General features: G+C 46.6%; 1 protein-coding gene, 1 long non-coding RNA gene and 1 other non-coding gene across 3 annotated transcripts; 1 reads left to right on the plus strand and 2 right to left on the minus strand.

Annotated features, from left to right (window-relative positions):
• Positions 1–10,947: 10,947 nt before the first annotated feature.
• On the plus strand, positions 10,948–11,990 carry LOC149343130 (uncharacterized). The gene is made up of 2 exons (XR_016282698.1): positions 10,948–11,501; positions 11,624–11,990. It is a non-coding gene; the product is annotated as an uncharacterized LOC149343130 (long non-coding RNA).
• Positions 11,991–43,379: 31,389 nt separating this feature from the next.
• Positions 43,380–119,336, minus strand: LOC149343131 (uncharacterized). The gene is made up of 33 exons (XM_089545659.1): positions 118,888–119,336; positions 110,393–110,487; positions 107,708–107,752; positions 104,535–104,582; positions 104,185–104,217; positions 102,587–102,613; positions 101,529–101,672; positions 97,724–98,032; positions 95,145–95,180; positions 95,028–95,075; positions 94,898–94,945; positions 94,715–94,744; positions 92,499–92,627; positions 89,963–90,253; positions 88,421–88,456; positions 87,477–87,602; positions 79,796–85,603; positions 78,389–78,430; positions 77,812–77,934; positions 73,592–73,897; positions 70,939–70,992; positions 70,070–70,117; positions 69,932–69,973; positions 69,640–69,678; positions 68,804–68,947; positions 64,029–64,244; positions 61,733–61,852; positions 59,056–59,106; positions 57,695–57,733; positions 57,552–57,596; positions 51,074–51,124; positions 48,536–48,667; positions 43,380–43,773 (listed from the first exon to the last, which is right to left on the minus strand). The coding sequence occupies exons 1-33, from the start codon at positions 119,193–119,195 to the stop codon at positions 43,607–43,609; spliced, it is 9,180 nt and encodes a 3,059-aa protein (XP_089401785.1). The 5' UTR covers positions 119,196–119,336; the 3' UTR covers positions 43,380–43,606.
• Positions 44,909–44,980, minus strand: TRNAE-CUC (transfer RNA glutamic acid (anticodon CUC)). The gene has a single exon. It is a non-coding gene; the product is annotated as a tRNA-Glu (tRNA).
• Positions 119,337–121,896: the final 2,560 nt, after the last annotated feature.

A 121,896-nucleotide genomic window follows, 5' to 3' on the forward strand; every position in this document is an offset into this window, starting at 1 on the left:
TATATGAAGTTCATGGAGGCTGACGGACTGTATCAAGGAGCTGTTGAGCGATATAGATTGGTTTGATTTGACTTGATTTATGGGGGTTTAACGTCCCAAATATACTCAGGCTATGAGGAACGTCGTAGTGAAGGGTTCCGGACATTGCGACCACCTGGATTATCTGTTGCAACCAGCTTCTCTGCTTCGGTGGACGCGGTTACTGCGAAGCGCGTTTCTGTCTTCCTATCGTATCTTTCAATTCTCTTTTGTCTGCACGTGGCAGCGGTGGTGGCTCAGCTGCAGCCAGTTGGCATGCCCGTGCAGTTTCCATTTTCATCCTTCTTTTTTAGTCAGCCAGTCAGCCACCTTGGGTTCTTTAACATGCACTGACATCGCACAGTGCACGGTCCTCTAGAATTTCGCCTCCATCGAAATTCGACCGCCGCGGCTGGGATCGATATGGATTGGGTGCATTCATCCTTTGCTGCCATTTTGCCTGGTGCGTACACCAGGGTGTGGAACTTGTTTTTCTTCAGGCGAGTTGAAAGCAATGCGAGGGATACCGGAGCGTCAACCAGTGACACAGGGTGAGGAGGTTTAACGGCTTTAACGGTACGCCAAGCGCAAATAGCAATGATGCTAGGACAGTTCCGACGTGTTTAGCTAGAGCTTCCTGGTGTGTTCGCAAAAACTACCAAGGTATAGTGAGCCACGGCGCCCATTCTGTGTACGCTTTCCTTCGAGGATCAGAGCGCTGCGTGCACTAGCTCATCGCTGCAAAAACATGCGAGGCCAGTTGGTTGGGCTACTGCCTGCACAAGAATCTGCGTCACCCGGAGGTGTTGGGCTTCTGCGGGATTCTTGGCTGCTCCGAGGGACACTGGAAAAGAATTGCAAAGATTCTGAGAAGCAAATGCTGGAGACACGTCCGCCTGTTGCAAAACTGGCTATGGGTTCTGTGCTTCCGCTGGAAGGGAACGGGCCCCACAGGTTTCCGGACACTGAAGGATTACCAGGTCCTGGCTGAGGCAAGTGCTGCGTTCTTTTGAAACATGCGACGACTGAACCTACCCAAGGTCCCCAAAAAGCAGGTTGGTGTTGTTCCGGTTGTCTACCTTGGAGGGGCGTCGGTTCCACACAACGTTGAAAGTGTCCTCAACAAGGGCTCGAAGTTCAGCCTGGAAGTCCACCTGAGCAAGCACGAGGCTTTGGCGGTGGCGCATAGGATTGCTGACAAAGTTCAAGGCGAAGAGAAAGAACGTTGCCATTTAGGATGTGTTGATACGATCCGCAACACCTTCAAAGGCAAGAAGAAAGAACACTCCATGGTGAGATCTGTGGCAAGCTATTTTAGGAACTCTGACCTCGCTTTGATGATGGTCGACAAAGAAGGAGGCTTTGTGGTTCTGCCTCAGAAGCTTTTTAGTGATAAGGCCATGACATCTGCCTTAAAGAACTTTTCGAGAACAGATCTAAAGCCGTCTAAAGCGAAGGCAAAGGCAGTTGCACTGTTAAGGGATTTGAAACTCGACCGGTTGAAAAGTCTGCGTTTGTCCCGTGTGGTTCTCTTTCTCTTGTCCCGTACTTTTTGCGAAGTTATTATTTGTTCTCATAACCATAAGGTAAGGTGGCTTCAAGTACTAATTTGTTACAAGAACATGGTCGAGGATGTTTGAAGGAGCACGCTTCTAGATTGCGCCGCGTGTATAAATGGGGAGGAATGCACAGCTATTGCGCAGTGTTCCATGGATGAAAAATGCCGACGGCAATGAACACAATGAACGCCGACGGCATATGGCTTCAGCGCCGCGTTTCTGGCACAACCTTGTCAATGCCTGAAGCCAACATCCCTCTCTTATCACCCCATGTATCTATAACCACGATTCAGGCGTCCACTGTACCAGGGAACCATTATGCGCACTTCTTTTCCCTAAAATGATCGGAGTGTAAAACGTCAACGCCAACGCGAATGAACACAACGAACGCTGACGGCCTATGGCTTCACTAACGAGGAGTACAAGAAGGAAAACCATAATCGCTTCACAATTGATACTGCTCATTGTCTCGTCTTTAGTCATAGTTACACGTACCGGAATTTCAAGGTTTAACGGGGGAAACCAAGCTAATGACGACAAGCTTAACCAAGATATACCAAAATCTCACGCTACGGCACAACCTTGTCAATGCCTGAAGCCCACATCCCTCGCTTATCAGCCCATGTACCTATAACCACGATTCAGGCGTCCACTGACCCTAGGGAGCCATTATGCTCATTTCCTTTCCCTAAAATGATCGGAGTGTAAAACGCCAACGCCAACGCGAATGAACACAACGAACGCTGACGGCCTATGGCTTCACTAACGAGGAGTACAAGAAGGAAAACCATAATCGCTTCACAATTGATACTGCTCATTGTCTCGTCTTTAGTCATAGTTACACGTACCGGAATTTCAAGGTTTAACGGGGGAAACCAAGCTAATGACGACAAGCTTAACAAGACATACCAAAATCTCACGCTACGGCACAACCTTGTCAATGCCTGAAGCCCACATTCCTCGCTTATCAGCCCATGTACCTATAACCACGATTCAGGCGTCCACTGACCCTAGGGAGCCATTATGCTCACTTCCTTTCCCTAAAATGATCGGAGTGTAAAACGACAACGCCAACGCGAATGAACACAACGAACGCTGACGGCCTATGGCTTCACTAACGAGGAGTACAAAAAGGAAAACCATAATCGCTTCACAATTGATACTGCTCATTGTCTCGTCTTTAGTCATAGTTACACGTACCGGAATTTCAAGGTTTAACGGGGGAAACCAAGCTAATGACGACAAGCTTAACCAAGATATACCAAAATCTCACGCTACGGCACAACCTTGTCAATGCCTGAAGCCCACATCCCTCGCTTATCACCCCATGTACCTATAATCACGATTCAGGCGTCCACTGACCCTAGGGAGCCATTATGCTCACTTCCTTTCCCTAAAATGATCGGAGTGTAAAACGTCAACGCCAACGCCAACGCCAATGAACACAACGAACGCTGACGGCCTATGGCTTCAGCGACGTCGACGGCGTATGGCTTCACCAACGAGGAGTACAAGAAGAAAAACCATAATAAATAAATAAACGCTTCACAATTGATACTGCTCATTGTCTCGTCTTTAATAATTTAGTCATAGTTACACGTACCGGAATTTCAATGTTTAACGGGGGGAACCAAGCTAATAACGACAAGCTTAACCAAGATATACCAATATCTCACGCTACGTATATCCTTGCATAGCAGAGCTATGCCACTGCCAATTTTTTCCTGTGGTCTGTGCCGGTCTCGCGCACTTTGATCTACCTGGCGGCAGAAGGTGAGGACGTTAGCTGTGTAGGGACAGAATCTTGCTGCCCCCGCCCTAAGATGAGGACAGCTCGTGTGGTGTCTGTCTTCTTTTGCCTGTCCCGTGCAGTTTGCGCTGTTCTTTATCATGAATATTCAACTAGCGCAAACGTCTGCTTTGCTGCAGGTGCATGACCCGCCTACTAGGCAGTAGTACGTAATCAGAATGCGCCCATGGCGACGACTGTTCGTGCTTATCTGCCTCTTGTGATGAATTAAAGGCGACCGTATACTGTGCGATGTCAGTGCGCATGAAAAATTCCCCGGTGGTCGAAATTATTGCGGAATCTCCTTCCACTACGGCTCCTGTTTCTCCCTCTGTGTTTTCACTCCCTCCTTTATCCCTTCCTTTCACGGCGCGGTTGAGGTGTCCATCGAGAGTGAGTTGCTGCGCCATTTCTTCAAAGGAGAAAGTTATCACCCTAACCGCGCCGTACTGGAAGGGATAAAGAAGGGAGTGAAAGCACAAAAGAAGAAAGAGGTGCTATAGTGAAGGTCTGCGGAATAATTTTGGCCACCTGCAGATCTTTAACGTGCACTGACATCGCACAGCACACGGGTGCCTTTTTGGTTTCGCCTCCATCAAAATGCGGCGTCCGCGGTCGGATCCGATTCCGGCGACTGAGCCGGTTCCCAGGTGGTCGAAATTATTCCGACCACCAGCACTACGGCACCTCTTTTTTCCTTTCCCCTTTCACTCCTCCCTCCTTTATTCCTTCCCCTACGGCTGGGTTCGGGTGTCCACGGAGATATGTGAGGTAGTTACTGCATCATTTACTTTCCTGAAAAACTTTTCGCTACAGCGTATACAGCTCGTTCGGTCGAAAAGCTGTCGGTGTCGTAGTAGTTGTGAGCACCGCGCACCGGAAAAAAATTGTGTCATGCCAACTGCTTGCCGCAGAATGTTCCAGATGGTGTCATACGATTCCGGGTTTCGTGCAGCAGAAGCTTACTAGTTGTTACAGCCTAGCTTGCGGCAGGGATTCACACCGACAACCTATAATCGGGGGAACCGGCGACCTATAATGAGGCTGCATATAATGCGCGGTTCAGGTGACCACCAAGATGAGACAGTTACTGCGTCATTTCCTTTCCCCCCCAAAAATTGGCAGAGGCTTAGCTTGGTTAAGCCCGGTAAGTTGCGAAAGCAATAGCCCTGGCTGCGCCTGGTTTGGCTGGTGGTGTGTCTTGGTAGTGCTCTTAGTAAAGCTCATGTTTATCAAAGTTTTGACCATTTGTTTTACATGGCATTATAGTCACCACACGAGGGCCCCCACGTGCTGGGAGATTTATGCGTGCCTCGGTCGCCAAAACGAGCGGCTGAGGCTAACGGATGATTGTCTAAAAGCTCCGATCTACGCGGCCAAAGCCGTCGGCCGAGGTTGCGGATAACCGCTGGATGGATGGATGGATGGATGGATGGATGGATGGATGGATGGATTGACGGACGGACGGACGGACGAACGGGCGGATGGATGGATGGATGGATGGTGTCCCCTTTGAAACGGGGTTGTGCAATTGCCGCCATGCCGAGCTTTTCCTTTCGTTATTCTTTATATTTATTATTTTTATTTTATCTTTAGTTACTTTAATTTTCTTACTTTGTTTCTTTTTATTTCTTTTTTATTTTTCAATTCGCGGCAGCTGCGCGCAGCTGCCGCGAATTGGACGCCTGAATCGAGCTTATAGGTACGCGGGTTGAAGAGAGAGAGAGACCTGGGCTACAGGCATTAACGGTGTGCCAGAAACGCGGCGCTGAAGCCATAGGCCGTCGGCGTTCGCTGTGTTCATTGGCGTTGGCGTTGACAACGTTTTACACTCCGATGATTTTAAGGAAAGGGAGTGCGCATAACTGGCTCCCTAGGTCAGCGGACGCCTGAATCGCGCTTATAGGTACGTGGTGCGATTCTCGGCTGCATGCGTTAGCGCTGAGGGTTTGGTTTGGTTTATGGGGTTTAACGTCCCAAAGCGACTAAGGCTATGAGAGACGCCGTATTGGAGGGCTCCGGAAATTTCGACCACCTGGGGTTCTTTAACGTGCACTGACATCGCACAGTACACGGGCCTCTAGAATTTCTCCTCCAAAGAAATTCAACCGCCGCGGCCGGTATCGAACCCGCGTCTTTCGGGTCAACAGCCGAGCACCATAACCACTGAGCCACCGCGGCGGCGTTAGCGCTGAGAACGATGAGCGAACTCTCGCTATCAGAACGATGAGCGAACTCTCGCTATCAGCCATTAATTGCCACCGGCCAGGATGGCAGGGTGGGTGGGAAATTTAATGTACATATAAACAGGAATTTCTTACCACTTAAGCGGGACAACATGCCGTTCCTCTCGCTCCTAATGCCTACCACGGCTGTGACAACCTCGCGAAATACTTGCATAGACCTCGTCTTTGAGAACCAGGCATTGGTGTAGCAATTTGAGCATATATCCATCTATTTCACCGACCACAAAGCTTCCTTCACGACAATCAAGAACTGTTAGTGGAGTGTTTATTGACGAAGGAAAATGTGTGAAAAATAACCAGCTGCCTGCAACTGTACACGCATGTCTTGCTCGAATTCTTTGCCTCAATCTATCGAAAAGCTGAAGCAGCTGATGAGCTGCGCTCAAATTTCGCATTAGGAAGTAACTTAATTGTCGCCAATTTTTCCCGAGTAATTCACGAGCTTTGCATGTGTCCGCTAGGGATGCCCTCCAAGAAATAGCTCCCCCTATTGAAACCACCTGCGATTTCAATAGCAACAAAACATGTCCCGCTACAGCTTTCCGCTTCAGGACCTGTTTTTGTAATCCATTCTTTGATACACTGTATCAACTGACAGGAAACTTGAACTAGTCAGTTCGATGCAGAGCTTGAGCCACCTAAGTGTCATGTTGTCTCCTTTAGTTCTGTTTCCTTAATAAAAATTACCGACGATTACGTTACTTCCTAATGCGAAATTTGAGCGCAGCAAATAAGCTGTTTCACCTTTTCGATAGATTGAGGCAAAGAAATCGAGCAACACATGTATGCGCTATCACAGAGTTTTTTTTTTTTATTTTTCACACGTATTCCTTTAACAAAGATTCCACTAACAGTTCTTGACAGTCATGAAGGAAGCTTTGTGGTCGGAGAAATAGACTGATATATGTTCGACTTGGTACACCAATGCTTGATTCTCAAAGACGAGATCTATACAAGTGCCTCGCGAGGTTGTCACAGCCGTGGGACGCGTTACGAGCGAGAGGAACGGGATGTTCTCCCGCATAAGTGTTAGGAAATTGCTGTTTGTCTTTATGTCAACATTAAAGTCCCCCACTACTAACATCGGTGTGGATCGATGGACGGTTAATGCGAGTTGCAGGAAGTGCACGACGTCTTTCGTGAGTGCGGTAGGGGCGAAGTAGGCAGCTACTACCAGCAAGCCGTTGGGCAACTTTGCGGCGCACAGTTCGCCAACTTCATGTGACGTGCCAAACATTTCGACTGGTATTGCAGAGAGACCTGTGCGCAAGTAGATAGCGACTCCCGCCGCTCTGTTGTGGTCTCTGCGAGCGCCACAGCAGTATAGGAAATCTATGATTTCGAGAGGCTCTTCGGGATCCATCCAGGTTTCAGCAAAGCAAAGTACAGAGGAATGGCGCAGAATGTGATCGTGGTGTACGTCCTTGGCATGTGCGGCAAGGGAGCGTACGTTAAGAATGTGGTTGTGAATGATGAATCAAGTGCTGCCAGCGAATGACGCTTCCATTGGCTGTCTGCGTGTGTTACTGATGTGTGGTTATCATGTTAAGCTTCGCCTGTAAGAGTGCAACGCGACAGCGTCTTGTAACGCTGCCAGGGAGTCCACAGAACGCCATCGCCAATTCGGCTGTACGCCTTGCTGGACGGTAAATTTATTTTTTGAGGAAAGGAAATGTATCTCTCTCGCATATCTGGGTGGACACCTGCACCTCGCCGTAAGGGAAAGGGGGAAGATGGGAGTGAACGAAGACGCCGTATTAGCTAGACGCGCCTTTGTTCATTCCAAACCATTCAGCTGGCATTACGGAGTGGCTAGCGTGCTCGTATCGCACTCCGGAGACCCTGGTTCGATTCCCCAACTCGACCAATTTCGTTCTCGGTTTTATTGATTTATGCGGTCTAACTAGAAAGGTTAATTAGGCTATTCCATATTTATATTATTATATTTCTATCCATCGTGTTCTGTCATTAACCTGTCAATTGTTGGAACTGTCTAGGATGTTCGACACAACGTATATGAAACGAGCAACGTCTTACTGAGTGGGGAAGTGCGTGGTGGTGGAGGGAACGCGGCTTCGTACTTATGTTTTTTTTTCAGCAGCGTCTCCTTCCGCGGGCGCTGTTGTCGCTGCGGCGCGCGTCTTTCTTTTCTTTTCTTCTGACCTCTTCATTCTCCTCTATATTAATTAGGCTAATTGATTAATTAAGCAATTAACTAAACTCAGTCCAACTTAGTTGCAGCATCACTATACGATCCCTTTGATTGGTTGCATGGTTACTAGCCAAAGTACAATTGGCCCCATTTGAAATTCGCGCACTGTGACGTCACGAGCATTTCGACCAATTGAAAAGCGTGACATTGGGGGCGGAGCTTGTTACGAGGCCGACGCCGACGACGACGCGAAACCCAGGAACGGACGCCAAAGAGCTGCGCTCTAAAGTGGCTAGCGTGCTCGTATCGCACTCCGGAAACCCTGGTTCGATTCCCCAACTCGTCCAATTTCGTTCTCGGTTTTATTGATTTATGCGGTCTAACTAGAAAGGTTAATTAGGCTATTTCATATTTATATTATTATATTTCTATCCATCGTGTTCTGTCATTAACCTGTCAATTGTTGGAACTGTCTAGGATGTTCGACACAACGTATATGAAACGAGCAACGTCTTACTGAGTGGGGAAGTGCGTGGTGGTGGAGGGAACGCGGCTTCGTACTTATGTTTTTTTTCAGCAGCGTCTCCTTCCGCGGACGCTGTTGTCGCTGCGGCGCGCGTCTTTTCTTTTCTTCTGACCTTGTTGAGGATTTGCGGGGTCGCAGCGGAGCACCAGACAGAGACGACCAGCGTGGCAGGCTTCTAGTTCTGGACTGCGCGTGCCGGACGTGCGCTCCGAGCACGCGCTGTCGTTCTTTATTTTCTTTTGTCGCGGGAACGCCGATCTCAGCGCCTGCGCTTTATAGCGTCGCCGGGCGCTACAGGGCCCCCCGCCTAGACGGAACGTCGAAATATACGCGCCGACGGGGCAGAGATGGAGTAGCCACGGCAGGCAAGCAGGCAGCTGGAGTAACAGTGTCCCCACGGGGTCGCTACAAGGTCCGGTAAGTTCATGTCGGGGGCCGGGAAGAGCTGTCGGGTGGAGTGCACGGGCTCAGGTGGACGAGCCTGGCTGCTGCGCAACGGGCGAATGAGGCAGAGTGCCGAGCTGACAAAGCATATTAGGGCAATGGAGGCCATGGTGGGGCCGTCACCGACTGTAGTGCTGCCCGCTGGCACAAGTGTCATTGGTGCTGGACCGTTGCAGCTGATGTCGGCGGGAAGCTGGCACACAGAGTACGCAGTCACAAGCAAGGGAGCGGTCGAAACGGCTCCGTGGACAGATGTGGTCTTTAGCGTGGTGTCGTGTCGCTGCTGTAGCGCCAGCTTCAAGTCGTCCAAATAGGTGGAAATGGCTGGCTTACATGGCTCAGGTGCCCCTGATGTAGGGCGTGAGCAGTGCGGTCCGGCCACTAGGGTTGGCACAGGTGTGACCGACGAGACAACGGTGACAGCTGTGGTGATGACGGAGGAAGTTGCTGGGTTCAATTCCAGGTGCTGGGGTAAAGCGGGAGTGGCCGTCCGGAGCGACTGGCCAGTGCTGATGCGCGTGTGGGCATGGTCGGGCTTGAGAGCAAGCGCTGACACTGGGTCAGGAACTGTTTCAGGCAAAGTGGGGCTGGAGGCGATCGCCGTGCTTGTTACTGCTGTCATCGGGTTGGCTTTCTCATCCTGCTCCTGATGACGAGTAGTGCTCTGCGGACCTTCTGAGGGGCTGGGAGTGTGACAAGCAGGCTTGGTCGTTGTCGAGGGCTCTTTAGCACCAGCAGGCGACGGCTCCAACCTCACAGCAGAGGCCTGCAGAGCTGTTGGCGGTAGTGACGAGGTAGATGGAGATGCCGGAAGCCTCGGCACGGCTGCTGCCGCAGAGTCGTCTTTGGCTGCAGGAGGCTCTGGCGACAACGCCACTGAAGCGCAAAGTGGCAGAGCCAGAGACGCGGGTAGGACAGTAGTGGGAGCAGGACACGAGGCGAAGCTCGTGCGGATCCCACCTGGTGTGACGTCGAGAGAGACAGCCGGGCTGGAGACGCTGGACGGGAGTGGCGGCGATGCGGCGAGGGGCTGCTGAGGCGGGCCGGGTTCTGATGAAGGCTGCGTGGGCGCGAGCGAGGCCGGTGCAGGGCCAGAGGCTGGCGGCGGCGAAAACGGGTCCGCTGCGTCGTAGAGCGGCGGCGGAACGTAGTAGGCGCCGAAGTACGCCAAGACGGCCGCACGCAGCTCATCGTATGGCCGGCCGCCGAAAGCAGAGTAGGTGAGCCGACGCAGGAGGTCGGCCGGGAGGATGTCACAAAGGACTTCGTGTTTGAACGGCTGGATGGTGATGCCGTTCAGGTACATCGCAGCCTCCAGTTGGGCGAACCACCCGCCGACGCCTGCAGGCCGGAACGCCGGGAGCGGCGGGTCGAAACTTGGGTGCTGCCAGTACGCCATGCTGGAACGCCGCTGAGATAGAAGGCACGGTTCGCCAGGTCACCACTGTTGAGGTATTAGCGGGGTCGCAGTGGAGCACCAGACAGAGACGACCAGCGTGGCAGGCTTCTAGTTCCGGACTGCGCGTGCCGGGCGTGCGCTCCGAGCACGCGCTGTCGTTCTTTATTTTCTTTTGTCGCGGGAACGCCGATCTCAGCGCCTGCGCTTTATAGCGTCGCCGGGCGCTACAACCTCTTCATTCTCCTCTATATTAATTAGGCTAATTGATTAATTAAGCAATTAACTAAACTCAGTCCAACTTAGTTGCAGCATCACTATACGATCCCTTTGATTGGTTGCATGGTTACTAGCCAAAGTACAATTGGCCCCATTTGAAATTCGCGCACTGTGGCGTCACGAGCATTTCGACCAATTGAAAAGCGTGACATTGGGGGCGGAGCTGGTTACGAGGCCGACGCCGACGCCGACGACGACGCGAAACCCAGGAACGGACGCCAAAGAGCTGCGCTCTAAAACGACTCTGAAGTTCGTACGATATGTACGCTTATATGGTGAAACAAGGAACTTCAGAAGATACATTAGAAAACCAAACTCACTTTATTGTATTCTTAACCAATAACCGTATCTGAAACCTGTTTGACTTTCTCTTTACACGCGTCGTCCGCGCTCTATTATTCGCCCCGAGTCTGTAGGAGAGGAAGTTGGCCCAGATGACGAAGAAGGCAAGGATCGAACGTTTAGTCACGTGCGAGCTGACCAGAAAGAGAGGCCATGCTTGATCTAGGCGGGACACCACGACACACCGACAGCGCCACCCACATAGCTCTGAGGGCTCCATTCGAGAGTCTGCCCAGCTGCTCCACAACGACTCCGAAGGACGCGGACATGATGAGTGAGGCGACTGTTTTCCACGATGATTCGATGGCGGTGGACGCGGTCACGCTGCCGGGGCTGAAACCTGTGCTGTCGCTTCGTGACCAGTTGGTCCCCACATCGCCGAGAGAGAAGGAACGTCTCCGGCGCTGGCTTCTAAAGGACGCCGCTCTGCCCGGGTTCGAGGGAACAGAGGAGCCCAGGATCACGGTACCTCAATATCCGCGACACAAAGGCGCTTGCTCGCGAACTGGCCATCATCAGCGGGTACCAGGAAGGGAAAATCGCGGAACACCCACAGGAAGGCGAGGCTGCCGGCGTCCGGACGCTTGGCGACCGCTCACCGATCTGGTCCGGATGCCTGCAGCCACAGCGGCGGACGCTCTATCCGCAGCGACCGCCGCGGCTGCCCCAGATGGCCCACCGGCTTCTGCTGCGGCCTGTGCCGGGGTCTCGCCTCACCTGCCACAGGCAGCCAGCTTGCATCATCGTACAGTAAGTGCAGATATCCTTATGACCACTCTCGCGTCTGAACGAAGTTATCAGTCTGCTCTTGTCGTAGAGGAAATTGCCATGGAGGATTTCAACACTACACTGTACCCTTTGACCCCGTGCAGCCGCGGGCAGAGGGATCCCCGGCTACCCGGTGTGCGACAAGGAGCTACGCTGGCGGAGACGTCAGCGAGCGAGCAGTCTTCTTGCGAGGCGTGTAGCCGGTGTACAGCGCGTCACCTGCGAGTGCTGTGTAGAACGCGTCGTATCCGCGCACGACTCGCGGGACGGGCTGGCGGCAGGCCACTACACCTGCGCAAGAAGCAGAGGAAGACTGCGTGGGGCCTGCGGTCCGGAGGAAGAAGCAGCACGAGCGCTCCAGATGGAGAATATTAATGTTATCTTATATTTCAATTTCTTTTTAATTCTGTCGTTCATTGCTTTCTCTTTACAAGCATAATTTTCGAAAATAAAAGAAATGTTTAAACATTATTACTATGGATGGCAGATTCCTATGTCTTACCGGAAAATCTTCGCAGAACTTCCGTTTCCGGATACTCGGTCTTGTACGTTTAATGATAGAAGAGAGGTTTTTTTCAATACAGCCTTGTTATGACTGACTGGTTAGGACGAAGCATAAAGTGCGTGTACTAATGACAACCGATGCTGATAATCGGGAGGCAGTGCTCGTCGGTCGTAATTCATGGAAGCTGTGGGACTGTGTCAACGACCTGTTGCACAGTATGGTCAAGGATTCACTCGTTCCTGCAGTCTTGGTTGGTTGGCTTCAAATAAAGCTGACACACGAACGCACTGCGGTGGAGTGGCTAGGGAACAGGTGGTGAATTGCAGGAAACAAGCGTTTGGAGGAAGGAAAAAAGTAATATGTTATTGCTGCCATCTTGCTGCTGCTGTTATGCCATTGGCGAATGGCGCATACCTACGAGGGTTACTGGCTACGCATTTAAGTGTCAAAAATAGGCAACAAATTGCGTGTTGGAAGAATATAATAGGAGAGAAGATGGCCCTCATAAAAAGGAAAACAGATTAATTTTGGAACTATAAGAAAACGAAGGGGAGGGCTCGGAATCGGTGCGTCTGGCAAGGAATCCGAAAGACGCGGGCTCGATCCCAGCCGCGGCGGTCGAATTTCGATGGAGGCGAAATTCTAAGAGGCCCGTGTACTGTGCGATTTCAGTGCTCGTTAAAGAACCCCAGGTGGTCGAAATTTCCGGAGCCCTCAACTACGGCGTCCCTCATAGCCTGAGTCGTTTTGGGACATTAAACCCCAATAAACCAATAAACCATAAACCTTCCAGATGCAGTGATATACCCGGCTGCACGTCTCCAACGCTTGAGTAGCGTTGGAAAGGTTATAGTGAGAGGGGCCGATCGAGTGTGAACGAAATGAGTGCGTGTACTCTTCTGGATGGATGGATGATAATGGCTTTGTATTTGAGAACAACGGATCGAGCTACCCCATTGCTGAAGCCCAGCTGAGTAACGCCAAACGAGAGGAAGTTTGAAACAGTATATTAAGCATGAAATGCTTTTAGCTCCCGTTGTCGGCAGTGTGGTGGCGTCACTCCGAGACCGAGAGCCAACATCCGGGCACTGAATTCCACTCATCTGGGCACTGAAACGAGAGCATCCGGGCACCGTACGAGATTTAACGAGACTCTCTAAGCCCTCCTACAGTACCGGCATATAAGCGCCGGTAGCTTCGCGCCGAACGGGTGGTGGCGTTCCTCCCTTCCTGTACGGTGCGGTTCGGGTGTCCACCGAGATGACAGAAAATTACTGCGCCATTTCCTTTCCTCAAAAAGCCTTGCGGTCAAAGGGCAAGGCATCGCGCCGAACCGGTGGAGGCGTTCCTCCGTTTCTTTACGGTGTGGTACGGGTGTCCACCGAGATGACAGAGAATTACTGCGTAATTTCCTTTCCTCAAAAAGCGTCGCGTTCAAAGGGCAAGGCATCGCGCCGAAGGGGTGGTGGCGTTCCGTGGACTGCCTGGCAGCGCTACAACACGCTGTCGCGTTCCACTCCTAAAGGCGAAGCTTAAGCGTCATTAATTAATAGTTATTTAGTATTTATTAATTAATCAGTAATTAGTCACTAATTAGTAATGTGTCATTAATTCGTCATCAATTATGTGTGATGTAATTCAGAGGTGACGTCACCAGTGTCACATAGGCAAAGTGGTGCGGAAAACGCTTTCGCCTCTACGCACTTTAGACAGTTTCGAACGCGCTGCATATACATTCTTGTCAGGCCTGCGTCTCGTCGTGTCCGCGTACGCTTCGTGTTATGCCCGTTATGCCCGTAAACATTATTTATGCTTACTCTACTCTCGGTTACGGGAGACGCAGAGATTTTTTTTAAGAGGAATTTCCAGGGAGTCTTCGGAGGGAGGCGAAACGGCGACAGGAGAGGAAGAAACGATTCAACGTTTCGGTTCATTGCAGAATGGACAAGTGGCGGAGGGAGAACTGCCAGATCTTTGCAGATAAAAGTTTAGGGGAGGAGTACTACACCCAAGACTTCTAAGGGACACCTCGCATTGGCTTGAATGGCGCTATCCTGTATTCTATTTATACTTTAAATGCCGGAAGTCGTCAAATGAGAGAAAGGGCGAATTGGAGTGCTTCAGCAAAATAAATTGTTTGAAGCGTGCACACGAACATAAAGGAAACCAGGGAAATAAGGGAATATAGGCTCGCTCAATGAAGACGACGCGAGGAAGTCCGCTGACTCATTCATTGAAATTCCACTGTAGCCAGAAACCCACCCAAGCCGAATATCATGGATATGAGCAGGCACGAGATAAAAAGAAAACGCGATTTAACGTAGATCGAATAGAAGATGTGAATAGAGTACAAACTAAAAAAGAGCGTCCATCACCGCAATGATGTGGCAGTGATGAGGACGTACTCTTCACAAGCATGTACCATGGGCAAAAATTCCGCAATAAAAATAAGAGTGTAATCAGTAGACGTCGGAAGGCGAGGACTGGATTAAGCAAGGCAATACACCTCAATCAGCAACGGGGATAGAGACAACTGAACGTTTCGACCTGGTGGCTTTCGTACTGCCACTAATAAATGCGTAAAAATAGATGAGGTGAAGAAATGAACCGTTTGCGAACACGACAGGGTTGAACCATGCAGTTTTAGAAAGGACTGAAGTGTCAGCTGCTGAAACCGCAAGTCCAAAGCAGGGAGACGAGCCTCAGAGTAAAGCACGTTTATCGCCAGAAAACTAGGCAAGCCAAAGCAAAGCCGCAGTGATTAACGTTATAGCATGCTGCACACACCAGCGTGTGGAAACTTTCTTTTCAGGCAAGGTGGAGGCATTGAGGGCGATGCGGGAGCACCTACCAGTGACGCAGGGCGAAAGGCTAGAAGTCTTTAACGAAACGCCAGGTTTATGACTGCAAGACAGCTCCGACGTGTTGAGCCAGAGATTACTGGTAGGTTCGGAAAAGCTATGAAGTTGTCGTCAGACGCTTCGCCAATTAAATAAAGCGGCTTCGAGTGGAACTTTGTGACAAGGACTAGGCGAGGTTGACTGAAGGAGCATTCACATTATAGAATTAAAGTTATCAGGGAATCTCCGTATTATTTGTGGTTCGGACACCCAGTTCATGATGGCCAATGTGAGAGGATGCTTTTTCTCGGGGTCTGCGCCGATCTATCGCGCAGACCCCTATCTATTGGCGTTTGTAGCCGCCACCGGCCTGCACATATATATACATGTATAACTATCTTATTCCGAAGGGCATATTAGCGCAGAAAATAAATAAATAAATAAATAAATAAATAAATAAATAAATAAATAAATAAATAAATAAATAAATAAATAAATAAATAAATAAATAAATCTGACTTTTATGCCTCCCATCATTTTGCATACTCCAACATATCCCAACGTTTTTGAAACGTTACACTTAAGCTAAACAATTATCGACGTTCATGATGTGCACACGTGAAAGCAGCTGCTGTAAGGCGCATGATTTGTTGATTCTTGAAAAAAAAATGAGAATTTTTGTCTGAATTCTCTAAACGTGCGAAAGTAAAATTTCATGAACGATAACGATAACGGGCCGCAGATGCAGCTGATGAAAACGACGATGGGCAGTGCACAGCGTGAGAGGGTGTCGCAGCCTGAGGACATCATCATCATCATCATCATCAGTTTAACACGAGGCGTGCTCGGGTGCGGCATCGTTGCTTAGGTGCGTCGTATTATGATGTAGTAGTGGTGATACCTGTGTTGTGTCTTTTTGCGTCCGTGGTCGTTTCGGTGTGTCGTATTATGCATTGTGCTGACTTGCGATTGTTTTCTTCATGGTTTGTGCGCAGTTCATGTACATAGAACATTGCTTCACTAATAGGGGAGTAATTACACATTGACACCCACCCGAGCGCAGCCATTCGGCTACAAAGGAAAGTTATACAGCTTTCTCAGAAACTTCGTAGTCAAAGAAAGATTCGTCCTGGTCCGGGGTTCGAACCCGTGACCGCCGCTTCACCGGAGCAGTCGCTCTACCATCTGAGCTAACCGGGACGGCAAGCTTATGGTAGGGCTAGAGCGAATTGATCAATCACTCGAAGTGGGAACAGGGTTGGTCAAATGTGTTGGCCAAACATTTGACCAACATTGCTTCACTGTAATAAATACAATGTTACAAAAAAAGTGGCGATAGACTAGTGCTCTCGTGCTCTGGCAGGCGAAGCTGACCTTTTCGTGCCGCCGCGGGTTCGTATCCCAGTCGCGGCAATACTTGCTTGATTTATTTTTATTTTTTTCCTTTCACTTCGCACAAACCCACAAACATCGCAAGATCTAGCTCGGGGTTTGCCTATCAGTATAGTGATTTCGCAGTAATACGACCTATTTATCGACAATGAATTAAATGAAAAAAGTTCGCTTCATCTGATTCATACCGGTACGAAGCTGGTGATGGTAGCTTTCGAAACATGATATAATCGTGCCGCTACCGCGGGAATTCAGACGGCCGCGTGAGATTCGGAAGAACTGTGTGGAGCAGATTCTATGAGAATCGCCTGAGTTTTGAGCGTGCTGCTCCCCGAAAATAACACTGACACTCTATTATTGCAGGATACGACTCAAGAGCGAAATATCAGGCGCCCCTCAAACGAAAACCTTCAAACGACGGTGTTGACCTGTGACTGATATGTAGGGGTCAACCACCGGCACCTTCTAGCCATATGCGGTGCCGCGTTGTCAGGTACTATCGCGCGCAGTATGACTTGCAACACGCATCACGTGGTACAAGCTGACGTCACGAAGCAAAGCGAATCGTGCGGCGCTGAAAAGTTCTGCATATAGCTGCTGAGCAGCGTGCCCGCGCGCCTGGTACTGTGCAGCACAGCGTATCATTTTCTTAAATCAAGACTCTCACCCAGAATTCCTCCCCATCTGGAAACACTTTATCACCGACTTCGTCTGAATGCTGCATATACAAACGGCTTGCGATACCGTTTTGGACAAATGAACAGTCCGCATTGTGACAACCACGGTGTAAGAAATATTTCAGGTGTAGTAACAGCGCCTCCGCGGCCGCGGAAATTTCGTACCAACTTCGACGCTTCACCGTGAGATGGCGCTACTGTACAGGAGGCTTTCAAATGTGCGCCGTGACGCGTGCCACGGTGTATATTGACGCGTGCTATCAGCAATTCTAGCGTTGTCGGTGATGCGTCACCTGTGCGAAATGAACTTACTTGATTTTAATGGTACTTTTCAGCGAAACTGGTCAGCTAGATTTCCAGGTTATGACCTGATGTTACGTTAAAGATGCGATGGCATCTGAAACAGCGATAATTTTTGGCGTGTGGTCCGCTTTTCCTCAGGCAACGAACGCCTAACATGGCCTGTTATTGTGTAGATAAAAAAGCACAATCGAGCTGCAACAATTATATCACAGCTAGCCATGTCTACCAACGTCCGCTATTTCGATCGCCACTTTTGTTTTCCATGTGTGTGTAGAACAGCTAGACACTGGTGTACATAGTTCGGTAACAGGTCATCATTCCTACGGAATTTATAACCGCAGGTATTGGATGCAATACTGACGCCCACAAAAGAACTGACAAGTAGTATGTGTGTATATTTTTTTCTCGTGGCACACAAACGGCTTTTCACTACAGGTAGGTGTTTGTAGAGCTCGGGTTAAAAAGAGGGAAGCAGCTTCAAGAATTTCAAAGGCATATAGAACGCACTTCAATTTATTCTCTGAAAACACAAGCAATGAAATGCACCAATTCATTACGCAGTTATGACAACAAACAGACCCCGTGGGCGATACTTTACTCTGTGACAATGCAACAAAAAGAGTACTTCAAAATTTCAACGAGGATAAAACAGTTTTAAACTAGCTTCGATAGCTTGCGCAGCTTTTGTGTTTGTTTTCAGCATTCTATTTCACCTGCTTGAAATACTGACGCATGCGTAGTGCTACGTAATAATGCACGACTTGTGCCATTATGTCGACTTTATGCTCACCCCATGGAAATGACATCTTATGATTGTCTAGAATGTAGTCGACAGTTATGTCGTAGACATTCTTATCAGAAGCATGTTTATGAAACTGTTTTTCTATTCCGTTTAAGAGAAAATATGGCAACATTTGCATTTAGCAGCCCGCCTCGTGTTTTCTGCAAAGCTAAAGCTGCTTCAGGCCTGGTCACGTTTGCAGAAGCCGTTAGCCCAGTTTTGCACGCTGAGCAATCGGTGCATTTCAGCAGTTTCCTGCATAGAAACCCGGTCACATAATAAATTATACAATCGGTTACACTACCTGAGTCGGGTTCGTTGTGAATAAAGTCCTCACATTCATTCTCTCTCTACAAGACCATCAAGTTTGGCCTTCAGCTCATTGATACGTGGCTCGTAAGGTTCTTTGAAGGCTAGAATCATGTCGGACAGGTTTATCAGACGCGAGTCTTCATTGTCATGTACCGTCTTTGTCAAAAGTAACCAGGCTTCATGGTTTGCTTCTATCTTGTATAGTTGAGCCCTTGTGGCTTTCCTAAAGAACAAAAGTGGTTGGTTGGTTTATGGGGTTTAACGTCCCAAAGCGACTAAGGCTATGAGAGACGCCGTAGTGGAGGGCTCCGGAAATTTCGACCACCTGGGGTTCTTTAACGTGCACTGACATCGCACAGTACACGGGCCTCGAATTTCTCCTCCAAATAAATTCAACCGCCGCGGCCGGGATCGAACCCGCGTCTTTCGGGACAGCAGCCGAGCACCATAGCCACTGAGCCACCGCGGCGGTTCAACAAACAAAGAACAAAAGTTGTTGGAAGGTAAAAAGACCCCCAGTCCTTCCCTTTAACTGCTATTTGAGCTCCAGGGAAGCTCTAAGGGTTCCACTGTACGAGCTAGAACCAAACCATGCAGCCTGGCTAATTTTGACAAAGATAGTACCTGGCAGTTACCATATCTTGGAGGTTTCAACGAGCTGTACACAGAAAAAGCATGCTGTACAACTGCAAGAAAGTTGGTAGACACGGGAGCTCATTTTGCCCACCTGCTTGGTGGATAATACCGAATAATTTGTCGAGCACATCTTGGTTAAACTTCGCAGTTAAAACATACTTGAAATTTCATTTCTCCAACAGGTACTTGAGCCAATTCAGAAAAGATTCCAGAACAACAAAATCTTGACTGTGCATTTTTAACCCTTCCTTTTGATGTTTCCGATTAAATGCATCGAATAAATTGCTCATTTTCACAGTAAAATGAACAGTGTCCTTGACACTCTATCTAGACCTGGCGTACCTCTTTTGGAATAGAACTCTAGCCCATTGGCAACGCTGAGGCTGAACAGCAGTGTTGCTAGTTTCACGCGCATCTTTTCAGTATTTGTTGGGTTTAGATGTGAGTATGAGAGTTTAGGACAAACCCTGAATTTGCCTTCATGCTTAGCGTCTGCAACGTATAGCGTGTCATAGTGTGACCAGAAAACACGCGTTAACACAAAGCACTTTTTCCCCATTTCTTTTGCCTTCAAAGAGACGACTTGACTACACGCATGAAGCAGATAATCCTTGGCAACCAAACACCCCCACACAAGTGAAATCATCACGAACAAAGCAAGACACAAACGTGAAAAGCAAGCGCAAAAGCAGCACGCTACGAACACAGCGCAAGGCGCTAAGCCCCCTCGGCTCTAACGCCATCTGGTGGCCTGGGAGGGAAATGGGTACTGAATTTCCTCTCCGGGCGCCGTGTGGACGGCGCGGTAAGCTGTATCACCTGAAATATTTCTTACACCGTGGTGACAACTGTGCCTCGATAGAAACTGTGGAACATATCTTGCTTGAGTGCCCTGCGTATGCTAACGAGCGTGCGTACTATGAACATTGCATGCAGAAGATCAGCCCAGTGCCCCTAACAATGGACAAAGTTTTAGGTCCCTTAGCCTGCCTTAGGCAACAGAGACTTGCAATGAACTTTCTATTTACATATTTAAAAGACATTGGACATCTCGATAAGCTCTAAATTCACTTGCACGTTACCTTCATGCATTATTCCTGCAGTGAACTTCGTCAGCCCATTTGTCGGACTAAGCACTCCATCATTCCATAGGTTACATAAATACTCGCCGTTGCATCCTGAGTACGAATTGCATGACCGCATTTTATCTTTGTTTTTTTTTTCCTTTTCCACACTGCTCTCCTTCTGTCTTTATCTCCCAAATTCCCCTCCCTACGCAGAGTAGCATGCCACCGATTTTTAAACGCCGGATAAATTCTCTGTATTTCATTAAAAAGTCTCTCTCTCTATGAAACGCAAACCAGGAGAAGGTGACCGCCAGAGCGTTGCAGGTCATTCTGATCACTACTGTACGTGCAAGACGGTCGACTGCGGCGCCATGATAGCAGACCGACGCCGTCGGTTGGAGGGTTTCGTTTGAGGGGCGCCTGATACTTCGTTCTTGAGTTGAATTTATTTATTGAAGCTTCACCGATTTGGCTAACGCGAAGTGGACTGAAACGCGAAGCTAAATTTGTGTTACGCATCTGTTCTCAATAAAAATGTTCAAAACGCGGATCCTAACGTTTTACAACCGAGATACTTCGCATTGCAAGCGGAATAACCGCCAGATGACTCATTTCTCTCTTCTTTTATTTCGTTTTATTCACTTCTATTCACTTTTCTATTCACTATTCACTTCTATTTTATTCACTTTTACTCACTTCTTTTATTTAATGGACGCGACGAACTCCACGCGACTCTTTCTCTTTATCCTTTCGCCGCAGTTTGAAGTGCGGGTCTCGTGTTCCAGCGCAGTGCAAAGATGTGAGGCACACGGATGGCAACAAGCGAGCTTTTTTTCGCTCTGTGTAGTGCCTTATCTGCGCGACCTGCCGATAGTAAGCGGTGAGCACGCTCGAGATTTGGGCGCCTGCACTTGATGGGCGGTGCTTATCGAGACGTGGAATTTCAAGCCGACGGACGACCAGCAGGTGATCGTCGCGGCTGCATAATTTCACGCGTACTCAGCTGCCACCACCGGCAGGCATAGCTAATTTTGCTGACCAGAAGGATGTGCAGTGTTTTCTCAAGGGTTTCTGAGTAAGATCTTAGGTTATTGAACCCCGCCGCGGTGGCTCAGTGGTTATGGTGCTTGGTTGCATTGGTTGTTCTTGTGAATAAGCAGAGGGTTTGGTGCCGTCACAATAATTGGGGCAAGTGCGCACCGACGTCACTCGATGCGGGTGAAAATGCAGAGCGGCTGCTTGGACAACATTCAAAGTCACATTAAAATATTTTCCACTCAATATCTGAGACTGAAACTTGCTATAAGGCACCTCTTACGCCCATGAAACAAATCACATCATTTGCGTGCGTTCAACATTTTGCGGCTGCACCCACTTAAGTATACATGTACGGTGTAAAGCTTTGGACCTGTTATTTTAGAGCGCAGCTCTTTGGCGTCCGTTCCTGGGTTTCGCGTCGTCGTCGGCCTCGTAACCAGCTCCGCCCCCAATGTCACGCTTTTCAATTGGTCGAAATGCTCGTGACGTCACAGTGCGCGAATTTCAAATGGGGCCAATTGTACTTTGGCTAGTAACCATGCAACCAATCAAAGGGATCGTATAGTGATGCTGCAACTAAGTTGGACTGAGTTTAGTTAATTGCTTAATTAATCAATTAGCCTAATTAATATAGAGGAGAATGAAGAGGTCAGAAGAAAAGAAAAGAAAGACGCGCGCCGCAGCGACAACAGCGTCCGCGGAAGGAGACGCTGCTGAAAAAAACATAAGTACGAAGCCGCGCTCCCTCCACCACCACGCACTTCCCCACTCAGTAAGACGTTGCTCGTTTCATATACGTTGTGTCGAACATCCTAGACAGTTCCAACAATTGACAGGTTAATGGCAGAACACGATGGATAGAAATTCAAGAATATAAATATGAATAGCCTAAAACCTTTCTAGTTAGACCGCATAAATCAATAAAACCGAGAACGAAATTGGTCGAGTTGGGGAATCGAACCAGGGTCTCCGGAGTGCGATACGAGCACGCTAGCCACTCCGTAATGCCAGCTGAATGGTTTGGAATGAACAAAGGCGCGTCTAGCTAATACGGCGTCTTCGTTCACTCCCATCTTCCCCCTTTCCCTTACGGCGAGGTGCAGGTGTCCACCCAGATATGCGAGAGAGATACATTTCCTTTCCTCAAAAAATAAATTTACCGTCCAGCAAGGCGTACAGTCGAATTGGCGATGGCGTTCTGTGGACTCCCTGGCAGCGTTGCAAGACGCTGCCGCGTTCCACTCTTACAGGCGAAGCTTAACATGTTAACCACACATCAGTAACACACGCAGACAGCCAATGGACGCGTCATTCGCTGGCAGCACTTGATTCATCATTCACAACCACATTCTTAACGTACGCTCCCTTGCCGCACATGCCAAGGACGTACACCACGATCACATTCTGCGCCATTCCTCTGTACTTTGCTTTGCTGAAACCTGGATGGATCCCGAAGAGCCTCTCGAAATCATAGATTTCCTATACTGCTGTGGTGCTCGCAGAGACCACAACAGAGCGGCGGGAGTCGCTATCTACTTGCGCACAGGTCTCTCTGCAATACCAGTCGAAATGTTTGGCACGTCACATGAAGTTGGCGAACTGTGCGCCGCAAAGTTGCCCAACGGCTTGCTGGTAGTAGCTGCCTACTTCGCCCCTACCGCACTCACGAAAGACGTCGTGCACTTCCTGCAACTCGCATTAACCGTCCATCGATCCACACCGATGTTAGTAGTGGGGGACTTTAATGTTGACATAAAGACAAACAGCAATTTCCTAACACTTATGCGGGAGAACATCCCGTTCCTCTCGCTCGTAACGCGTCCCACGGCTGTGACAACCTCGCGAGGCACTTGTATAGATCTCGTCTTTGAGAATCAAGCATTGGTGTACCAAGTCGAACATATATCAGTCTATTTCTCCGACCACAAAGCTTCCTTCATGACTGTCAAGAACTGTTAGTGGAGTCTTTGTTAAAGGAATACGTGTGAAAAATAAAAAAAAAAATTCTGTGATAGCGCATACATGTGTTGCTCGATTTCTTTGCCTCAATCTATCGAAAAGGTGAAACAGCTTATTTGCTGCGCTCAAATTTCGCATTAGGAAGTAACGTAATCGTCGGTAATTTTTTCTTCACTGACACAGCCTTTATAGTACACTACTGTATTCATCCGCACCACAGCTATCTCTGTGCCATGAGCAACGCCATATTCGAGGACTCCGCATTTATTTATGCCATGTGGGGTTCATTAAGCAAGTGAAGACCGCAGTATAGGCGCGTTCGATCATTTCACTTGAACTGAAATTGAAATGGGGGGCGGATGAGATTAAGAAGTTTGCGGGGATACGCTGGCCGCAACTGGCAAATGACAGGATTAATTGGAGAGACATGAGAGAGGCCTTTGCCCTGCAGTGGGCGTAGACAGGCCGATGATGATGTTGAAGTTAATCCAGCATGGCCGGTAAATGATTCCATATGTGTTCCCTTCTCTACTAAAGAATTCCGTAGCTTCTGAGCTGCCGCGGCGCCATTCTTAATCTCATTATTGAAAGTTACTTTCGTGTTGCATTGCCAAGTCTGGCAGTTTTCTTCCTTGCGATAAATTTGTCTGTCAGTCTACCGGAGGCCCATTTTACGGTTTTACGTCTTTCTCACAGATCGCAGTGAAGCGAATTCACAAATCTACTCGAGAGTAAGAACTGGTAGTGGGCGTTAACTATATATTCAGTAGGTGGGGGACCCAAGAAAAAGTAAAAATAAAATTGCCTTGCGTGCACGGCAACCGTTCGTTGAGGTTGAGTGAGGAAGACCTTGCCCGCACCACAAACCGGGTAGTTAGCTACGCAGTCGGATGTAACTTAACAACGAAGCGGCTAATAATTCTCCTCAAAGGAGCTCCTCCAACCGATGGCGTTGTCATATAAAGGCGAAAACATTAATATAAGTGCTTATACTTAATAAGTGCTCATACTCGCCGCCATGACTATGTCCGTCAGTCCGTTACATCTGAAGTGAAGGTCGTGACTAGTCATTACTAGTCACAAATCATAACTAGTTAGTCATGACTGTGTAGTCATTAACCAGGCATGACTAGTTAGTCATTAGCCAGTCATGACTAGTTAGTCATTAACAAATCATGACGGGTTAGTCATTAACAAATCATGACGGGTTAGTCATCAACTAATTAGCCACGACTAGTTAGTCATTAACCAATCATGACTAGTTAGTCATTACTGGCCAATGACGACTAGCCAAAGATGACTAGTTAATCATGCCTAGCTAGTCATGGTTCATGACTAATTAGTCATGATTAGCCAATCGAAGTCACAGTAGCAGCCAAAGGCGTGGAAAGGCTTTCACCTTGCGCACTTTAAATCGTCAAAGTGCCCCCTGAATTTTTGTCATGACGCCGCCATCACCCGTCTAATTTCTTCCAGTGTAGCGTCGCTGGTGGCTTGCATGTGCATAGCGGTTGGTTGACTGCGACGTCAAAATGTCGACGCCATTGATTGAAGGGCCTTCATTAATGGGCATTTGCCACTGTGTTCTTGAGCTCTTTCTTACTACACTACCATGCTGTTGCCCTAGCTGTTAGGTTTACAGCAAATTTATATTGCATAATAATAATGGCAAACTGTCACTTACCTCCGCCAATTTCACTGGCCAATCACAATACTGAGCTACACGACTTCCCAAGAAGAGTGATTGGTTGATTCAACTTTTAGCTTCCACAGCTAAGAGTGGCCTTCAGTATGACCCATAGCACAGAATTCCGGTACGCAGTGACATGCTTCGTCTACTTCAGCGAGCATCAAGTCCCACAATAAAAAAATGAAGATTGAAAACTATCTCGTCGACATTATGAACTTACATGAAACCCATTCCTCGCCTCTACGGGGCTTATGTTATGACTGAGAAGAAAATAAGTAAATTTTATTTAATTGATTGTCTTGCCTCGCAGGCTTTGATGAGAGCAGCTCCTTGGGTTCTTTTAAGCCTGCAAGTCAGGAATTCCAGCGGGAAAGGATGAACTCGAAAAAAAAAAGAAGCTAAAGGGAGGCTGGCAACTCTGACCATGCATGGGGGCCAGGGGCAGGAGACACAACCGTGTCTGGGCTGAGGAGGGAGAGGAGGGTTGAGAGAGAGAGAGATGGCAGCGTGCCGTGACGCTGCTCTTCTGTTGACACAGAAACGCGAGTGGGTCGTGGCGCGCCCAGATTGTGATCCCGACTGGCATGCATCCATTTCGGAGAGGCTGCGATTCCTCGGCGCTCACTCGCTCTTGGGGGCGAACCGCGAGCGACAGCCGTGAAGGTCTCCGAAGGGCCACGCGCCCACTCGCCCCTTCTCCTTCACCCTTCTCTCTCCCATTCCCCCTCTCTCTCCGAATGAAGAGCAACGTTCCTTTCGGCTTCCGTCCCCACCCCCCCTTTTCGAGAGCGCTCCTCGCCTATGTCTGCGGCTATACGAGTTAACGCCTAGAATATGTGACACGTCGTGGTTGCTTAATCCGGATCGTCACGGACCTGCTAGATGTTGCACAGCGCGAGCGCACGTCCAGATCTCTGTACCAGTTTGCAGCTCTGGGCCCACGAAAGTGCCATCTAAACTGTGCCATCTGTGGGCGAAAAATACCAAGGTTTCCTGCTGCTGCTGCTATAAGAGTTGGAGTGCGCCTGTGATTTGATTGTTGCTTTCATAATTCAAGAGTACCTGCACTTGGCATGCATTGGTTAGCATGAAATTGTTCATAATTTCAAGTGGCATCTCGCGAATGTTAGTTTGGTTGTAGCATTAGTTGATGAAGAAGATGATTTGCAATGCACAGTGCGATAATGTATTGCAGTTTAACACGAGGCGCGTTCAGGCTAACAGAGAACCAGTGAGGATCGGTCAGTGACTTGTGGGATGCCATGATGCAGTGTTTTTCTGGGACATACTTCAGCGGACAACCATAAAGGACACTGAGATCTCACCTTACACTATAAGGTTCTTGCCTGTCCTGAAAGACTCCGGGATTCCGTGTGATCTCTTAATGCTGCTTGAACTTTTTAGTCTGTGGAACAGCTGCATGATGGATCAACACGCAGAACCGCCTCGTTGATCTAAGTCTCTGCTCAGTGAACGACGCGCCTTTGTGCGGGAAATGGGGGGGGGGGGGGGGGGGGGGGGGTTGCGATGCTCAGGACAGGCCTCCTGAATGGTTGCCGCTTCTTGGCGCATGCGTATGTCTCCCTCAATTTTGATGTGCAGGTGGAGTGCATCGCGGAATAGTATGTGTATGCGTAAAACATTTGGTAGCTCAGTGGGTTTGATTTCCGTGCAATAAAAAAAAAGAACTGCGGCGATAGCCTATTGCTTTCCCGCAGTGGCCAGCGAAGCTGATCTGCTCACGCTGCCGGGAGTGCGAATCACAGTCGCGGATATTTATTTGATTTATTTGATTTATTTCCATTTAATTATTTCACTTGGCACGAAGCCACAAACATGGCAAGACCTTGCTCGGGGTTTTCCCATCGGAAGAGTGTTCTCTCGCCAAAAAAGGAACATTAGTAGCGTGACTCACGAGGTAACTAATCAGTGAGTGAAGAAACAAATATGAGAATAACTGAAGAAAGAAATTTCAGCCAACTAAATAGACCAAATTATAATTCACAAATTTGCCATGCCACAACCTACACTGAGCTTATCTACGCCGTCGGGTGTGACTATAAAATTGGTTTTTTGAGGAAAGGAAATGGCGCAGTATCTGTCTCACATACCTCGGTCGACACCTGAACCACGCCGTAAGGGAAAGAAGGAAGGCGGGAGAGAAAGAAGGAAGAGAGAAAGAGGTGCCTTATAGTGGAGGGCTCCGGAATAATTTCGACCGCCTGTGGATCTTTAACGTGCACTGACATCGCACAGCACACGGGCGCCTTTTGCGTTCTGCCTGTATCGAAACGCGGCCACCGCGGTCTGGATAAATTTCGAGCATCATGGGTTATTTCACGTGCACCAAAATCTAAGCGCCGAAGTGAACGGCTTGGGTCAAATACGAAACTCCTTGCGATTATCAAAGAGCCATAGCCGCTGAATTATCGCAAATGTTAGTCGGTTAGCCGATACCCGGATAGAGTCTCTAGAACGTATTTCTCGGTAAACTTTGTGAACCTCATTAAGAAGGCATCTGTTTCGATCGAGTGTCTATCGTCCCGTCCCAACACGCTTTGAGAGAGGGCAGCTTAGCTGTGGCTCTCAGCAGGGGGAGAAAGTTTCAAGTGAACTTTATGTTTTCACTAAGGATATACCATTGTGATCAATCATTTCACTTTTATGTATTTATCTGCACTCGTTTGAGTAATCACTTTCATTACTAGTTTTACGCGTCTGTTACTGTGCTGTTTCTATTATTTGTTTGCTGCGATATTCTCTTCAGTGTTGCATCATGACACCTCGTTCTGAATTTTACTTAGATATATGTAGGGTCCAGTTACTGTAAGCTGGATGCTAGTTAATCTGCAATTTAGTAAAAAAAGAAAACATTTACAATCGAGTTTCAGACTCAGTTGTACTAAACGCTTAACCAAATCTCAGTTTGTAAAGGTGTACCGAATTTTTTTTTTCTTTTTTTTGCGCTTTCACTTTTATGCCTTCACGTGAAATCGATTTCTGCAAGGGTGCTTCTTGAAAACAGCCAGAAAAGGAAAAAAGAAGATGAAAAGATGAAAAAAGAATGAGCTAGTGCCGATTGTCCTATATTTCAGGCCATTGTAAGTACGGTGCAAAATGGATGGGACGTACGCGCCATAATGCAGGCCTGAAAGGAGGACCCCAAACGTAATATTGTTCTGCTCCAAGTGCTGTGTAAGACTCTGGAGAATGACTGAGCGTTTGTTGTGGAAAAAATCGCGGTTCCAGCGTTTCATGATTCGCGGCTTTTAGTCATATTGCTTTCAGGATTAGGACAATTTTAAAGACAACTGAAGCGTTTTAAGGAATAATACAGGCTTTGCCAATAATACGGCCTTCTTTAGCGTGCAGCTAAGCGGTTGATAAATCAGCAAACAGTCGCAGAAGCCGTATAGGAAAAAATAAGAAAATGTCACTCGCATGGATATGGGCAGGACATACAATTCGAAACCAAGGTAACCGATGGTAATTAATTGGTAACGAATTAGATACCAAGAGATGGCATGCGTAGCAGGAGTCTTCAGAGGGTCACGTGGGCGGAAGACACTAGAAAGTTTGCAGGGATAAGGTGGTCGCACCTGGCACAGGACAGGGTAAACTGGATGTGAGAGAAAGGGGCCTTTGTACTTCTGTGTACGCAGTCAGGCTGATGATGATGATCATGGTGCCACACACACGCGCGTACACGCGAGCGCTTTAACGGGCCGAAAATAATAAAAAAAAATTATTAGCGGTTAGTTTTTTTCAGCAAAGGAAAAGGCGCAGTAATTGCCTCACTTCTCGGTGGACACTTCTACCGCGCAAGAAGAGAAGGGAGGGAGGTGGGAGTGAAAGAAGAAAGAGAGAAAGAGGTGCCGTAGTGGAGGTCTCTGGAATAATTTCGACCATCTGGGGATCTTTAACGTGCACTGACATCGCAGAGCACACGGGTGCCTATGTATTTTGCCTCCATCTAAATGCGGCCGCCGAGTTTGGGTTAGAACCCGTACACTGTGAAAATAAGGACTCCATTTGCATACACAAAAAGAGAGCTGTGAGCACCAGGCACAACGAAACTATCTATCTAGTTATCCAGCTATCTAGTTTGCTCTTTAGCCATGCGGCGTAACTTATTTTGTGTCGATGGTGTTCTAAATCTTTTGAATGCGAGGGGCTGTGGCTGCTTAAGAGCCTATAAAACTTAGGCTTAACATAAGAGCCCCACAACCTGTCCGGCAGCAAACCCTGCGACCTGTATATTTTTGGCAGCGGCTGTACACATGAGCACATGCTGCCGAATGAACACACAAAAATTCTCAAAATAAATGAGCAACGGACCTTCTCATATAGTACATAAGTTAAAACTGAAGAAGTAAGCAATGACTATTAATTTGTGAATGAATCAATACCAAATGAAAAGGAATTTACACAAGGTGAGGTGTAGCGTCAAAGGTTTGGTCAGTTCTTCCTCGATGAAGGGGGTTGAACAAGACGCCGATATATGTAAAGTTTCGAGAAATTATAAAATGAAGCTGAAGAATTAACCACCCCTCCCTAACAGCAATCGACACTTACCTTTGCCAAATTGAAATTGTTTACGTGATTATATATTGGCTTAATAACGAATATATCCGAGTTAGGTTTTGTGATCCTGGTGAGCGACGGAAAGTCGTTCGAGAGTTCTGTTTTTATCTCTACCAGGGTCTGCTCCGATAGCTTGGTCTTGTGTTTGAACTGAAGCAAAGTAAGATGGGTGTCGTTTGTGTCCCCCCGCATATCAAGCATTGTTTAATGTCATAGTGAATAAAAGGCGCAGTACAATGAGATAAGGGCGGAACCACTTAGGAACTGTGACCTCTCAAGGAAATGCCCGACGGTTTTTCAAGGCATTGCAGCGTGTCCGTCTCAATATCTCAGGAATGCACAAAACTTAGCCCTTACCCACGAAGGATACTACATTTTTTGCCAGCAGTCACCTTCGCCCTAATGCACTGAAGCAGAAAAGCATCGGAACTTCCTGCAGAGTATTCACAGTGATAAGAAGCATCAAATAAACTTTCTAGGTTTTACGGCGCCGATGTCACCGTTGCATCAGTAGTACATCTGTCGTAACAGAAAACTCAGTGGTGTCAACACTCCGAGGTCATGTTTACCTTTGGACCGATGATGCATTGCCGTATGCTCACTAATGACTAAAGAAAATATGCCTTATCTACCCAAGAAATTTAGGTCTGTGCTAAAGGAAGGCAGGAGGAGAACCATCGATAGCTATCGCTATCTTCAGCCCGGGGCAGTTCACAAAGTCGGGGAGGTTATTGAACTCACAAACCAACTACTGGGCACTTATGCTTTTTTTTCCCCGTGATATATAACTGAGGACTGGCGTGTGGCTCCATACTCGACGAGATAAGAGCCGTCAGCCCGGCGTCTGGTGCTCCGGCATGCGGTCGCCTAACGTCGCTTGATGACCTGGTGGCGACCGGCCAGGGCTCCAAATACCACCAGCACAGAGGCTCTGACGCAACGCAAGCGCCAGCATTGCGCAAATGGACTGCATCTCAGCGGGGCGCTCGTCTACGGCCAACCTGACGTACCTGGCAACCTCATGTAGTACCCGAGACTCATCTCACCGGTGCTGCAGTGAGATTAAGCCTAAGAAGCAGAAAGAAAACGATTCGATCCGTTTTTTGCCGTTATTCGAAGAAAAAACAAAAACTCAAAAGCGACCACACGAGGATGGCGCTGGCAAAGAGGAGTGCCTTTGCTCAAACGTAACGAGAAATGCTAATAAACTCGCATCTGAAGACAGCGCAGTCGGCAGTAAAGGCTTGTGGGGTGGGGGTGTGCGGATATTTTGGGCGCCATCCCGTAAGCCAATAGCATGAAGTGCCTGCAGGTAAGTACAAGGGGATCTGCACAACCGTTCCGCTGTTATCAATGAAACGGTGACTGAATCGAGAGGCAGCATTACAATAAATATGTTCCCAATAACAAAGCACCCCGTAAACTTTTAGTGCTGAGTTTACGTATGATGATAATGAGTTTACGTGTGAGATATGATGATTTTTTATGCTGGTTAGATTAAAGAGTGGTGTTCTAATGGCTACAAGTTGTTGTGCTGGTATCTGTGTCTTGTTTTACTTGAAATAGAGTAAGACGGTTGTTTTAGGTTTCCCTCAAAGCATGCGGTAGTTGATGTGTAACATGAGGGAATAAGAAGCGCAGTATGATAAGGCTGACTTTCTATTGCATTCCAAGCGAATACGAAAGCAACATTAGCGTCATGCCACTAGTTTACTCAGTTAGCGTAGTGTTAATCCCAGAGTTTTACAGCCGTTTTTGCTGATATATGGGGTTGCTGGAAAGGCCTCGGAAGCGTCGTCGTCCTTTAATTGGTTTTGAAGTTATGATTGCTAATTAGATAAATACCCGCGGCAATGAACAATTATACTTATAAACTTTTTGCTTCAATGTCGCCAATAAACGTATAATAATTTGTTTTCATACACGTTTTTACGACGCCTTGTTCATACGGACGTGCTCCAAAAACGCAAAGAAATGTTGTCTAGCACACAATGCGGTGTTATCACCCTCTCTATACGGCACACGAACGGATGGCAATGAGTTCCGACCAGATAAAATACAGCTTGTGAAATTGGTCATCTTCGCTTTACGCCATCCTGCATCACTGATACAAATGAACAGGTTTATTGCAACACACGTGTGGTTGATTCGCGAAAATCCTTGAATGAAAATAACACTGTCCTAGTTGAGGCAATGTAAGAAATGGAAATGGTCACAAAAGGTTTGTTTAATTTCTTAGTCAGCAGAATCCCTACAGGCAAAAAATATGTCATTTTTTTTTTCGCCGAGAAGGCTTTGCGCACAAGCAGGTTTCTGCTGCCGTTTTTGTGGCCACTGTGGTGAGCACACTGAGATATATTTCCGATTAAAAAATGGCTGAGGCTTAGCTAAGGTTAAGCCTAGTCAGATGCGAAGCATATTGATGGCTAGGCTTGGGAATACATGGCTTTCCTTGTTTGAATACTTGGTCATTTTAGTACAACCACTAGAAGTGTAGCAAGGATTGCCGTGGCAGCTATATACGGGATCATCGGTGAATTCAATGCAGAGTGTACAACCGTTGCCCCAGCACCGGCTACAACAGCATTCTTGGCACCCATGTAAAGTACATTGGAAACACCCTTAGTTATTCCACCACTGCCACCATTCCCTATAGACTGTATTGATGTACCCCCAGCAACAGCAGGCAGCGCTTCTGATGTGGAGCCTCCACCGCCGCGGCCGACCGCGCGAGCCGGCAGCCCATCTCTCCTCTGCTGTGACGTCGTGTTGTCACGTGGTCAGCTGCCGCGCCTCTGATGTGGAGCCTCCACCGCCGCGGCCCACCGCGCGAGCCGGCAGCCCATCTCTCCTCTGCTGTGACGTCATGTTGTCACGTGGTGCCACGTGGTCACGTGGTTTCACGTGGTCACGGTGGTAGCTCCACCGCCGCGCTCGACGGGCTGTAGTGTAGCTCTAGTAATATGCTTCGCATAAAAACAGAACTCCAAAGAAAACAGGGGGCTTGAGATGTGGGTTGGAGGTTCGTAAATCATACTCAACAATTCTGGACCAAAGCATTTTTGCGACCAGAGTTTATGAAAGCAATTTTTCATATATTGCAAGATTTCACTGTAACAATCAATACATCCGCAAACCTCCCGTCGGCAGGCTTGCATTTTTTTTTTTGCTGTTAAGGCTTTTGCGATCGTCAAAAGCATTCCCCATAGCTTTTTATGACAGTCTTATCTGAACGATGGAAAAAATATACAAGAAAGATTTGGCTACGCATCGAAAGAATGGACCCTTACCTTCAACATTTCCATATCAGTACATTACAATTTTATAATATTCAAAACTTTTTGTCCAAGAATGCTGAACGTATGCTCTTCGCATTACAACGTCTTTCCAGCAATTTTCCGACGACCGGCGATGGCAAAGCCTTATCGCATTTGAACCACATGATTTGCAATTAAGACGTTTACAAAGAGTGGTAAGACTGGCCATTGAGTAGGCTAGGGACTGTGGACGAAAAGAAAGTCAAGAGGATACAAGCGACTGAGGTGAGGACGCCTATAGGTACGCGTGGGGCGACCAGAAAGGATAGGGCAAGGTTAATGTCGCAAACATAGGAGTGAAGGTAGGCTCCGTCGACGTTGTCATGTGGTGAGAAGGGATGAAAAATATGTCGGGAGAAAGATTTCAGAGATAGACAACGAAAGGTAAGACAGCACAGGCATGACCTAAGAGGAGATTAGAAAAACAATGGCGATAGATCTTCAAGAGAAGCCAGTCGGTACAGCTCTCAGGACGCGTATAAGTAGAGGACACTCGTTAAAAACAGCTACCCCGCTTAGACAAGGGGGATACGCTGGAGGAGAAAGAAGAGAATGAAAAGTGGCTGCGCAACATGGCCAGCCAGCCTGAGGACATCCTCATCGTCAGCTAGCAATGACACGAAGTCATCTGTTAGTGCTAAGCTTACCGAGTGCTGCCGGTCACTCCCTGCTCTTAAGAATGTGAAAAATCTTTAGGGCGTAGTAACATTGAAATATGCGAATCAGAATGAACGGGAAATGATCATAGTACCAGTAGCACCAGAAAGGCCTGAATAACTGCAACCGCGTGGGAGTAATCGCTATTCGTTTTCCATCGCTATAGGACTGACGCGACCATTGATGGGGGTAGGGCTGCCTGCATTTGCGAGAACGATTAGTAGCTGTGGGCGTTAGGGTGGAATGAGCAGCTCTCAAGAAGATGCCGCTGATCTGTCCTTTCGCTCCGCGGCGGCTCAGCAGCGAGACACCGCGGCTTAGCGGCAGCAGCAGCTGCAAGCCAGGAGCGCCCGCTTCGAGACGTGTGCAGAGCTTCGCGCTGACGGCGCCAGGCAGGGAAGCAGCAGAGGCGGGGGACACCATGCAAGTACAAGGCGGCGGCAGCAGCAGCAAACGTTCAGATTCCTCTCCACGGCGGCGGCCACTTATTTTTAAACGTAGAACTGTGTCGAGTTGCGCTTGTCTCGTACGGCAGGCAGGGATGGCACGGGGGAGACCACCGGGCACCACCAAACTCCGAGCGCCGGCGAGGGTGCGCAGGAAAGAAGAGGGGAGGGAGACACTGCCGCTCAGCCTGGGTTTCGCTCCTGGAGTCGGTCCAAGAAGGGACACCGTACCGGAGCCGTCGTGGCCCACTCGGCTTGCATCCCGCGCGGCTCTCTTCGGGCCAATCCGCGCTCCCTTTAAGCGGCTTCTCGTTAGGGCCCGGCGAAAACGACTCCGCTACGCGAGCGGGGGTGTCTTCCGCCCATGCCTTACCGCGGCCGCCACTCGCAGGCGGTCTTTAAGGCTCCGGCGCGTTTTTCTGAATTATATATACACACGGCCGCACTCACACAGGCCTGCACTCGAAATCGCATGTATGCACACTGCTAACAGCGTTCCTCGAGGAGCTGAAGCCGGAGGTCTTCATCGCCTGCCCCTCGCGGCGCGGACGCATATAGAGTGGCTGCAGCTGGCAGCTAGATGCAGGGACGTCGCGGTGAATTTTGGAGGGCGTTTAGCATAACCGCAGGGAAGATTAAGAGTGGGCTCGGGGAATTAGGCGCGCCTCTTAGAGCTTATACCGGGGCTTGTAGGCGGCGGTTCTTCGACGTGCTCGCCGGGAGACTTTCGTGGTTTACGCGAAAGCTTGCCCTTATGGTTGAGTCTAGAACCCCTTTGGGTGTTTTGATTTTTTTTTAAAAACTCATCTTCAGGCTCAGAGAAATCTTTGGAGGCATCGAGCCGTCAGAAGTGTTCCTAATAATGAAGGCACTCTGCACGATTCAGAAAAACAAGGATGTTTTGCCGCGCGTTAAGGCGGTGCTGAACTTCAGACGGTAAAATCAAGAATTGCTCGTGTCGTAGGTATTCTTTAATCGCAGCCAGAATTAAGGCAGCGTTCGGTTGTAAGGTGGGAATTTGGTATCCAAAGTTTTTTTTAATGACGTTGCATATCAGCCGCAGCATTTCGCCTTGAAGACCACGTGCAAGGAAGCATTGCATTAATGGATACACTATTGTCCTTGCAGCTCTGATATTTGGGCTTGCTGCGTATGACCTATACTTTCCCGCAGCTACCATTGAGTACTTTGTTCACTTTTCAAGTCTTTGTAGATGCCAGTTTCAATGTCACATATGTCACAATAGATCTCGTAGCAGAAGCATTTTTTGTAGAGATATAAATTTCTTCCCCATTAGCGTCCTTGTTCACAACTGCGAACTAAGGTGAGCTGACTTGGAAATGCAAATCGCCGGCCATTACCTATTATCTTCCGTTCCTTGCTATTCAGCGAAAAGGTGGGTGATCTATTAGTAAGGCGAAATTATTTCTGTCCTTTTATTCGTGGTGTCCCTTGTATTGATGGCCATATAAGGAGGCATTTTGACGACCATTACTATTAAGCGGCAATTCGCATGCTCTTTGATTAACTGTGCTGCATCGACACTATTGCTAATTCAAATGGCTCCGTCAGTCTCTTTCATGCCTTCGAAGTATTTGCAGAGGCCGGCGCAATTCGCGGACGCTGATAAATTGGCTAAGATCTCACTTCGTAATCAAAGAAAAAGGGTGTCGCATTCTGTGATACACATCCCAATATGGCGATAACGGTTACCGCAATTTGATATAACTGTAAACACAAAAAACAGCACTTGAACTTATCGTGAGTGCGAGTGCATCCGAGTGCAGTCCGAGCACGGGCAGCATTTGGCAGAAGAGCAATGTGAGTGATCCCTGCTTCGTGATGAACACGCCCCTACGTGCATCACTCGGGACGATAGCGAAGTGACAGTTTTTTTTTTAACTTTCGCAGCGATCATCGGAAGCTGCACTTCTTCATAGTGCTCCATTACCAGCCTATGTCCTCCCGCCACCAACTGATCCAGTTACTGCGCCTGCCCTTCCCTCATAAACACCCGAATCACGAACTGAGAAAAAAGTGCAAATAAAAATGTTATATGAGTAAGAGAAAGGGCACGGCAGTTGTCTCACTTGGGTGGACCCCAACACCATGTCACCTGGGAAAGTATGAAGGTAGGACTGAAAGGAGACAGCCAAAAAGAGGCCCAGCACCTCACCCCGGATGTTGTTCGCAGCTTGTGGGGTTGGATCGTGAATCGGAACTCCGGTCGCGCCAAGCACACTCTTCTGTCCTTGAGGGCGTTTTTTGCTTGCACCACCGGCGTCGACCGACGCATGTGAACATCCCTGTACTACTCCCCCACCCTATAACTAGGGCACAGAGCCACACGATTGAAATAAAGGGATTCAGTCAATCAGAATTCAGAATGCGTCCGATTAACTTCGAACTTCTAGTGGTATTTAACGTGAACTGACATCGCCCATGCGCACGGGCACTTTTGCATTTCTATTTTATCAAATTCCGGATGGCCTGATCAGGATTTGATCCCCGATCCGTCAATTATGTCGAGCTACTGTCATGTTCTGATCCCCTCCGGTGGCCCCTAGGAAAATGGCATTTCCCAAAGTGGATCCTTGCGATGTTTTCTGCATGGTACGTTGGGCGGGCCGCGCAGATTACCAGAATGATAAGTAGCCGAAAAAGATGCTGCATCGCTCTGCCTCGGCAAAGCGACAATGATTTTCTTGTTCATGCTTTGAAATGTGTGAAATGTGCAATAAGGAACATACTCATGCGTTTGTAATTCGGATAGCTGTGGGATATTCAGCTGTCGCATTCTTTTTTCTCTAGGGTCAAGTTATATGGAACTCTGGGGAGTTATAAACTCAGTGATCGTGCCATCAAAGGGCCGGTGCATTGTATCGCGACGCTCTGCCTTCAAGTGCGACCCACCGCAAATACTGTCAGTTCGTGCGAGTTGATCCTGCGGTAACATGATTTCTTTCTTTTTCGTTAATGTAGAGTGAAATAAACAAGACCTAAAAATGACCTTCTCGGGCAGCACACCCAAGGATGTTGGGGGGCGCTTTACGCTGTATGAGAGGAGACGAATTAATTAGTAAGTGTGAAGTGTTCTCAGCACTTATCGTCATCAGCCCTGATTACATCTAGTGCAGTACGATGGCCTCTACCATGGATCTTGTATTAGCGTTGCCCTGCGCCAGCTTCGTCCACGCTATCCCGGTACATGACTTCCATGTTAACTGCTTGCTAACTGTCTGCCATTTCAGGTTACGTTTCTGTTTTTTTAAACGAAAACTTTATTAATCGGGTTTGAAATGAACTGTAAAACAAAATCTAACGCTAATTCCGACCGAATCCAGCCAGGATGTTGTCCGTCTTTTTTAATGAGAAGCGAAAAAAAAAAAAGGTATTCATGCTGCTCAGTCGCAATTGAACCTGAATCTTCAATTCTTCTAAACAAACAACCTCTCTCGGTATACACCACTCCATCTGCGGGAGCGCGATGAAGCCCACTGAAGAGCACGGTGGCGAAGATTACGAGGAGGATTTCAGTGATTTCAGGTTAGTCGTGAGGGTTAAAAATGAGCGCACCATTGTCACCTGCCACGCATTACAGGAAACGAGAGTAGAAAAATGTTCACGAATCTCAAGCGCTAAACACAATGTATCGTTTCGAAACGTGTACAGTGCTGACGCATTCTTGGCTGACCAGCCAGGTGAGGTACGGGCCGTTTGTCGTTAAACGAATAACAATAACAAGATCATCGTCACTGAAGAGCGACCAATTTGACATAGGCGAGCAGTATCCCTAAGATAAAGTGGACTAAGAGTGTGGAGACGACATGTGAGAGACACTAAAAAGGTACGAATGGAGTCAAGTGTACCTGGCTGGCCGTAAGCCTGGCAGCCTTCCAAAGAGGAGAACAAAAATAAGAAAAAAAAATGAACGTATGCACACCCACAGGCAGGTATACGCACACTTATTTTGCATGCTATGGTTGAGTCTTGCGTCATTAAACTTCGTTAAAGCGTCACTAAGTAATTATATTAAACGATAAGAAAGAGGACATCAAGCAACTTAAAAATTACAGATCGATAAACTTACTGTCCTTTGCCTAATTTACTAGAGCAATCGCTAATAGAATCAGGATAACCTTGGACTTCAATGAACCGAATTACCAGCCAGGCATTCGTAAAGGCTACTCTACAATAGACCACATTCACACTATCAATCTGGTGATAGAGAAATGTGCAGAATATGACCAACTCCTATAAATAGCCTTCACAAATTGCGAGAAAGCATTTCACTCAGGTGAAACCTCAGCAGTTTTGTAGGCATTAAAGAATCAGGGTGTAGAATAGTGTTATGTAGAAATAGTGGAAGATAACTATAACGGCTTCACAGCTACCATAGTCCTCCATGAGGACCGCAATAAATACCAATAATGAAGGGTGTCAGGCAGAAAGACATGAACTCTCCTATAGTATTTATTTCCCGCCTGTTTAAAATAGATATTCAGAGGCGCGGATTGCGAACAGTTGGGGATCAGAGTTAATAGAGAATACCTGAGTAATTTGCGATTAGCTGATGACATTGCCTTGCTGATTCATTCAGGACATGAACTGCATAGCTTTATCAATGACTTAGAGAGGCAAAGAAGAACGGTAGGTCTAAAAATTAACATGCAGAAAACCAAACCAATGTGGAACAGTCCCAGAAGGAAATAGCACTGTACGATTGGTATCGAGGCGCTGGAAGCGGTAAAGGGATACGTCTTCCTAGGGCAGGTAGCAACCGCAGATCCGGATCGCGAAAATGAAATAACTAGAAGGATAAGAATGGGATGGAGCGCATTTGGCAGGTTCTGTAAGGTATAATGAATGGCAGTTTTTCAATACCCGTCAAGAGAAAGGCATACAACTGCTGTATCTTACAGGTACTCACCTTTAGGGCAGAAACGCGGAGACTAACAAAAAGGGTTCAACCTAAATTGAGGACGACGCAGCGAGCTGTAGAAAGGAAAATTAAAGAGGGCACTTAAATCTACTTACGTGCTTTGAAGGTGAAAACATTGTTTTTGTTTATATTTTTTCTTCCTTCCTAATGACTCCACTACTCATTAGCATACAGTCGAAAGGCAACGCATGCACTATAGGCTCACCTTTACTCGCCAAAGAACGACGCGTTTTTAATACCAGTTAATAAAGAAAAAAAAAAAAGGTTTTAAGACCTATGGTTTACGTGCTCGTCTTGCAATCTGAATGTCATTGGTCCAATTCCCCGCAGCCTGGCGAGTATCTTTCTTTTTTTTTTAGTGATAACGTCATTAGAGGTTTTCTGGATCGCTTTTTCATATAAGGATTTCGCTTTAAAACGGTAGGTGCCAGGTTACAAACGCGGGTGAATGACGTGCTAGTCGAAATAAAGAAGAAATGCACTTGAGCAGGGCATGTAATGCGAAGGCAAGAGAACCGAATTTCTTTGAGGGTAACAGTCTGGATTCCAAGAGAATGCAAGCGTAGCAGTGGGCGGTAGAATGTTGGGTGGGCGGATGAGAGTAATAACTTTGCAGGGATAAAGTGGCCGCAGTTAGTACAAGACAGGGTTTATTGGCCAGATAAGGGAGAGACTTTTTATCATTCAATGGGAGTAGTCAAGCTAACGACGATGATGGTGATGTTGATGTCCTGTGCGTGATTGCTTTCAGATAATTGTTTCCTATTATGCTCTGAGGAAATACTCGAAGCGTAAATGAATGACGAAGGCCCTCATGGCTGAGTGAATAGTGCGTACCGGACTTCCCAAGAAACCGGTAGGCAGAGCTGTCTCGTCATTCGACTATGATAGTGGCTCTTAGCTTTACTTCTGTTATTGCATTTTTCAAGCAGCATCGCGCACATCTAAGTATTTCATGCCTCATCGCACCACAATACTTCGAAACAAGCCGTATGCACGGCAGCTATCTCTACGCGGTTTGGAGATTTTGATACGCACTTTCGCCACGTGCGATGTAAAGCGCGTCAGGTCGTCAGACATTAGAGAATAATATAATAGATGGAAAGCTGGACGAATGGGTAACAATTCACGCGGTGTAGAAAACAGCACGAAAAAGCGGATGTTTGGTTTGGTTTATTGGGGTTTTAACGTCCCGAAGCAACTTACGATATGAGGGACGCCGTAGTGAAGGGCTCCGGAAATTTCGACCACCTGGGGTTCTTTAACGTGCACTGACATCGTACAGTACACGGGCCTCTAGGATTTCTCCTCCAAAGAAATTCTAGCCGCCGCGGCCGGGATCGAACCCGCGTCTTTCGGGTCAGCAGCCGAGCACCATAACCACTGAGCCACCGCGGCGGGGCAAAAAGGGGATGTGTTTTCTTGTCCGCCGTGTTGTTTCGTGTTGTTTGCTACACTATGGCAAACATCATAACCTTCCTTTTTTGATAAGGTTTCCTTCCCTTCCCTGGTTCGTGTTTCGCAGTGGTACAATGTCAAGCATGCAAAGAAAGAGAGAAAGAGAAAAAGAGAGACAGATAACATCCTCTTGTCATTCTTTTCGCCCTCAGGACGTATGCTGTCAGCCAATGCCCATGCCAGCTGTCTATCCGTGCAGGAAAAGGTTTCGAAAAGCTGGCTTAGCGGCCAACCTTCCCACGGCCCTCGGAAGCTTCCGATAGTTCGGATGCGTCGCTGTTTGTCGGCGGATTTGGCCGCCAGCCTAAAGCGGAGCCGTCTGGCGAGGCCCCGTCTGACGCTCTTCGAACAGCCTCTGACGTCCGCCGCCGCCGTTCGGTCCATCTTTGTGTTTTTGGTCCCCTATTTTTGTCTCCTTGTTTGCCGAGCGCAGGCGTTGATGTTTACTGAGCACCGGCACATAACTCTTTCAAGAGCGGAGAGGAGATTTTTTTGCTTCTTTTTTCTTCCGCCAGCCGGCTGAATATGTTCTATTCGCTTCATCCATTCATCTTTTTTTTTATTTTCTCACATTTTTCAGCGAACGGAAGCAATTGCTTCGCGAACTTGTTCCGTCTTTGCGGAAGTGCAGTGGCGGGATATCCCTTTTCAGTGGTGTGTACTCGCCCGCCTTAAACGCGCCGGGCGAGTGCATATGCCTTTGCTTAGTGACTACGCATAGCGTTCCGGTGGTGAGCACAAGGTCGCGAGTTCTATGCCCGGCCTTGAAGATCTCGTTTCAATTTAGCCGGCACGCAGATATGATGACGTGGTAATGCTTCAGTGCACGTCAAGGGAATCGAAGTGGGTTAACCCTTTAAAGGGCAACTGAAACGGTTTTAGAATTCGATGAGTTTAAGGTTGCCGAATGTGCAAAATGTGCAGGTAAAGCTCGCGAAATCGTTTTGCTCTAGCATTTGAAATGGTGGCGTAATCGCAGAATAAAATCGTCGTCGGCGTTCAGCTTCTCTGAAGTGCACAGCGACGGGCAGAGGCCCCGATAATGACGTCACGTATGACGGCCCTACGTTTCCAGCGAAGAAACGGTTATTCCATGGACGAAAACCGACGCCATCGAACGTGAATCTCACGATGCATTGTTTGGCGCCATCTGACGACGCACAGCAGCATAAAGGCGTAAGCAGCGGACATCTGAAATTTAGGCAATAATGACGTCACGGCCGAGTTTTCTTGCACTCCTCCAACGTTGTGAGGATAAGCCTAAACATCGTCGCGGTTTTAATCGACGATTATGTCACCATTTTAAATGCTAGTGCAAAAATACTTTGCATGCTTTATCTAGAAGCTTGATAGATTCGAATTTTTGAGTAACCTCAAAAAACCACTTCAGCTTCCCTTTAAGGAGCTTCTTGCATAACTGTCGATAATGCGAACTCACAACGTTTCTCACACTGTGCTTTAGATAGCATTGATTTGAATGCTTTAGGCGAATGTACCATTATTCACCTTGAACATAAAGCTCGTTTTTATACCAACCAGCGAACGCAGAAAAAAAAAATGAGTAAGGCTAACGACTATTCTTTTTCTCAATTCCTTGCGTCATGCGCATCTTCAGAGCACAATACGATTCCACCACTTCAGTGGTGTTGATATAATAAATGACGGTGTGTTAATATAGGAGTTTCTAAACGTTTTCAGAGCTTATAGAAAATTTTGGTGTGAGCAAAAAACTAACTATTGGTGTTTTTCACCACAAAACTAAATAACCAACTTTCTTGAAGCCCGAAAATGCTATTTAGGCTGAAAAATATATGTTTTTGAATCTAAATGACATACGGTGCTAAAAGGCTAAGCCAACCTGGAGTTCTCGACGACAAAGCCCCTGTTATCCTTCGGCATGTCGGTAGGAGACGATTCATAACTGCACGGAACGCGAACTGTTATTATATCGGAAGCCTGAAGTTTATATGAATGCCTGGCGTATAGCGACAGCTGCTTTTTTCAACAAGTAATGACGGGTGTTATTTTTTGAAGACTTCTATAGGCGTATACAGCTAAGGAGAGTAGCGGAAAATGCCCCTGAAAGGAGGCTCGCCAGCCAACGGCGTCGACCGACTGTCATGACATCGCAGTTAATCCGTGGTTAAACCGGATTCCAGCAAAATGGCATTCATTAATTATTCATGCAGCGTGGCTGCATTGTGTGTGCACCGCGGCAGATAAATGAATTTTTCCTCTCACTAGCAGTTTGCAATTCGGGCACCGTGACCTAGGCGCTGTTTAAGGAGTAGTGGGATAACTATTCATTTACCATCCGAGAAAGTAAAGCAGCTAATTGTTCCCGGCTTCACCGCTGAGCCTCATAATCGCTTCAAAGCTAGAAACCATATTTTTTTTTCATTAGCGCGAAAGACATTTTCACAGTTCCCTCCTCTTTCATTTTTTACTCCTGAAATAGTTCTCTTTTGTACCCGCCGCGGGGGCTTACTGGTTACGGTGCTCGGCTGCTGACCCGAAAGACGCGGGTTCGATCCCGGCCGCGGCGGCTGAATCATGATGAAGGCGAAATTCCAGAGGACCGTTTACTGTGCGATGTCAGTGCACGCTAAAGAACCCCAGGTGGTCGAAATTTCCGGAGCCCTCCACTACGGCGTCTCCCATAGCCTGAGTTGCTTTGGGACGTTAAACCCCATTGAACCAAACCAAACCAGTTCTGTTTTGTATTCTTTGTCCTAAGTGGCTGAGCTGTAGGTACGTAACCCAATGGTAGGACTGCAGCTCTATGTAATCTACTGTGACCTGGCCAGTTTCTTCTACTCTTCGAATTAGAGGCAAAGATAGCACGCGGCATACTGACAGCAGACATCGCCAGAAAAGACGAGCATTCGCCCTCTACAGCAATGACAAAACAAACAAACAAACAAACAAACAAACAAACAAACAAACAAACAAACAAACAAACAAACAAACAAACAAACAAACAAACAAACAAACAAACAAACAGGCCGAGGTTTGGGAGGGGGGGGGACGAAGAAGAGGTAAACCAGAAGCAGTTATCGGTTTGGTACTACGTTCTAGGAGAAAGGGAAGAGGGGGGATGGGTAACAGAGACCACAGTTAAAAATGAACCATGTCAGGCAAGAAAGTAGAGACTTTGCGTATGGCACTCACAACCTGACGCGCAGGCACAACTGACACAAGAAGCAGAACACTGACTGGTGAGCCTCTAGAACCTGCTTGTTAACTAATCTAACTAGTCCTTCGGCGCACATTCCTCATCACTTCCGCTTACTAAACAGAAGCTAATCGTGGGGCTGAGATTGAGACCCGTACGAAACAACGCACGGCAGGCCCTGTTAATCAAAACTGGGCATTTTATTGACGCTGTGGTTGGGCGACGGGCAGCCGAAGTCACTTGAAACGACGGCTCGTTCTCAGCTTGCTCTGAGAGAGTGCGAGCCGGGTGACGCGTCCTGCTTGCGGTCACCAGATATTCCAGAAGGGCTTCTTGGTGGTCACCACCGGTCGCACGCACTGGGGCAGCTCGGTCTTGCCCAGCGGCAGACCGACGAGCGTCACGTCCTCGCTCAGGTGAAGCGGTTGGCCGCCCTCAGGCGCCTGCTTGCTCGCCAGCAAAGCGAAGCGGGTGGCTGCGCAGCGCATGAGGCACACGTTAGTTGGGAGGCATGCAGAATCGCGTACTCTCACGGAGAATAGTGCTATGCTAAAAAAAGAGCGTTCTAGAAAATTGCGAGGACACTTTGGCAACTAAAGTGTTGAGAGGCGAAATCCGAGGACACTATGCTGTGACGACTTCCGGTGAATGTGACGTCACACCGTTCCCGTGGCTATATCGATACAGAAATTATGCATCTTTCGGAGATCTTGAGTGTTAATCACGCTTAATTACACATTTTTTCATCTAATTTGACACAAACTCGACGTTTTTCCGACCATTCTGTGACAATTTTCACTTTGCCTTGACGACTTTCGGTGGATGTGACGTCACATTGTTTTTGTGGCTATATCGACGTTTGCGCTATTTCGACGCAATTTCGACATTTATGCCTATAATTAATAAAGTAATTACTCTCCAGTCATAAAACTTGGCTTCTGGGTTCATTTTTTCCTCCTCTATTTGAAGCAACCATTGGTTTTGTTCTATCTTTTTTTTGCTCTTGAGTTAAACGAGTGTGACACGCTTTGTTAACGGACGAACATTGCGTACAGTGCTAGGAATATACCATAATGTTACCGCCAACCACCGATGCTTAATGCGCGGATGACCATGAGGGGCTGAGGGACCATTTAGATGAGCATGCATGTAGGCAGCTTGTGGCTGAGGTCGAGGTATGCGGTACCTGTAGCGGCATATGCGGTTTAAAACCCTTTAGTAGTGAGTCACAAGACATAGTCCCTAGCGTGACAGAACACTGACCGAGAACGAAAAACGACGCCTTGCTATTCTAAACACCAGCCAGCCCAGCTTTCTGCTTTAAATAGCACTGAGTCATAGTTACGGGTTTGTGGGAATAAGGTACCCGCAGCTGGCTCAGGACAGGGTTGGTTGGAGGGATACGGGAGAATCCTTTGTTCTGCAGTGCTCGTAGCCAGGCTGACGATGATGATGATTAGGCTTAGACGAGCGGTAGACATTAAAAATAGTGTGTGGGAAAATTGCGCGTGCTGACTTGTGCGCGAAAAAAAACTCTACAGACCACGAGTAAAAGTGACTAGCGAAAAAAAAAAAGCAATCTTCGGATATTAAAAAAATAAAAAGTGCCTTTCCGACACCGGGAATCGAACCCGGGCCTCCTGGGTGAGAGCCAGGTATCCTAACCACTAGACCATGCCGGAGATTTTTTTTTTCTTTATTGCCTGGCTTTGACACAAAACACTGGACAACACAAACAATCAACAAAAGACAATAACTATGTACACACGACTTGTGGTCAGCCAGCATAAATCTGGCTTCGTCCAATTAAAATTCACGCAACGTACAGAGCGGCTCTAGTCTTGAGAGCCACTCCGGAGGCTCCGCAGCGGCTTTCTGAATGGCCAGAAACATCTCCATACTTTCGCGAAAGTAAATTCTGGCAGGTCTTGCGTCACTGTCACAATGCCAGCCTGCCATTCTGGAGCGCCATATACAGTGGAGGCCTGTCAGCATTATTAAATCGAAAGGCACCCCATCCTCATTTTCAACACATAAGAACCGGATGCCATACGGGTCTAGTGGAAATTCTTTCTTTAATGTTCGCTGCAATACATCCCAAAAATAAACCCCTTCCCAACAGTGTAAAAATACATGGTCTATTGTTTCCGGCTTTCTGCAAATTAAACAGTGAGATCCCCAGGGTAAAAACAATTCCTTTCCCTCTAAAAATTTTTTAACCGGTAAGGTCCCGGTGTGCAATTTAAAAAAGAAGGTTTTTGTTCCAGGCGGCACCTGTATTTTTTTAACTCTCTTTAAAACATCTTTGCCTGGGCCTCCACTGTACAAGGCCCTGTACAAGGGCTCGGGGAAAACTACATCGCACAAGGCACGGTACAGTTTCTTTCGTTTCACACTGGACAGAAAGTCATTGGAAAATCGCGCGCAAAGAAACCTTACACTGGCTACGACTTCCCGGTAAAAACCGGTGACCCTACTATACACCTCAGCAGTTCCGACTATGTACTCTGGAAGTAGATGCCGCAGCCTAACTTGGCATACGGTACGCAAAAAAGGGTCTCTTGTGTCCCTAAAAAACAAAAAACGATTGACCAGCTGTCGCAAAAACAAATGGCCCAATCCCAACCCCCCGTCTGGTACTCGTCGGAACAGGTTGGTTCGGCTGCAGCGCTCCCATTCAGACGACCAGATAAAGACGGCGAAAATTCGGTGTAGCTTTTGAATACTTAACCGTGAACAGTGCAACACCTGCATTACGTACCAGAGCCTGCTGATAAAGAACAGGTTGCAAACAGTGGCTCTGGCGAAAATCGACAAGGTCGTTCCTTTCCACTTATCAGCTCTCTCCCGTGTCTCTTTGACCTGTCCTGTCCAATAATGTTCACTGTCACGGTAAGCATCGAGCGGAACGCCCAAGTACTTATCTGGTGTCGTCGTCCAAGGCACGCTAGCAAACCGTTCGGGCGTAGATGCCCACCGTCCATGCCAAAGCCCGAGGCACTTCGACCAGTTAACCCCGCTGCCTGTAGCTTGGCTGAAATCCCGTACACATCTGTTCAATGTGTACTAGACCATGCCGGAGATGGTGACAACTGAACCTTATTTTTTCTAAGTGGTTTGCTAGTATGGTATGCTTGCTCTCTTAATTTCATCTGAGGTATATAGTATTATTAAACCGTTATCGCCTGGTTAACCTCCCTGCCTTTCCGTCCTTTTCTCTCTCTCTCTCTCTCTCTCTATTGCCGCAAACAAAATAGGCCAGTACTACAATGAGAGCGCTGACACTGGTGGTATTTTTGAATGGTAGCGCTCGAGTGCTACAGTGTTTAAGGTACTGCACGACTGTTGCGTTTTCCAACCGGACTACACAATGGGAGATAGCACGCGGCAACGTACACAGCAAGTGACCAAAGGGGATCACGGTAGGGGAGAAACCTGAATGCAACATCGATCAGGCTGCCATCTACAGGCTTGCTGTCTTTTCTTTTAGTATGTCAAATATCACTATGCTAAACAACCAACACAACCACAACAGCAACAAACAATGCCAGTTATATTATGCATTGTTTTTTCAAAGGACTGTTATCTGCTCTTGTGCTCTTGCGTGCTTCAGTAAAGAAACAGCATGTTGGCCACACTACAAGTCATGAATATGGCACGCTGGAGGTTGTTCGTGCTTGAGACATGAAGATGGCGACGTGCCAACGAGCCTGTGTCACCAATATTGACGTGGTGGTGCTGATTGAGAGATGAATCAAATGCTTTGAAATCGGTGAACTGCAGCTCATCAGTCATAGCGATATGTAATAAAGGCTGAGACGCACACGAAGCAGTGATATGGCTTCAGTCTGAGACTGCAGTGCATTGAATACTGTGTTCATCTCAATCACAATGTGACTATGGTACGCAGGCTGAAACTCGCCGTACCTGGGGGGAAATAAACCATTAGGTCTAAGTGGGGTTTCCAATTGGGTCCAGTTGGAATGTCCAGTTAGTTCTAGTTATCTATTCGGGACCAATTGGCTTCAATTTCACATTCCAGTTGGTTCCAATTGTCTACTTTCGAACGATGAAAGCCTCAGCTGTGACGTTCCAAATGGAAACAATATGTATTTGAAACCACGAAAGCTCCAGTTGGGACGTTCCAGTAGGAACCAAGCGGACATTCGATTGGACATTCCAACTGGTTTCAATAGGAATGTCCAGTAAGACCGAGTGGTTTTTTTCGGGCTCGGTAGTTTCGATTTGAACGCTGTCGGTCTCAGTTACAGTGCCCGAACAACGAGCGCGAGCTGCCAGATAGTGTGGAGAGTTTTCGCAAACGGGCACAGACTCCCCATTCGCAGGAAACGCGGTACTCACCGCGAAAAATATTACAACAATTGTGTGATGTCTTTAAAGTTTTTGCAACCAAACAGTTTTTGTGTGTCCTCCCAAGCACCACATTTATGCATTGTATACGTATTATAGTTGATATAGTCAGTGAGTGAAAAGGTGACGCGGACGAGACACATCAGGAAGGCTAAGACGAAGATGATAAGATGAAGGGGGAAAAAAAAAACATAGACTCTTTCAGCGGCGAAGGCCAGAAGAAATGAGCTTGTGTCGCAAGTCGAGGACTCAGTCAGACTTGGCTGCCGCAGTTTATATGAAAAGTCATATCTCACAAACTGTTGGTTCCTTGGGTTCATTTTCACTTGACCACACACTTTGTGATTGTATTCCGAAGAAGAAACAAGTTTCGGGATATTGACTGTGTGAGTGTTAGTAGTAAAGATAAAAGCAAAACAAACTTATGGAGTGTCTTTAGGTCACAATTAATCGGAAAAGAGCATTAAGTTGCGGACGGCTTAAGATACGATAAGGTAAATGATAGGGGTAGCGTCAACAGACAGGATGAGAGAGAATGGGTGAAAGAACAAATATGAGTTAATAACATTGCCAATGAAAGTAGGAAAGCAGAAATGGACTTGGGCAGGACATGTAACGAAGAAAACGTGTAACCTGTAACGTGCAATGGAATGCATTACAAAAGACGACGAACAACAGAAAGCAGAAAATCCGGTGTATAGATAAGATTACTATGTTTGGGCACGATCTGTCATGTGTAAACGGGAGAGGCCTTTCTCCTGCTGCGGACGTAAATGACCTGCTGATGATGATGGTGATTGTGACGAACGCAGAAAGGCGGCAATGTGATTAGGTTTAAAAAAAGAAGCTACGGTTGGCAGACGTACGTTGTTCGAGGAAGCTGCACTTGCAGGAACTCAGAATGGTGAACTTGACCGCACCCAGGGCCTCCTCGCTGTGTCCGGCCGTGACCTCCTGCTTCACGTGCAGCCTGCCCGAGCGACACTTGCGGCCGTTGTCTGCGACAAGGAATCCAGCGGGCGCGGCGGACAGGGAGCACCCATTGTATAGGTTCCTCACCAGTACGCACCGCGTTCGAGAGAAACACGATTTTCACGGCACGTTGAGTGCCAAAAAAGACTGAACAAAGCCGGTGTTTGCAAATTTTACTGTGAAGTATGAAGTGAACGGCAACAGAACGTAGTGATAGATCTTACTTGGGTTCGTAGAAAGTCACGTGTGCTATCGCTGCTTTAAAAATTGTAGAAATTTCATGCATTCTGAAAGACCTGAAATTTCGTGTACTGACGTAAGAGCCGCACACGGAGTTGTACTGAAACACATAATCAAACGGCAATGCAAGAAGAATTCGCTATGGTGGATAAAAGAATTTGAGTCGCACTTCTGGGACACTGCTTGGTCGGCTGGTTTAATTGTGCGAAAATGTGGTGGGACATTTCTTTTAAGAAGTGATCCGGGAAAAGCAAGTCATCAGCAATAACCAGGTTCTGTAGCGAACATTTTTTTTTTTGCATTTAAATGCTCTTACAGAGCGGTCGCGAACATTAATGCTCAACCCAGAACGAGGTCAACTCAACTTAGAACGAGAATCTGCTTTACGCCTTACTTCGTAAAGCGCAACGAAACCCTTTTTACCCTTTTATTAGTCCTCTCAGAAGGAACCAGAACCAGTGTAGCAAGCACTGCCTGCGAACTTCAACGTTCACTTCGATTTACTCGCCCCACAGTGGCATGCTGTCTCGCTGACTTTGCCCAAACGCCATTATTTGGGTATTGTCGCCAAAGTGATAAGAACATCCCTATTTTAAAGCTCTCTAATCTGATCCAGAGCTGCGCGTGGCAAGTATGAAATAAGAAAAAAGCGTTCCGGAAATGCAGGTCACCCCATTTAGACGTCACGCTTTAGATATCTTGCTTTACTTGGCTGAGCGCGCATGCTCTCAGCTTAGGCGGCCAATACGTCCTTATCGTTCATCCGGGATCGCCTGCTATGAATCATGCTCTTCAAAGAGCCTTTGGCGTGCATGCGCACTTGCGGGTCCTCGCTGACCTCACGCGTGACCGACATGCATTTTAACATTCGTGGAAGAGCCAGCCTGGGCTGAAACGCATAGCCAGTATCTGTTTAATTTAGGGGGTGTGTGATCAGTGCTTTTTCAAACCCGAGTCGAATACAAATAGTGCAGCTAAATATTGAATCTGAGTCGACTAGTGATAGATCCGAATCGTACAGAAATCGAATATTTTAGTAAATATTCGCTACATGCGCGAATATTTGTACAAGATAAATAATCGCAGGAAACAGCGAAGCGCTAGCGGCGACGCTACGGTACGGTGCTATAAATTATGGAGCCGTAACAATAACTGCCAAGCGACTACTAGTAATTCAGTACAGTAGTCACCAATGAGAGTATAGTGCATTTTGAACTGGAGGTGCTGGGAGTACAAGAAAAGATGCGAGGCTGTGGCGACAGCGCTACCTTTATTTTGGATGGCTTCTGAGCATGTTTTTTTTTATCCCTGTATATATGATATATATCATTTTTCATCCGAATAAAATTCAGCTATGAGTCTGCGCGCGTCCCGTCTACTACTTCCTTTGTCCGTGTCTCTTAGCCTAGTACCCACAGTTTTAGATGCAGGTGCAACAACTAGCTCATCTTGCCGCTGTACTGAAAGCATATTGACTGAGTATACTATTCAAGATGTACTAATCAGTATGTTGAGTCTGACCTTCATGTCACACGTGCAGGAAAATTAGCTTTTGCTACTGATGACGACAGCGAATAAACTAACGACGCATATGAGTGGAGGAGAAGGGCAATGTCCGGCTAGGGTCTTTCGAGGTCGGACATAAAAGCACGGTTCGCTAAACCTTCCTTAGAGTTGCCGTGTAGCTCAATTGGGGGCTATGTGTGAGCATTATGCATGCCGCCGCACGAGCCGACCACGTCGCGGAGCTTAACGCTCTATCCCGAGCAGAGCTATCGTGTGAGCATGTTGTGCATCTCTGGAGCGAACCCAGGTTTGTAAGCATTCGTCGAAGGATACTAAGGCGTGCCTTTCAAAATTCCTACCGCTATTCGAAAGCATTCGAAAACTTGCGAACTTACTCGATTCATTTGGAATAATTTTGAACATGCACTATTTGACTCATTCGTCCAATTGAATGGGAGGATAATCGATTTGCTTTCCAGAAGTACCGAACATTCGCAGACCCCTACTGTTTATAGTGAAACAGCTATAATTCCGACGCACTTCCTTAATTAAGAAAGTTTGATGGCACTTCTGGTAAAATTTATGGATTGTACTAGCTGAACCCGTTGCCGCATAGACCACGCCAGTTGGACTTGCAGTTATAGAGACAGCGAATAAATAGTTGAAGCGTAAAGAAAAATTCCTACCGGTATGGCCAACAGTGCGGTCAGTCTCCGGGAACTGGTACCTTGCCTTGGCTGCAAAAGAAAAAAAAATTACGATCACTATGTTTTACAAGGATAGGTTTTACAAGTAACAAGGATTTTTTTTTTTGAATGATGTAAACTCTGTTGTGCCTATTGGCTTGTCATTTAAGTTCTTAGACTTGTGCTTTATGCAGTTTTAAGAAACATGCTAAAGAAGTTTTCCTTTTTTTCCAGAATGCCTTTTCACTTGTATAATGTACTCTTTAAATAAGATGTTAAAGTTGTCTTTGAAGCTTTCTCTGTGTGCTGTGCCGGTGCTCGTACTGCATTGTCTGAACAAGTGTCAACTTCTGGGAGGGGGGGGGGATGGGGGGGATGGCGCTTTGTCAGGCATCTCACTGCCTTTTCGCCATTCTCCCAGACACTTGTACCTGTCTAAATAAACTTCTTATCTTATCTAGGTGTTACAGCCAGATGACAGCCCGACTAATGAAATTTTTGAGCACCTACGTGTGTCGTGTTTGTAATTTGTGCCAAGATATAAAGTGTCGCTTTTAGTTCATAATATAACAAAGTAAAACATTAACAAAAATGTATTAGTTTTTACGTTTCAATGCAACTGACAAGCTCTGAGACACGCTTTAGGTGAACGTCTCCGTATCAGATTACCTGGGGTTCTTTAACATGAACAAAAATATCAGAGCATGCGGCTGCTATGTCCGGCGCATCGAAATAACGTCACCGCGGCCGATATTGAGTTCGAAACTTTGTGCTTCCTCAGTATCAGGAATTAACACATCGCTCCCTTTTGGTATATTTCCTTCACCTATTTGCAGCACAGGACAACTTTTAAACGGTAATTTTGACTCTAACCATCTGTCATAACGTTTATGTGGTGTGGAATTCTTTTTGTCGCAAACATTGGAGGTGATTTATTGCCTGACATTATAGCTGCAAGAAACCTCAAGTGACCGTGCTCAAGTGAATGGGCATGATTTCACATCAACATGTTCATCGCATTTTAAAATGAGCTGCTCAATGCTCTCGCCTTTTTTTTTTAAACTTTCATCAGGGGTTAGACTTGCTCACCGTTTTGAATTACGCATTGATTTACAAGAGTGACCTTATGGGTTGTTGGTACCACATGGTCAAAACACAAGCAAAATACAAGGAGAGAGTGAGAGAAAGTATTGTAGGCAAGGAAATAGGAGAGGAAAACACATTCAAGCGGTGGCTACAAAGTGTGTTGTGATCTCTATTTAATTTTCCTTTCTTCTTTTACACTTCTTGTTCGCGCTTTTTCTCCTGTCACTGACCTGTGCACGTTCCCTTGACGGGACGAAGAACAGAAGGCTAAACGCAATCAGCCGAACTATACTGTAAGAATTTTACTGGTTGTGAATTAATAAAATACTTGAGTGATTAAGTGCGGATGAGCTTGATGAGCGTGGATGAGCGTCTGTGGTCTTTAAAAACGTTCATCGACGCATATCACCTGAAAGACGTTTTAGCCTCACAAATGACGACTGTTGCATGCGGGACAGTCAGCGTAAGCACTTTGCTGCAACTGATTAGATTAAGAACTATTGCAAACGCTGGCTGTCACCGGTCAATGATCGATAAAAAGCGTGCAATAACCTCACTCGGACACACTGAACATACTTTGTAATTATTATTAGCTTTTTAAACAATTCTTACATTCATTATTTTAAGTTTTAATTATTTGTAATCAGTTGTGCTCCGACTAACATTGCGCTGCGATGCAAAGGAACAGATGATGCTACACCGCTGTACCTCTACGATTGACCCTGTACACGGGAGCCTGGTTATCCGCAATAAGTGTTGAAGAATCCTGGCAGTAAAGTAAGAGGCGATTTAACGCATTTGTGAAAGCGTTCAAGGATTGTGCGTAGAACGACCACCAGATTAATTCTCTGTGTGGGTTGTATTGCTCTTACTGTGCCTCCAAGCGCCCCTTTGGAGCACATTTTAGTGGAAACTTGTAGCTCCCCTGGTGCTTCGAAGCCCTTATTTTCCGAGTGTTCCCAAAAGCCCGAGAAGCTCTACGAAGCTCATTCACGCGTGTTGCAGAGCGACTGCTTCAGTCAAGCGCGCACTCCTTTGCACCCCTCGACAAGGACGGTACGTGAACCCAACGGGAACAACAGCACGAAACCCACTCAGAGATGAAGGCTGCCCTCGAGAGAAACACGTCACCGCGCTTTCCGGCGGAAAAGGCGAAGCGTGCGCGATATACGCCACCGTGGCGTCTCTCTCGTCGCGCCTTCCCCGTACACGCCGTTTGTGTGCACATGCGACCGCAATGGGGGGTGCTTATCGTCGTATCCTCGGTCTCCTGAGGCCGTGCCCTGCCTTTCTCGCCGGCAGCCGACCGGAGCAGTTTTTAGAGTGGCAACAACACCTTATCTGTGTACAACCTGCAAGAGGTTCGCGAACAACGCCACGAGGCGTTTCCGGCTCATGGGGGACACGTACATACCGCGACGAGATGCGACGTCACATTGGATTTGAAGCCGATTAAACGGGCAGAGGACTCGGTTTGCGAGGGAGATGTCTTAATGTAATCGTAGCAGAACAGAGTGCCGCGGAGACTCGTGAAGCTATCCTTAAACAGAAACATATAACATGAAGGAGGAGGGAGGTATCTACCAGGTGCTTAATTAGATGGCCTTGTTTAACCACACGCTTTTAAATTACCTCTGGAAGGCAAACTGAATTTGAGAAAGTCAGCTCTGCCTTGAAAATCGCTACATGGTGACGCAGTGGTAGGAGGCCCTGCTCTTAATCCCCGAGGTCGAGGGTTTGTGATTGGCTGCAGCGACCAACGTCACCTCGGGCAGATTGTGTTTAGGTACGTGTAATGAGGCCCTGGTGCATGTTAAGAATATTGTAGGGAATTAAAACTGGTTATCAAACTTCTCATGAAGATGACCTTCAGAGGCTCTGGTGTAGCTTTGAGATGTATAAATGTACGAACAGTTAGACTGCCTTGAAGAGGTGGTCTTGGTAACGAAAGGGACACAGCTTGGTTTTGAGACTCACGAACATTCCAGCCGTCAAGAATGAAGTTACTGGGGTCACCTGGTGCTGAAAGAATGGCATTCAGTGGTAATTTGAAGCATATAACGATAGCTGAGAAGGATCGCTTCGCGATGAGCTTGGACTTCGTCCCGGAGGAGAAAAATACAAAAAAGCCGTGACTGTAAATCTCGGACATTTATTCCCAATTTCAGATTCTCGCATATTTATCGATTCTTAACTGACACGTTCCTGCGCAGTGGTCTATTGTGATGTTCAGTTAGTCGATAGCGTCGAGACCGATTAATCATGAGCGAGTCCTAAGAGCAATAAAAGCGTCTGAAATTCATGACATTCGTCCAATCCTATGAATGGCTGCAGTCATTATGAAAGCAGTGATTTGTTGCATTCAGAATTCGTGGTACTTATAAGCGGCTTCGGCGGCATTTGCATTTCTTAACAGCCACCAACAAGCCGCCGCGGTGGCTCAGTGGCTATGGTGCTCGGCTGCTGACCCGAAAGACGCGGGTTCGATCCCGGCCGCGGCGGTTGAATTTCTTTGGAGGAGAAATTCGAGGCCCGTGTACTGTGCGATGTCAGTGCACGTTAAAGAACCCCAGGTGGTCGAAATTTCCGGAGCCCTCCACTACGGCGTCTCTCATAGCCTCAGTCGCTTTGGGACGTTAAACCCCATAAACCAACCAACCTTAACAGCCACCAACGTCAACGCGCCGCAGAAAAAGACTACGCGGTGTATAAATAATTGTTTCGGCGATGTTACGCTAAGCGAAAAAAGAAAGCAGCGTAATACTGACCGCACGGCCTTGAAGCTCATAAGTTCCCTGTGCGATACTAGGATGATACTGACGTATAAAGACAGCTACAGTGGCCTTGACGACGACAAAGCACAAATTTAGGGAAAGTTCACGCAGTTGAAAGCTTTGTGTGTTCAGAGCTTGATTCTTTTTTTTTCCTCTCATCGTCATAAGGCTTAATTAATGTGTAAAGAAATGCATTCCTTTTGCTAAACCGCTTATGAGTGACACTGCACAGGTTCTACCATTAAAAAGAAAAGAAATATAAATGGCTACGCAGGCTGGGAGGACTCTCACACAACACGAAACATTAAACCGAAGCGAGCGGTGACGAACCGGAAAAGAACGCGACCTTCCGGACCACCTTCACACAGCTGTGCGTTCCTGTATTTCAGTTTTCTTTTTTATTTTGCGGCTACAGACGCCGCAGTACTAAAGCAAGAGCCTAGTCCAATAGAAATAAGCAGCAGCGTAAGCAGCAGGGCTGTGACGTCTGACTGCATTGCCAGAGAATGCTCGCAGCAACTGCAGGTTGTCGCCCGCGTGGTTGCTGCAGTTTTTTTCAGTAGTTCGTCCTATCACCCCCCCCCCCCCCCCCCCCCCCCCCCCCCCCCACGTTCTCCCTCATCGAGTTCACCTGCACATCGAAGTCATATACACGACAGCATGGAAACAGTGGTGCTCCATCTTACATGTTGGATGCGACGAAATTCGTCGGATTGAAGACGGGTACTAGATTGCAGCGCCTAATTGCATAATTAAACAAAAAACATTCTCATTCATTGTGGATCTTGTTTTCAAGTTAAAACTGTCATAAAAAGATTCAATATGAGATACCTGACAAGAATATGTTTATAATGCCACACAATCCACACTTCATACCCAGACCGCCTCGAACACGTCTCGTCGATTAAATAACCACTTAAGTTTTGCGCGCATGTACGGTACGACACATGCTTTTAACTTTTCCGCACTCCCTACCGCCATTCGCTTGTGGAACAATCTGCCTGATCACATTGCTTCCGAGTCAGATCAAGAAAAATTTCGTCATCTCCTACACGAGCATTTTTCACAATAGCACTTACAAATCACTTTATCTTGTCTCTTACACTTGGCAATCTGCTTTGAACTTCTTGTGATTTTCTTTTTTCATTGCTACCTCGCTCTTGTGAATTGCTATTTTATGCTGCGTCGTGTGTTCACTTGTATGCCTTGTATATATTATTGCTTTTTTGCGTCTTTTTCCCTGAATATCACTTCACGAATTGTACTCCCTGATATGGTCATTTTTTGTGTTTTTTTTGCGTTTTTCTTTTTTTCTTTTTTTTTTACTTTCTAGTATTAATGCCTTACGTTAAGTTTTACTCATGTTATTTCCTTAAGTGTACCTTTGTGGCCTTTCATTACTACAGTTGTTCCTGTTTCATGTTTTGCTGCTTACTCTGTAACCCCCCTTACACAATGCCCCTATGGGGCCTGTAAGGTATTTAAAAAAAAAAAAACGACTTCAGTCGTGCCGTATCCACTCAGCAAAGAACAGAAATGCCTAAATACTCAAAACCATAAATTCGACAAGATGCTTACAACCTAATGAGATACTTGTAGTTGCCAGACGTGTGGCGTCATTATTTCGTAAAAGCCCGGCCGCGGTGGCTCAGTGGTTACGGCGCTCGGCTGCTGACCCGAAAGACGCGGGTTCGATCCCGGCCGCGGCGGCTGAATTTCGATGAAGGCGAAATTCTAGAGGCCCGTGTGCTGTGCGATGTCAGTGCACGTTAAAGATCCCCGGGCGGTCGAAATTTCCCGAGCCTTTCACTACGGCGTCCCTCATAGCCTGAGTTGCTTTGGAACGTTAAACCCCAATAAACCAATAAACCAATTATTTCGTAAAATCTATTTCGCTCCAAGTTCGTGCAATGGGTGCTAAAAATCAGGCGACAACGTGTCCTTAAACAGCAGAGTGTGGTTTCGGAAACATTCATAGTGAAGTATTTTCGTTTAAGATAACAGATAGCGGACAGAGACAAAACAGTTTAAATCTTTTTCAACTCTTCTCTCCATTGTGTTTCCGCTCTGATTAAGAGCCATGCGTCGATCACGCTGGAAGTAACAACGCAGGCTGTCTTCTGTTTTCTGTAAACTGGCCCTTTCGCGAGGCCACTGCCAAATTATCTGCTGCAGGCAAGTTGTGCGGGTCCTCGTGCCTTTTCTCTTCGCGCAGCTTATCTGTTACCGATATCAATACGCTCGTAACAATGTCTATCAGTATATATAAGCCAATGATAATCGCGAGCCTTGTGACGTCACAAGGCGCATCAACAGCGGCGAGGATGTGCCACATGTGAGTAAGAGAAGATGAATTTACTTTCGACGTATGAATTTTGCATGCCGCTTAAGGCATAAGTGTTCCATCGAAAGGGTAAATGGTCACGTGCCAAAAATTTTGGGCAGTTTAACTCTCAACGGAAAAAAAAAAGTGCTCGAACGTGTAGTCTGAATGTAAATTCTATTCGAAGGAATGCTGCTACATTCCTTTCTTAAGCTATTTTCACTTACGTCCGCTTGGTTTGCTTAATATATGCGTAGATCTCTCAGGACATGACAGAGGTACTGTGTAGACTTACGTTTCACGTTCACGTTGATCTGGGCGTAAGATCCGTAAGGAATGACTGCGAGACAGAGAAACCACATGTTTTAGCGCACATCTTCATGGCGCGCGCTAAGAGCGAGTTGAAAAAAGAGAACAAAAATACACTGCAACACTTACCGGAAAGGCTGATTTTTGGGGCCCACCAAGGTTGGATCGCTGAGGGTAAAAAAAAAAAATAGGAGGGGAAAAAAAAAATGTGTTAAGTCATAGGGGTTTGAGGCTTCAGTGATAAAAGGCCAGTAGTCAGTGTTCAGTGTTCTCTAGTGTTTTACTAGTGTCCTCAAGTGTTTTTCTAAGGTCAGTGTTCTCTAGTGTTTTACGATTAGCTACTATGTGCAGCCGTAATAACTTTTCTTAGCGTTTTTAAAATTGTAATAAAGCCAATAAATTGTTTTTGTATTAACGGCAACCATAATTAAATTTGCTGCATATTTCCTATCACAAATCCACATTTCAGAGTAGAGCCTTATCTTTCAGAAGAAAGATAAGAGAAATGAGTTTTCGCTAAGCGCAATAAAATGTTTCTTTTTTTCGCAGGCAAAACATATCTATCAATATCATTGCGTAAATATTGCCTATATTCTGTTTGACGGGAGATATCATAGATTAACTCGGCATCAGTGCTCACGCGAACTGCGACACGAGCCATCGAGAAGCTTTATCGGCTCTTGCCGCTGTTTATAAAATAAAAAAAAAACTGTAACAAACAATGTACGAAATAACCAAAGCAATGAATTTAAGCTGATTATTTAATTGGAATAAAAATGTAACATTAAATTGAGTTAATTTGGCTCTTATTCTTTTATTTCATGCAGCTAATGTTTATGAAGCCTCTCAAGATGGCTTTACTCGGGTGCTGGGGTAATCACTGGATGGAAACGTTTTGTGATGAAAGCGCCCAAAAACCAGCCGAAAAGCCGTGAAATCCTCGCCACTTGCTTTACACTCATTGCCGCAGTTGCTGGTGTGTATCACAGCCCGGACAGACGTCACTCAACCTCATCACAATGACAATAAAATCACCGCGTAAACGCTTGCACTAGCCATCGAAGGACCCATTATATGAATGTATGGCTAACATCAAATGAAAAGCGGCCGAGGAAGGTGCTGCGAGGATAACTTGCACGAGAATTTGACAAAAATGAGACTATACGACGTCTCTATAAGCTTTCATACAGAACATAAAAATGTGTACTCAAATGAACAAGTAGACAAGCAAATTTCTTATATTTCATAATTTGGCTATTAGGTTATTACGTTATCAGATAATGACGCCTTTTTTAGTCGCCTTCCTCTCAATAGGAACAATGACGCTTGCAAATACCTTGCTGCTGGGGCGGAAATGTGAACGGTTGCGTAATTACCTAAATCGCCAACTGATCAGCTTCGAATCTCTTGTCATCTGCGATTTGAATCCCTACACGGCGTCATTTCCTTTCTAATTCGGTTAAACAAACAAAACGAAGCAAAAAACTCACCAGAGTCGGTGCTCGACGAGAGCGCATCGTCCGGAATGCTCACCACGGCAGCTGTCGGGGAAGGCGGGAGACAGATTCAAGCGCGCGGTTCAAAAGACAACCGGCCTGAGGATGCGCTCGCCCAAAAACGTCACTCTAATCGCACATGTTGGGTGGCTGCTACACACAAATCTCTCGAAGGTCTGGTCTATAAAATTTATTTGATAAATGGTTCAGCGGGAAGATTGTGGGAATCAACAACAACGAACTGTATTAAACGTTTTGACGGTATAAAAAAAAATAAAGCGAGATAGTTCTCACATACTGTGTTCACATGTATACGGAAGTAGAGATGACAAAGGACTTTAGAAGCTAAGTTTCAACCAGGTGGGAGTCTCTGAATCGTGATAAAATGGGCACGCATTCTAGGCTTGTGTAGAAAGTAGCAGTCAGCCTATGAGGTAACGGAAGGCATAGGGAAAATAATTTATTCTTGGCTTGTGTTGATGAGAGAAAATTAAATAAAGGGCTCTGTTTTAGATTCGAGATAATTTGGAAGCAAGTTAAAGAAAAGACGACCACATCTCTCCGGTGGGATCCGAACCAACGACCTCCCCATGTCGCGTACGACGTTTCATCGGTGTTCTCACATTCTACGCTAGTGTGATTGATAGCAGGAGTCGAGCAAGTTCCGAGTTGAATCGCATGGCTCACGGGTTATAGAGAATATCCTGCCAGAAGCAAACTGTCTTAATACATTCAGTGCGAGTGCTGTATTCACACTTACTGCCAGGTTTTATGAGAGTGAAAATCTCAGCAGGGCAGCAGAATTGATGTGTACGTGACTTACCCCGCGAATTATCTTTGGAAATGTGACAACTATCAGCAACTACCCACTGCTGACTGATCAGACGTTTGAAAGCTAGAAAGTTTCGAGACTAGTTTAGATTATTCCTTCAAAAAGAAAAAAAAAATTGTGATGATAGAGGTGGAAAGCGAAGAAAAAAAAAGTATGATTTAATATCCTTGCTTTTTCTCCCGCTTTCTGGGTCGTGCTTTTCTTCTGGACTTAGTCCGATAACAATTACAGATTTTATTGTTTAATTGTCTCTTATGAAGGATAGAAAAGCACCTATTTGTACCTCTTCGATTTTTAAGCACTATTGCTTTGTTTGTGAGGCTTTTTTTTAGAAGACGAATATAATTTCAGTGTATTGAATCGTCGCTTGATTTTTTTTTCCAGCGCATCATGCCAGATTATTGCCATTTAGCAGTAGATAATTTTATTTTATTTGAGTAATACAACCCATCTTGTTAAAGAATGCCAGGATAGCGTACTCACTCAGCTTTCTTGCTCGGAACTTTATTTCATTGTTTGTATTTAATTATTCAAGGCCCTAAGTACTTACACAACTGAGCAGCCTTATCTTATAAGTTCTGCACTTGTCCCTAATTTCTTTGTTTCATTCGAATTAAGGACCATTCATTTCGCAACTAGGACTATTTTTCATGTTCGTCAGAGAAAGCAGTTGATATTTCTAAAAAGTGAGCTTGGTAGCACGTCCAGTGACATACTCATGTATATGCTGGCAGATATTTAATCCATGAAAACATCTTTTTTCTGCGTTTGTACTGACATGCTCATAAAAAAAAACAAAAAAAACGATATATGACCTAATTTCTTCTCTCAAGCCCCTACGTGAGAAATCATGGTGTTTCTTTGTTGCAGTTCCCAAACGTACCGACTTTTGGAATGACGTTTTGTACGCGTCTGCAAGACAACAACCATTGCTGTTTTGCGTTGCAAATATAATTAGATTTTTTCAGGCCTCAATAAGCTATTACAATTTTTTCTGCAGCGAAATGCCCAGTGGTGCGTGATTGGCTTCATATGGTGGTTAGAACGTACCAGTACCGGTGTGTATAGTTACGCTAACGATGTCTTAACAATTCCTGCCTCGTCGTTACACAATGATAACAAGGCATCCTAAAAAAAGTCTAATCCTGGCTTCACTTCTAAGCTGTGCAGCCACTGTGCGGCTAGTGATCTCAACTTGACATTTGTAAAGTGGAAAACAGCCGTATTTTGAGAGTGAACTAAGCAGCAAGTCAGAGCTTACCACAATACTGACCAACTTAGAGTTAGTTTCAGCAGGCAGTCCACGATAGATAGCTTCGCGAAGTGTTTCCAGTGACAGTGACGAGCTACTGGCGATTAATTAATAAGGAAACTCATTTCATTTTTCGCGTCGGAAGTACACTTCTTGATTTTTTCTTGTGTTTCCATCAACCGACCGCCGTGCTTTGTAGCTAGCATTGTGAAAAAAAATAAAATGAAATTTCAGTAGTAGCATGTTAGCATTGTTTGAGGAGAGATAGAAGGAGAGACAGAATGTAGTAAAAATTCTCGGTACGTTGTGGAGGATGTACAAAGGTTTCATAGCGTAATATTCAAATAAAATTATGGGGAGAATCACCCTGAAAATGAAAAGCGGAAATCAGACTCCTAAAATAATCATCTCCAGCTAACATTCGTGCATTAGGCTCTAGTTTATATGATGCCGTGTGGGGAATTTCATTCATGCTTTCTGGAGTGAGAAATAAATTCTCGTGGGCCTGAATATAAGCGAGGGGCGACTTCGACACACGTGACACGAAAAGGAAACGAAGTAGCTTCGTACAGAAAAGCCATACTGACCATAATTTGATTTGCAGTACTGTGTAACGGTGGCCGCCGGCTCCTCGGACGCGTCGATGCAGACAGGACAGGTGGCCTGTATGTTTTCCGGACATGGGCCCTCGTCAGCGGCATCTGCATCTATCGATCATTTGCGAAACAGTTGGAGAGCATATGAATTGGGAAAATGCAATTAGGAATCACTCGTAGCGCGTGATGTTTATAGTTTTAACATAGCTAATCAATATGCATGGAGTCTTGGACACCCCTTTATTTCAGCAATGCTGCCGTAGAGAGCTAACGTCGCATATCTGAACATTTCTTCTTACGTGATGTTTTGATGTGTTTATAGGATGTGATACAAACATTGTTTCCTTGCCCGGCAGCAGCTAACACAAAGAAACGCACAACATTCAAACGTTTATAGGAAGAATCATGATTTGAACGCTTGGCCATTTCCGACCAAGCGAGCGACGGTTTGGCTCCAAGCTATTTTCGTCTTTCCATGGCTGAACCATTATTCAGTTTTGGCACTGGTCGTATGTCTTTGCAAACTTTCAGCTTTTCTGCTCAGTTGAGCGCAGGTGCAGTGGCTGGACGCTTTTGAAGCGGGCAAGCGGGCAAGCGGGCAAGAAAAAAAGCAAAAAAGAAAAAAAGCAAAAAAGCGAAAAAGCGAAAAAAAGCGAAAAAGCAAAAAAGCAAAAAAGCGAAAAAGCGAAAAAGCGAAAAAGCAAAAAAGCATTCGGCCTTCTTTTCGCTTTGCAACATGTTGACGTGCGCATACTTATGTAGATGCTCCGACTTTGTGAAGAAACAGACAAAAAAGAAGCGAAGTTTGTTTTCGTCTTTCCAAGTATGCGGGGTCTTGTCTTCGCCAGTATCATTACGTCGCCTAGAATGTTTGTCAAACTATGGCATTCCACTGTGGCAATACCACAAATTTTGCTTTCAGTTGTTGATATACTGCGTCACCTAACTGTTACCTTTGGCCTTTACTGATCTTCCGAATCTCGCATGCGTTCACGGCGGCAGTATAGCTTCACCTCAGGTGTTAGTTATGTGCAGCGAAGCCAGCTTAGCAGGAACGAAAAAGCGCCGAGAACGGTTGTCGTGTCTGAGCGCGATTACGCCAAGGAAGTTCGCAGTGTAAGGCGCAAGCCGGCCCATTCTAAAACCCCAAAACCGCGCGCAGAAATTTAAGTGAGAATTGGGCTTGATGCTAGATATAGAAAGGAAATACACTTGGAAAGGGAAGGGATATGAAGCACACATACTTTAAAAGCGCACGAAAGTTTGTTCAACACACGCACGCACGCACTCACGCATGCACTCACGCACGCACGCACGCGCCAAAAGAGGGTTATATACGTATTAAACTTTTATTCGAAGCGGCCATAAACATAGAAGGTCCTTATTTGCACCTAAGCCACTGCGGTGTTGAATCCTGCTCATAGGTACGCAACTCACTTTGTAGACAGTCGGTAATAAATTTAGCCAGACACACTAAACGGACAGTCTTAGTGTTATGTTATGTCGTAAACTTGGCCAGAAAAATATGCGACGGATTAAAGCAGCACAAAACATGTTTGTGTGGGAAGCAAGATGACATTACTTGATATGAATAAGACAGATAGCTGAGCTTGTTGGCTATGTAGAATACTGCGGCCGAGATGAAACAAAGCAAAAAAAGAAACAAGTGAGGGTCTTTCTCATCTGTGCGTTTCTTTTTTGGCACCTTTGCTTTATGCTTCGGATTAGTGAAAACTGGCAAGTGTATGACCAGGTAGTGTTAATCAGTAAATTTCCCAGTGGTAAGACTGAACGTGGCTTGCTCTGAATGACTGCTCTTCGCCTCTCTCAATCATCATGGCCATCGCATTTGTTCACGGATGAAGTGCGTGTTCGCAACACCTGTGTTCATATGAAACTTGCCAAAATAGTTCTCTAGGCGTCGCCATACCGCTCGCTGCAATGTTGCTTGTGTACAGCTGACGCTAGCACGAAAGGAGAGGTACCCGAGCTCTCTGCACCTCTTCGCAACGGTCCAAAATAGCAGGTGTTTTAACACCTGCGTGTACCTGATGGAAATATCTGTGAACCTGCTCTATGGGCGACACCTGCTCATGCGAAGCTGCTGCACGGTCTCGCCATAGCCTACACGCAAGCTGCCCCGAGAGCCGGGAAAAGGTCTATGGCCGTAGCACGTAGACTTTAGGCTGCTATAATTGGGCACCACAGGCGTTGTGGTTACCGATGTTGGGTTACTTTAGAACATAAATAGTTGAAAAATGTAACTCGCCTTTACCACCGCGCTTACCTGCGGAGTCTTCCACAGGGATCTCGAGCTCGGGAAGCGGAAGCTTGTCCTCTCCACCATGGCCGGTCAGCTGTTCTTTCTTGTCGATGGAACAGGGAGGCAGGTTGTGCATGCCGTACGGAAGCGGGTAGAGCTTGGCGCCCGTGCCCAGCTGCAGGGATCCGTCCGACAGCTTGGACTGTTTGTCTACCACCAGGATGGCATAGCCAGGGATCTCTGTGACAAGAAATATACACGGCAATCAGCGTCTACCTTTTTTTTAGTCATAAAAGCTGTGAGGCAACGACGAGGATAGTACGTCAGCCAGTCAGCCGTTGCTCGTCTATAACTCTAAATTTTGAAAATACATCGTGGGCTTCGAGGTATGACACCCGAGGTATCAGTGCTGCCTTGTTTTGATGGAATTGAACGAATGTGCCCACAGTTAGATCTTCACTACGCATGCAACTGGGATAAAAAGCGAGTTGTGCCACAAACGCAGAACAAGAGGGCAGGGTGTTTCTGTGCATGTCGCGTAACACAGGGTTTACTAGCTAGGGAATTCAAGTAACAAAAGAAAGAGGTGGCGATAGATGGGGCAGGATCAATAAGTAAGAATGAAAGCAAGATACAGTCTGAGTCGCAGACTTTTTCATCTCGTTTTTTTTTTATTGTGAAACGGCAGAATTAATCGCAATGAACATTAATGCTCGTGGAAGATCGAGGTGTGAATATGGAGAGCTGTTGCCCGATAAGTTGTAGAGAAAGCAAGGTGTGAAAATGCAAGGCTAAAACAAGTCGTCACTCGAACTTCAAGGAATTCTCATGACATGCAGATATGCAGGGTGTTGCATCTAAGACGGTCAATGACTGTTGTTTAGGCTTTTTTAGTTAAAGATTGTTTTTTTTGGCGCAACATTGTCAGCAGTGTAGTGCATCACAATACAGCTAAGACGTGTGAATTAGAAGGCTCCTTGTTTATTGGAGAGTTTTGAGCCCTTGGTAAGCAATACCCGTGTCATTTTCTAAATTTTCAGAAATGCCAATGCCGCTGCTGCGTGCTCTCGTCGCATCATCCGGGTGGAAGCGATGAGTGGAGAGAGCACGTGATGGCGCGCCGACGTGTAACGTGCTCTCTGCGGCTGCACGGTTTCAGTATAATTCGTGTGCAGCCCCAGAATTCTTTACGCTGCAGCAGCGATGAGAATTGCATTTTCGAAAGCCTCATATTACGGTGGGCTACAAGCCTCCCGATAAGTGAGGAACCTTACATCAATAGTTAAAAAGTTGCCTATTAAGTTTAGCTAGCCAGCCTTCTGTTAGCACGTCCTAGTTGTATTCCGAACTAGTACACCGCTTGCAATGTGGGACGCCAAAAAATAAGGGTGCTTTTAATTAAAAAAGACCCATTTAAAAAAATTGTTGACAATCTTAGATGGAACACATAGTATACTTGGGGTGCGAAAAATGCCGCAGTCGACAGATTCGGATTAACTTTAACCCCCCAGCCATTTAAGCAGCCATTTAACGTGCACCTAAAACAGCGCTATCAAAAATACTCGGATACTCTCTCCGCAGCACTTAAACGCTCCAAACAAGATTACTACCAAAATGAAATACTTAGAAACGGAAATGACACTCGTAAGAATTGGGTAACAATTAAGGAATTTCTGAATATAGCTGAAAACAAAACGAGCATAACGAAAGTCTCTGACGGTGAGTGTACTTTAACTGATCAAACTGACATTGCTAATGCATTTAATTCCTTCTTCTCGCGCCGCGGTTCCCCGCCTCCAAGTAGTTACTGTGGCCCTCGTCGATGCCCTCACTCTTTTTACTTGCGCCCTACTTCACCTGACGAAGTCTTCCAAATAATTTCTAGCCTAAAAAATACCGCTCCTGGGATCGATGAAATTCCTTCTTTCAAAGTAAAGCTGGTGGGTCTTGAGCTGTCTAATGTTCTTAGTCACATTATTAATTTAGTATTTAGGACTGGTGTTTTTCCAACTGAACTTAAAAAAGGTAAGGTGACGCCGATATTCAAGAAAGGCGACAAAGAATGCCTAAGTAACTACCGTCCAATAACTATATGGCCTTTCTTTAGTAAAATAATAGAAAAGTTAATTGTTAATCGCATAATGAACTACCTCATTAAATTCCAGCTGTTAGCAGGTCAGCAATTTGGATTCCGGCCTAATTACTCCACAGAACTAGCTTTAATCGAATTCACAGACAGTATTAAGCAATATATTGATAATGGGTTGTTTGCCGGTGCTGTTTTCTTAGATTTCACCAAAGCATTTGACACAATTAACCACACTATACTGTACACTAAATTAGAATATCTAGGCATCTGTGGGCCTGCTTTAGCTCTTTTACGCAGTTATCTCACTAACCGTATACAAGTTGTCCAGCTACAAGAAACATTGTCTTCCCCTTTAACTATTAATTTAGGAGTGCCACAAGGTTCCATTTTAGGTCCGCTTCTTTTTCTCATTTTCATCAATGACTTACCTTTGTCCTTAATTAACACAAGATGTATACTTTACGCGGATGATACGACATTATTCACTCGGTACAGCAATTTCACAAGCCTAATAAACAAATTAAACATGGACTTACAGAATATTGTTTTATGGTGTGAAAATAACTTACTACAACTTAATCCTACAAAAACCACTTTCATGATATTCCGCTCTCATCAAAAGCATGTCATCCCGAGCCCAGCCATTTATCTGGGACATCATATTATCACTGCCTCCGAATCCGTTACATTTCTCGGCATCACGCTTGACTGTCATCGAAAATTTCATCTACACACCAAATCTATCAGTAAAAAAATTTCATTTGGAATAAGGGTGTTAATAAAAACTAGACTTTTCTTTCAACGCCATGTTCTCTTATCCCTGTACTATGCTTTCATTAACAGTCACCTTAATTATTGCCTATCATTATGGGGTAATCTTCAAAATCAAGCGCTTCGAATTTTATCTTTCAGCCCATACACAGCCACTGCTTCACCTCTTTACTCTGACCTAAACATTCTGCCATTGAAATGCCTCCTTAATCTCAGGTTAGGTCTTCTAATCTACCGCGCTCGCAATAATAATAATCAACTTCTCTGTTTTTCCGCATCTTTCCTTTCTAATAGCAATAACACTAGATTCTCTGAACAAAACAATATGCTTCTACCAAAAGTGAACACAAATTATGGAAAACAAACTGCTTTTTTCTCCGCCATCAAAATCTGGAATTCATTACCACTAGCAATCAAATCCGCACGTTCGCAGCCCGCTTTCTACACTTTACTAAAAAAACATCTCCTATCAACCCATTCAGCTTCATGCCATGCTTAAGGTTGCCTTCATCTTATTTTCTGTTCCCCACTCTGACAGCAAACGGTCATATTGTTACTCATCTGGAATCTCTTTTTTTTTTCTTTCTCCGCCTGCGTTTTATATCTGCATTTATTCAATGCCCATTGTTATCTGATGTCTTTTTGTGTTCTTTCTATTGCTCTTATGTTTTGCTATTTTATGCCTTTTTTGTTAAATTATGCCCGCTAACTATTGTATACCTTATTCATTGCCGTAAATTACACTAATAGGTTTTAACTTGATTGTATACTTTTATTCCAGGTCCTCTACCAAACTTATGCACTTTCCTTATGTTTTCCTGATGGGAGGTCCCCCAGACAGTTTTCACTTTGGGACCTCCTACTGTACTAACTTTTTTATGAAACTTACAACTCATTTGTATTTCGTTTTAATAAACCTTCAAACCTAAACTTTCAAACCCCTGTGCTTTTCTTAAAAGACTAAAACTTGAGCGCATGAGGGCATTTATATCTTATCGTAATTCTAACGGAAGTTACCTGGGACCTGTATCCCTCCCTCAATCCTGCTGGGAGCAGTATAGTGCCGTATCGGCGGTAATAGCACGGAGTGTTACGTGATACATGTCATCTACCGGGTATTTCAACTGAGTTGTTACACAATTGTTAAAAATCGGCTCTTTGAGTCAGAAGAATGCTTTCTCGCCATAGCGTTGTCAGCGGTGACACATCAGAATAAAGCTAAGACGTGCTAACTAGTAGGCCGGTTAATTAATATTGAATAGTTAACTTTTTGACCATTACGTTTAGTCGCCTTAATTATTGAGAGGCGGGTAGCCCGCCGTAAGCAATATCCATATCAGTTTTTAGAATTTCGAAAACGTGATTACCTTCGGCGCTATAGGCCAACAATTTTCGCCTATTTCTACGAGTTACATGCACTGGAGAGGTCACTTTGCCTGCAAGCTTCTCGAAAAAACGTATTTTGGCGCGATGTAGCCAAAATTTGTTGGGTCACAGCGCCGATGATAACCGCTTTTTCGAAACTGTAAAAACTGATATGAATACTACTTACGGTGGGCTACACGCCTCTCAATTATTCAGGAGCCTGGCAGGAATAGTTAAAAAGTTAACTATTCACTATCAGTTAACCAGCCTGCTAGTAAGCACGCCTAAGATTTATGCTGATGTACTTAACCGCTCACAATGCAAGGCCGAAAAGACCGCCCTTCCAACTCAAAAATCCTTTTTTTAAATATTGTGTAAAGTCTTAGGCGAAACACCCTGTAGTTTGGTATTGCGTTCGACAACAGCAGTTGCACTTTACGTGATACTTTTTTTCTGTATTAGAAATCCCCTAAAATTTCACACTGCCTGAGACAGCAAGAGGCCGCATGCAGAAAAAAAAGAAAACTATAGAGATAAGACCGAAAAAAAAAACAAAAAAAATATTCCAACTCACGGCTCTTGAGTTGCTGGCAGGGGCACTGCCTGTTGAGGAAAAGCTGGAGGTCGTAGGTGTCCTCCACCGGGTTCTTGCCTCTGCTCACGTTGTAGAGCGCCTTGACCGTGTACGTCATGCACGAGTCCATCAGGCCGCTGGGCTCTGCGCGGCGGCGATGCGCGGACGGAGCCAGAAGACTGTCATTGACCTTTCGCGCGCATTTCCTAAGCAGCACAAGTGATCAGCCTATATTGAAAATGGATGGTCTCACTCTGCTCCTTTGCAAGACCGGTGTTTGCCTCTACATTTTCAATATTGGGTTGATTAGATGTGCTGCTTCGCTTGTTTAACCAATAGACTTAAATCCACACCCACTGGGAAAAGTTTTGAAGACTTCTGTCGCCATCATATTTATGAGAAATGATTTGAGTTCGAACTCGTCAATTTTTTTCCCGTGCAATGAAAGTAACATGAACCATAATGTGACCATAATTAGCGGGAAGTCAATGGTGCTGATTTGCATTAAAAGAGTAGAAAACTGAGCTAGTTGGGTGATACTTCTTGGTGGGACCAGCCGAAATAACAAAATGCGGACACAGTAAGGAACACACAGAACGAAGACGAAGCTGTCTTCGTTCAGCTTCGTCTTCGTTCTGTGTGTTCCTTTCTGTGTCCGCGCTTTGTTATTTCGGCTGTTCCCACCAAGAAGCTGATTTACACTTCTTTATCGAGGGATTATAGCAATTTCCAGCATTCCCCTTTGTCCCAGGAATGAAAACCTCGAATACATACCATTTCAAGCCTCATAACTTTTAAGCAGAGAAAGTCGATCTTTTTTCGACTCGGCGACCTACCTTGGCCGGTTGATGCATTTTCGCTCGGTGTCCCGTTCACTGCAGAGTAAAGAAAAAAAAAAAACAGTTTATGCTGTCGGTTGTCTCCATGACACATCGGCTCGGATGTTTAGATGCCGGCTCGGGGTGCTGTCAAACACAGCTCCAAGTTTTGAAGAGGAGGGAAAGTACTAAGACTTGAAAAACAATGTGGTGATGTGCTTGTGGATTATGACGCAGTCTGATTAAAAAAAAAAAGAACTTGGGTTCTGAATGACGACTGATCACGGAAGACCAGGAGGTTGGGGCTCACCTTTGATGACAACGCTGAGATTCTTGCCGAAGCCTGTTTCGTCTGAAATTTGAAAAGGAAAGATTTTACCTGAGCGTAGTTTTTTTACGTCTATGTATCACGTTAAGAAACAGCTGAGCTTGGGCCAGCCATGCTTACTGGTCACTTGTATGTCCGGAAGATAAGCTTGCTTCCAAGTGAATCGTCCTGCGGAAAACAAGCGGGATCACAGGTATTCACTTAAATTATGAAACACCGTGCTGTTTGAGCAGATAAGTTAAGTGCGTCAGCGGAATTACAAGCTCCCAGATTGACAGGTTGAGACATTTAGTGTTCCCTTTTGAAGTAACAAGAACGTTAAAAATCGCCCAAAAATGCAGCACTGAGGAAGAAATGACAAACGATTACTGAGGTTGTGTTAGGGCGTGCTTATTGTTTGGATAAACAACTGCTTATTTATATATTAATGACTTTCCAGTGTGTGGTAACACATCGCGGCTGCTCACGTCATTCAAGTTTGGAAGACAACCAGTTTAGGCAAGACACGTTGAGGCAAAATAAAGCAAGACAGCCAGATAAGAAGGCCCCCAAACACGCGTTCTACGTCATTGGAAAAATGCTGCGCTCGTTAAAACGAACTGGAGTCATGTGTTTCAGGTATGAGGACATATTGAAGCAAAACAATTTCATACAATTTCTTCTTCCCAAAGGAAACTGAATGATGAGATTCCGGATTGCAGAGCATTTCGGAGTCGTCGGTGTCATTAAGTTCGTATAAATGGTCCCCGCCCGATCATTAAAATTCAGTGCCAACAAATTTCCCAGTCATACTGGCCCTTTCTTATTATAAATCATTTTGTTTTCTTTCCGAAGTGTCGCTTCGTCTCGCCGTACTTTATTTAGTATCTTCGATTAAGTTTTTTCAGTCCGGCCCGGGACAACGCAAACGTGTGTAACAGCCGAAATAACGGAATTAAGGCTTCATTTTTTTTTCCGGACATGCATAGACAAAGGTCAGAAGTACACACCGTTTTTGTACTCGGCCATCTTCTGATAGTCCAGGCCAATCGCAACGACCGCAGCTGTAAACAAGTCGGACAGAAGAGAAATTAGGTCAGCAGCAGTCGCAGCAGCAGGAGCCATGTGCAACAAATGTGGTAGAGTCTATTGACCTACTCTCGGCATTTGTCGCTCGATATTAGCGTTCGCAGTGACAGCAGCCTAGCCCCAATACGAACATGCCTGCTTGGGAAGTCTATTGTGTACGAACATAGAGTAGACTTCGATCTGTTTTTCGATTGTCAATCGGCTACTCTGTTGTCGTGCCAGCGCATACGGTAGACCTGGTTTGCATAAGATAACAGGGTCGGCCGCTGCGGAATGGGCTACCGTTTGGAACTGTTGCAGTTCAACTCACGGTACACAGTGAAACAGGATATTGTTTGTTAGGAAAGAAAAAGTATTCCCCTCTTTGTGACTGTACGCTGCTGCATTATTGCGCCATCCGTCAAATACTTCAGTAAAGGCGCCAATGGTAAGATATGAACGAAGATAGAAGAAGTACAGAAAGTAAGTTTTGAAGATGTTGCTGATGACGCGTGTCTTAGCCTCACTTGAGACCCTGAGGAGCGTTCGACAGCGCCGTATGACGCCCTGAGTGTAGCCAATAAAACTGACAGGGCAGTTAGCGCTGTGTAACATGAGATTCAGCGGCAGTTGCTGAGATATTTTCATTTCGCGATATGCTGTGGTACAGAAGGAGTCGCTTGAAGAACGCGTTTTCATAAGAACGTCACCCATACAACAGTCTCTATAATATACAGGGTGATTTTTACAAAATTTTACAGATTTTTATTTTAATAACAGTGCGACATACGTCAATGCAGTAGAGAGCTGGATAGGCGGATATTATATACCTCGTATGGAGCAATAATTAGAGGATTAATTAACCTAAATTAACTAATAAATTTTGTATTTTTGATGTTAGAGGGCAAACTTATAATGCAAAATTGATGGCCGTCTTGTTTTTAAATTTTTGTAATCGACAGTGTCGTTGAAAATATCGGATGTCAGAAACACTCATTTGAAAGCTTGTTGAGTTGGCTGTCCCGCATTATCTAATCATACAATGACGCCGCTGCTCGTGGTATCAGCACCGAAATCAAGTTCAATTTTTCTACGTCATCACGTACTCCAACTGACCTTGCATTCGATGTAAAAAAGAAGCGAAAGACAACATTTTATAAACATGCTATGCGAGAAAGCCAATCTAACGAGAATTCAAATGCGTTTTTTGGACGTTTGACAATTCCAACCACACTGCCGATGCGAAAATTTGGAAACATGGCTCAGCTTCGATTTTGACGGCCAACAGTATCGCAATATAACCTTGACCCTTAAAATCAAGAACGACAAAGTTTATTAGTTAATTTGAAATAATTGATCGTATAATTGTTGATTCATATCAAGTACATATTGTCCACCTAGTTTCAATATTCAGCTCATACAGACCGCATCGAGGTATAGCTCACAGTTTTAAAAATAAAAATCTCCAAATGTTAAAGAAAACACCCTGTATACGCCAAAGTTTCTCATCACATCAGAAGACTGAGCCAGAAAGACACACAATCTGACTAAAAAGTTTTTCTCCTGCAGTTCAGTCACACTATTGAATTCCCCTTGCTCATCATTACCAAAAAATCCAATAAGCAACGAGAACTACTGTGCCTAGACGGGTACGTGCGCCAACTGACGTTCTGCACTCTTTATTTACAATTTCTCACCCTGTAATGTAACACTTGCAAACATGTTTTTATGAGGCACTTTTACTTCTTCAGTGGAATATGTGATACCCCGACAGGTACTTAATGGAGAACGTAAGTAAATTATGATGACGAGGTTTCATACAGGCGGGTGACCAATATGAGACTATTGTGACGAAAGAGTGACAACTCCTGCTCCGAAAATGCACTGATTGCCTCGCGCAATGACAAGGACTAATTCCTGGTGCTTTCCTGGTGATAGTTGCTTCTCGATATCACCGAAGCTAGGCACTGCTCTCAAGCCGTCTCTGGCATGGTGACAGACGCCGCACGCATGGCTACTGACGTCGCGGAGGTTGTTGGCATTGACACTTTCGTATCTGTGTCGAGGTACGTCTCGCGCTGATGCTAAGCTTACGGGTAGCTGCAGTGCATGACATGATTTGCTACAAAAGCATGTTGCTGAGTACTGAATAAAGTGAAAAAAAAAAACATGACCGGTTCTTACAGAAAAATAAAAAATAGGTTTAATTCTTAACAGCGTTGAAAAACAAACAAACACTGCATATCAATTCCAAGCCACTGGAATGAGCAGCACCTCATCTCAGTTGATGTTTCATTTACTCGAAGCACGATCCAGCCAATACTATGTACTGCAAAGAGCTCGATATTTCTAACTGAAGAGAGCATTTCGAGCTCCCTAGTGAAATATTGGAAGTCGCCATTAGTTACACTGCAGGTGGACTCAAGAAAGTCTAGTTCTCACTGTGCTCATCATCACTGCAGCGTACACCCCAGTACGGAGGCCTTTCACCCTGACCTACAATTCATCCTGTACCCCAGAAGTTTATGACTTGATCTGCCCACCTGAGTTCCTGCTACCTATGCCTTCCTTCGGAATACAGTTCGTTGCTCTCACCGTACTCGGACGAGCACATGTCAGCGACGAGGCTCTCCGTGGCAACGGTGCTGGAACACTGGGGACAGGACTCGTCGAAGGGGTCCGGGCAACCGGCCGGGCCCGCGTAGGCCGCGTCCGCGTAGGTCCTGGGTGCCGGGTATCGGCGGTTGTAGTGGCACGTTCGCAGAGCGTCCTGGATGGCCTTGACCGTGCTGGCCTTGTGAGGAAGCAGGATGGTCTTGCCGTCCAGGAGGAGCTGGCCGTAAGATCCGCCGTGCGCACGCCAGTTGTGTCGGTAGCTCAGCAGGATGACCTTCGTGAAACCTGGGGGAGAGAGAGTAAACTTTGTAGTTAGAAATGAAATGAGTGCCGGTCCAAGAGGCAGAGTTTGACCCGCCGAGGCCCGCTGGTATGCCAGTGACTTAGCGATAAGGGAGGTACTCCAGGTCGAGGGCGGTGGTTTAGGGAAATGGGGTGAGATGACCGCGGCGCTAAAGACACATAGTACAGAGATGCACGGAGAGAGTTAGCATAGATTTGTAGTATAACAACGCTACAAAGAACAGTAAAACTAATCAGCACCCATGGGCTCCAATACCAGGCCTTTTTGGCATTTGTAGCCGAAACCGGCCTGCACATATAACTCTCTTATGCAGAAAGGCATATTTGCGCAATAAAAAAAAAAATCGTTTAGGCAGCTGTTCTGGGCAATTTGTTAACTCGAGTAGCCTGATGCTTTTAAGTTGAACAATTCAACTTTGTCTCAGGACATTACCTATTAGGCAACCATGTTTTTTTTTTGGCTCACAACTAACTACATGGTTGAGAAAAACTGCACGGAAATTAAAACGTAGGTAATATGAGCCAGTGGAAGGAGTTAATTAATATCCTACAAAGACAGAGGTACAACCACCAAGCATTTGTCAATTCTCTTTCATCCGAGAGATTTCGTGCAGTTCTTTATGAAATATGTGCCGCGAAATAGCCACGCAGGGGTCGCCAGAAGGCAACAACAGATGGAGGAAGAGAACAAACGTTCAAGAGTCTAGGTGATGTGACGCAAAAACCACTAAATGTCCTTTATTGCGTCTAGTACTTAAGCGGCGCTGTTCCGTCAATCTTGTCTAAAGAGCTCGTCATGAATATTATTTGTCTTAGTTTCGGTCGAGTGGCAAACACATGTGGCTCATGTTCCGATCAGTATACCGCTTCGTCGACCACAGCTCAGTTGGCTTGCGCGTGTTGGGCTAATGAGGCTGTGGTCTGCACCGTGACCGGCAGAATCAATGAGAATAAAACTTCAGAAAAGAAAAAAAATGATCCGAGGAAATCTCTTTATAAAGATTTCCTTTATTTTTGCATTTACATATTTACGTTTAGCTTCACTCTGCGAGTTATTTAGTAAATTTCAAGCGGCTTCGAGCCGTTCGAGCGTCTGAGAAGATGGCGGCCGAAACATCTACGATGGCGTAGCTAGCCGCATCTCATTGTGCGCGAGGCAACCCAAAGCGTTACACCTAAAGCAATCCCCTGAGTAAAGAGTAGAGTAGAGTAGAGTAGAGTAGAGTAGAGTAGAGTAGAGTAGAGTAGAGTAGAGTAGAGTAGAGTGGAGTAGAGTAGAGTAGAGTAGAGTAGAGTAGAGTAGAGTAGAGTAGAGTAGAGTAGAGTAGAGTAGAGTAGAGTAGAGTAGAGTAGAGTAGAGTAGAGTAGAGTAGAGTAGAGTAGAGTAGAGTAGAGTAGAGTAGAGTAGAGTAGAGTAGAGTAGAGTAGAGTAGAGTAGAGTAGAGTAGAGTAGAGTAGAGTAGAGTAGAGTAGAGTAGAGTAGAGTAGAGTAGAGTAGAGTAGAGTAGAGTAGAGTAGAGTAGAGTAGAGTAGAGTAGAGTAGAGTAGAGTAGAGTAGAGTAGAGTAGAGTAGAGTAGAGTAGAGTATAGAGTAGAGTAGAGTAGAGTAGAGTAGAGTAGAGTAGAGTAGAGTAGAGTAGAGTAGAGTAGAGTAGAGTAGAGTAGAGTAGAGTAGAGTAGAGTAGAGTAGAGTAGAGTAGAGTAGAGTAGAGTAGAGTAGAGTAGAGTAGAGTAGAGTAGAGTAGAGTAGAGTAGAGTAGAGTAGAGTAGAGTAGAGTAGAAACTTTTTTTGATTTCTTAAGTTTCGCTTGCGGTGATGGTCGTCTTCAGGTCTTGAGGTCGCCTCCTTAGCCTTGGGTGGGCCCCTAGTACAGGGCTCGACTGAGTCTGGCCACCTCGCTTGCGTATGCTATGAGTGCCCTTTGGGTCTCTAGCCCGCGGCTGGTGATCCGGCTCTCCCATTGCTCCGCACTTGGTGTGTCTTGTTTGTGAAACGATATGTTTCTATCGCATTCCCATGTTATGTGGTATAGTGTTGGCCTCGCTTCGCACCAAGGGCATGTGGCGCGGTATTGCGTTGGGAACATCTTGCTTAGTATATATAAATTTGGGAAGGAGCCTGTTTGTAATTTCCGCCATTTTGCGGCTTCTTCCTTGCTTAGCTCTTTGTGTGGTGGGGGATATTTGTATCTCAGACCCCTGTATAGACTTAGTGTTTCAGAATACCCAGCTTCCCGGTTGTTCCAGAGCTCCTCCGGGGCTTGTGACTCCCCTGCTCGGATGGTAAATCTTCGAGCTAGTTCGTCCGCCCTTTCGTTGCCCCAGACCCCCGCGTGGCCCGGTATCCAAATTACTTTCTTCGGGAGCCTAAATTGGAAGCACCCGTGAACAGGAAATTGGCGGAAAAGAATACAAAATTTTGCTTGAATGGACTCGTCGTCTTATTCAAATCGTTTAAAACGTCCTTAGACAAAGCAGCGGTGGTCACACGCAAGTCTTGGCGTGTTACAAAACAACTTCTCGGTTCTCCAGCTTCAGAGCTCATTTGCACAGCCTAATGCAGAATACGAATCAGGCTTGCAATTACGGGAAACAGCCTGCATGTCGGACAATAGAGAGGTTTCAAAAGCTGTCCATCGCCCAGGAAGAGCATTCTGGACAGCGAGGGCAGAGCGCTGGCGCAAATCAGCAAATGTGCCACGGGTTGCGGAAGCCCACAGGTCACGTGTCCTGTGCGTCCTCTCACGTGGCGTGTGAGTATAGGAGAAACTCAAAGGCCAAGTTCTCCGAGGAGGGGACCCCAAGACCCGGTATTGCTGAATCTAAGATTGTTCCCACTGCAGAGGTAGAGTACAAACCTCAATTGAAAGGAGTTAGCGGAAATAGAGCGGCGAAGCTTGCACGCATCGTGGGGGCGCCGGAGGTTATCGAAAGCAAGCCAAATGCGGTAGGGGGAAAAATGCACAGGGACACCTAATGCCATTATGTGTTGGCAGTCCGATAGCACCAGCAGCTGTTGATGCCTTTACCGGAAGTGACGTCACTTTTTTTCTAATGAAGTAACTTCTTTCCAGCCAATGGAACGTTTCTTCCTTCCAGCTCATGGGAGAAGTTTATAACCGACGATGCATTTTGGGCCCAAGGAGCTTCTAATGATATGGTGTTAACTATTCTGGCAACTAAAAAAAGCGTTGGCAGGTGGTGCCAAAACAGACAGCTCGAGTTTCGAAAGGTTGGCTACCATCATTTTCTTCCATGTAGTAAAAAGAAAAGAAGAAAATGCGAAGGCGATAGCCTATTGTGGGAATATGTTGGGTCATCCCAAGGTGCGTTGCAGCAGTGTTCAAGTGATCGGTGGAGTTGCGAACCAGAGGGTACGTAGACTTGTTTTAGGGTGGGGGGGTAGATGAAATGAGAGTTGTGCACAGTTTATGAGAGAGGAGACAGAGCCTGAAATAGGTTGCTGTAGGTTTGTCGCGCTTGGTTCATTTCAGGGGAAAGCTAGTGTACCCCGGCTTGCTATAAGCACTCCACACTGACAGTGCTTCCCATTATACACGGTGGCACAGGCCAGGGCGCTTTTATTATTAGTTCTTTAAAATTAATTTAGCCGCAGTATCATTTTTTGTCGATGTCTGCAATAAACACGACGCGCGAGAACGGGAAACAGTCCGTATACTACAGCGCGTATAAATGACTCGCAGGATATGAGAATGATCGTCTCAATTTAGTTTTTTATGTTTTTGTTTCAGAACTTTTGTGCGACAAACTCACAGCGTTTGCACAAGACTAACTTATGAGTAAGCAACTAAGCCAAATCCGCTTGTGCGACGGCGCGGTATAAAACGAAAGCGAGCCAGGTTACGAAACTTGCTTGAAGACACTCTGAAACTTACTCTTTGACGTGATATCACAGGAGCAGTACTTGTTGATGGAGAAACGGATTTTGTCCATGACCGAATAGCCTTGGCCATGGAAGATGTCACCGATGCACATCTCCGAACACATTCCGCCGTACGCTGCAAAGAACGAATACCGTGTACACTCGTTTAATGGCAGCGCACTTGTAAGAGCCGATCCGCTCAAGCTGGCTGCCGATGACTTGAAAAAAAAAATATTGAACTCATGATAGAGTATTTAGGTTTCGCATGTGTGTATTTTGCTTGTGGAATTACTTATGGTGATGTGCTGGTTGCCAATAAAATGTCCTATGAGCCTGTTTTCCTGCGGGCAGTGGTATTCATTCGTTGCATTGTGCGTACATTTAATGCGTTATCATCATAAAGGGTGCACCAGGCCCACGCAATCAGGATTAAAATGCGGCTCCCCGTACAAACTAAGTACGTATAATTTGGGCTGAACTGTAGTTGGAAAAACTGGATTAATAAATTCTACTTTGGTGCGATGGCCGCACCCATCCAAAATTTCGAGACAGCAAGTTGCTCTTCCAGATACAGTGAAAACCGTACTCACCCTTTCCTGGCTGAGGTGGATAGCTGACTTCCGCTTCGGCAACTGCAATCGACAAGAAGAGAGTTCATATAACTATTATGAACTGCTGAATTGTTGCAGCCTTGATCGTAGCTTGCCCGAACACATCACTGAGCCGATTACATAACGCTCTCTTGTAGCGCTAGTTGGAAACAAAGCATTTTCATTATTTTCCTTGCTCCTTATTTCGTAAGAGGGTTATCAATAAATAAATAAATAAATAAATAAATAAATAAATAAATAAATAAATAAATAAATAAATAAATAAATAAATAAATAAATAAATAAATGCAGGGAAACATAACATAGGGAGGTAGAGACTCAGGATGAGTGTAAGTATATAGGGTGGGTTTGAGTAATCCCTCCTGGCGATAGGCAGCGGTAATCAGATGTCACTGGAACAAGCTGACGATGACCGTGATGACAAGAGACGGCTAGTAACAAGTATATTCCAAGAAATACGGGTACTTGATGCCTGGTTTCAGCATATGTTATACGAGAGCCGCTGATTTAACATCGTTCTCCTGGCTAAAAACAGCGTGGTCGCTCTAAATATTTGTGCTGACAAGCTACTAGAGCAGACCGTCAGCACTGAGGGCTACGGCCCCATCCACCTACATCAGCCGACATCAGGAAAGTATCTACTCGCGGAGTACTGAGTTAGACAACTGTTCTGACTTCCCTTGTGGCTCTGAGACGACGTTTGTTCTGTGTACAGAAGTGAATGAATGACGGGTAGATAAGCATTTCGACTGAGAACTTATGATTATTCTTCATCTTGCTCACACTCCGGAAATGATGCTACTTTCGGCTAGCTCGCTTGCTCTTAAACCATACAAATGCAGTTTCAGGAAACCAAGCTTAACAGCTTCGTAAATTATTTATTTATTTATTTTATTTCAGTATACTGCAAGCCATAGTTAGCCCAAGCAGGAAGGGCATACAACTAAAAAGAAAATTCTATAAAAGCATCAGCTACAACACCGCAAGTCAATAAACAGGACACAAAGGGTCATCAAACAACGATACTAGGAGCCATACAATAAGTTCTCCGGCTCCTTCTCAAAATACTTAGGTTTACATAGACCCGAAAGAAGACCATTCCACTCCGCGACAGTATACTAACCGTTTCTAAGCTTTGCGGTCGGCTGCACCTTAGCGGACTGTTTTCGTGCGTAGGAGCTGTAAGGGTAAATCCACCGGACACCAAATATTGCTAGTTTCTTATCGTGCGTGTTCCTGAAGACCATGTGGCCATAGAAGTAAATGTTATATCTTTAGTTTTATTTGCCAATAAGGGTGGAACATTTCGTACGTAATGAGGTGGTCAAACACCGAGGCACCAGAGGGCTGTGCAGGACACGATAGTTTCTAAAGCTGGCCACTCACCCAGATCGTAGTTGCATATGTCATTCAGCAGCTCTTTGTGAAGACCTCCCGCACACACGGGGCAAGTGGGCATGGCCTGCGGACACTGAGGCTTGTTAGGTGCTTCCACGGCCACAGTTTCTATTGGGTAAGCCTCGCTGTACAAAGTGTCCAGTACTTTGGCAGGGGCATATCGTCCTCCCGCTTCAGGCTGTACTGATCTGCCGTAGCCCGGTTGAATTGAAGGGGCGGAATAGCTCGGCTCTTGGGACCGGTATTCTGACAGATGGGGCGAAGGATAGCCGGGAGCGGCCTGGCCAGGAGGACCGTAGGTAGCTTCACCGTAGCCGCCTGCCGAGTGAGCTGGAGGCGAGTACGCGGCTCCCGAGTAGCCGGCAGTGGTGTAGCCAGGGGCCATGTACGTCGGTGGTGCATAACTAGGTGCGGCGTAGCCTCCAGGGGCGTAGCTAGCTGCCGGATTGTGTTGAGGTGCATAGGTGACCGACGAGTGCTCGGTAGGTGCGTATGGGGCAGGAGCTGAGTAGGTAGGAGGAGGGTGGCTGGTTTCCCTGTACGACTGACCTGCGTGTGCGTGCGCGGGTGCGGAGTAGCTGGGGGCTGAGTAGCCCTGCGACGCGTGGGTAGCTGCTGAATAACTGGCAGTTGTGTAGCCGGGCGCGGCTGAGTAGGTGGGAGGCGCGAGACTAGGCTCGCCATAGGATGGTGCGCTGTAGCTGGGTGCCGAGTAGGTGGGTGCAGGAGAGTATCCTGGTGTTGCGTATGCCGCCGGCCCGTAGGAAGCCGGTGCGCTGTTATATACTTGAGACTCGTAGTCTAACTCAGAGTAGCTGGGAGCTGCTGGGTATGTGGTTGCCGGCGAATAGGCCGTAAATGTTCCGTACGTTGTGTATGAGTGCTGGGAGTAGTTGGGAGAGTACGTGGTGTACGCAGACTGAGAGTAACCGGAAGTGGTGTACGCCGCCTGGCTGGATGGAGCAGAGTGGGTGGTGTACGAAGGCGAGTGGCTGCTCGGTGTACCATACGTAGTGTATTGCGATTGACCCGATGACGTGGTGTACGAGGACTCGTAGGTTGGCGTAGCAGAAGGGTATGACGCGGTAGTGTAACCCACTTGTTGCGGCGCTCCTTGACCGTAAGAGCCGGCACCTCCTCCGCTATTTCCATAAGATGTGGCTCCACCCGGGGCACCGTAGGCACCATTGCCACCACCTGAACCGTGGCCGCCGGCAGCGGGCCCGTAGGACGAAGGTGCCGAGTAAGAATGCGGCGCAGACGTAGCGTGCGGCTTGGTCACTGCGCCGTACGCAGGAAGTTGCGGCGCTCCGTGGCCAACGGCTGCGTATGGTGCTGGTGCACCACCATAAGCAGGTCTCTGCATGAGTGCGGGACTATAGCTCGGTTTTGCCGGCCCGTAAGCGGCAGCGGGGGCACTTGCTGGTACACCATAGGCAGGCTGCCCAGCGGGAGAGTAGTACGACGGAAGCGGCTGTGCTGGCAAGTTGTATGATACCGTCACAACTGGCTGAGGACTGCGCGGATACGAGGGCTGGTTGTAAGCGGCATGCTGGGCGGCGGCATTGACGCCATATGTAGGCATCGCGGGCTGCCCTGCGGGGTACTGGACATGACTGGCTGGCATGCTGTTGCCGTAGGCAGGAGCGTACTGGGACCCGGGTGCATGCGCAGCTGTGCCCTGGTACGCTGGCTGGCTGTATGGCGATTCACCGTAAGCTGGTGCCTTGTGGACCGGTGGTGCGCTGGAGGCCCCGTACGACTGTTGCATGTACGACGGTTTCGGATAGGACGGCACTGAGTATGCCGGTGGTGCGTAAGACGGGCTGTAATGCTGCATGTTGTAAGCGGGATGTGGGTACGAAGGAGCGGAATAGGCTGGCGGAGCGTGTGAAACCATGTTGGAAGGCTTGCTGTAAGAAGGCTGGGCGTACGATGGCGCGGAGTAAGCTGGCGGCGCGTACGAGGCCTCGTAAGATGGCGCCGAGTACGCTGGCGGTGCGTAGGTTGCGTCGTACTGAGGCTGGTTATACGAAGGATGGCTGTACTGGGGTCCATTGTAAGGCGGGTACCTCTGCTCTACGTAAGGGGCTGGGGGGTACACTGGGGCGGCGTAAGACGGTTGAACATTCGGCGGGTAGAGGGGCGCGGTATGGGCCGGACGAACGTAGGCAGGCTGGGCGTATGGACTCGGAACATGCACTGCTGGGGCGTAGACAGCTAAGTAGGCTGGAGCAGCGTAGGCCGGTTGTTGCGGAGCGGACCCGTAAGGAGCCATGGGTGCGTACACAGGAGCAGAGTAAGCAGGAGGAGCGTGCGACACCACGTAAGATGGTTGGCTATAGGAGGGCGAAGCTGCCGCAGCTCCGAGGTAGGCAGGGGCGGCATAAACGGGAGGAGCGTATGACACTGCGTAAGCCGGCCGGCCGTAGCTGGGGGCAGCGTAGGCAGGCGGGGCGTATGTCGCCACAGGATAGATCGGCGGTGACAATGTATGGCTGTAGGGCTTTTCGACATTAGATGCTCCTGAGGTTGCCGCTGGTGAGTGGGCGTAGGAAGGCGCAGGTGCAGCATACGAAGGACTGTGTGCATAGCTCGTCGCCGCAGGTGGCACGTAGGAAGCTGCGTGCGATGGCGGGGAGTAAGCTGGCGGTGCGCTGGAGGCACTGTAACTTGGTTCGTTGTAGGAAGGCGCGCTCTGAGACGGGGCGGTGTAAGACGCTCCCGAATGCTGTGCACCTCCGGACGAGGCCGAATAGGGAGCTTCAGCCTCTTTGGGCGCATTACTCGAAGGCTGAGAGTAGGCTGGTGCATTAGGCGCCGCGGGTGCATAAGTGGCGCCATACGAAGGGCCACCGGATGACTGGGTGGTGTAGGAAACCGCGCCATAAGAGGAAGTAGTGTACGTCTGCGACGAAGAAGCGCCCTCATACGTCGGCTGCTGCGTGTGAGTTGTGTCCTTGCCGTAAGCTGTAGCGGAGTAAGATGCGCTAGGTTGAGCACTGTAAGCCGGTTTACGTCCTTGGGAGTTGTCATAGGCTTTGGATGGCGACCTGTAAGAAGGGGCCATGCCGTAGGATGCGTCTTGTCCTCCAGTGCTTCCATATCCTGCCGTTGTGGCATACCCGGCGCCGTAACCAGCTCCCGCTGAGTTACTGTACTGCGGCTGCTTGTGACCTGCAGGGGCGTACGCTGAACCTCCTCCGGAAGAGGCTTGGCCATAGGATGGGGCGGAATAGGAGGGAGGGCTGTAAGTAGCACTAGAAGCTGGCGCACTGTTGTAGCTTGGCTGACCACTGTGGAGAGACTTTTGCGGTGCCTGGCCGTAGGCCTGCGGCGTCGCGTATGCAGGTGCCGCCGGTACACTGGTTGGTTGAGTCGGATATTCGGCACCGTAGCCGGTTGTTGCGTACGACGCATATGAGGAAGCAGGGACGTTGTAAGCGGGAGCAGGATTTTGTCCGTAAGGTTTCATCCCGTGCGAATTAGAGGGTACGGATCCATAGCTGGCCGGCTGATATGACCCTGAAGAAGAACCCGCGCTGTTGGGCTTAGCTTCATAATTTCCACCGTGTGAGCCATGTGAAGGTGCAGCGTAAGACGGGACTGCCATTGCACCCCCGTAGGATGGCTGAGAATAAGCTGGCGCAGCGTGGGCAGGTGGAGCGTAGGATACAGCAGATGATGCGGGCGAACCAGAACCGTACGGCTTACTTTGAGCTGGTCCACCATACGAAGGCTTGCTGCCTCCGACTGGAGGATATCCCGGCGCGCTGTAAGCTGACGCTGGAGGAGATGGACCATACGAGGGGTATACTGCGGCACCGTGGGAAGGTGCAGAATAAGCGTCGCTGGAAGGCGCTGCATAGGAAGGTTTTCCACTGTTTCCGGCAGGCGAGGGTGCATAAGTGCCATAGGGAGAGTCGTAGCCTTGTCCACCACCGGCAGAGTAGGGAGCAACGGTAAAAGCTTGTGGTTCAGGAGCGTAATTCCCACCGTAAGCGGGAGCAGCGTAGGCGGAGGAAGCGTAAGTTGCACTGCTAGCACCGTACCCTCCGCCGTTTCCGTACGAACTCGGCCTGGCAGCGTAGGAGTCTTCCTCGGTGGGGTACGTTGGCACATATGATATTACAGTAGCTTGTTCGTCTTCGCTGGGGTAGAGTGGCTGGTAGAATGATGGCGGGTACTCTGCGAGTCCGTACGGGGGAACGTATGTCACGTCACCGTAACTGCCATATGCATTGGACCCTTGGGCTGCGGCTGACGCTGCGCCATAAGCAGGCGATCCAGACGCGGGCAAGGAAGCCTGGCCGTATGCCGCTGCCGCCGAGCCACCATCGTATCCTCCAGAAGACGAACCCCCGTGGTTATTACCACCATGAGAGCCGTAGCCGGCGTTTGAAGCCGGTGCATAGGCAGGCGCACCTCCAGATGAAGGCGATGCCCCGTAAGCTTTAGCACCAGTAGAGCCGGCATAAGCAGGGGAGCCGCTGTGGCCTGAAGGAGTCGCAGAACCGTAACCTGCTGCCGCAGCAGGACTGTAGCTTCCAGAAGGCGGTGGACCATAAGCTTGCGCGCCACCACCGTATGATCCGTAATCCGACACTGCAGAAGGCGATGCTCCGTAAGCTGCAGCAGGAGCCGATCCGTAGCTTGGGGAGCCTGCGGAAGCCGAACCGTAACTAGGCGACTGTGCCCTGTAACTTGCAGAATGCCCAGATGCTGGAGCCGCGTTGTAGCCGCCTGAAGCAACGTATCCTTTGTTCGAGGCCGATCCTGCTCCGTATGCAGGTTGACTGTAAATGGCGCCGCCAGAGTTGGGCGCAGGTCCGTATGCGGGTGCCGCTGTGCCTGTGTGACCCGAGGAGGCGTAGCTTGAGCCCGAAGACCCATGGGCCGCGCTGTTGCTGTAATCGGCTGGCTTGGCAGGATAGTGACTTGAAGCTGTTGCAGAAGCAGCGTAGCTAGCGCTGTAGCTGGGAGCAGCTGTTGCCGAGCCATATCCTGATCCGTACGCCGGGGCTTGAGCCCCGTAATTTGGACTTGACGTGGCTCCGTAGCTCGGAGATGGGGCGGCGTAACTGGCGGTCACCCCGTAGTTGACAGCAGGGACTGGTGATTTGTAAGCAGGCGGTAGTATCAGTGAGCCGTATGCTGGAGCTGCAGTTGCACCGTAACCGGAAGAAGGTGGGGCATAGCTCGGGGCTGCTGTGGCGTCGCCGTAACTTGGTGCGGAAGCAGCTTTGTAACTGGGAGGTGGTGGTGCAGGCCCGTATTGCGGAAGTGGCGCAGCGGCGTAGCTCGGGGACAGCACCGGGTAAGCGGCAGTCGCTGTCGGAACGGCGGAGCTCGGCGAAGGTCCCGGGTTGTAGGAGGGCGCTGATCCGTAACTCGCAGCATAACCACCACCGTAGCTCGGGGAAGACGGCACTCCGCTGGGCGCTCTGTACGGCGAGGGCGCAGATCTTCCCGTGTTCTGAGCGCTGTATCCCTCATGTGACCTCGAATCAGCTTGCAGGGGCACAACGCCAGGCGAACCGTATAGAGGTCCAGAGGCGCCTCCGTAGCTACCGCCGTAGGTAGCCTGGTCAGCAACCTCGTGAGTGTCCATTCGCTTCTGCGCCGCCTGAATCGGCGTGGTAGCCGCAGCGGGACAGGCTGATAGAGCGTCGTGTAGTAAGCGGGCGTTGCGGTAACTGTAGGCCAGAATGTGCATCTTATCGGTCATAGGAAGGTAGTTAACTTTTCCTCTTGTAGTCGGAAGCTGGCCCATGAAGACGAAATATTGCCTGGACGCTGGAATAAAAAATCAGCAAAATGTAATCAACTTGCCAAGTAGGGGATCCATATTTAGTCGGGAAAGCGGAAAGTGGGTTTAAAATAAAAATTAAAAGTATTTTATTGAGTATTGGCATCATAACAATATCTGGCCAGTAGCAGAGTGTGCTGGCTAGTTCGCGATTACAGGGCGATAGATATCTAAACAGTAGTTGCGAAAATCCGAAACAGAGATATTTAACAGTTAATTTCTGGGAAACTCTTTCTTTTTGCGTATTGCACCATTTCATAGTGCAGATAAAGGTGCTCATTTTTAATGAGAGAAAGAAAATGTATTGTTGCAAAGAAGCAAATCTATGAGTTTGATTGGAAAAATTTGTTCAACCCGCCAAAAAATTCACAGAAACATTAGTTTAATTCAGTCGAAAATAAGAGAATGAAAAATCTAGAACACAAATTTTATGCGTTACTATGCCAAAAATGCTCAAAGATTCTGAACCCTTCGTGCTAAACTTTGGGCTTCGGGCGAATCACTTTGGGCTTCTCCGCAGTGCAGTGCCAAGATCGATCCCGGGCTGTCTTGGAGAAAACTCGATCAACTACACTGCTGGTTTTCACGGAATCGTTCAGAATACGCCCTGCACCTTCAGAAATGCTCCGAAAGCAGCGAATCTAGTCGGCAACGGCGAAAAAGAAAGTCACAGGCAGGGAACTGCAGATAGCCCGTCCTGGGCGGAGCAGTCATGTCTGATCGAACTAAAACTAGACGAATGAACGTATCTTTTAGCACAGGGTGCTACTTGCATCTAAAAAGTTAAGTTTCAATGCTGATTAATCGCGAGTACACCGTCGCTCCTGAGAAGCGTCGGAGTAAGGCAATGACGTCACCTTGGACGCTGTCATGCCTTGACAGGTTTCGCTGGAGGTTTAAAAATATTCTTTCATACAGCTGCCAAAAACAAGAAAAGATATCTGAAATTGAAGTATACTGTTTTTTTTTTTGCAACACATTGATAGCGTTACTTGCCCAAAAGCGGCCTGGATAACGCATTATGGGCTATTGTGCGCCATCGTTAAAATTGAATGATTTGAATATGCGTGATAATGAAATAGTTGAAGAGCTTAGTACAGGTATACGCCAAGTCGGGAGTGTGCGCCTATTTCTTAAATTTTCTTTTTACTCCGAAGTGAATGAAAAAATAGCATGTCCGTTCTTCTCCCATTTTGAGCATGTCTGCTTCCAGCGCTTTATAACAAGCGATAATTCCTTCATAAGGGTCAACACTACACGATTGCGCATTATTATTTGCAACTTTTCCTGTAATTTTACCTGCAGCATACGTGCGACAGTCGAACTCTTCTTGTAAACGCTCATACATTACAAAAGTGTCTTCAATAGGGCATTTCACTGCGGTCAACCCCCCCTCCCACCCTCCTCTATATTACCTATTCGTTTGAAGAAATATCTCCCGAAAGCCCAACTTACTAATCGGTATAACTGCGGTACCAAATAGGTCGATAAAGTTAAGTGCTTTGTTGCGTAAAAATCATCATCATCAATCGAGACGGCAGCAAAAAGTAAGCGAATACGAACGGTCTTACACTCTAAACAGAAAGCAGTAAAAAGTGCGCGAGCTCTCCTCTACTTAAATTTCTTTTATAAAGAAGAATGCGATAAAGGTCAAATTACTCTCTTTTCGCTCCCATACAGGTGCATTCGTGTTTAGAGTGCACGCATCAGACTCTCTTTTTTTGTTTGCCTTTTAGATTACTGCCACCACACTCACTGATCTTTTCAAGTGAGGCAAACACACGCATATTGTTTCTGTTTATTAATCCACTCATTCTTGCTGCAACAGATATACCGCGTGGGCATTCCGGGATAACTCACCTTTGGCCACATAGTCGCAGTTGCAGTTGTCCTGTACGCTGTAGGTTAAGGTATCGTGCTCGTTCTCCTGCGCTCCTCTCACAGACTGGACGATTCGGGCTTTTCCAACGTATGCGCCAGATGGATCTGTGTTTTAAGACGCCCATCAGTGAGACAGCCTAAACAAGTAAGTCATCCACTAGCAATATAGCAGCCTCATTCCACCCACGAAGTTAATTTAATTAAACCAATTCTTCATTGCGCAATGAATGTGCGTGCATTAATATTTTCAGCCATTTCATTTAGTAACGGTGCTTAATACTAAAAGCATGCCTAAAAAGTGTTTAAAACAGGAAGCCTGTATTGAACAGCCAGTAATGTTACCCTGCCTTCATTAACGTGCCCTGCGATATCACTGCGGTTATCATCTCCTTTTAATAGCAGGCAGCATAACTGAGAAAAAAGGAAAGAAGAAGGGCGGCCTGATTTTTTATCCTTTCAGGATGCTTGCAGCACCACCCTAAGTGAAAAAGTCCACGGGGTACTTAACGTCTACATTGTTTGCAGTCGTCGCTTAGCGTAACGCAAAAAGCACACAAAGGAAGAAAGCACAAAGGAATGGCCGGCACAGTTTCGCCCACTTGAACAAAACATGGCTTCCCGGCGCTGCTCTTGAAAGGCCGTGATTAATTGCACTCGTCCAGCCTAGATAAATGGCCTCGGGCTTCTAAGCAAGCTCTACTCCAGGGCTGCCTGCCGAGTTGTTCGATATTTGCCGGTTAAGCTTCAAAAGTTTAAATGACGTCGTAATCGCATGTGCATGTGCGTGCGTTTGTTACACCATTATATGATAGGAAGAAGGCAATAGCTGCTTCGCGAGACTGATGCTAAGTAAGCATCAGTGAGAGGTAGCTTAGGAACGAGCGACATTACTTTAGTGGTGAACATACGGCGAATAGCCATACCTTTGAAAGCTGGATTCAGTGACAACATCCGCACGACTGTAAAAAAAAGACAACTCTGTAAGAATACCGATCAATTTTCGCGCATAAGGAATGCGAAATCAATAAAAGTTGAAGAAAAGCTATCTTGCGATTATAGGGATGGTTTAACGTTGCTTTTAGCTAGTTTAATAAAAGGCACTCACACACAAATCGCGCTTTACAGGTACTGTTTACGGCAGCACCTGTCATTTTAATGTTAGAGCATGCAAGAGGATGTCGAGAATTGCTTAAATTTCTATTAAAGGGCGTGCAAAGATACTTGCAACGCATGCTTACTAGGCACTGCGGCTATTGCCATGAACACTAATAATCTTTTTTAGTGCTACCATCTGCAGCCGATGGAGTAGAGTTTGGAGTGACAGTTTAAAAGTAAACACAATGAGGGAAAGATGAAAGGCTATGTGCTGAGGCAGAGAGAGACAGAATAAATGGAAAGGTAGAGAAGTTTGTTTGTTTGTTTATTCATACTGCCAACCCAAGCAAGGGCCTTTGCAGGAGTGGAAAAACAATACAACAAAGAAAAGATAACAAGTCTCGCTCCAAGTCGAACTAGAAACGACAACGCAAAACAGTGGCAGTATCTATAAAAAGTCACATGCAGCGAACAAAGGCAAAAATACGCTCGCATTAAGCGCATCAGAAACAGAATTTGCATACTAAGACGCATTCATATCAGTGAATACAGAGCCTCTAAACCTGCAGTAAAAGCACCGACAGATGAAGCTAAGGCAACTGGATTTGGTAGTTCGTTCCATTCTTTAATCGCCCTTGGAAAAAAGCTATATTTGAAGGTATCATTCCGTATAACTGGTGGCTGTATGTATAAGCTGTGCCTGTGTCTGGAGAATTGATCTGGTGAAATTACACACAATTCAGGTAAGTTAACTTTATCTAGGTTATGAATAATTAATAATAAAAATTCTAAAGGGGGAAGGTTTGCACGCCTGCATAGTTCAGTAGGAGAGTGCACGCGCTGGTATTTATTAAATATGACTCTTGAAGCCAGTCGTTGAATCCTGTCCAATTTATGTCGGCTAGTTGCAGTCTGTGAGTCCCATATTATTTTAGAATATTTAATAATTGGCCTTATTAGCATCTTATATGGTATGGTTTTCACTTCAGGAGTCGCATTATACAGTCTGCGCCTGAGCTAGTCAGAAGGAAGTTACGGTTCGCTACTCTCCACTGTAAAAAGGGAAGAGGGAATGTAAAAGTGAAGAGAAGAAAGAGAAGTATACGGTGAGGAATAAGGAAGTCAACTGAAGGCTTGCGTGCGGTAAAGTCAAAATCTACCTAAAAAAAAAAAACGTACAAATGTCAACATGTGAAAAAACTATACGCGTAAGAATGTGCTGCACAATTAATGAAGCTAGTTGCACTACGGACGTTTGTGGGGATGCATTTGCACCAGCCAGAAGAAGGTATCCTCTGTTTAAAAGTATTCTCTGCGTGAACACACGTGGCTCCATCTATCTGCGGAGATGAGATTAGCGAAATTGCTACCTGTCTGTGCTTCGCAGATGGGGTTGTAGAGGTCCGGCTCGAGGTCGCTGTGGCAGACGGGGCAGCTCTGGGGAGCCGGTGCCGGAAGGGCTTGACGCTGCTGCGGTGAAGCGCCCCCGAGGGCTGGCTGGTCCCCGAGCATCAGGTCGGCATCAGCGTCGCCCCCAGCGCACGACGACAAATTGGTGACGCCCTTCGGCAGCGAGACGATGGTGAAGCTCTCGTCCAGCTGCACGATTGTTCCCGCCTTCGGAACGGGCTTGCTGTGCAGCAGCACGGCGTAGCCGGAATCTGAGGAATCGAAATCGATAATAAACGAACTTTACTAGGGACTGAGAGATCTAATAGCGTATTGTAGTCGGCAATCCGGAACACCTCTCTGGATGCGCAAAAGGGCTAGATGTCTAGGAAGTCTAGGAATCACGCCGTCGCGGTCCAGTCATAACTCCATATCACACTCCAAAGCGCCCATGAAAGACACTCTTCGGTTTCATGGAGTAAGAAAATTCACCGCAAGAACTCACCATGAGAGAGAGCGTTACAAGAGAGAAGTTTATAATTTTTGCATATCCGAGACGTTTCGACCAAAATGGTCGGATGTACAGAAAAAGCTGCGCCGCTGACAAAGTGTTACTTCACCTCATACGTAAATAAATGTTTAATTTCCTGTTGACTCATTCCGCACTGGCGATCGTGGTCATGAGCGGCGTTGTTTAACTGTCTTGCGGATTCATACCAGTAAATACAGATTGGTCTGTAAGCCACGCCTCCTTGCAAGTGACAGCGAAAGTAATGGGCTTGGCCCCGCCGGTATGCCAAGGTCCTTCCTCATACTACCTTTCTTCTGGCCTAAAATCACACAGAATTTAGTATTTTTTAAAAATAAATATAAATCCTCATTTCCATAGAGATTTTTTTGGTGTAAATGACAGCTGTCTATTGTTGTTCACTTCCGTTTCAGTGCAGTTTTTCATGAACAAAAAAGAACAGCAATAGGAACAGTCAGCGCAGGTTTAAGACGCAATACGAGACGGTTAAGATATGTTATTACATTCACAAGAGTGATAGTAAATGAAAAAGAAATACCTATTACGTCTATAGCTATAAAAACTGCGCTTGATAAGCTCATTCGGGTGCAGGAAAATGCCCGTTCTTCAGCGATTTCGTCCTCAAATCATCTGAAAAGTGTGTTAAAGCTCTAAAAGAATCTCTTCAACCATACTGCTAAAGGGAAAAAAAGAAAGCCTGTTGTGCCCTTTTTAGTTCGCATTTGAGCTCGAAAGATTAGTTATATGCTAATGAGAGAATGCCTGCTACAAGGCCGTACTGGAACACATAATTTAACCGTTCCTTTCTAGAAGCAAGTCGCGTTGGCGATTTACATTTTGCTGTTCATCGCATTCACGAATTGTGCATCTTATATTAGGGTCACTACCGATAATTTTCGTGGAGGAGGATAAATTTAGATTTTCTCAGAGATGGGGTGCAGATCGTTGGGCGCTGTGCCGATTATAAGAGCAAGCGCCATTCGCGATGTGTGCAGACAGCTTATACCTACTCTCCTGAGTGCGTCTTAAACCGAAGTAGCCTAGTTTAATAGGAAAGGCGAATGGCATCTGCTATCCGTTTTTTTACACCTTGTGATACGCCTTCCTAGCTTAGCAACGTATCTGGTTTCAAATGCACTGAATATGCAGTAATACTTAGACTAAGAAGCGGCCGAGCCAAATAATTCAAAGGGACACCTAATTCCATTATGAGTTGGCAGTGCGATAGCATTACAATCTGTGTATGCCTTCACCGAAATTGATGTCATTTCCGATCTGGTGACGTCACTTTCCTCCAGCCAATGGGCGAACTTTATGACTGATACATATTTCTACCCGATGAGGTTTGAAACCACGTCGGGCACTGGACGCTTCGGGTGGCGCGTGCCAAGCTGGAGGGAGTGGTCTGGGGGCTCCTGGACGAAGTGGCCATCGCGGGAGTGGCTGACCAGTTTTCTATTATGTTAAATTTTAACTCCTCCTCCTCCACTTCATGCTTCCGCAGGAAATCCGGCGTCGTCGTCGTAGATGTAGGCTTAATCGGTGTTGTGAGCGAAAAAACCCCGGAGAAGGAGCCAGGCGGGCCAAATAGGTCACGTGACTTTGCGGCTTCATCCAAACCTGCCCACCGGATTGTGAGGAAACTGGTCACAGTGGCAGGTGATAGTTAAATTATTGATTCGTCGGTCGGGAAGAGATACCTGGGTCGCACACGCCTCACAGGGGGCAGCACCTGCCATCCCAAGGCAGTGGCGCATCGCTTAACCTCTCCACCACTTCGCAAGGAGTGATATGATGACTCTCAGGGCTGTTACACACAGTGCCGGCGGGAAGATGCGCATGGAAGAGTTGAACTTCGGGGGAGGCCGCTACAAAAATTACAGCGCGGGGCGAATCCAGCTTTTCTTAGACTTCTTAAATAAAGCTCAATCTTATTTCGGGGGCTGCCTTTTTTAATTAATTGAGTAGTCCATGCGTGGTGGTCTCACCTTTCCTGAGAAACTCGCAGGAGCAGTGGGACCGCATTACGAAGTTCACCAGCTTGGTCGCGGTGTCGATACCTCCCGGGCTGACGTCATCAAATATGGCGAGAGTTCCTCGGACACACTTTGTCGTGTCTGTGGAAGGAGGGACGGAACGGTCATGATGGCAAGTAGCGTCGAGTATACACCACTAATAAGAAATGACACCAGACGAAGACAACACCCTGACTTTCCTCTCTTTGTCCTCATGAATTCTGAGCAATTTGCCGAAATCAGCCACGGCAGTTTTTTCCCTGCCTTCGGACATGTCTGCCTTCCTCTGGCCACAACTACAGAAGACCAGGAAATCTTTTTCGGGCGCATAAAAAAAGTAATAGATCCACACTAAAAGTACACCCTTTAGGAGAGATCTTTGGGTTTCTAACGACTGTTATGTTCAATAGAGTCGCAGCTACTTCATCTTTTTGAGCCCTTATCGTTCGGCACTAATTCTGTCCCACATCTGTACACCTTCAGCACGTAATGCGTCCTGCAGTGTGGTGCGACCTAGCTGTGCGTCTCTTGAAAAACAACCTGCAAAATCCCAAGGTGTTTAGTGGCAGGCTTTTTGAGAAGAACGCACTTGTCTATCACCGCCTCGTTAGCTCTTCTTTGTTCTTCTGCTACTTTGAAAACTTCGTTCGTCATAGACACGCTTGAATACTGACTACTACTAAGATCGTGATCGAAGACGTAGACAGTGAAATCAGACCGGTCGGGTCGAAAGTTAATTTGAAGAAATGTAAAGTTACTTTCCACAGTTCTGGAACGAAATAACAGTTTGTGATAGTCAGCGAAGTATTATAAGTGGTAAGGAAACACATCTGCTTAGCGCAGGCAGTGACCGCAGATCCTGTCCAAGAGCGCTAAATAACTATTGCACGATAAGAATTGGGTGGAGTGAATTTGGCAGGCACTCTCGCGTGATGAGTGGCAGTTTACCAATATTCCTCAAGAGGTAAGTACATAACCGCTGTTTGTTACCAGTACTAACTTATGGGGCAGAAATGTGGACGCTAAAAATAACAGCGTTGAACTTAAATTGACGAGAGCGCAGCGAGCTATCGAAAGGAAAATGACGTGTGTAATAATAAGAGACAAGAAGACCGCAAAATGGGTCAGAGAACAAATGCGACTTCGTGACTCTCTGTTGAAATCACGAAGAAATATGCATGGGCAGGGCATGTAAGGTGGCGGTCCCTTTAGGTAACGGTCTAGATTCCAAGAGAGGGGAAAGGTAGCAAGGCGTGTCAGAGAGTCAGGCAGGCGGCTAAGATTACGGAAATTTCGGGGATAAGGTTGCCGCAGCTGGCAAAGGACAGGGCTAATATTGGATTGATATGGGAGAGGCCGTGGCTCAGCACTGGACGTAGATAGGCTGGTGATGATGCTGATGATTCATTTAGATCCTTCGGTGCTTTGCAACACTTGTTTGTATAGCTTTTATAGCAGCCTACTTTGTCCTTTAAATCATTTATTTTTCCACATGTGACGGGCTGCATAATCAGCAGAAGCCCTGCATAACAGGAACGCAGAAAATAATCCCTCTTCACCTCCCTTCGTCCCGTTTTTCAGTCGAGACAGAAAGACAGGATAGAGAGATGGAGAGAGAGAGAGAGAGAGAGAGAGAGAGAGAGAGAGAGAGAGAGAGAGAAAGCAAAGCTACACCCTTTCAGGGCGCACTATACGTCGTTGGAATGCTCTGTCTGGGGCATAAAGCCACATCGTGCGATGAACGTCAGGACCCATTCAAACCTTCCTTCACTACGCCGAAATCAAGCTTGCGTGCACTTTCTTGTACAACATCCTGAAATCAAACTGGATCGTTAAACTCGCGGCGAGAGGGAAATTTACAGGAATGTCGTTCTTCGCTGTTTTTGAGTTTCCTGCGCCATCTTCCGGAAACGCTTCCGCGTCGGGCGATTTAATTAGCGCGACGCACACGCGCGTAAGCGGATTCACGGTACGCGCTCACGAGCTATTTGTTCTCTTATTCATCGCCCTCACTGACGACGCGAGGGTCCAAGTTGACATTCTCGACCCCTCCGTCTCCCTCTCTCTCCTCCTCACTGACGTCCTGCAACATAAGGCGATTAGGCTTCCCCAAGCTTAAAGACTGCCCCGTGTTTGACAACGGCCATAAATAAAACATCCTGTGTAAAAGCGCTGAGCGCCGACCTTACCGGACCCGTTGCTGCCAAGCGGCCTTCTCTCTGCAAGAAAACAAATTGTCGGTTGGCATTTTACGCATTCATTGCGCCGGTGCGATCCAGCGCACACTTATTATTAATTTATTGAGTAGAATGCTCTGCATTTTGACGCTAGTATCGCTAGTTTCTTAGCTTCAAAAAGTGCAGACGACGTACCTTCGACGCGAATGTTGATCCTTCTGTCGGTTCGTAGCGGTGCCGTTTCTGAGCGGTGAAAGAGGTTCTGTTATGACCGGAAGCTCGCCACGATATGCCCAAAGGATAAAATTAAAAAGGAAGTACTTACGCGAGATTTCGAGTTTCGGAACAAACCATGGCTTCCTCCGGTCGTGTACTGCGGGCGGTTTTCAACAGCGGTAAACATCAGCGGCGTCATGCTTTCTGGAAAGCCAATTAGTCTCACCTGCGAGTCGTTCAGCGTTTCTTCTCACGATGAATGCTGAAGGAAATAGAGGAGAACAGAGAAATAATTAAAATGATGCTCAAATGTATCATGTGGGCAAAGTGCACACGGAAGTCGTTAACAAAAAAAAAAATAATCGACCAAACAAAACATTACTTTTTTTTTTTAACTTGCTGGAAACTCTTTTACGTTTCGATTAGATATATGGACGGAGCGCTGACACATATATCGTGCAGAAACGTGTATGTTTGCATTGCATTAAGGTGTCCTTCACAGCTTGAACGCATTGACAGCCCATGCGAATATCACTACAGTTCATGGTGCTGGGATAACAGACCTTGAAAACTAAATGCATTGCGCAGTGTGTTTTGTCCGAGTCATCTTTTCCTGAAACTCTTGAGTTCTCAGCCCACATATCCACAGTTCTTGAAACTGGATCAGTATTTCAAAAGTCTGAGTTCGTAAAAATTTTCAGCATCCGGTGTCGTCTCACATACTGATAGGAACAAATTCTTTGGTACGCAGGAACTAGCAGATAAATCAATTGGAAGACATCTGACCAGTGCCTAACTTAGCCGATCTAAACGGGCCAGAGAGGATCAAAGCAAACTACAAAAGACAGAAAACTGAGCCAACTTTCTGTAGAGGAGTAAAACTGAAGGCCTTATGAAGCCGCGCGTCTCGCCCACGCCTGCGTCGTTTCCGTTGTTTCTGGAGACGCCATTCACTGAAGATCATGTTCTTAGGCAGAAGAGAACTTGAGCACTCAATGGGCTAGGACGCAAAACGACGAGAAGCAAAAAAGATGAGAAGCCTTCACTGACATAAGTGAAACAGCGCGAAAGAAGAAGCCCGAAGGCGAAACGAAGAAGGGACAGGAAAGAGCGCTGAAGCGGCTGAAGCCTTCACTGAAGCGGCTCTTCATAAACGACGGCAGCTTCTGAACCTGCCTAAGGCATCCAGTAGATGCATAACCAATGCAAGGCTTCCTCTGTATTATGCACTTTGAGGGCATGTAAAAGAGGTCTCTAAACGATACACAAACACTTTTTTTTTTCTCATTTACGACAATCACACAGAAATGTCCTTGAACTTGCCTTTGTTTTATTGAGTACCTACGGTTTGCTGTTACTGCCGTAGTCAGAGTTAATGAGCGCATGCTTCAGCATGCATGTGCTCTGGCCGCACGCCGCCTTAAATAACACTGTCTTAAATCACACTGTCTTAAATCACGCTGCCTTTTCGACCTGGCCTACTTGTGCTTGCGCTTAGACGTTAACGGAGAACCAAGATGAGCAAGGAACAAACTGTTGTGCACCCTGCGTTGCGCGGCCTTGTGTGTATATATGCATGCGTGAACAAATGCTGTCAGCAGCGTTTCACGCTACCATCGCGCCAAGCCAGGCTCAAACGACGCTGCCGAAACTGACCTCCAGCGATCCGTTAGAGTTAGAGCTAGATGCTAGATAGCTAAGAGGTTCTTAAACAACCTGCCGCCTAACTTAAGCTTCTTCGTCTACGAGGCTTTCCGGGTCCTCCCTGAACTGAGAGCATGGTAACAAATATACAGGTAGTTCAACCCGCAGCACACGCAGCCCTTCTGGCGCCGAATCTGGAGCGCTTCTACTACCGGATTCTTTTGCGAAACGCGCTCAGCAGTCTATGTATAAGTGCAACGAATGGTGCCTTTTTTGATAATGCTAACACCGGGTCCAGTTGGTTGATCATCTTTGGAAACGTACGCGCAACTTAGCGGCACAAGGGGACGAACGACATGCGACACACGGCACAATCACAATGTCATTTTGTTCCGATGTGTTGCTAAGCAGCGCATACGTTTCCAAAGATGTGTCCTTTTCAGGCGACCATTATTAAGAATTTTACACTTATGAAGCCTTGATGCACACCGAGCCTCTCTGCTGTTAACAGCGGCATACCATCAACTGCCCCCGGGGGGTCAGTTTATTTTGAGCTCGAGCATTTACGAGCGAAAATTTCGCCTTTTTCAGTGATCAGGTAACGCCACGAATGCTCGGAGCCAGTAGAAGGCGGAATCTAGGGACTGCATTGGGATGCTTGCTGCCAACACAGAACACTCGCGGCTGCCGCTTTGTTTCTTCTAATTATTTGCTGTTAGTCCAGTGCTTGCCGCTTGAATTGCGTCCCACAAGGCGGAGCCGGCGCCTTCCCCTACCCGAGAGGACTGGGAGGCGGCCCTGCTCAGCTGCCAGGAACTATCGGCCCAACAGGCCCCTGGTGCGGCGCACTTGTGTAGCGGTCTCGACCAACGGGATCCCGGAATGGGGGACTCTGCCTAGTATTGTAAGGGGTGAGACCCACTAGGGGCCTCTCCCCGAGCACCTCTCTGTAAAATACTAAATAAATTCTTTTCACCACCACCACCACCATCCCACAAGGCATCGCCCGTGCATTCACCTCCATGGGGCCCCATTTGTTCTTCGCGACGTCAACTGCTTTCCCGCATACATGAGCGCGAACGACAGCTTCCCTTTATATTTGTCTTTTTTTAGTAGCCTTCTCGCATAGAAGGCAGTCAGGAAAGAACAGGACCGACTGACCCGCAGGAGCCGTGCAGGCGCGTTCCTTCAGCTCGTCGGTAAGGTACGGGGTGCAGACGGGACAGCCCAGACTGGTAGGCTGGGAAGCCACCTGGCAGGGGACGTCCATGATGGGCTCCGTGTCGGCCAGTAGTAGCGCTTCCTCGGGAGGTCTGCGGCCGGCGCGCCTCTGAGGCTCGAAGCAGGCCGGCACGGTGACGTTGACGTGAGTTGGAAGCCGGTACACGGACACACCACTGCCCAGCGGGAGGACATCGGCTTCGGCGGCGTTCAGGGGCTTCTCCGACACTATGATCACGTGACCCGGTTCTGTGGGAAGGGCAAATAGCAGACGAAATAGAATATTGGAATGATGCAGTGTGCGCGATACCGATCCGCCCTTGCGCAGTGTTTATTTGATTAATGGCAGACGAAAATAACAGTGAAGCTTCTTATAATGTTTGAAAATCATCGCTGTGAGAACGAGGAATGGAAGGCATGTCATGGAACATATTTAGTTAATTAATTAGTTAATTTATTTGCTTATCATATTTGAAGCACCGCAAGGACGGGACACAGTATGGAGACACCAAGAGCACCAGAGCTCTTGGTGTCTTCTTAGAGGGTTCCTTCCTTGCGTCGTTTCAAATATGATCGCTAACAAAGAAGCCCAATTAACAACACTTATAATTTGCTTGTTCAGAATCTCTGTGGCTCCTAAGGAATAGAGAGGAATATGAGGTGCGCATTTGAGGAGGGCTTCGTCCCAAGCAACCACCGATATCCTTCGGACGGCCGACAGAGGTCTATTTCGGATGTTCTGTACGTCCGCTGAACATCCGCAAACAGCCGGTAGACGTCCGTCGGCCGTCCGAAAGGTGGCCAAAGGTATACGGTTCGCCTGCCGACGGACGTCCAGTTGAGTACGTCCATTGGCGGATCTTTCTCGAATATTCGCATATATGGTGCATGCGTGCTTTTTTCACTCCGCGCAATGCAATAAAACCAAAAACAATTTGATGCATAGCACGCATATTTTATTGTGGTTGATGATACATCAGCAGAGCAATGGGTTACATTCGGAAAATTACTCAAATGTGACTCTTCAAATGTGGCAAGCTTGGGACACACATCCGTAATCTTCCCACCCAAAGTATTTTTGAAATAAAAAAGAACGCGGCAAACATCAGTCATGTGAATTAAATGGCACAATGCAGTAGTCCAAGTGAAAACATTGGAACCAATTGATAGAAGTGTTTAATGCTGCAAGTATAACAGACAATGCACTTTAACAAACACCTCAATAAGTATAAGGCAATAACAGCTCTCACTTTTCCACACCATATTTGACAATGTATCTGTTCTTTATTTATTTTCACGGGCCTTAGGGCACTAACCTGCGCAGCACTGTACGCGACTGTGCACAGAAAGCCGCAAAGCTTCCGTTGCGAACCACTGCGACCTCACGTGCTTCCTATGGTCTGCCTTTCGCGCGTTGTCACTCTTTATATAGGCACAGTGAACATAGTGATGCCTTAAAAATTAACAAGATGCGATAACACTCCGTCCCGCAACTTTGAAGAGGAGTGGGAATTAGTCGCGCGAGTTGAGGGCTCCCGCAGCTGTGTGATGTAGGCTCCCGAAAGTGTGAGAACAGCACACACTTGGGGAAGCCATCTCCTCGCGCTTACTGCTCCCATTGTCCTGTGAACGAATGTTATATGAGCATGCTGCATTGTCCTAGAAGCAAAGTTCCAAGAAGTGTACTGGATACATACCTTCGTAGGCAATCACATGTGTACTAAGCCTTCTTTACACCAAGGTCGACGCAGTACGGGACTCCGGTGTTCCAGAAGAGCTTCAGGCGCTTCCCGTATCTTTAAAATTGCTTAAGTTACATACAAATTTCGTCCACAGACTGAACAAAGCCACATTTTATAATAACAGAGCTATAAAGATCTACGCGACAACACTACGCGACATATCAACAACAGCGCTACGGACATGGCTACGGAGCCGTACTGATGGATTGGATTGGTCTGACCGCGAACTGGCAATTATGATGATGGTGATAGCAGAATGCACGGGAGTTTTGATGCTTACGAATGGTTTCAATGGCAAGTTTAGCTAGCAAAACAGTGGACATGTCGCGCAACTCCTCTAATTTGGAGAAGTTTTATAAATATAAAACTAGTCACTGAGTTCTTGCAAAATTCTGCAACACCTGCTTCTCCTCTTAGATAAATTTAGCTCGTTGGCGGCTCTTGCACTGCAGGTAGGAGTGGAATCGTACCAATTTACAAACGTCTTCGCGTCAAACCCTCCAACTGATGCAAATAAAAATAAATCAGTATACATACACGAAAGACTCGAATTTTCTGTGAAATAAAAAACGTCCATACTCATGGCCTGGGAAAATACTCTACCTTACATCCTTCGGACGTCCACCTCGTCTCTCATGCGGATATACAAAAGTGGACACTGTCCGTACGTCCGGCGGATGTACGAATACGGATATCCGAAATCGGATTGTGTTCGTACGTCCGATGGACGTCCTATCTCGGCAAAGGACGTTCGGATCTAGCTCGTACGTCCGACGGATATCTGTGGTTGCTTGGGGTATTATTTCCTATCGCCTAGGCTTGTTTATCGCAAGCGAGATCTTGATACACGGGTGCGTTAGTATTTCGCCTCCAACGTAGGCACAGCGACCGATATCAAATCGACAGCTTTATAGTCAGTAGAAGAGCGCCACAGATACTGCGCCACCACAGCGACGCCTGGGAAACCACTGGGAATATTAATGACTGTAACGATGAACTGCTAAAAGCCGTGGCTAATTGGTTTATCAAATGTTTCTTTGTAAACGATCTTAAGAACCCAATGCTCCATATCTAACGATTAATAAATGATTCCACTTCACTGAATAGCTATTTCAAGGGCTAGGATGTTTGGTGAATCCGATCAAGATCTCTGCCAAAGATAGATGGCAAAATAATGCCAAGTCATGCTTCATTATAGCGACCAAGGCAAAAGTTGGCCGTTTGAAAGTGAAGCCCTGTTTGAATCGAAGCCCGAACTTCTAGGAACGTTGCTAAAAAGATTGGGCTTTTCGAAGCGATAGCTTCACTCTGCTAGGAAAAGCCGGGTATCGCCGAGAGTGCAACAAGACCTTCGGAAGAGCTGCCTACCGGATAGAGAGCAAACTGCCCACCGTGACAGGTGGCAGTTAAATTAATTATTGGCCGCTCGGAAACAGCAAGCTGGGCCGCACAAGGCGCACCAGTGGCATCCCCTGCTATTGCAGGGCAGTGGTGCATCGCTTAACCGCTGCACCCCCTGCCCCAGGGAGGGGGTATGAGAACTCCCAGGGGTCTAAGAATGTAGAGCGACCAGTTCTGCTTATATTGGATTTAACCCACTATGTTACCGCGTCACATTCTTAAGGTTGAGCTTAAGAGTCCCCTCTTTTTCTCAAAGCGATATCTCTCCTTTTATGCACTTCGAGGTTGCACACCTAGTATTTTTAAGGGTTCCAGTGAAGCGTGAGGTGAGATTGCTTTAGACACGTGAAGATCTATTGCATCAGCTATCGTTTTTACACAAAATCAAGCACCCGCGAATTTTAAGCACATGTACTTTTTTGATTCCGTAGTTTTTTTTTTTTTTTTTGACGAAACGTATTGCACAGAATTTAAACACCTGTCATTTCTAACCACTACCATCTCGTTTGGCGGACTCTAATTTTCGAAATCGTGGCGACGGGCTTGAGCAGGAGCAATTGTGGTAAGGTGGAAGAACAATTCTAAAAAGTTGCGGTGCTTACTTGCGAAGACGCCATGCGTGTCGCACCCGCTGGAGACAAGGAGGTCAGCGAATCCGGCCAGGGGCCTTGGAGGAGCACTCGGAGACAGGTCGAAGACCTTTTTGACCTTGAAGCGCTTGCATGTGTCGGTGGCCAGCATAGCGGCTGCGTGTGTGTCGAAATTGAACAAACACTGTTCAGAGAGAAATAAAAGAAACATTGTGCGCGCCCCACGGCCTTCTGGTAAAAGCAGCCCATCGATTGTAATTACGAGAAAGGAAGGCCTGGAGGGAAGGCGGCATTCGTTAAAAGAAAACTTCATCGAATGCGCCTATGCACTCATTAAAGCACTGCTTCGAAAAGCGCTGCAGTCTGCGAGACGAAATTTGTTGTGCCTAAATTTGCAAACGAGGTCTTTGCCCCATTATACCGAATATTGAGTTTAGGCAGTCCCGGATGCCTGCTCACTGGTTATATCTGGTACTTCTTAAGGGAAGCCCCCAAGTAACTTTATCGGGACCTCTCTTTGGTGACACATAGCTCAGAAATTAATGCACATATTATCCTTCAATAAATATATGAGGTGAGCTAACAGTCACCGAAGCCAAGGAAAGCACAGGGGAATGTTTCTACTTTTTCTTCTTTTAATTTGTGGTGTTGATCAATGAGAAATCAATAGAGTAATTAACAGCTGAAAGACAAATGATTAGAAAGTAGAAGAATATATTCATATTAGATGTTAGATATTCTAGACATTCGTGATCTTTGCGTGGATGTGTGTGTGGGTGCGGCTTCCTATATGCATTGTAGACACGCTGATTTTGATTCACGTGACCCCTGAAGTAGGTTCTATTGCAGGTTCATATGGGTCCTACATGAATGGATGGTCCTACATGGATGGTGAAGCTGAAGAAAATTTTATAGGCAGGACGTATTTTGAACATAAAATTTTATTTGAGTTGTCAGAGCTCTCAAGTGCCACGAAAAATTATCATGTGGCTTTCTCCCCAATTTCTGACACGAAATGACATTTTGGAATAGCTGCTGGATACGAACGCAGGAAGAAAATTTCCACTCACCTCCTTCGCTTTGCGGTGTGTCGGACACTGAAAGAAGTGGAGCAGAAAGATACATAGTTCAATGTAAAGCTTTTCCTTTGACTTGTTTGCTTAATAAACTTTGTTTCTAAGTTCCTCTGTGAGTTAGAGGCATTAGGAAATTGAGTTTATAATTTTCTTTCGAATTCTGTACTTCCGCGAGGTCGATTGCCTCGTGCAGCATGTGTTCGGCTCTTGATTTCGTGTGTATGGCTAATCGTCGACTACTTATGCTGACTAAGAAAGACATGAAATATTATTAGACGATGGGAAGTTGAAATAGAGATAAAAAAGAAAAATAATTCGGATGTCTAATGCAAGAGCTACTTTTAGTAGGCATTTATCCATTGTTGTTTCATGTGTTCGCTGTCAGGAAACAAAAGGCTTGTGTTCTGGGATACTGCGAATTTCTTCGCTTCTAAATTTATGCCAGAAAAGCTAAAGGCGTGGTTCACCAGTGCCGCAGGTGCACTCGGGGACAAAATTCTCTGTACCACGTGCTTCACAAGCCAGGCCGATAGCTTTATAATTCGCCGGTGGCTGTAGGCCACATTTGTGGACGGGAAAGTGAAAATTCTGTTCTTTCACTTACACATTTATGGTCTTCAGTCGACGGTTAATAACACAGCTCTCGGCTTTGTATTCGGAGCACGTGGCCCAGAGACTTTTGTACCCGAGTGTACATTGGGACTCAAAACTCAAGCAACACAGTAGCGACAGTATAACCTTCGTGCAATGCAAGAGCTGGAATGTGAATTGGAGTGCATTATCCTTTACGCGTGTCAGCTTTCCACAATTTTTCAATTGATTCGCTTGAGTCACCATATAGTCGAATATAATTCAAGACCCAATCTGCGAATGCCCCTGAGGGGAGGCTGTCAAAACATTCGTGTCGGCATACTGTCATAAAGTCGCGGCCAACTTTGCTAGTGTGGGATCCCGGGAGATGCTGGCGAATGAACACGACTCCATTAAAGTAGGTCGGCGCCATTGGTTGGCAGGAGTCATTTCGGCATTTGGCGCCTTGATATCGAGCTGTATCCGACTACAGCATACCACACATCTCGTAGAAATCAGCATGAAGTAAAGCGGCCTGGAAAGTAAAGCACTCACTCACTCACTCACTCACTCACTCACTCACTCACTCACTCACTCACTCACTCACTCACTCACTCACTCACTCACTCACTCACTCACTCACTCACTCACTCACTCACTCACTCACTCACTCACTCACTCACTCACTCACTCACTCACTCACTCACTCACTCACTCACTCACTCACTCACTCACTCACTCACTCACTCACTCACTCACTCACTCACTCACTCACTCACTCACTCACTCACTCACTCACTCACTCACTCACTCACTCACTCACTCACTCACTCACTCACTCACTCACTCACTCACTCACTCACTCACTCACTCACTCACTCACTCACTCACTCACTCACTCACTCACTCACTCACTCACTGACTCACTCACTCACTCACTCACTCTCACTCGCTCATTGACCAACAAAAAAAGTCAGCACATTCAGAAGGCGTCCTGCGGCGTCTGGTTTAATCAAACTTACCTCGCACTGCCATGCTGCCGTCGGCCATGTTTCCTGGACAGTCGTGGAGCAACCCCGGATGAAGTGGTGGGCGTAGCGGAAGAGGATGCAAGGAACGAAGGGAAAAGAAGAGGAGGCAGGCGAAAGTTTTCCCTTAAATCAACACCGCAACCAGAGAGATGGCGAGTCTCCCTAATTGCCCGCGTAGACACGGAGGTCTCGCCTAATTAAGATGTCCCGCCGTCTAACACGGCGAGCGCTGCTTCACCATGCCGCTCGAGGGGAAACGAAAAGTAAAAGACGAGACAAGTCAGCGACAACGCAAGGAAAAAAAATATATATAGTAGATGCACGGCAGAGTGCGGGCTTACGGTCGACTTGCACGGCGAGCAGCCTCTGCGGTGACAGCCAGCTTGGCGCTGAAACACAGAAGCGAGCAGAGAGGAAGCATTTCTTTTTTATTATTTTCACTTTCCTCCTTATTCTCTACTCTTTTCTTATATATTACTTTCGGAGGATAACGTGATGAGTCGCACAGAACACGCTTCAGCAACTCCGATCACAGCTGCGTCTAACACCGATACATATTGCCTACAAGTTTCATCCGAGATGCCGCCAAACCCTTCTCGGTCGTTCATTTAGATGCGGGGCCAGCCAAGAAATTAGCGTCTGCCTGCGACGCCTCAGTGGAGTCAAAGGCGATGCGCCGAGAACGAATTGATAAGTGCAAGCTTGATGTTTTCTGGATGGCGTTAGGCTCGGCTGCCCAGGTCTTACCGAGTCTGCAGCAAAATTATGTCGGGAAAACGTTTCCGCGGAATATCCAAAGGACAGAGACAACGTTTAACCAGGGCTGTATACACGGCGCTTCGGAAGTAATTAGTTGGAGGCTGCAGCGACCAGGTAAAAGGGAGCGAGGGCTCGGCTGCTATGAGAGAGGCGAGGGACATTTACTCAGCCTGGAATAGCGGCGGTTGAGTAATTCAGAAGGAAAGCTTCACCGTTAGCGTGCCCGCGTTTTGCCGATCAGTACAGCGCTCGCTGTCGCCGCTTCACGCCGTATCCGCAGTAAGCGTCACAGGTCCCTCTTTATATCGACAGCTGGAATTCTCATCTCTTCTAGCTTTAATTCTCCCGTAAACCAAATACCGCGTTTTTACCGACGAGCATCCGCGTTGCGTGGATGCTGGAGAATTATGATACATTACAATCATTTCCCAGTGGTAGCTGTGAAAGAGATTTCTCCGGGGTATTCGGCTCGTTGTTGCCGAACTATAACAGCAACACAGGTCTTAATGCAAGGGCGGCGATGGACAAGCCGAGAGTAAATTGTCTTCTGGCCCTTAGTACGCAACTCGCGCGGCGACCATCGCGGGATTAGGCCTAAATTCAGTGCGTTGATATTAGTAGGAGGATCGATGAACGTCTCATTCATTGAGTTCGAGGAAGAGGGGAACTGTAATAAGAAGAAGCGGAAATGAAAAGAAGATGCCAAACAACAAATCGTTTTTTTTCTGACTTACGACGGTAACCAGAATCAGACCTGACCGCCCCGACAGCTTCGAAGCTGCTTGGAAGCATCGATGCAGACTGCGAGAGCGAGCTTGAAGAGGGATGTTAACGTTGTCACTACTCTTTCTTTTTTATTTTTTTTTCTTCAGTAGCGTTTCCTCGACGTCCTTGACAGCGCTGCATGCGGTCGCGGGTAAAGCGTATAGAGGAAGATGAACGACCGACAGCGAGTTAGGTTGTAGCGCTTGTTGTTCGTCGTGTTCATTGTTTGCTTTCGCATCTTTCACTCTTCCTCACGCGTAGCTGAGTGATGAGCATTCTGTTGTGATTTTATTGCGCCCCTTTTGAGTATTACCAGCTGGAAGACAACCCAACGACAGCGAAGGCGAGAAACGCGAAATCGAGAAGACTTGGGAAGCTGTGGTTGTTATGTAAGTGTTTCTATGCGTCTGTAGGTAGAAAGAACTAGCAGGCAGATTTCTGCGTCCTTTCAGACAAGCCCATTCCAAGAAAATCGCCATGGTGAGGCGTTTATGAGGTAAAACATTCAGCTGCCAGGTAAAACATTCTGCTACCTCTCCTTATTCTGTTGAAGAAATCGGGCTTTTTATTGCCCAGTTTTTCAGACATGCATTTCGCAGTTATTGCTGTTTAACGTCTCGTATTAATATTTTGTACTAAATCCAGGTGATGACCGTGGTGCCTTGAGATAGACGGGAGTTTAAATAGCGTCTCCATAACCTAACCGCCGCTTTAAAAGCACAGGTCGTTGGTAAGCATGAACTGGACACTTTTTTGCGAGTTACTCTGCATATCAGTGGTTATCAAAAGGTTATTCTGAAAGGCCCGCCTTAGCTCTTTTATCTTAGAGAATCTAAGAGAGAGAACTAAGAATCTCAGAGCGCCGGTGATTTTTTTAACTATCCAAAACCCATTGCATCATTCCTGAACGAATCACTTGCAGCAGTTCTCATAAGTTTGCTCTTCATGTAATGCATAGACAACACTGGCATCATTTCAAGGCATTATAGGGCAAGCAAACACCAAGCGTATGACGCGTGGATTGGTAAGTGTGTATTGGTAAGCAGCAGTAAGCAGTGCAACTTTCAAATTTCTTTAAAATCACTACATTCACTGGTGGCTGTATTCGAGGTTTTTGCGGGATCACTATCATGATACAGAAGCTTCACGTTTACTTGTGTTAATCGCCGCCACTGCAACAAAATATCTGAAATTCTCAGAGGGCGCTAGCCCCTCGGGGCAGTGGCAGGAGTAGTCGTTCTTGCTCAGACTATGCAGCACAGGCGGAGCTTTTGCCTGTATCGACAACATAAGGCTAACCCCAACCTGGTCCCTAAAGCAACCACCACCACCACCACCAGCCATGTGCAGTAGAAATACGGAACGCACCTATCTGATCCAACAGGTGCAATTAAAACCAGCATACTTTAACGACGAGTGCTATAAATTGTGGAAATGCCGTGAATATTTGGACCACGTTCGCCGACACATTATTAGGGTTTCTTTTTTGTTATTATTTACTAGAACAAAAGATTAGGCAATGATGCGAGATAGTTGTGGAAAGAAAATGTGCACCTATTTTAGGAATAACATGTATACGACAGCGCTTCTTTGACTAACAAAAAGCATATTCATGAGCCTCATCAATGCACACAAGTTTGCATGTACACTACCGTTGATCAGCTAAAAAAGAAAAGACTAGTTCTTTTTTGTTGTAGTGAACGGAATTATTTAGCTGGCATTTTCACCGCTGAAGAGTAGCTGGACTACATTTTTTTTTTCATGTACCAAAGGGTTGAAATCAGAAACAAAAAAATGATGCGTTCGCCGCATAACGAGCAAAGTGTGTTTCTGTCACGTAATAAACTACAGCTGTTATGTTAAACTGATGCATATAATCTGTCACATAGGGTGCGTCAGGTCGTCCAGTGGGTCAAAAAAGTGGCTGTCCCTATGAAGCAGTGCGTAATAATTCAACCACAGTTGCTGACGTAAGCGAACTTGACAATACCTTTCAGGCGGGGGTGGTCTACGAGGCCAACCGTGACAAGTATTACTGAAAGAAAAAGCAGAGAAATCAATGTTGGTGCAAGTTTAACCGACCCCCTTTCAAGTAGTATCACCTCGCTAGTAACCCTGTCGTGAGCAAAAGCTGCATTGTCGATTAAGTAGCCTTCCCAGCTTTGTTATCGCAAACGTAAAAAAGACTGATAAAAAATCTCGACGGAAGCAAAGGGTTTATAAAATTCAGGAACTGGTCAAAGAATATTCGCATTGGCACCAAATTTCCCATAGAGATTCCTGTAATCCAGGGAAAGTTATCGAGATGTAAAGAAAACTGGGTTAACTTGGGCACGCTACCACTGCGCCACATAGGCTGGTTAGTTCAAGCTGAATAAAGGTGGACCTAGTGAAAAAGTTGTGGTGATTGACTAAGTGAACAGTCTTAGAGACATGTACTGATGTGCACATGAATAATATAATAAGGGAGAAATTACTCATTGGCATCCACCCCAGCGCAGCCATACGGCTACAAAGGAAAGCTATACAGCTTTCTCAGAAACTTCGTAGTTAAAGAAAAATTCGTCCTGGTCCGGGGTTCGAACCCGGGAAAACCGCTTCACTGGAGAAGTCGATCTACCAACTGAGATAACCGGGACGGCAAGCTTATGGTAGGGCGAGAGCGAATTGATCAATAACTCGAAGTAGGAACAGTGTTGACCAAATGTTGAGGGGAATCCCCCAAGGTGGAGTAAATTTGTAATAAGGGAGTAATTACTCGCTGACATCCACCCAAGCGCAGCCATACGGCTACAAAAAAAATGCTACATGAAGCTGCGAGAATAATCATGAGTACGCTAGTTAGAAATTAGGTCGCTGCGTGAGAGTTGAACAGGCGATGCGAACAGGACCCGATAACGCTATCCTGTTCTGTTCTTAAAGGCGAAGCTTATGCGTTTTTAAATTTTTTTAAAAGATTTTTTTTTATTTGCTACACACAAAGAGGGATCCCTCTGAACTCACTTATTCCGTATATATTTAGTGTTTTTACATCGTCCGCCAGCCTTTACTTGATCGCTAATTTTTCTGGTCGTATTAAAACATTGTCATTTGTTGCAGATTTTCTCCAATAAATAACCTTTCCTGACATATGATATATATGGGTGCTGAATGTTTGAACACAGCAAGCAAGATATGAACACCTGATTTGAAGGCAGTGAGATGTATATTCGCATCCTGATTGACCTGTCTTCAGTATCGCCTCTTTGGCTACCGTAATTTCTCTATGCATCCAGTAAGTCACCAATAAACTAAGAACAGTCTGGTCACAAGGGCATGGTCTGCGAGCATGCTTCGTTCGTTCAAAGCACGATTGAGAGCGCTACAATACGATCTCGAATGAGCGGTGTCAGGTCTTTCTTGTTTTTAATTGTTCAGAGGCTTTTTTCAAATATCAGAAAAAAGGATTATGCGGGAGGTCCTTGAAAACAAAAATTTATTCGACTGTTCCTGCCCCTCCACAAAATCTTAAAACAAAATGAACTGGCGCTAAAATGAATATTTAATATTTTGTACAATTACGTTTAGGCAATAATTAATTTGTCGGAATTTGAAAATACTGTGTGTTGCTCCACACGACGGCAAACAATATGTAGGCGTTCGTGCATCTGCGGTGCACCCCCTCTGCTTAAAGCCTTGCCTCAGGTTACATAAAACACCCTCTAGAGAGCAATTGACGCTTTGGTTTTTTATTATCGCTCTGTATTCTCTCTTTAAGGCTGCGAGGTTTGAACGGAATGCTCAGAGAGATGGAATAGAATTGGGCGCAGGGATGGAATGAGCCTAAGTTCGCTTAAGGCATCGCATCGCTTAAGACATCGCTGCGGCCTCTCCCGACACCAACCTACTGGCATACCGTTCCCTCGTCCTTCCTGTGCTCGAGTACAACATCCAGTGTTGGTTTCCGCACACACAGAAATGCATAAATAAGTTAGAAAGCGTCCAGCGGAAAGCAGTAAGGTTTATTTTTAACAAATATAAACGTAATGACTCCACAACTGAACTCTTCAGCAAGGCAAATCTCTCCCCTATTAGTAACCGCGCCCGAACCTCGCGCCTTAAATTCGTCTTTCTCCTCTTAAACGGTGCTCTTAAAATAGATTCTCAACTCTGCTTAGTTCCTTCACCAAAAGGCAATACCAGAACGAAACACTCACAGCATTTAACAGAGTATAAATTCAATACTGACACCTTTCGTTATTCACTTTTTCCGCAAGCGATTAGGGAATGGAATATGTTACCTGCAAATGTTGTTAGCTCTGAACCTCTGAGTAGTTTTCTTTGTCACCTGTCATAATTGTTTATTTGAACTTTTTAGTAAGGCATTGCTTGTACTTTTTCGGAGAAATATTTTCTCACATCGTGCTTCATTTTCTGTTTAATACTGCGTCTTGCATTTTGAAACTGTCTTCCATGATTATCCCTTTTACAATGTTATTTCAGTTGTGTGAACCTTCTGTGTGAATTTTTTTTGTGACGTACCTAAAAAAAACGAAAACAAACAAGTGCCCATTCCTGCAACAGCCACGAAAAAGGCTAGCAGTATCTTCCAAATAAATGAAATAAAAATAACAAAAGTTCAGTCAATCTTCTATGCTTTATTTTAGGAGCACTGAAATGAAGTGAGATCACCCACCGTTCTTCGTTGCTCCGCATACGAGGTACTTGAGAGCGGCGGCTGGAGCTGAGCTGAACTCCGGACATGCCTCGGATCCAGCAGGACAGGCATCGCTGAAACAAAGCGAAGTGGCAATCGATTCAGGTAGGTACATCGCTGCGCTATTTGATTAATATCAGCTCACTCAAAAAAGCGCAAAGTCCGGACGCAAGCACCGCAGGAACCGTGCTCGTCCGCATTGTTCTCACACCCCATTTCTGTACACGTTGATTTATGTGAGACAAGTGGTAACCACCGATCTCAACGCCGGCAAACATATCTTCCGAGCTTCTCACTGCTTGGCGCACAACATACGGCATGTGCGACCAGTGGGATTCGTTAACGACTAGCAGTCATTGGAAGCGAACGCTAATTGCAGGTTGTCACTTTTTTCTGCGTAATTAATGGAGCAGGCTTCTTTAAATGGAAGGCAGCCCATTAAAAAAGATAACGCGTGACGCGTTCGCTTTGTTGTCTCCCCCCTCCCTTTAATGATGCTTGCTTTCCGCGGTGCTTCCATTTGGGCAAACATATTGTCTGAACTTAGTCAAGTCCGTTTTTCGTTTTGGTGTTTTCAATATGAACACTCAAAGAAAGCATCAGTGATATAATCTGAAGAAATGCTCATCGACTGAAGCTCCCTCAGAGTTAGACACAATAAACATCTTTCATTTGCAGTTCACACCGTAGCGTTTTATTGGCGCATCGTGAGGCTCGAAGAGAATTTGAATTTAATATTGCTTTCTTTACTGGTATGGTATAGAATGGTATGGTATGGTATGGTATGGTATGGTATGGTATGGTATGGTATGGTATGGTATGGTATGGTATGGTATGGTATGGTATGGTATGGTATGCTGTCGTATGGTATTACATGATATGGTACAGTGTGGCATATGGACTTTGACATCGCATAGCTGCGCATGGTCCAAGAAAGACGCTGTATTGGAGGGCTCGGAATTAATTTCGACCGCCTAGGGCTAACGTGCACTGACACTGCATAGCACACCAGCGTTTTCGCATTTCGCCTAAACTGAAATGCGGCCTCCACAGCGGGGATTATATCTTGCGTCCTTGGAGCTCAGCAGCCGAACCCCAACAGTCGAACACCATACTGTATTCATGCACAGCAATGGTCGTTACATACCCTACCCTTTTATGCCCTGAAGCACTAACAAAAAAATAAGAGTAAATGCGTATTATTCGGCATTCTTTGCTTTTGTTGGTTAAATGATTTTAAGAAGAGCTTGCAGCCTAATCCGTGTTGTGCCTGCATTACTCTATGTGCGCCGAATGCACTAAGGTGTTTCGTTATGTACCAAGTACTCTCACGTCGCTCCCCTCAGCGGTATTCCCATGGCGGCCCATGTATTCGGGGTTACCATCTATGCTTGTATATGCACGGTTGCTCTTAGATCTGCGTTGGTTGGGTTACCTTCCACTGAAGCCCATGCATTACCACGCTAGCTAATAAAGGGATGTTGGCCCCCCTTCACAATGTTAAGCGTCCGCACAGGTACACCTGTACACAGGATAAGCACAGGTGCAATGTACACAGGCGCGGAGTAAGGGTAGATTGATCTTTGCACTGTTGCATCTGTGCACCTGAGGCGACGGACGGGCGGTAAAGAATGAGCGGACACGGGAGACCAGACACGGGATAGTGAAAATTTTTCCGTTACGATATAATTAATGGATAAAAAAGAAGATAAGAAATTCCATTCAAGAGCTGTAAGTTTTTCTTTAGCGTTTTCAGGCTCCCCCTCTTTAGGTTTTTTCAGTTCGCGACGGAAGTCAGAGCCAAGCAGCCAGCGTGTCCACGCCGTGGCCGAGTGACGGCGACGGTGCCGAGGTGCGAACAGCACACCGCCGGTTGAATTTCGCCGACGCAAGAGCGAGACGCTGTCGCTGCAGATTGATAACGGACGACGGCGCTGCGCCCTGCGAGCGCACAAAGCAGCGTTGGCTACCCCGTGTACAGAGGGCAAAACACATGCCTAGGACGACCGAACTATGTGTTACGCAGCACCCCAAGCCGCTGCGACCATGAATGCAAATAAATTATGATGAAATCCGTTCAGTTTAACTGCACATGCTTAAATTCAGACCATTTTGAATCAAATGTTATCGCTCGATATCGCGTGTCCAGGCCGAAACACGCCCGGGACGTGTTCTAGACAAGCGTTTTGCCCTCTGTACATGTAGGTGGTCCTGGGTTGGAAAAAAGTGGCAGTGGTTTAGCTCTGGTTAAACCTGGAAGATTGCGAAAGCAACGAGGAGAGAGAGAGAGGCGATGGAGAGCGCGCGGCAGCGGCGGCGGCCCCGGCATGCTAGCAATGCGCCGCTACTGCGCATGCACAACTGGCGAGCGCGGTGGCGGCACCTCTGAGTAACCCGCGTACCGACGGCGGTGGCGCGCCAGCTGTGTGCCATGTGACGTCACTGCTTCTCGCGCATGCGCAGTAAGGCCTTCCGTCAGCTCCTCGAAATGGCTCGGCGACCCGCGTAGTGTTGCTTTCGCAACAAAAGGCTTTTTGATTCAGAATGTTGTCTAAAAAACAAGGCCTATCTTGTGAAGAAACCTTCACCTTTCTTCACCGTGAAGAAACGACGTTTATAGTTTATGGTGGTCTAACGTCCCAAAGTGACTCGGGCTATGAGGGACGCCGTAGTGAAGGGCTCCGGAAATTTTGACCACCTTGGGTTCTTTAATGTGCAGTGACATCCCACAGCTTAATTCAAGACTATGTAATAGCCGCACCTCCTTAATTATCCGGTTTCATGGGAAATGCCATTTCCCCGTGGGCACTGTGATCCTCAAAGTTGGTAGCTATGAAATTCAGACAGCTTTTCTTATCTTCCATCAGGTGTGCTGGCTTACGGAACTGAAATAACGGCAGCTCTCGAGTTAGTCGACGCGGTCGCGTATTTTTTGCTTTCATAAACTAGCTTTCAGACAGCGCAACCTTTTCGCAACGCTTAAGCTTGGGAACAACACACATCGATTAACTTTTTTTTTACTCGGCCACTGATAAGAGAAAATAATGCTGATTAAGTAACTGAAAATCAATGATACTGCTTTAAAAGGCCAACGCCAAAAAATATAGACAACGCCAGCCCTTACGGATCGCAGCGGTCGGCTGAGTTCAATCTCAAGGATAACGAAGAAAAGCTTGGAAGAAAGTTTTTTTCGAAACTAACTGGCCTGAATAGAAATGTTATTAAAACGATGAAACCGAAGGTACCATGCGTTCACAGGCCTAACAAATCTTCGATTTATGTTAAAAATGAAGGAAAGAAAAGAAAAGGAAAACAAAGGAAAGAAAACAGAATTGAAAATCTGAGTAAAACTAGTTTTTCACAGAAGTATTCACATACTGAAACTGCCTCTACTTCCCACATTTTTTAAAACTTTTTTATAGGGGGTCTTTTTATTACTGGTCAGTGATTGATGCCTTCTTGTTCAAAGCTGCACCAAGTGATTTATATGCAAGAAAAAATTTTTAAAAAGCATCTGGGATACTAATATCACATATCGCTGAACAGCAGATAACTCCAAGAGCCCTGATTTCGTGCTGCATGAACGCAGGAGGTCGTCTGCTACGACGTTTTGCGTATCAGCGCGGGTGCGTTTTTCATTATTTATTTACTTATTTGTAGATATTGAAAACCTTTATAGGCTCGTGCAGGAGTGGATCACAAGGCAAACAAAGCAAGGAAAGCAATATAGCAGAATTCAATAATTATTATGGAGCAAATGAACAAAAAGCAAGCAGAACAAAGAGCTCTATGAAAAAGTGAAAACGTGAACGATGCAAAAGTGAACGATGCAAAGGTGAAAAACTTCAAGGGCAAGGAATGCAACAGCTAACAGAGCCGACGAGAACGCTTCGATGATGAATAATAAAAACAAATATGGAATCCAAAGTTTTAAAGAAACAGCAAAATAATCATAAGCAGACCTACTCACACAACAGTGCACTTCAAATAAATCAACAGAGTCAACACCAACAATTTATTCTGGCACACGGTTCCAAGTTTGAATTGCGAAAGAAGAAAATGAATATCTAAACGTGTCGCAACTGCAAGAAAAATGTCTTATGTGCCTATGACGATTATTACCGTCCGAATGTTGGGACGGTTGCCCAGTAAAATTTATTTTACCTATGTTTATGCGTCCGTGATAAATAACGAAAAGAAATTTCATGGCAGCGGCAGGTCGTCTTGACATTAGAGTCGAAATGTTTGCTTGTTCGAGCAGAGGAGTGACGCTGTCGTACGGTGAGTATCTGGAATAAATAAAACGAGTGCCATGCGCTCTATTCTATCTGGTTTGTAATATAAGACTGGTGCGGGGACCATACGATACTGGCATACTCACGCATCGGCTGAACGAGAGCTTTATAAGCAGTTGGTTTAACACAAGACAGCGTTGTAGCTCGTTTCCCGAAACAAACTAAGCTGCCTGAGTTCCCTTGCACATGTGAGTATTCCATCTGAGGGTGCACGAGAACGTCACGCCCAAATATTTTACAGCGGTTGAATGTGTTGTTGCTGTGCCCTTTATACTGCAAGTGAAGATGTCCTTTATAGTTATATGTATAAAGCTGATGCATGTTGTTTTGCTAACACTGAATTTCATTCCCCATTTTTCTCACCAATGCAATGTTGTAGAACTGACATTCGAGCGAGTTGGTACAGCATGTACCAACTCAGCGCTTGTGGTGTTCTCTTCTTTGTCCCTGTCCTGTGAGCGCTGAAATTTTCCAAAATGCAATGTTGCTTAGTTTCAGGTTTAGTCTCGAAATTATTACCATGCGGCGCATCATAGTCCGCCCGTTGTGTTGTGGTGGCGCAGCAAAATCAACCAACCAACCAATCAATCAATCAATCAATCAATCAATCAATCAATCAATCAATCAATCAATCAATCAATCAATCAATCAATCAATCAATCAATCAATCAATCAATTGGTTAATGTCTTTCACACCTTTGATATTCGTCAGTACCGCCTCTGGCAGCAAAATGGGCAACAGATCGTCTGATATCAGAGATTGCAGCTAGTCATAGTAGCGAGTGAGGCAGTGGCGTAATCGTCAGAGCAAACGAGTAAGGCGTCAAACAGTAAAATTCAGCACTTAGGCGCTCTAGTCACGTGGTTGTGTGGAAGGAGGATTGCGGAAGAGAGTGATACGGTACAGGCTCCTCGGTCGCGTGCTACAAACGGCGCACTAGAAGAGCTGTACACTGAAATCGGCAGAGTTTTACACCTTGAGTGCAGCAACCATTTTGACGTTTTTTCTGTCATTCGCTTGATAATCATTAAGTGCTCTGAAGAGCTCCCCTCGGGCGCAGTGCATAGCATGTCACACTCTGAGGACGTTGCTATTTCACCGGAACAATTAACAGCACGTTGGCGTGGTTCTCGTTTAAAAATTGCAACCGCTCATAGTGCGAGAAAGTCCATGGCGAGGCGCCACTGGTGCTCTACTTTGCGCGGTTTTCTCTTTTAATAACTCCCATTTTTTGTGAAGTCCTCAGATTTGCCAAATCTGTTAATTGAATCTATCTAGAGGTACTTTAAATTTGAGTTTACTGGCGCTGTAATCAGAAGATTGTTGAATATTGGCCCAGTATAACTGAATTACATATAAGTCTCCTCCGCTCTTTCATCACCCTCTCAGGGAACTCTACTGTTCTCACTTCCGCGGAAGCTGCCAGTAGCAGCGTCTGAGTGCGCCGGCTGAGAGTATTCGCAGGAGAAAGCGAAGCCTCGCACTGCAGGGTCACCCCATGAGCCCTCGACCGGAAACCGCGGTGCTTGCGTTAGATTCACTCTTTCTTGCGAGGGCTGCGACAGCAGAGCGGCTCATTTTACACCGGCACGGCGATCGGCACAGGCTAGCGCACGTGCGTAGATAACAGCCTTCTGGACGCAGAGAAGGAAGAAAAGTTCATTTTACGTGAGACATAGAGAAAACGAGGAAGAGAGAGAGAGAGAGAAGGAAACTGAAAGAGAGTAACTACGTGCAGCTAGGGCCTACGCTTATTTTTCTGAATACGAACCTGCTGTGTGCATGCGTTTGTGTGCGTGTTATTGATGTGTTATGCGGGGTTTAATGCCCCAAAAAGCGAAGCGAAAAACAAAATGGCCGCCTTAGGCTGGCAGAAGGCAGCGGCGGCAGCAGCTATGAGAGTAGTGAGACTCAGGGCTTCATCAGGCTCCTTTAATGAGAGACAAAAAAACATCATATCAGTGTGTGTTGTGTCATGCAGAACATGGCTTTTACATTACGTCCATCTTGCTCTGCCCGTTAACGCGTAAAACGTGGCAAGCGTTGAAAGAAGAACGCATAAAAAAAAAATCAATCAGTAACTGTAAGCTTCGTAATCGGAACCTCAGCGCGGTGCTTTACGGACAAGCGACGGGGCGGTCGGGGTAGCTGAAGAAAAAAAAAAAAAAACAAAAGGACGAAATTTCCCGGCGTAAGCCGGAATAAGGCGTTGTAACTCCGCTGAGACAGAATGGCGCTCGCACAAAGCAGAACGAGGGAGAAAGAAATTTTCGACACAAGCTGAGGAGGTAAGAGCAGCGGGGAATTCCCGGTGAATTGCAGGAAGGCACCGTCCTAGGGCCATGTTTACATGCAAGCCTCCCTCCCATCTCCTCCTCCCGCTTTAAGCTGGTTTAGTGAGGCAAATCGCCTTAGCGCTGGGGCTTCCTGGCGGTCTCCGGCCTGCCTGCCAGAAGCTTTTGTTCGGTTTAAAAGGCGAGCAGCTGAAGAGAAGTCCAGACAAGACAAAAGGAACAGAAGCTAAGAGGAAGAAATAAAAAAGACACTTCCATTTCAAAAGCGCTTATTCCTTCATCGTATCTCGCCTTCGTTCCTCGTTTTTGTTCGTTTTTTTTTCTTTGCTCTCCTATGCGTCAGATTTATGGAATAAAATAACTGCAGAAACGCTCTCCGGGGTTTTCATCTAGCGGCCGGTTGCGCGTCAATCCAGAGGCCGTTTGTGAGTCGCTCTTTTCTGGAGTGGACGGAAGTTGCTCTGTAGCAGGACTTGAGGAACGGAGGCAACATCGAAAATAAAGGGAGAGATAACAGCGACGAAAATGCTGTGGTCTTCTACTATCGACCTCAACCTGCAGTCTGTACTGTGTTTACTTCATGCATGTGTCACTTTACCAACCACTGAAATCTGCGATCAAACACGTTGGGGGGCAAGTTGGTGCATAGCTTGTAGAACATGGCGCGCCAAAAACGACAGTACGCAGAGGATGGATTGACGGTTCAAGAAGCGTGTGATTATATACCCATGAGATGAAGGAGGGGGGGGGGGGGGGGGGAGGAAGACAAGTGCTAGTGCACGAGCGACAAGAAGGCTAAACGCAACCTCCGACCTTTTTTTGGCGCCACTCTTTACGCGAAGGATCATCCGCTTAGCAGATAAGTCTAGAACTGACTTGCTCTTGATCAGGCTTTCAAGAAGGTTGGAAGGGCATGATAGTCAGAAATAATGAACCATGCAGTTATTGGCATTCCGTGTACGAAGGGTGGCTTGCCAAATTTACTGTTCGAATACAACTACTGTTAATTTTCTCCTATATTCGTTCTCTGTCAAGGTGTTTAACTACGAAGAACCGTGCATTACTTCAGGAGACGAAGTTAAAACAGGCATAGCGCATCACTCCTATCAGGTAATAGATTACGCTCAGTCACGAGGCAAGACCTTGACGAGAAATTGCAGCCTTATTTAGCTGTACGACCTGCCTGCTTCCCACTTTGTTCAAACTGCAGTAGTGAGCGACAAATGGCCTGAAAGTGACGCTGCGAGAGTAACTCCACGAGTCTCTGCGCACCAACGTGCATGACGAAGTCACGTGCTAGACAAGTCACCACAGTTAGGACCACAGAACGGGCACAGCCTCACAACAGCACTAACAAGCACTCCACAAACACACCTAGTCTTTATGGATTCAGCACGTAAGACTTTCGCTTCGGAGATTATTAGTTCAAAAAAATAAAACATAAAAAAAGAAATATCGGTGCAGACCGCATAACTCCATTCAGTCTTTGTTTATGGTTTTTGTACCACCCCTGTCAGGAATGTACAGGGTCAGTCAAAAGTTCCAAGGCCACAGGGTTTGCTTTGGACCAGCATAGTCGGGCGGTTGAGATACCCTCGAAGCTCCATATATCTGTAGAGAATAGAAGAAGGATCGTTCTACCATCTGAGAACCTTGATAGCTTTATCGGAATCTTAAGTGCCAGGACATGCCGATGAAAAGCGGACCATGTGGCCTGGGAACTTTTGACCAACCCTGTACTTCCCGAATTCGCAACGAGACCCTACATAAGGACTCTCTATGTTAACGACAACAACAACAAAAAAAGAAATTTAGAAGAGCCACTTTTCTGGGCATCAGCAGGATGGCTCGACGTAAGCAGTGTTGTCGACGGCATATACGCACCGTAGCAGCCGTTGCGCGTCGCCTCGGCCGATGACGCTGGCCGAGTTGAGGTACGGGGCCAGCAGCAGCAGCAGCGACACGAGCCCAGGCGTTGCGGGGCCCATTGCACTCTCTGCCCAGACTGGCCGATCGAGACGAACAGAAGAAGCCGGCCTGCAACACCTCGTGCGCTCGGTCCCTTCCTGCGGCCGCAATCGCGCGCGCGTACGCCGCTGACCAAGGGTGCTGGGCTGGCGCCCGGTTTCGGGTGTCGCGAGCGCGCGCCGCTGCTGTAGCTTGCCGCTGGCCACGGCGGCCGGACGTTGCATGCGGGTGATTCGCGCGGGAAAGCTACTCTTGGACGCCAGCTTTGGGACGTATAGGGCATATGGGGCATATTTCTAGTCGCTCTGTCATCTGGAGGGCACTTCGATGTCTCTTGGACTACCATGCTATTCCGCTCTTCGGGCTAAGGGCGGTGTTGACTTTTTTTGTATGCGTGAACAAGAGCGTAAAAATAGAATGCCACTGATGATGATGACGACGATAATAATGGTAATAAGGACAATAACGTTAACAGCAATAAAAAATAAAAGGGCATCTGCGTTGCGTACTGGACCTTCTGCTTAGAAGACAAGTGACTGAGTCTCTTGAAAAACACTTGCTGTGGACTTGCCCGGCTACAGCTTCCGTGAGACGACGTTTACTAAGAAAGGTTCGCCTGCGATGGGACGTTGCAGACGACTATACCAAGTGGACTCTAGATAATCGCTATATCACGAACTTTTGCCGCTTTTTAGGCGAGGCTTGTTTACACTCCTATTTATAACTCTCTTTCCTTCTCATTATGCCTGATGGCAAACAACTCGAATAAAAAAAAAAAAAGAGTCTCTTGGCAAGAAGACAGCAAAGAACTAAAGGGCTTATAGCAGTTTTTTCTTCCTCTTTTTATTTTCGTCCTCTAGTTGTGGCTCACGTTGGACTTCCTGTTTTCCTCGCGAATAAACTCTCTTTCTCTGTCTTGCATGGTGTTTTTAAAACAAACCAGCTGCATTAATCTCGGTAGCATCTGTGGACGGACTCTAAGCGCCTTAGGCGTGGGTGTCTCTGGGGTTGCTTGAAGCGCACGTCAGCCTCTTTGCAGGCGTATGGCTGGATGACTGAGTAAATTGAGACAGAAAGGCTACTCGAGCGGCAAAACGGTCTTCACAGACGCAGGTGAGAGCGACATCCAAAGAGGACAGTCAGAAGGGCTGAATCTGGCGGGTGACGACGTTGGTAGAATGAAGGGCAAAATGAAGTCGGGTGGCTTTAAAGTGGACGAAAAGCGGCACCTTTGCGTGGAACGCCAGCAGGACACGGCTCGCAGAAACCTTCTGAGTTTATTTCTTCTTTTTTTTTGTGACACCTGCGCAGACAGCTTTGGCTGTGTGACTCCGCGCGCGTTCTCGACGAGCCAAAGCGGAAGGCCTTGACGAATCGGTTTATACGCGCACTGCAAGACATGCGAAGGCTCTAATAAATTTGTTACATGGGGACGGGAATCATTGCAACGATTCTGGCTGCATTATATCGGCTGATGTGAGCTCGGAAGAAGGGATAGCACGGTAGGAATGTTAAGAATATCGGTATTAGCGAAAGGCTTCTTACATCTTTAATTTGCCGATTTCGGAAAATCCCGGGGCAGCTCGTGGGATGGTCTCGAAGAGAAACATGAATAATTCATCAGGTGGGGAGGCACCATCCTCTACCCCAGATCCGACAGGGCGGTGGACGACGCTATACAAATCGAATAAAAGCTGAGATGCGTAGATACCGCTTTTTATCGTCGGCTTGTCTTTGCTCGACCCTGCACATGAGAAAGGGCCGGGAAAAAAATTGTTTTTATGTCTCTTTCTTTTTCTTTTACCGCAGCTTTATCCTTGGTTCACTGCAAGCAGACGAGGTGTTTGTACCGGTCGTATGTTCGCGCATCTCGAAGCAATCCACTCCAATAGAAGGGATGTCTATCTATGGTTGAAAACGAAAAAGAAAGTTCTTATCTATAAATATTTTATGCCCAACTTCAAACAGCTTATTTGAAGATCACTGGAAAATGTTTGCGGCGGGATGTAGCCCTAATGATCGAATGATGGCAACTGTACACGCTAAGCACAAATACGCCCATATGGGAGTAAAGAGGGAGTAAACTGCACTCTACCACACTCCCTTTAATAAAAGGGAATGTGTTCGGCTTATTAGCCGCGCCCCACGTAAACTAGTGCGAGCTTTTCTATCGCGCCTCGCTTTCGCCGCAGGTTCGAGGTCATGAACCGTTGAAAGGGATCTCCAACAAACCATCCCCTGAGACCTCATGGACGACACGGAGTGAGAGCACGTAACTTGCGTTTTTCTCCTACTCATTCTGCGAGGTTAACTTTACACAGTCGTTAGTAAGGAGGGTAGCAGGGATAGGGCTCTGCAGTCCTGAGCAGAACAAATCACGGCAAGAAATAATTCGTCAGTGTTCAAGGAACATTGATCAATTCTTCGTTGCTGCAAAACATTATTGCTTGTTCTTGAGAGATTATGTGCTCATTCAATATTCCAAGGAATATTGTGGAGCCGTAACGACGGATTCAAGTATCTGACGAATCCGTCAGAAGGAAGGATGTATACGCTACGCTTCCCCGCGCAAGCTTACATGCGCAGAAAGGTGATGTCGTTTATGTTGCTGTCTATGTGCAAGTTTGGCCATCCTTTGCTGGCTATTTCTTCTTCATTCATGTGATACGAGCGAAGTGAAAACTTGCGACAATGCTCGCAATTTTTTTTTATTTTCCATAACCAGCCTTACTGATAACGCTGTCTTCCCACGCAATTATTCTGCCAAGCACAAAACTAAAAAAATATCTTTAGGGGCGATCAACTGGATTGATGGATTCTTATTTCACTCGGCAATCTATTCCAGTTATGATTTTATTTCGATTCTGAATCTATTTTCTATCGCCCCCCAATCTATCCGGTTCCGATTACGCAACTACGCAAAAT

Source organism: Amblyomma mixtum, chromosome 5 (genome assembly GCF_055824585.1).
Source record: "Amblyomma mixtum isolate Tamu chromosome 5, ASM5582458v1, whole genome shotgun sequence".
NCBI classification, from domain to species: domain Eukaryota; kingdom Metazoa; phylum Arthropoda; class Arachnida; order Ixodida; family Ixodidae; genus Amblyomma; species Amblyomma mixtum.

What these genes read in the sequence shown, in the direction of transcription:
- LOC149343131 (XM_089545659.1), bottom strand. Translation starts at nt 119,195, where the DNA reads ATGCAACGTCCGGCCGCCGTGGCCAGCGGCAAGCTACAGCAGCGGCGC. An exon ending in CCCAAAAATCAGCCTTTCCG is followed by an intron (nt 57,597 to 57,694) that starts GTAAGTGTTGCA and finishes TCTGTCTCGCAG; the next exon opens with TCATTCCTTACGGATCTTAC. An exon ending in GTGCAGCTTCCTCGAACAAC is followed by an intron (nt 43,774 to 48,535) that starts GTACGTCTGCCA and finishes TGCGCTGCGCAG; the next exon opens with CCACCCGCTTCGCTTTGCTG.